Source organism: Ursus arctos, unplaced genomic scaffold (assembly GCF_023065955.2).
Source record: "Ursus arctos isolate Adak ecotype North America unplaced genomic scaffold, UrsArc2.0 scaffold_11, whole genome shotgun sequence".
In the NCBI taxonomy this organism is placed as follows: Eukaryota; Metazoa; Chordata; class Mammalia; order Carnivora; family Ursidae; genus Ursus; species Ursus arctos.
In genome coordinates, this window is record NW_026622775.1 from 1,796,609 (window position 1) to 1,932,977 (window position 136,369).

Here is a 136,369-nt window from a genome sequence, read left to right on the forward strand (position 1 = left end):
CCAGCAAGCTGAAAAAAGATAATATGGTATGAAAATGAGAATAATTATGTACAACAATCTAAGTAACTTACTAAACTTGTAATTTCTGTCTTAACCTATAGAAATAAAAGCTAACAAAACTGATGGGTTCCTTTCAGCCACAGAAATTAGAACTGGTCAAAACTCAATGCTTCTAAATTTCTGCTATGAAATTAAACAAAATCTTTTCATATCAATAAATATCCGAATAATTTAAAAATATCACTCTTTATTTATATATTGTATATCTCAAAAAAGGCTGGGGGGGAAAAAAAGAAGTTTCAACAGGAAGTCAGTAAACTCTCATAGATCGGCCTGTTGCTAGCACTTGGGGGAGAGGGAGTCGCGGGGTCCTTGGAGATTGGAATCTTGATGGCAGAACTTCAAATGTTCGAATCACTTGTCAAGGAAGTGCCACACTTGCTGTGTGTCTGAAATGGGGAAGAGGGTGTCAAGGAAGGGGTCAAGAGTGAGGGAGGGAGAGAGGAGGGAAGACAAATTTAATTTAGAACTTTAGAAGTATTTAGACAGAGAAAAGCAATCATAAGCTCGGTGCAACACATTTCCCCATTTCAAGTTACTCCCCTTTAAACTCTTGTTCTAAGTTCTCTCATTTGGCTCCAGCCTTATATAAAACTGTGCTAAAAATTCCAGAGCCTTCCATTTTATTCCCTACATCTTTCTGGGTCATTTTAGTCTCTACTGAGTAACACAGAAGTTAGTGTCCCCGCTACAGCATGAAAGGTCTAGGAAAACCTTGTACTGTAAAACTTGACTGCCTGTCAAATATCCAAAATGGGATAGTATTGCAAAGAAACAGTCTGTTAGTTTCCCATATAAGGAATATAACTTGCTTTCCCATGAAATGTCTACAGATCTGCTCTTTTCTAAACATCGTAGAACTTGACAGAGTAAATAGTTCTCATTTTTCCTCCAATTTTGCGAGTTGCATGCTCTTCTAATGTTTTATATTAAAACAAAGGGCCAAAAATCTTGCAAAGCTTCAAAGATGAATGCTTTGTGCCTATGCTTATATTCTGAAATTTTTACTACACATTTTACTTGTTTCTCAAAACAGCTTCAAATAATGGTAACAAAATATAGTACTGAATATAGTTTTTTCAATCCTACTATAAATTTTGATTTTAAGATACTTATTTAAAATGAATGATTCATTAAAATGATGAGATAACAAAGAAAATCTCCCAAATTCAGATATCTGGAGTCTCATTAAATTTATCAGAACTACCTGAAACCTCTCAGTACTTCACCAAAAAAAGTCACTAACACAATCAAACTATTTTCTAGCCTGAAAGTAATATATGTACTCCTTCTCATTTTCTGAAATTAGGAAATAATTGATTTCATCTGAACATTTTAATGACTATTTTAAAAAGTATTTTACTTGGTTTATATAACTTTTAAATTGATCTATTGTACTTTTTCTGGTTTCCACCACTATAAACAAATTTATACATCTAGCTCCTCAAGAACCAAAATATACCATACCTTCTTCCTTACTTTCCTTATTCGGTGACGGTGACACCTGAAAGGTAACAACAGAGAAAAGTCCCTGTTATGAATACTTAGATGTGGAAACTACCTCCACAATTTTTTTTTCATGAAACTATAGAACTTTACCTGAATTGGTTCTTTAACCTGAAAAAAGTAAGTACTCCTCTTTGCCTTTAATTATCATTGCTGCTTCTTTTGGATAAACAAACCACAGATTTAGAGTCAAATAAAAAAAGGACGCTTGAAAATATTTTTCTCATTAACCCATGGGAAGTACTGAGAATGCAAAGAGGAGTGAGGGAGAGGTTTTCTTTCAGTTGCTTCTCTGGCTGAGGACTAGAAGACAAAAATCCCACACACACATTCCTAGACACGTCATGCACATGCACGCACACACGCACACACCACACTATATAATTTATTTAGCTGTTCTCTAGAGCATTTATATGAATTTTTCTGTTTATTTCCATGACTAGGCCAAGATTTTTAGAACAAATGCAGTATAGTCTGTGATAGACGAGTCTGAAAGAAAGGCTTTTCTGAGATATCAGACTTTTTTTTTTTTTTTTAAGATTTTATTTATTTATGTGACAGAGAGACAGCCAGCGAGAGAGGGAACACAGCAGGGGGAGTGGGAGAGGAAGAAGCAGGCTCATAGTGGAGGAGCCCGATGTGGGACTCGATCCCAGTACGCCGGGATCACGCCCTGAGCCGAAGGCAGACGCTTTAACGACTGCGCTACCCAGGCGCCCCCAGACTTTTTTTCTTAATTAGGAACAATACATTTTTTAGGTTTTTGTGTTTTGTTTTGTTTTTGAACATTTTATTGAGCGATCCCTCATCCATGGAGAGGAATGCACAAAGCCCAAGAATAAACATCTATGTAATCACCACCCAAGTCGAGAAACAGAATAGGCCAGGCCCTTCCCTAATCATAACTTTTTCTCCCCTCGGGAAAACCACTATCCTGATTTTATGACACATTTGAGATTTCCAATTTAATAATCAACTTTTAATTCTCTGATTTTGCTCATCCTCAACAGGAAAGAGATCTCCTTCTAACATTTGAGGTCTGGGGCAAAGGTACAAAGGCAAGACTGTATACCATAAGTGTGAATACTAAAAAGTTATAAATCAAGCTAACAAAGTGATGGAGTATAAAGTATGCTCCACCCTCCTATCTTGAGAAATATATTTTTGTAATGACTTGGAAGCCCTCTGTTTAGCATTCTAGACACTCCAGAGGCTGCCTGAGTACAGCAGAGTCAGGAAAAGAGGCACACATCCCTCATCCTCCCCCACTTCTCTTCCGTCCACAGGCTCCAGTCTGGATTACGGGCCTCACTTGCACAAGGGCAGAAATCCGAGCCCACACATCTATGTACTCCCCATCTCCGAAAAGCCACCCAATGGCCCCTGCAGAAGTAACAGTGAGCACACTGTTCACAAAGGAATGAGCACGGACTTGGGGAGATGCCCATGAAGACCCTGGATACAGGCTTGCAAGTATCCGGGTAAAGAATTCCAGGATTTTGAGTAGCTAGAGGGTGGTACGGAGTGTGGGTTAGCTCCTGGTGAATGCACAACTTTGGTCCCTTGGTCTTGCCTTGTGGGGAGGGATATAAGTGATGAAGGCCAGAGCAAAGCAGGGCCTTCCTTGCTTAGGTCTAAGGGCAGTACTGAATAAGAACAGGTCAGTAGGAGAAAAACTGAAATTTCAGCAACATTGAAATAGTCCCTGTGATAGTTAATGTGTCAACATGGAGGATGTTTGTAGCTGAGATTAATATTTAAATAGGTAAACTCTCAGTAAAGCAGACTGCCCTCCATAATGTGGGTGGGCCTCAACCAATCAGTTGAAGGTATGACTAGAACAAAAAGACCAACCTCCCCAAGCAAGAGAAAATTTTCCAGCAAACTACCTTTGCACCTCATCTGTCTCCAGCTTGCTGGCCTACTCATCAGATTCCGGACTCATTAAGCCTCCACAATCCCTTTTTACATATATCTACAAATCCTACTGTTTCTTTGGAGCACCCTAACACATTCCTCTGAATCATAAATACTTTATTTATGATTAAACGTTATTTTTCCTTCTACTCTTTAAGAAAAAAGCTAATCAAATATTCTTTATGTTCTGTCATAGAAAAATGATGTAACAATGTAAATAAAGAAAACCTCCGTATAAATTCTATGTAAAACATCCTAGAGATTTCCAAGTACTTCAAAAAAAAAGAAAAAAAAAGAAAACAAGGAAATATTCTGTTCAGCTTCCTAGCACAGAGAAAATGCTTAACGATGGTTAGTCTGGAGGATGATCCAACTTATGTAAACCTGGGTGTGAAAAGTACCACCACAGTATAAAAATTACACTCATTCAGAGCAGGCCTCTGAGATTTGATGGCTGTTTTACTACACAGACAATAAGACGGAGTAACTTGTTTATTCTTTGAAATTGGTATGCTCTTTCAATTGTGCAGGACATCTATTACAAAGTTTGTTGGAAAGTTAGCTGTTCAGATTTCCTGTTTAAAATGAGCAGCTGCTTCTTGCTGGAGCTGCCAAACATTTCAGAGGAAGGAAACGTGTGGAATGTAGGCATACATCAGAGAGACTGCGAGTCGGGTTCTGCCACTGCAATAATGCAAATATTGCAAAAAAGTCAATCAAATGAATTTTTGATCTCCTAGTAAAGGTTATGTATACCCTCTAGTCTATTAAGTGTGCAATAAGCAGCATTATATCTAAAATAACAATGTACATACCTTAACTTAAAAATTATTGCTAAAAAATGCTAACCATCGCCTGAGCTTTCAGTGAGTTATAATCTTTTTGCCGGTGGAGGGTCTTGCCTTGATGTTGATGGCTGCTGACTGATCAGGCTGGTGGTTCCATAGGTTTGGGTGGCTCAGCTGTTTCTTAAAATAAGACAACAATGAAGTCTGCCACATCGACTGACTCCTCCTCTCGTGAGTCATTTCTCTGCAGCATGTGATGCTGTTTGATAGCATTTTACCAACAGTAAAACTTGCTTCAAAACTGGAGTTAATACTCTCAAACCCTGCCGCTACTTTATCAACTGACTTTATGTAATATTTTAAGTCATTTGTTGTCATTTCAACAATCTTTATGGCATCTTCACCAGGAACAAATTTCATCTCAAGAAACCACTTTCTTTGCTCACCCACAATAAGCAACTCCTCATCCATTCAACTTTTACCAAGAGATCGCAGCAATTCAGGCCCATCTTCAAACTCCACGTGTCATTCCAGTTCTCGTGCTGTTCCCACCGCATCTGCAGCCACCTGCCCCACTGAAGTCCTGATCCGCAAGTCGTCCAAGAAGGCTGGAGTCAACTTCTTCCAAACGCCTGTTCACGTGCATATTTTGACCTCTTCCTTTGAATTACAAATGTTCTTAATGGCGTCTAGAATGGTGAATCCTTTCTAGGAGGTTTTCAATTTACTTTGCCCAGATCCATCAGAGGAATCACTTCTCGGTGGCAGCTACAGCTTTATGAAATGTATTTAAGTAGTAAGACTTGAAAGTCCAAATTACTCCTTTGATCCATGGGCTGCAGAATGCATGTGGTGTTAGCAGGCATGGGAACAACACGAATTTCACTGTACATTACCATCAGCTGTCTTGGCTGATCAGATGCATCGTCAAGGAGTAATAATATTGTGAAAGGAATCTTTTTTTCTAAGCAGTAGATCTCAACAGTGGGCTTAAAATATTCAGTAAACCATGTTGTAAACAGATGTGTTGTCATTCAGGCTTTGTTGCTCCATTTACAGAGCACAGAGCAAGTAGAGTTATTAGCATAATCTAAGGGTCTGAGGATTTGGGGATGGCAATGAAGTCACCAGCCGCATTAGCCCCTGACAAGTCGGCCTGTCCTTTGAAGCTCTGGAAGCCAAGCGCTGACTTCTCCTCTCCAGCTATGAAAGTTGTAGATGGTATCGTCTTCCAATATAAGGCTGTTTCATCTACACTGAAGATCCGCTGTTCCGTGTCACCACTCTCGTTAGTTATCTTAGACTTTCTGCTGACTTGCTGTAGCTTCTCCTACATCAGCACTTGCTACTTCACCTTGAACTTCTATGTTATGGAGACGGCTTCTTTCCTAAAACCTCATGAACCAATCTCTACTAGCTTCCAACTTCTCTTCTGCAGCTTCCTCACCTCTCTCAGCCTTCACAGAATTGAGAAAAATTAGGGCCCTCCTCTAGATTAGGCTTTGGCTTAAGGGAATGTCGTAGCTGGTTTGATCTTCTGTCCAGACCGCTCCAACTTTCTCCGCAGCAGCACTAAGGCTGTTTTGCTGTCTTACCACTTGGATGCTCACTGCAGTAGTCAAGAACTTTTCCTTTGCGTTCACTATTTAGCTAATTTTATGAAGCAAGAGGCCTTGCTTTTGGCCTGTCTTGGCTTTCAACATGTGCCTTCTCCATTAAGCGTCATCGTTTTTAGCTTTTGATTTAAAAAGAAAGATGTGGTACTCTTCCCTTCACTTGAACACTCGGAGGCCATTGTAGGGTTATTAATTGGCCTAATTTCAATATTATTGTGTCTCGGGCAACAGGAAAGGCTCTCTTTGGGCCACATGGGAAACTGCCAGAGAGTGGAACAGTCAGAACACACACAACATTTATCCATTATGTTCACTGTCTTTTATGAGTGTGGTCTCTGGTGCCCGAAAACAATTACAATAGTAACATCAAAGCTCCCTCATCACAGATCACCATAACAAATATAATAAAAAAGTCTGAAATATTGTGAGAATTACCAAAACAAATAAAAAAGTCTGAAATACTGTGAGAATTACCAAAACGTGACAGAGACACAAAGCGAGCAAACGCTTTTAGAAAAGTGGCACAGAGCCAACAGACTTGCTTAACCGTTACCACAAACCTCAGTATGTAGACAATGCAGGATCTGTGAAGGACAATAAAGTGAGGTACGCCTGTATAAAAGAGAATAACTGAGCAACTTCTCATGAACCTAAAACGTATTACAGGATAGAAACAGACAAACTACTCTAGCTAAAACATTTATCATTACATTTTATTTTAAAAATAATTGCCAGGGACGCCTGGGTGGCTCAGTTGGTTAAGCATCTGCCTTTGGCTCAGGTCATGACTCCAGGGTCCTGGGATCAAGTCCTGCATCGGGCTCCCTGCTCGGTTGGGGAGCCTGCTTCTCCCTCTCCCTCTGCCTGCCCACAGTTGCCCCCACTCGTGCTCTTTTTCTCTCTCTCTCCCCCTATGCGTTCTCCCTCTCACATAAGTAAAATCTTTAAAAATAAAATGTTCTTAGTTCTTCATTCTTTTTTTAAAGATTATTTTTAAGTAATTGCCACACCCAACGTGGGGCTCAAACTCACAACCCCAAGATCAAGAGTTATGTGCTCTACCAACTGAGCCAGTCAGACACCGCCTTATTTCTTCAATCTTAAAATATATTTCTTGGTTAGTAGAATATATTCAGTATGTACAAAGCCTTATAAAAAAGAAAATAAACATCACCAATAAGTTGAACATGCAGAGATAAGAACTCCTATAGTTTGGGGCTCTTTTTTTTTTTTTTTAAAGATTTTTCCATTTTAACATATGCCAAAAGAGAGATCAACATTTAAATTTGAAAACAAAGGGTTCATGAGACACATCTGCTCTTCAATTCTTCACCTGCAGTCAATGGCTTCCTGATTCTTAAAGTACCAACACACCACACACCTGCTTACAAAAGGTGGAAGAACTCAGAGCAGCACAGAGGAGCACCTAGAAGGGACCCAATCCCAACTCTCACTGTCAGGAGTCACCACCACATTTTCATAGTAAGAAACGAAGAAAGCATTTTCAGTTACTTACTGGGAAAAATGTGTGCACCCTCTAATCATCTAATATAAATTCTCCACAAAACAGTATTATTTATACTCTTATTCTAAAAACGCCATCTTCTTTCCTTTTCCCCACTCCAAAAATACTTCTCATGAATATTCATATCTTTCTTTCAAACTAATCTAGAGTTTGTATTACCAAAGTATTCCTCTTTCTTTTACCCACCAAAGAAAGCTTACTCTAGCTTCTGCCCAATTCATGCTTAACCTGTATTTTAAGTTGCTATGAACCATTAACACAATGCCCTGTACTTAGTGTCTCTCTTTCAAATAACTCCCCCAGGTCCCTACAAGCATCTTCAATTGCAGGTTACGTCTGTTCAACTTAATCAACTAACATGATACATTGGTTGAAACAATATAAAACTGTGCTTTCCTATATAAGAATTGATATTCTTTCACTTTATTATAAGGGTTCAAAATTAATTTAGGACAAAAAGTTCCCAGTTTTTCATTCAGGTATAGCAGGAATGTAGCTGAATTAAATTATCTTGACTATTCTCTTCCTGCATTATATTTCCATAGTTCATAAGGCAGTTGCTGTACGTTAATTTTACTTTTACATTTCTTTTCTGATTTTTGCTTTAGAAACCAAGCAAAATATGACCAATTCTTAGTTATTCATAGACAAAATGTAGAGTACTTTAGGTTATGTAAGTTTAATCTACTTCGCCTTCCTTTCAATAATGTATATAATTGGCTAGAATTGAACACAATGATTGACCTTATTTTCATTTGTTTTGTTCACCTTTGAGTGGTGATGCAGAGTGAGCTTTTAAGAAGCCAAAAGGGAACATCTTTATGGTAATTCACTATTGAAATTTTTAAAAATGTCTCTTTTGGATAAACCAGGATCTGATTCTAGTGTAGTGCTCTTTAACATTCAGCTGAGGAGTCCTGACATCAAACACAAAATCGCCGTCCCAAATTTCACACAACACTACAGATATCACTGCTCCACTAAAGAAAGTAAGTCTACCAAATGTAGCCAGAACATTTTTTAATTAAAGTAGAAATTTCCCCCTTTCTCTTCTCCTTCAATGCACTACTCATGAACCCATGAACCGTCATCATGGCCATCTCTGAGTTTTGTGTGCTCCAGGTTTCCTGAGACTGCTTTTAGGGGAAACCTGGCCCAGTGAAGGCAGAAACAAAGTCACACTACGGCTGCTGAGACTTCTCTGGGCGGTACTCTCTCCTACAGTTCCAGAAGTTTCTAGGGCTTTCTACCACTCCTGTGAGCTAAAGGTTCACAGTATCATGAGAGTGGGCCCTGCAACTGAGCGGGAGTGTGCTTACTTTTTCTCTTTGCCCTGAATCCTAAATTCTAAGAATTTTAATCCCTGTGGCTACCAGGTTGTGTAGGGCCTGAGGCAGGTCTGGGAATTTCTTTAGCAATGAGTCTGGTTCCTTCTAAAGTCCTACATGCACTGAGTTTGTGTGTGCAAACTCACAAAGGTCAATTCTCTTCCCCCCCCCCCCAGTAAAATGACTACAGTCACCAAAAACTAAAAAACCTTACAAATTACCTAATTCAAACTTTCCCCAACTTTGCATGATGCCTAGAGGTTTTCCATTTCCTCAGGAGAATACAAGGAAAGTGCTTAAATAGAAGCATATGGGAAAATTCTGGGGAAAAAATTCCCAGATGGGAAAAGTGGTTAAGTATTAGAGTAAGTTGTTATGTTGTGGAAACTAACTTCTTCTGTTTCCTCTTCCCTTTCTTCCTGTTTAAGCCTCTGAATATAGGACTGATTCTCATTGAATAATTTAAATTAGTCACAAAGACTTTTCCAATATCCAACAATGGGATGGGCTATCTCATGAAGGAGTCACAGCCTCATCACTGGAAGTATTCAAGAAGCTGGAATTGAAGGGATTTTTCTCTCTGAGGTCTAAAAATTTAATTCGACAACATTAATGCCAATAGTGACGTTAAAACCCAACATGTATTGAACACTTTCTAGCTGCTTCACATTTTACCTGGATTATCTCATTCGGTTCTCTGCAAGAACTCTTATAAGGAAGATACTATTTTTAGCTCCATTTTATGAATAAAGAAACCAGGCATAAATAAGTTAAATAATTTGCCTTAAGTTATGAACGAAAGACCTGGTATTTGGACCTAGACAGTCTGACTCTGGAACTTTTTTTCTCCATAAAGAAACTCACTGGACTAACACTGACATAAAATAAATGGTGCACATATCGTTTAGTCAGTTTGGACCTATACACACACTCATGAAGTCATCATCGCAATCAAGATAATAAACATATTCCCCACTACCCCCAACTTCCTCCTGTCCCTATAAAGGAAATTGTGAAATCTTTCCTTCCTGGCTCTCTCCCAAACTCTCCAACCAATGATGTTTTGTGTCACTACACACGAGCATTTGCATTTCTTAAAATTTTATATAAACAGTATGATATAATATGTATGATATGTCTGCCTTTTTTCACTCAATGTATTTTTTTTTAAGTTCAGCCACATTCCAGCATGTACCACATATTCGTTTCTTTTTATTGCTGAGCAGTACTCCTACTGCTGAACATACAGTCTGAATATGCCACAATCTATCCATTCATCTGTCGATGGACACTTGGGTTGTTTTCACTTGCTGTCTATTACAAAGAGAGCTGATATAAACATTTGTGTACAAGTCTTTGTATGGACAGATACTTCCATTTCTCTCGGGTAAATATCTAAAAGTGGAATGGCTAGATCGCATGGTAGGTATATGCTTAACTTCTCACGAAAATGCCAAATTGTTTTTTCCACAGTAGTTCTATCACTTTTCATTCCAACCAGCAGGCTATGGAACGACCAGTTCCTCCACATTCTTGCCAACAATTGGAATGGCCAATCTTTTAAACTGTTAGCTATTCTAAGAAGTGTGCGTAAGCATGTCACTGTGGTTTTTAATTTATATTTCCTTAATGACTAGTCAGGTTGAGCATCATCTCACGTGTTTTCAGTATGTCTTCTTTGGCAAAGCGACCATCCAAATATTTTGCACATTTCTTTTGGGGGTGAGGACATGTTTTATTTTCTTATTAATGAATTGTGAGAGTTCTTTATATATTCTAGTACAAGTCCCTTTATCAGGTATACGATTTTCAAATATTTTCTTACTGTATGTGGCTTTTCATTCTCTTAAGAGTATTTTTTTTTAGAACAGAAATTTTTAACTTTGATGAAATTCAATTTATCATTTTAAAAATTAGGTTATGCTTTTAGTGCCATATCTAAAAAACTGCCTAACTAACCGAAGACCAAAATAGGTTTATAGCTTTACGTTTTAGATTTGGGTCTAGGATACATTTTAGACAATTATCATATATACAGTGCAAGGTATGGATTGAAGTGAGGTTTCTTTGGTACCATATGGAACAGCCAACTGTTCAAGTACTACTCGTTGAAAAGACTGTCATTTTGAAAATCAGTTGTCCACATATATGTAGGTCTATTTCTGGATTTGGTTTCATTGATTTGTCTAGTTTTACACCATTACTTAAGTCTCTGGACTACTATAGTTTTATAAAATGTCCTGAAATAAAGTTACTATTCCAACTTTCTTCTTTATAAAGTTATTTAGTTTATTCTAGGTCTCTGGTACTTATATACATGAGTTTGTTAATTTCTATAGAAAAGTGTATTAGAATTTGATTGACATTGCACTGAATCCATTTTGAGAAGAACATCATAATTTGAGTCTTCCAACCTATAAACATGATATATTTATGTTTACAAATAAATCTATGAATTTAGTTCTCTGATGTCTGTTGGCAATGCTTTATAGCTTATAGGTTCTTCACATATTTTTTTTTCTAGATTTATCCCTAGGTGTTTCATACTTTTGATGCCATTGTAAATATCATATTTATTTTTAGTTTCCAACTGTTTATTGCTAGCCTATAAAAATATACTTGTTTTTTTGTATATCGATCTTGTATCCTGCAACAAACTTGTTAAAATCACTTATTCTGGTAGCCTTCAGGTAGATTTCATTGAATATTCTACACAGACATTCATATCACCTTCCTTCATAAGCTGGATGCCCTTCCCTTCTTTTTACTGCACTGGCTAGAACCTACGATGCTGAATACAAGTAGTGGGAGCCAACTAGGCCAAGCGGTGTGTTTATGTAAAGATTTTAAGTACACATTTAATTTGTTCATGCCTACTTCTTCTTCAGCGAACTTTGGTAATTTACATATCTCAAGGAATCTGTCCATTTCATCCAAGTTGTCAAATTTACTGGTATAAAGTTTTTCACAATATTTTCCTATTGTTCTCCTAATAACTGTAGAATCAGCAGTAAAGTCACTTGTCTCATTCCTGATGCTGAAGATTTGTCTTCTTTCTCTTCTTTCCTGATCATTCTGGCTAAAGATGTAGCAATCTTATTGACCATTTCAAAAGAACTAGCTTTTGGTTTTACTAATTTTCTCTATTATTTTCCTAGGCATTCAAACTTTAAAATTTATGAATACTTCAAACATGCAGAAAATGCAGAGACAATTTTAACACATACTACTCTTAGACTTTTGAAAGAGTTAATGTTATTTCAGAAACTTTACAACTGAAGTCTTTTTTTCTCCCTACTCATCAGAAATTAAAATCATATTTATTTCCCTTCTCAGAAGTAACGTGTAACCACCACGCTAATGCTAGTGTTTACTGTTCTTATTCACGTTTCTAAAATATGAATACCGTATCTGTCTGTACCCATAAAAATATATGGTACTGCTTTGGGTGTTTTGTATACTACGCACTATGTCTTGCTGCAAAAGCTTTTTCTGCCCAGCACTGCACTTCCAGGTTTTATCCATGCAGAGTCACACAGTTCTAATTTCCTTATTTTGCCTGTGGCACAGTATTCCACCATATAAATATACTACGGTTTATTTACCCAGTTCTTATCCACAGACTTTTACTCAGTTTCCAATTTGCCATGTCTGATCACATAAACACACGTATTGGTGTCTCTGTAGAATGTGTACTTAGAAGAGCGATTTCTGAGCAGTGGATTGTAAGTATCTTCAACTTTACTTACAATTACTTAATTGCCTTCAAAGTAGTTGTACCAATTTATACTCCCATCAAACATATCAAAAGTAGGAGAGGTCTCCTTTCCCCACTTGCTTAGAAACACCTGGAAAAATCAGACTTCCACACGTTTGAAAACCTGGTAACTATGAAACTATGTTGTGTCTTAGTTTGATCTCACTGATTATTGGTGAGATACAGCAAATTCTCACATTGACTGGCCGTTTAAGTATCTTCTTTTGTGAACTGTCCATTTGTATTGTTTGCCCATTTTTTTTTCCTACTAGATTTTTTTCTTGTTGATCTGAATAAGTTGTTAAGTCTTCTGTCATTTATATGCAAATATCTTCTCCCAGTCAATGGCTTATGTTTTAACTCCTTTTATGGTACCTTGTAACTGTTCACAGGTTTTTTTCCTTTAAACTTCATTTAAATTTATCAATTCTTTATAAACCTATAAAGGTCCCAGCCCTTTATCACTCCATATAAATTTTAGGATCATCCTGTCAAGTTCAATTAAAAACTCTATTAGGATTCTAATTAAAAATCAATTGACTTCATTAATTAATATGGGAGAAATGGCCTCTTCATGATTATATGTTTTCCATTTTTTAAAAAAATTCTTTAAGCTGTTACTTCTCTATTTGTACTTTTCCATTTATTCCTGATTTAATATTGGTAATTTATATTTTAAACGAAATTGTCACTTCATCTGTGTCTCAAAAGGTATTGCCAAAAGCATCTGAGTATTCCCTTCTGATTATTTAAATATCTCCTATGTCCATAATTATGTCTTTAATTCTTGATATTTTTAATTTGTGCTTTCTCTTTCGTCCTTCCTATAATAGTTTTGTTTATATTATTATTCTTAAAAAAAGAAACCCAGCTTTTGTTTTATTTGATCCTTGCCATTATCTGTTTCCTTTCATTAAACATTTGCTGTAGGGGCGCGTGGGTGGCTCAGTTTGTTAAGCGTCCAACTCTTGATTTTGGCTCAGGCCATGATCTCAGTTGTGAGACTGAACCCTGTGTCAGGCTCCGTGCTGGGCGTGGAGCCCGCTTCAGATCTTCTCCCTCCCACTCCCCTCTATCCCTCCCTCCACTAAAAAAAATAAAATAAATTCCTCTACTCTTTGTAATTTTCTTTCTTAGTTAAAAGATAAGAAAAAGAACAGAGTAATTGTTGAGTTCAGCATTTGGCCTCTCAATTTTCATTTCTGCTATATGATTTTACTGCTCTCAAAAACTGTTTCTGCAGCATTGTGCAAGTTTTGACATATACTGACCAGTTGTCATTCAATTTCAAGTATTTTATGATTCCTTACAATTCATTTTTTTGAGGTATAACTTATTCAGAAGTGTTTTTAGTTTCCAAACATATGGATTTGGGGTTTTTTTCTTTTAATATTTTCATAAATGATTAGTAACTTTATTATACTATAGACAAGAGAATGTTGTCTGCATGACATCAACTCTTTGGCATTTTTTTTTTGCAACTATTTGTGGACTAATACTCAATTTTTGAAAATGTCCACACGTGCTAGAAAAAACTATGCATTCTCTAATTGTATATGTCTATTAGATTAAGCTTGTAAACTTTGTTTCAATTGACTTAACATATTTAAAAAAATATTTACATACAGTAGGATCCTAAAAGTAGCATCTTAAATCCCAGTAGTCAAATAAATTGTCATCAATAGCAACTAATATTAGATCTGGAAGGCAAAATCACATAATGTGTGCACATACATACATGAACACACATTCTCTGTGCCCTATAAATGCTCTGAATCTTGCGCCTGGAAATAAGCTCCAATTTTTAGTCACACCATCCTCAAGAATTGGCAAAGTCCCATATTTTTTGGCTATAAAGCTACATAAAGGTTAAAAAAAAAAAAAAGACACACTATCCCCCCCGAACGTGTAACTGGGTGGTCCTGTGGTGGAACTACTACAGACTGTTCCTGCTGTTGCCAGAGACCCACGCAGTGGCCTGGCCTTCCACGCTCTCCGCCTCTGTGCACCCCAGGCTGTGGAGAGCTCCACACCATGTCTTGCTTTGACACGGCCTTGCCTTTCATGATTGTAAGTAATTCAAACATGTACATGTATCAACAAAATCCCGTAATTCTTTTGATCATTTCAATTCTCCTTATCTTCCTCAGATCCACTAGCCTTCTTAAGACCTGACCTATGCAAGACAAATTACTGCTGTAGCTATTTTGTTTCGTTTCTCAAATGCTTCCAAATACTCCTCATCCGGTTGTTGGCTTTTATTTTTCTTGGTTATAATGACAATACTCTTCCTACTCGACCTGTACATATGATCAGGTAACTACTTAATGATTTTTTTTTTTAAAGATTTTATTTATTTATTAGACAGAGATAGTGACAGCCAGCGAGAGAGGGAACACAAGCAGGGGGAGTGGGAGAGGAAGAAGCAGGCTCCTGGCAGAGGAGCCTGACGTGGGGCTCAATCCCATAACGCCGGGATCACGCCCTGAGCCGAAGGCAGATGCTTAACCGCTGTGCCACCCAGGTGCCCCTACTTAATGATTTTTAAATCTCAATGCTACTTACACTTAATTGTGCTTTGATCAATACATACTCAGGAGTAGATGCTTCCTGTAACAGTTCTATGAATCACTCAAAAGTTTAATCCATGTATTTTCTTTTTGTATTTTAAAAGTACCCATTCAGGGTGCCTGGGTGGCATAGCGGTTAAGCGTCTGCCTTCGGCTCAGGGCGTGGTCCCGGCCTTATGGGATCGAGCCCCACATCAGGCTCCTCCGCTGGGAGCCTGCTTCTTCCTCTCCCACTCCCCCTGCTTGTGTTCCCTCTCTCGCTGGCTGTCTCTATCTCTGTCAAATAAATAAATAAAATCTTAAAAAAATAAATAAATAAATAAAAAATAAAAGTACCCATTCGCCAGAGCAGTTAATTTATCCTAAAATCTCACCTAATCAACTCATCCTGAGTATTCTATCAAAATAGATCTTGTTGATTAAACTTGTTAGAATGCATTCAGTCATTCTAATAAATCCATTAAACTTTGGGGTTATAATTTGATTTCACATAATCCCAGGATGGATGTGGTCAGAATGTGAACAAGTTCGATGGATAACATCAATGTCTTTATTTTGAGCAACCAAAGGACAAACAAAAACTAATAGTAATTTGACATCAATGCAATGCTCAGTATATAGTAGAACACAGAGATCTGGGAATATATACCTGAATAATTTTGATTCAAACATCTGTGTGGTTCTGAAGAGATGAAATGCCAAGTCAAAATACTCTGACTACAAAGAATTTCGTTATTACAAGTTAATAAAATTTTCATAAGAAAGTATTATCTAATCTGGGTTCCTGAGTCACTAGATGTTCCTAATAGAGCAATTCTTCGACTTACACATTTTTAATGGTGAAATCCCATGTACGATATGCTCCATTAGAGGTAGTAAAGATGGACTGATTTCTCTGCATTTGGATTCTCAGTGAAAAGTCAGTTTAGCACTTCCTTCATTATTAGAAAGCACATCAAAGTTACCACACCATGTAATTGAAGGTGGATATTAATGTTTCTGAATTCTAATCTTGTTCCTCAGATCCAACTATCTAAATCACATCCATATCCTCCCAATTATTCTTTTTTCCAGAGGATTATTTTCCTAATAATATGATAGGAAACAAATAAAAAACAAGATGTAAGATAGAAACTTTAATCTTGTAGCTAATTTTAAGACAAGGATCTATTTTATACGTCTTATTTATAAATCCCAAACTGAAGTGGAATAGTTTTCATCTGAGATTAACGAAGAGAGAGACTACCTGGACAAAGATAAAAAGGTTTTTGTTTTCCTTTATTTTTCTTCTTAAAGAAGTAATAATAAATATTGATGAGAACTAAGTTCAGAATATAACCTACATATATACAAAACTGAAAACTTGGGGAAAATAAACTGATATTGTACCCTGTATTCGTAATAATGGCTTCCCAGATCTTCTCTACCTCCCTATAATCCATTTTCACCAATGCAGCCAGAGTGATCTTGTCAACATCTAAGACAATTCAGATTACTCCTCCACTTAAAACTAGCTAGGGGTTTCATATCTCATTCAGAAGAAGAAACAAATGTCTTAAGACAGTCTTTACAGACTATTTCACAGGGTCTTTCAAAATAATTTGTGACCACTTCCAACCCCAGATCCAAACATTTCTGATCTCACCTCCTCCTGTCTCCCCCAGACTCTCTCTACTCCACAAATCACTGCGGTTCCTTGGGTATTTCTTGAACATGTCAGGCATCCTTTCGTCTCATGGCCTTTGGGACTGTGGCCTGGGACGCTTTTCCTTCAGATGGTCACTTGGCTAATACTCTTACCTTCTACAAATCTTGACTCATATCAGTCTTCTTCTAGTTAGGCTGCCCCCGACTCCCTTTTTAGTAACTACAACTCTAATCCCACTCCTGGCACTTCATCCCCTCTGCCCTGCTCACTTTTCATAACAGTATTTATTGCATTCAGACACACTACAGTTGATCCTTGAACAACAGGGGTTTGAACTTTGCGAGACCACTTAAAAGTGGATTTTTTTTCAATAAATACAGTACATATCATAAATGTATTTTCCTTATGATTTTCCCAGTACCATTTTCTTTTCTCTAATTTACTTTATTGTAATAACATAATATATAATTCATATACAAAGCATGTGTTAACTATGTTATCAGTAAGGCTTCTGGTCAATAATAGGCTGCTAGTAGTTAAGTTTTTGGGGAGTCAAAAGTTATACGTGGATTTTCAACTATGCAGGGGGTCAGCACCCCTAACCCCATGCACTGTTCAGGGTCAACTGTATATATTTTCCTTGCGTATTTATTATCCATTTCCCTAACTAGGATGTTAGCTACACAAGGGCAGAGGTTTTTCTTGTCTTAATACTGCATCCCCAGTACCTAGAATCTTACCACACACAGCAGGTACTAATTCAACAGCTGATGAATTAGTGGGGAAAAAAATTCAAAGCAGCCATAGTGAGTAAATATTTTTATTGTTCCTGAAGTAAAGACCTAAATTCACTAGTTTCGATCTCGTAATTAGTTTAAGATTAGAAAAAGCTTAATTTATAAATGGGATTTCTAGCCTACGACCACTCCTGAACACACTTTATATGGCAGTATTACCTGATTATCTGAATGTGAATTTTCTTATTTCGTGCTCTCCACATCAAGCATTAATTTCCTAAAAATTCAGTTGACTCCAGGCAGCCTCATCACTAAGATATGTAAAAATTCAAGGATATCATCTTAGCTAGAAGGAGAGCTTGCAAGACAGCCCAACTAAATGGGAGAAAAGGGAAAAATAGTGTTCTTTCATTTTTCTTGAGTCAAAACGCACATGCACCAGCAGCCAATCACAATTTAGACACAGGATGGTGGGTCACTCATGGAACAGGACAGTACAAGGAGATTAAAGCATATAAACAATAAATTGGTGATATTAAGAAAAGTAGCTTCATATGAAATTAGTTAAGTGGTTAATGTACCTTATTTTTTTAATCTTTTTTGAAAAAGAGAGAGAAAGGGAACATGAGTGGGGAAAGGGGCAGAGGGAGAGAAAGAATCCTCAAGCAGATTCCCTGCTGAGCACAGAGCCATGACCAGGAGATCATGACCTGAGCTGAAAGCAAGAGTCGGACACTTAAACCAACTCACCCACCCAGGTGCCCCAATGTGGTTAATGTACTTTAGAAAACAGAATTTTAAAATTCAACTAAAAGATTTTTAATTCTCCAGATCAAAAAAAAAAAAAAAAAAAAAAGATTATACTGTTATGTTTTAACTGTGCTTCCCAAAAGACTTGATACATTTCATTGCTAGATTTTTCAGAATTTCTGCTAGATTTCCCCATGAAGTTTGTAAGATTAAAGGATGCTTTGAATATTTGCCCCTTACCAGTTCAACTATTGATCTTGCCTCCTCTTGAGTGCAATGGAAAGGGCTGTCACATACCTGCACATTTGTGCTGGAGAGGAAAAGACGAAGTTATTATTAATTGGGATAAAAAAGAAGCAATTACCAAAAAGAAAACCAACTCCAATACTCCACATTGAATGCAGAATTCCAGTAATTTATTTCCAGCCAGTGAAAAAGGACCTGAATGAATATAAACTGAGATATTTATACATTCTTTCAGGCAAAGTTATAAATACAGTGCTCCACAGCACTGCACATTCTAGAGTTGTTTTTAAATTTAAATAATAGTATACAAATTTAAATAATCTCCTGGTATATAAAAGACTGTACACCACACCTACACTTCGCCTTTAGTGAGGAAAAGAAAAACCAAACCTGACCCATGGGATGATGACTATAAGGAAGAATTTTCATCTAAGTGAGGTGATAAACACTGTAGCTGGCCAGTGAAAGACGCTATGGAGTATCTCAGATAGGTATGGAAGGCTAAGATAAGAGGGTGAGAGGAAAGCACATGAATATGAACACTCGGTTTCCTTACGGGGAGGGAAGGTCAAGGAGGTGTTGACAGGAGCCCCTTCCATGGTCAAAGCCTTCCCACACGATGGGGAAGCAGAGGCATCTGCTTCCTGGATGAAAGCAGAGGCGTCATTCCTCCCAAACATATTAAGAATGATTTTTAAAAATTTCATCAAAGAAATCAGATTAAAATGGATACAGAAAGAGGCAGTAGAGGAGTTAAAACCAAAGGAAAAAGTAATTAGCAGATCCCTTGAGAAGAGGAAACACACACACACACCCAAACACGTACTTGCCCTCCAAGTGGGCCTAAGAGATATATATTATCAAATGCATTTTCATAATGGCTTTCGTGAAATATTTTGGGATATATTGATAAAAAGACCTGTCTAGTTATTTATTTATCTTTGTAATTACATCTGTCTGTAATCAGACACTGGGTATACAGCAATTACAGTTAAGCGGCTGTTGTGCTTTCTATCCAGACTCACAATGTGGGATTTATTTTCATTCTTGGCATGGATAAAATTTGATGCAAGTTGGCATGATCTTTAAGACTATTTTGTATTCTCTTCTCTACAGCCCATATTTAAGTAGGCTAAAAACTGAAAAAGGTAAGGCCTTATAAGTCAGATGTTTCCCTGAAGTATGTAAAAACTAAATTTTAAAAGAACAAGGCAAAAAATTAGACACTGCGAGGTCTTAAGTGCTAGTCCTCTGAAGAAAGCATGGTGGATGCTAAATATAATGTTTTTAACATTATAACTAAACCAAAGTAAAACATATCCTGGAAATTCTGGGAAAATGATGGTATAAGAACAGGGCAGTCTTCCTAAATAGGGTTGCCAGATAAAATACAGAATACCCAATTAAATTTGAATTTCAAATAAGATCAAACGATTTTTTAGTATAAGTATGTCTCAAATATTGCATGAGACATTTATGTTAAAAAGATGTATTGCTCTGAAATTTAGATTTAACTGGCTATCCAGTATTTTATGTTAAATCTGATAACCTATTTCTAAAGTAACCCTCTGCTCCTACAACAAAGCAAACCATCAACAGATATGGTAGAGAAGAGTCAATATTAAAGCCAACAATGTAAATTTTTAAACTTCTGAACAACTTTTTAACTATCTCCAGTAAAATATCTTGACAAGTGGTAGAAAAGAGTCAATATTAAAGCCAACAATGTAAATTTTTAAAGTTCTGAACAACTTTTTAACTACCTCCAGTAAAATATCTTGACAAGTAACCAATGGAACTGAGGAGAGCCAAGAGGCTCTGCTGTTTTCACCTTGGACAAATTATTAGTATGGCTGTTTCAAGAATGAAACGGAAGGTATATACAAATACACTTAAGAGATTCTTGCAAGACACACCAATATAAAGATGAGAGATCACAAAGCCTCTTGTTTACTTTTTCTCCAATAGGCTCTTCTACTAGCATTAGCTAAAAACAGTGCCAACTTCCTCAATGACATCCTTTTAGTTAATAAAGTATACAGTCTGGGTTGTAATTTATTTCCCTCAGGATTTAATGTACTTTGAATGTTTGAAGACATGTTATCAGGAAACATTTTTATTTTCTGTAAATCGGCCCTAAAAAGTTAGTACTGATTCATATTTATTGATTCAAAAAATTATTCTTATACTAAATATTAGGGACATGTCTAGATGCTGAGGATACAATATTGAACCATGGAGCCCCTGTGGAGTTTATAATACTTAGGGCTCTTTTTAGTCTTAAACTATGACTACGGTCTGCAAGAGGACAGGCAGTGTAATCATTTAAAGGATGACTAAGGTGAAGGTGTCTATCATAAATGATATTTAAAATAAGGACTAAGGAGAATGTGCTGCTTTCCTTTTTATGATAAGATACCAAATATTTTGTTCTACATTTATAAACATTATATACACAATCTTGCTGACCAAAATAAGCTGACATGACATTAGACAATCAGCAACACTGAAAACGCTGTGGATGACAAACCAACCTCCATTTAAAAATAATAAAAAGGTGCATTAATAGATACATAATAGTGCAAAATAACTGACTAAATAAAAAGACACAGAAATAGAAAATTACCTGCAAATGATAAACAGACACAAGATGAAATTTACAAGGTGAGCAATATGGAACGTTTTAGTAAAGAGAAAAGTATTTTCTTCGAGACAATCTCAAATTAGACAAAGGCTCACACTCATGAGACTCCTCAAAGACAGTGTCCAGGATACAGATTTGCCAAGGCTTTTCATTCTAAAGCAAAGTAGTCAAGAAAAAAGGAGAGAAAAAATGTAAAGAGATAAGAATGACAATGATTTTGGACCACAACCTCCAGAGTTGACAGAAAAAAACTGACATTGAAGTAAATCTATAGAAAGCCAAGAAGTGGAGCTCTCCATACACAGATCAAGTATGCCTTCTTCTAGAAAGGTTAAAAAGAAACAATTTTAAGACCTACACAATTTGGAAGAACATATTTATATATATGTAATATTTATAGTTACTCAGTAAGCATGTGTAAACTACCTACTACGTGTCAAGTCAAGACAATGAGATAGGAGGGGACAGAACATGAGGCTGGAAAAGTAGGTCTGGACATACTGTTCAATATACAGAAGACTTGGGTTATATTCCAAGATCAAAGGGAGCCACAAGAAGTTTTTAAGCAAAAAAATGACATCACATTTTTATCTGTCAAAGATAATTCTGACAGTACTATCTAGAGTAAATTAAACAAGAAAGTGGTTACAATATAAAACAACTTATGAGTATATAAATGACAAGTAACTGAATTAAATAAAGTAAAACTGAATTAAAATTGAATTAAAAATTAAATTAAAAAAACTCAGACGTTCTAGAAGTGCATCTGGGAATCAATCAAAACTTGAAAAATTTGGAAAACAGATGGGTCAGAATAATGTTCAGTGAAATAAAATAACCTGGCAAAATGAACCGTACATTTTGATTTCTTAAAAATAAGGTAGATAAATAAGCCATGGTGGAAGAACGAACAAGAGGAGCTGAACAGTAAAACTCAAATGGCAAAAACTCTATTTCTCTTACAACACAGTGGAAAGTTACTTTAGGGAAGAATAGAAATAATAAAATTCTCTCTGTTAAAAGAATATGTAGCTTTCAGAGTAAACACTAAGCAATGGGAAAAAAAGAATAAAAATAACAACATAAAGAAGAGTACTCAAAGTATCAATTACAGAATTTAATAAATGCAGGGATCCTGGAAGCAGAAGAGTCATACTACGTTTGAAAACCAACAAATATCTGTTGGTTTTAAAATATTAGTCAACAATTTACTTCAACAGGTATTTACTGAGTGGCTACCACATGTCAGGAATAAGGAATATAAAGATGAATAAGGTATCTTTATCTATCTGCTTTTGAGGAACTTAGGTGCCAGAAAAGGAGAAAAATTCACAAACCAAGCAGTTAGTAACTGGTAAATGCAATGACAGAAGTTCACAGGGAGCAAGCAACGCCGTGACCTGGCATGCTGGCTAGCACGAGGCTAGTCTGAGGGAAAGCTTCCTAGAGAAAGTAAAGTAAAAACTAAGTCTCAAAAAGAGGAGCAAGTTAGCTAGTTCAAGAAATGAGAAGACAATCATGGCAAAGGAAATAGCATGCATGGCCTGCAGGTCAATCAGAGCATGGTGTTTGTGGAGTGACAAGTGTACCTAAGTTGTGGGAGCATGAAGTAAGAGGCAAGAAGTGATGGAAAATGAGGCCAGCCAGGGAGCAGGGACCAAATCCTAGAAGGCCTTGTTTGCTCTTCTATGAGAAGTTGGGACTTCATAGTCCTTAAGCAGAGAGGCTTATCAGAAGCACCTACGTAGGAAACTGTAAAACATACAGATGCTTAGACCCTACTCCTCAGAGATCCTAACTCACTAGGTTTAAAGAAGGAGACAACGCACTTGAATTTTCCAGGTTTTCCTAGGTAATTATAACACACTCTACATGACTTGAGAGAAATGCTGTGATAAAAAAAATGTGGACCTAAACTCCACTGAGTAGGGAAAATAGGCTAAATAGGAAGGGGGGAGGTTGCTGATCAGTTACAGTGTATATTTTTAAGGAATTAAGAGAAAGAAGCAATTTATTAAGACTTTAAAGGAAATAAAAACTTTACTACTACGAATATATTTTTACAAATCAAGTAGTGACAAAAATAAGAAAATAATGGACAAAACGAGCTAAAATCTGAAGATCCTGACTTTAAAGTATCCAGATGCATAAAATTTATACCCAGAAATTTATATCCTGAAAAATTTTAAGCTAGTATTTAGTTGTATTTCTTTGAAAAGACAGGTAGAATATAGCTGGTAAGAGAGTAAGTTTGGAATCTGGCTTAAATCCTGGCTCTACCACTGGGTGTGACTTTAGATCACTTAATCTCTAGGTGGTCTCAATTTCCTCAGGTGTAAAATGGAGACAATGATAAGTATCTTACAGCATTCTTGTGAGTATTAATTAGATAACACATATTAAACACTTTGAACCCAAAAGATAGTACAAAGTTCAATAAATGTCAATTCTTACTATTAACATAATCCTTATCATCACCTAGGAGGCTACAAAAATGACTCCAGAGCGTACAAATAAAGTTACCCTCAGAGTAAAGATAATTAGACTCAGCATGGAAGGAATGACATCAAGCTACAGAAAAACTAATCAAAGCAATAGTCTCTAGCTGAGGAACCTGGAAAACATACAAACCCTTCACGGACTGCAAAAGCTTTTCAGAAAGTACCATAAGGAAGGAGGTGAAAGTAAACAGCAAGCAAATACTTGTTTGGACACCAAGCGACCCCTTCTTTTTAGAGGAGCTCACCACATGAATATCTCATTTATAACATCTCAGAATATCATAAAGAATACCTAGGTCTACTAATTACTAGGATAGTCAGGACTTGAAAGCATTCAGTTATGCCCAGGTTTGTTAATAAACTGTACTACTTAAATTAGAAACAATCACCTAAATTTAAGACTATGCTGAAAAAAAGAGTGGTCTGTGTAAGAGGTAAGAAGAAAGGAGAAGATCAATGAACCGACAGTGTCACATGAGCTTACATGAGAACAGAATCTGAAGGTATAATGTCCAAGCAAGCACTTGTGTCGTAGGCAAGATAAGCCTCTCGATGACTGGATAAAATATTTCTTCAGACTAATTATTTACTCCACCTGATTACTCTAACAATTTCGTGTGTGTGTGTGTGTGTGTGTGTGTGTGTGTGTGTATATATATATATATATATATTTTTTTTTTTTTTTTTTTTTAGAGAAAGAGATAGAGCGTGGGAGTGGAAGGTACAGGGAGAGAGAGAATCTCAAGCAGGCTCCATGCTCAGCGCAGAGCCTGACACGGGGCTTGATCTCACAATGCTAAGATCATGACCCGAACTAAAATCAAGAGTTGTATGCGTAACTGACTAAGCTACCCAGGCACCCCTATTCTAATGATTTCTTTAATGTCTCTCTTGACTCCCAGAGTTCATGCTCCAAAAGGCCAGGGACTCTATGTATTATAGTCCCAGCAACAATCCTCATATCAGCACAGTCCCTGGCAGAAGACCCTCAAATCACTATTTGCTGGAGTGAATAGCTTCCCGATTTCTTCTGATTCAGAGAAGGGGACAATGAAGCTGGGTAGTACTCAAACGCTATAGAATGACTATCTGTGTTTGCTTCCTACAGTTAGGCTTATCAAGAGTCCGTTGTTTTTGTTTCTGAACCTGTTGATGTGAGTGGCCCTTGTAACTATTTCATAATTAAAGCCGTAATTATGCTCATCAGAGAAGGGAATGTGGAAAGAGAACAGATGCTATGAACACTACGTAGGCTCTGAAACTACTAAGGCTAAAAAGCCTCAATAAAGGCGACTCACTATAATAACTTGGTCTCAAAGTAGGTGTGGGTAAGAAAACTGTAAAGAAGGTTTAGAAAAAAGAACCTAATAATCTATGAGTTTTTAACTGTAAGGAGTTTAAGGATTAGAGGATCTTATCTTGGTTTTCTATTCTATGTTGGAATATATATAATTTATTTGGAACCTATATAGAAAAGGTCTTAGCCCTATATCCAAAGAAGAGTAAATAAATGTACATTTTAAATGTTTTAAAATAGAATACAGGGGCGCCTGGGTGGCACAGCGGTTAAGCATCTGCCTTTGGCTCAGGGCGTGATCCCGGCATTATGGGACTGAGACCCACATCAGGCTCCTCCGCTATGAGCCTGCTTCTTCCTCTCCCACTCCCCCTGCTTGTGTTCCCTCTCTCGCTGGCTGTCTCTATCTCTGTCAAATAAATAAATAAAATCTTTAAAAAAAAAAAAAAAAGAAATCTCACTGAATAACCAATGTGAGGGTTTAAAAAAATAAATAAATAAAATAGAATACAATGTTTGAGTTATGTATGTTACTATTGTTTGATTCCCTTTCATCAATCAGCTAGTGACCCAGACCATGCTGGATAAAAAGGCTTATTACTATTTCATCAAGAAATGATGTGGTAGTTATACATAAACAAAATAACCATTTGCATATTGAAAAATCCCTAATTTTTTTCTACCCCATTTTGGCACATGTCACACAATGTATTATAATTAAAATTCCTGTTTACTCAACAGTATCCCCCCACTAAACTATAAATCCCTTGGGAAAAGGGACCATGTCATTTCCTAGTTTCACAGTGTCTAGCACTTGGTATTGCTTTCCATAAGCACTTTTTAAATGAAAAAAAATTGCAACTCTTTAAAAAAAACATCAGATCTGACTAGTATGGCTGTTTAGTACCAATAATAATAAAATAACATTACATAGAAAAGACAAATTCTTACCAATTTATAGACCCTCCATCACACTTCTTCATAAGCAATGTTTTCCAACATTCATGAGTAGATCTAATAACTTCAAGAGCAAAAGCCTAATTCCAAACCAAAAACAGACATAAAGATCACATCATTATACTTACATGGAACTATTCTCATGATGACAGCTTATTTTTAAGAATACGAGCTCTGGACTCAGGCAAACCTGAGTATAAATTCTGGCATCCTTATTTATCAGCTGTGTGACTTCTGAGCAAGTGACTTAACCTCACTAAGTCTTAACTGCTTCATCTGTAAGTAGAAGGTAATGGAGATAATGTGATTTGGGGTTGGCAAACTTGGGCCAATAGGCCAAATCGAGCTCACCACCAATTTTTGTAAACAGAGTTTTACTGAACACAGTCATGCCCATTTTTTGTGCACGGCCTATGACTGCTTTAGCACTACAATGGCGGAGGTGAGTAGTTGTGACAGAGACCATATGGCCTACAAAGTCTAAAATATTTGCTATTCGGTACTTTACAGAAAAAGTTGCCAACACCTGATTTAAATTATCCAGCTGTTGAAACGATAAATAAGTTGTACGCAAAGTGCTTCGTCTAGTCCCTTGCCTCTAAGTAAGCGTACACCTATTAATTTCATCATCATCAAAACTGTAGTCTAACTGTATGATCATTTTAGAATATCCACTGTCTAAGTAAACCTCCTAAACATTCTCTAAATTTTTTTTAGTATAAATTCATACTGTGTCCCAAAATGCAAAACCAACAATATATACCTCTTGCTAGATATCTAGCAAGACTATCTAAAGGAACATTTACTTTGTTATTCCAAAGCAGCAAATTCTTTTGATTCCCCCCCCCTCCAAATGTTGCTCATTTTCCTTAAGGAGACTCCTTATATATTAACTAATTCGCACTACCTCCTTTCTCCTTCAATTACAACTAAACACATTATGATACGAAATGAAGAAAATATAGACTCTTGGGAACCAAGATGTAATAATAATGAGAAATTTACTTCTGAAAAACGAAAGTTCTCTCAGCTCTATTGTTGCATGAGATGAAGGAGTATGGCTCAGTGAGGTGATGCTGGGGACTTCCACTTAAGATATGGGACAAAAAGCCAATTTATTGTCCGGATAATATAAGGAAAGATTTTTAACCAAATCATTCAGATAATTATGATTATCTAGAATCACTTTTCCACTTGCTTAAAAGGGGTCGGCAGGAAAAATCTAGATAGCACAGGAGTTATCTTTTCAAACATGGTGAACAGATACGACTTAATTTTCCTGAGTTAGGCACTGTATTTTAACAGAAGTGGTAAAAAGCAATGCATAAGACGATTATGGTCCAAAACTAGGTTGTATAAATGATCTTGTCTTCATTCAGAAAAAAATCAATGTTTATCAAAATCAAGCAAAACAAAGCAAAATAAGACAAAACAAAAAAACCACCCCCCCCAAACCACCTCACTCTATAAATTCATGATTTGGCAATCTTACCCTGAGGCAATAAGGAGCCACAAAAGTTCAAACATAAAATATAAAATTTTTTTTTACAGGAAAAAAGATAAAAAATAATTTACCTTATAAATTTTCAATATTTTTAAGAGTATCTATTTGACAATAATAGTTTTGTATCTACATTTAATAAATCTTGAACAAAGCCCTCAAGATCTTAAGAATTCTTTGTGCCTTTTCAAAAATACTAGGTCAAGTAATAAATTCTCATAAAACAAGATATTTATCATAATTTTTAAGTTTCCATTAACGTGGCTTATTTTACTATAAAACATACCTTACTTATTTGTACCCACTTAAGTGCTGGTGTGTAATGTGTAATTTATATAGTGGTGATAACTTTAAAAAAATATTCCATGACTTAGACTTGATGTCTTTGGCCCATTTTCTCCATTTGTGTCATATTACAGACACTTCATGGTAACTCTGTGGTATTCTAACAGAAAAATCATATGACAGTAAGATAATTCAAGTGATATCTTATTTGTTAAGCAGCTTGAGTCAGTCATGGTAGAATGAACTCTTAAGGAGCCCCTTGGATTCACATTAAGTAAAGTAAGTAACTTTCTCCTCTCCAGAAATGGAAGGTTTTTATTCATACACAATTTGCAGAGTTAGACTAATCATGGAAATCCTTCGTTTTCTGAGATGAGGGAGATGTCTATATATATATATATATATATATATATATATATATATGTGTGTGTGTGTGTGTGTGTGTGTGTGTGTGAACTAATAAAGCTTGATATATATACGTATCAAGATTTATTAGTTCACTTAAATCTCCTGGGGAAAAAATCCTTTTAAATATGTATGATCAAATAATGTCCTTAAATATTAAAGTCAGTATAAAGCACTTTTGTTACCATGTTATACATAAATATTCACATAAGAAACCCCCCAAACTGAAAGAACTATCCTACAAGTATCACAAGGTATGTTTTAAAATAAAGATGACCATCTTCACCTTGTTTCTGAATTCTCCATTAAAAGCAAACTGGTTTTCCTGTTTTCCTTCTGGCACCTTATACAATCTAAACCAATTAAGCGTAGCTTCCAAGTAACCTGGTTTGTATTTCTTAACATCATCAATATCTGCAAGTGAAGAAACAAAATATTTTGTTAAAAACGGAAATTCATTCTTATTAATGGTAGAGCACTGGACTGACGGGAGTCCACCTCTGCAGCCCAATTGCTGCAAAATCACCAACATGCGATGTGGTAAGATTAAGAGAGATATACTTAAGGACTGATGTTGTTCTGTGAGCAATGAAGGGCTTAGAGTAAGGTAAGTTACATCAGGATCTGCGTTTTAGAAATATTAAGCTAAAAGACCACTGAAGATAAAAAGGAGAGCACAGTCCCCAGAAGAGAATATGCTAAAGTCAGACGACAGGGTTTTACACACTTACGCACCCAATACTTAGTAACCTTCTCATTCTGTTAAGACATTGTTCTAAGCAGTGAAGCAGAACAGTAAACAGAAATAAGCCCCTACTCTCATGGTTTATATAGTAGGGGATAGAAAACAAATAGACAAACAAATATACGATGTTAAGTGGTAGAAGTCTGATGAAGAAAAATAAAGCAGAGTATGAAAGAGAATGCAAACACGGCAATTTTAAACAGAGTGATATCTGGATGGCTCAGTGTTTCACTTCGAGTTCTGTAATGAATTCCAGGATTTATTTTTAACTTCTAGTACCATAAAAACAGCTCAACCATCACATTTTGAGGGCATTCATTTAAATATAATTGGAAATATTACTGTGTTAATAACAAACTCTTCCCCAGAAGAGGTCTCCAAAGAATGTATCCTTTCCAATAAATATCAATTCAAAAAAAGTATGAGGAATAACTACATTAAAACTAGAAATCTTTACTTTCCACCAGACTGTGACTTATTCACACACAAAAAACCAACCAACCAAAAAATTCAAAATACACAACTTAAACATTTTAAAAACCTCAACAGCAAATGCCTCAAGCCGAAAATCTTATATCAAAACCAACTGCCAGTTCAATTAATTACTCTTCTGAAAACATGAAAAATTACACCTACAATCTATAAACTGGATTTACGGTTTAAAAAAGACCTCATTTGTTCTTCATAAAACTGAGAACTGAGAAGAAGTACATTCATATTAAACATTAAGAAAATGCAAAAGAATTGCCAAACTTTAGCCAATACATTCATGACATAATTAGTATTATATAAATACAAGTCTTCTAGTTCCACAAATTCTGCTTTTTTCTCTACGCTGTACAGTTACACTGTCACGGGTTTTATGTTAAAAGAATATAAGTGTAGATGTACTTTTTAGTTTTCTTTATTGCGGTAAAACATATACAACATAAAATTTACTGTAAGAGTACAATTTGCTGGCATTAAGTACACCCACAATATTGTAAAACCATCACTTTCATCCACTTCCAGATTTTTTCATTAGATGTATTTTTTTTTACAATATATGTTAAGAAAAGCAGTTCTCTAGGAGTCATTTATTTCCAAACTTGGAGTTAACTTCACATAGAAGTTTCTATTATAACAATTACACAATGTATTTTCAAGATGAACGAACCCAACAATAAAAATCAGAATAATCTAATCAGAATAATCAGAGTTCTATTATATAATCAAGCTAAATTTATTTCAGTTTGTTTTTAGTTACCAATCAAACTCTTTTAACTGAGATCTACTTGATCAACTCCCTGGATGCCTGACCAAGATGTTCCACTTCTGTAAAATATTTTTTTTTTTTTAAAGATTTTATTTATTTATCTGACAGAGATAGAGACAGCCAGCGAGAGAGGGAACACAAGCAGGGGGAGTGGGAGAGGAAGAAGCAGGCTCATAGCAGAAGAGCCTGATGTGGGGCTCGATCCCGTAACGCCGGGACCACGCCCTGAGCCAAAGGCAGACGCTTAACCGCTATGCCACCCAGGCGCCCCCACTTCTGTAAAATATTCTGATGTCCGCAGTGGTATGTACGTTGAGTCTGGCAGACAATCTGGAATCAAGTCCACACGTTGCTTGTACCAGCTAAGTGTTAGCTTTATCACGCATCAGGTGTGTTTATTCCCAAAACATTTATGCCAACTGTATCAGTAGTTATAATCATCAGAATTACTAAAATATTATATAAGGCAATGATTTTACCAGTACAAAAAAGATTGTGTTTCTGCAAAAGTAATTTGAGTATTTTGAAAGAATTCAATAAAACATGTTGCTAAAAATATCTGTTGTCAAATTAGGCCTGAGTAAAAATACAGTTAAAGATGAGAAAAAGACATAAAAATCTACAATTATGTATCTAGCTTTGCAAGCGAGGAAAGAGGATTTTAAATATGAAAGGTCAGGGACAGCCTCTGATAAAATGTATCTGAGCAAATTCTTGGATGAAGTGTAGGAATAACTCATTCAAATATCTAGAAGAGGAGGAGTCCTGAGAGGAGGATAGGAAGTGCCAATATTCTGAAGTAGGAGTGTGCTTAAAATGTTTAAGGAAGACAGTAAGAAAGCCCTGTGTTTAGAGCAGAGTGAAGAAAGAGTATTAGGAGATGAAATGAGAAAAGCAGCCACAGGCCGGTCACCAAGGATTCTGAGGGCCGTCCTTTTACTGTGAGATGCGAAGCCATTAGAGGGTTCTGGGCTGAGGAGTACGGGTTTTAGGAAGACTGCTTTTTTTGCTGTGTAGATAAAAGACTGTGTAGAGGAAGAAGCAGAAGAAGGAAATCAAGCAACAAGCTACAGAGAAAATCCCTACAGATAAAATATGATGAGGGCCTAGATAAATGGTAGTCGCATGCGGTGGTAACAAATGGTCAATTTGGGGTATTTTTAGAAAACAGAACTGAGAGGAATTACCAATGAAAGAAAAAAATTAAAAACAAAACCAGTAAAGATCAGACTTACATAAAATTTACAGTATCAAAGAACTAAAAATAACTGGCAACATTAAGTAACAATTTAAATTATAATACAATTAAAAGCAGTCACCTAAATATTTATCACCCTAGTTTTTTCCTAAAGCTTCATAAAAGGTGTCATCTTTCTACAAGTAGTATACAGCCATTATTTACTTTATAACAAAGCTGTTTCCAAACTTCAAAGCTTAATTAACAAAGATTCTATGGAGTTTCCTTAAGAGAACTTTTATATTAAAACTAAACATACATAATTTATAAATAATCACAGTTCTACGTAAATCCATTGGAATATTTATAATTTTCTTTATTAAATGCTAGCTATAAGGCAAAACAGAAAATGATGATGCACCATAATAATAAATTTTAAAGCTCAATTTGGCTTTTCCAAGTTCAGCCCTCTCCAGTTTAATTTAGTTTTTCTTAACTAATTTTGATTTAGGAATTTATAAGAGCAAAGAAAGTAATCTAAAATATCTTAGTCAAAACCCATCATTCTCTCTCTATAGACATTAGAGGATCATAACACTTCACATTTTTTTAAAAGCAATTTTTGTGACTTATTGTTTTCCTTCATCAGAGACACTGGTATACGTTTCATGTAATTCGGTTTCTTTTCAGTATAGACCAATTCACTTGTTTCTAAAACCTAGAAGAATGTCTCAAATTGTGATCTACTAAGCAAAAAGGAAAAAAAAGTGATTTGTGAATTGAAGTTTCTCCTGTTTTTTTTTTTTTAATTAAAAATACACTCTCACACAAAGGGGAGTTTCTAGTCACACGTCCTTGCCTAGACTTCAATTTTATCCAGATTTCAGAAATAAGATATAAAAGAGGTAAAAAAAACTGAGCTGATAAGCTTCATTTCATAAAGACAGCTCATCAAGAATGAGAAATACCTGAAGTATGAGATCTTTTTAATCTAGAGAAATATTAAAGCAATAATGAACTTTAAAAATGATGATGTATTAAATTATGTATTAAAAACAGAACATAAAGAAATTTGAAGCATTAGAAAATGAGGACTACACACTAAGTAAGCAAATACAATAAATCTAAAGACCAACAATAAAAAATTTTAAATAACTCTCTTGCCTGCCAGAAAAGAACCACATCCAGTCCCCTCAACTTTTTGTATAATTAAAAATTGGATACTGAAAACAAAAAAAGAAAAATATACCCTTTGTTATTTACTTAATGAAAACCTTTTTTGGTCCAAAAGGAAATAAAAACTCTTAAAAATATCCAGAAAATAATGAAAATAAGAAGACTCAAAGTTTATAAGAAGAAATAAGGTAAATTAGGAAAAACATCCCATTTGGAATCAGACGGCACTAAGTTCAAACTCCAGTTCCGGCATTCACAGAGTGCGTCATCTTCAGAAAATACATTAGTTCATGAGTTTCCCCAAACAGAAAATGGAGAAAATCAAGGTTGTTGTGAGGATTAAATAAGATAACATATTAAAAATCATTTAATAAAAAAATAAGGGATAATTCTTAAGAACTATTAATTATCATCCTTCCAATCCCCTAAAGTCTTTTTCACAGAATGTAGACACAGTTAGATTCACAGGCAAACCTAGAGCCTTACATGCTCAAAAATAAATAAATAAATATGAATTAATAACTCAGAAAATTATTGAACATATTTTCATTAATACTGGCAGTTATTTTATGTCTAACATGTATGACTCTGAGAAATCGAAGAAGCTAGGCATTGATATAAACACTGTAAATAAGCACTAAAAATAACATAAAAGGCATCTGAACATACATACACATACACGCAGGCATACTTAATCCTAACATTTTTCTATAAACATACTTCTTATGATAAAGGTGAGGCCTCAAATGAATTTGTAATTAATTTCTTATCACATTTACCTTTATTTCTAGTATTACTGCAGTTTAGTTCCTATAAAGTTTTCTCATTTCTATCATGTTTACGTTAAATCTATACAACCATTTTTTAAAACATCTGGAACAGAGAGGAAATATATAAATAAAATTCCTTTATTTCTAAAGTGAGACTCACTCAGTTCAAGTACATTAACCAAATCATCAATTAAAAACAATGCCCAACTATCTGAAGCATTTCTCATTACAGAAAACACAAACCTCTGACAAAGATGAGGCAGTGAATTCATGTTTCAACAAACTCCCTCAGGTTAACCTACACCAAGACAGAAAACATAAAAATAGAAAACCAAAACAAAAGAAGCACCCTGAAGACTCAATATAAAACAAAAATACCTGTCAGGTAAAAGCAAAATGACCATATGATTTATTGCACATACTAGAATATTTCTGGGACTCCTAATCAAGAGAAAAAACAGCCAACAGAAACCAATCCTGAGATAACCCATGCAAATGAGGATTTTAAAGTACTTATTACAAATATGGTCAAGGACTTTCAAAAAAATATGATTATGAAGCATTGAACATGTGGAAATTTCAGTTAAGGAGGAAAAACTACAAAACTAACAGAAAAAAGAACCAAATGCGGGAGTATATGAAATGAAAAATCAGATGGGTTTAATAGCAAAACTTTGGTGTGGCAAAAAACAAAAACAAAACACAGAAGTAGAAGACAAAAACAACAGAAAGTATCCTGTCTGAAGAACAGTAAGGAATAAAGACTGTAAAGATGTAAAGAGCGCTTTAGTGACCCATGAGACAATAAAAAGTAGTCTGAAATATGCGTTATTAGAAGTCTCAGAATGAAGGTGAGAGAATGGGGTAAAAACATGAACTTGCAGATCTGCAAAGTTCAATATACTCTAAACAGGATAAATAGAAAGGAAAGGACACTTTAGCACACCACAGAAAAACTGCCGAAATCCAAACATAGGAAAAAATCTTTAAAATAGTCTGAGAAAAACATTATATTATATACTGGGTAACAATCCATTAACTGTTGATTTCTCATCAGAAACAGTGGTGACCAAAAGAAAATGGAACATCTTTATAAAAATCCCTTTAACTCAAAATTCTACATCCAGTGAAACTACACTTCCAAAACAAAGGCAAGAAAAGACAATATCAGATCACTGAAATGGAGAGAATGCATCACTGGCAGAACTGCACTACAAAAAAACGCTGAAGTCTTCAAGCTGAAGGTAAATGACACCCAACGGAAACTACAGATCTTCAGCTTCTTTTTATTTTCTGTAACAAAATATATGGGTGTGGACAAGGCAAATATGTGGGTAAATGTAAAAACATACGTGTGTGTGTGTTTCTTCTAGTTTCTTTAAAAGATATTTTATTATCTAAGACAAAGAATGGACAGAGGTTCTGGGAGAAATGACCTCTCATACAACTGCTGGTAGAAGTGCAAAATGATACAGCCACTTGGGTAAACAATTTAACAGTTTCTCACCATGTTAAACATATAATTATCATCTGACCCAGTAACCCTATTCCTAGGTATTTCCCTAAGAGAAGTGAAAACATATGCTCACACGAAGACTTGTATTTAAATGTTCATAGCAACTTTATTCGTATTAGCCCAAAACCGGCACCCAAATTTCCATCAAGGAGATGAATAAACTGTTGTATATCTGTACAATGGAACACTACTCAGCAATCAAACGGAATAAACTGTACTGATATAGACAAAACACGTGAGTCTCCAAAGCAGTAAGCAAAGACTACATATGTACATGTATAGAAATGTACACATGACTTTAAAGAAATAAAACTGTACCTGCTAAAAATGCCAGAAATTTAAGAATAAATATTTTCTCCCTTTAAAATAAGTGAAAATTCACCTATTTTGGAGTTATTTTCAGACTTTGCTCAATACACTCATCTTTTTATTTATAAATAACTACATGCATTCATTCACTTATTCATCAATTTTAAAAAATTATTGAGCACCTATAACATGCCAGGCGCTGTACCAAGCTTTGTAATGGAAATGTTAGTATTAAACACTTAGACTCAAACCTAACATAAAATATAACAAGATCTTCACAGTAATCTACAACTACTTTACTAAAAGAAATATCAGAAAGCCTGAATAAATGGCACAATATAAATATATTCATTGATGCAAACATTTAATATTTTAATGATAGCAGAAATCCTTGACAATTTGATCCCAAAATTTGCACAGAAGAATAAAGTGTAAGAAAAACCAAAACAAACAAGTTTGAAAAAGTAGAACAAAAGGAGAAAGTTTGTCTTATAAATGTTTTATTATGAGGCTACAGTAATTAAAATAATACGGCACTAGCTCAGGAATAGATCACCGACACTAAACAGAATTCAGAAACAGACTCTTTGTATAAATAAGAACACAACACATGATAAAGGAGACATTTCAAAACAATGGGAAGAGAACAGATTTTTCTGTTAAGTGATGATGGGAAAATTGTACATATGGAAAAAATAAGATATATTCCACATACATTAAAGATCCAATTGCAAAAAAATTAAAATACAAAAGAACAAAAAGGAAATAAAAAGAAAAACATCTTTCTGCCTACGGAGTAAGAAATTCTTAAACAAGAATCAAAATGTTAAAGTTATGTATAAAAATGATGGATACAATGGAATACATCAAAACTGAAATATCTAAAGGCAGAGGCCAAAAGGCAACTGTTTCTCTGCAGATGGGAAGGAAATATTTGCAACCTAAATAATAAAGCATTAACTTCCAAAATATCCAAGCAATCTCCGTATATCAAAAGAATATATCAACTCAATAGAAAAATGGTGACCAATGCATAGGCAATTCACAGAAAGGAAGATACAAAAAGCCAATAAATATGAGAAAGACACTATCCCAGCTTTAAGTAGAATAATGCAAAATTAAATCAAGATACCATTTTTCATCTATCAGATTGGCAAAGCAAATTTTTTAAATGCTCGGTAATAATATGTCATTGAAACTTCAAAATTTGTAAATTAGGTATTATTTATTTCCTTCATATAAAGTAGGATATTGGGGTTACAAAATTTGCTCAGGATTTCAAAGGATACAGAGTAACTGCAATATAATAGCTTTAAATATGGGGTGACACCTGTAGGTGAGTGTGTGGTGGGGGAGGGATATCCTCAAATTTGATTAGGTGATTACATCTCCTACTTAAATGTATATCAACCTATTATCAATTATTCTAGATTCAAGATTTGAATATCCAACCAGCAGAGGATAAGCTAATAGAATGATTCTCAACTTGGATAAATCTATCACAATCGCCCACGGAACTTTATCAGACTATACAGATGCACATTTCTTTCTTCCTATCCACATCCCCAAACTGAGAACCACCTGTACTTCCATGAAAAACATCTGGGAAAAAAAATTAAAATGCTGTTTTTATCTGGATTACCTCCACCAAACCATAACATGAAGGGAGAGAAGCACATAATCAGCTGAGGATTTTTTGTTTTTATTTTTAGATAAAAACCAGTAACATAAATGTAATGCCATATCTCTTTGCTTCACATTATTTAAAAGAAAAAACACTAGGAAATGGTCACATGCTTGAAATTTTGTCCAGAGCGGATTTTAAAAAATTTAAAAAAGGAGGGGAAAAACAGTTTCCAATTCTATGGGACTTTACCAAAGGAAATGTTGCAAAGGCACAAAGCTCTCACTCCAATACTAGAGCTAAATATGTGCACAACTGGCCTCTAAACAAAATTTGGGAAGCAAGAACATATGTTTCTAATGATATCTTATAAACATTCACAAGAAACAACGGTTCCGTTCCATAACACGCACTGTATTTTCTGCATCACAAATAGAGGCTCTAACTCAGTGAATTAATAGTTGGAATAGTTTCTGGTTACTCAGATTCCTAGAAGATTTTGCTTCTCACGCTGCTCTACACATCTATGCTTAATAGTACACAGACAGGGGCAGTAACCCTCACTTTGTTGACCTTTCCTTCTCCATTACCCTTTTCTATCAATTCGACTCTTACCAACACCTGTATTAGAATATATATATATATTAATATCATGAAAAACAACAGAAATTAACACACATCAAAATAAGTAATACCAAACAAGGCAATTCTACACAGAGGCCTATTTGCATTGTATCAAAAAAACCTCTTGGAAAAGAACTGGTAGATTTTTTTCCCCGAAAATATATTCATTGCCATTTCACAAGAAACTTTATATGAGCAGTAAAATAAAAACCATCCAGGTGCCTTGTACATAGGAGAAATTAAAATATTTTTCTAATCTAATTTTAATTTGAAGCATATAACAAAGTGGCCAAATACTCAGGCTTTGGGTTGGCAAGACCTCCAATGAAGTTCCAGCTCCATCATCTAAAATCTACTCTCGAGTAAGATGTGCCAGGCACCTGGGTGGCCCAGTGGGTTAAGTGTCTGCCTCTGGCTCAGGTCCTGATCTCAGGGTCCTGGGATTAAAGCTCCCTGCTCAGTGGGGAGTCTGCTTCTCCCTCTCCCTCTGCCCCCCACCCTTGCTTGTGCATGCATGCTCTTTCTCTCAAACGAACAAATAAAATCTTCAAAAAAAAAAAGTGCCAACGTCCCCAAGAAATCTAGCTGTAATCCTTTAATTTAAATGGTTTCCTTCAGCATTATCTTTGAAAATAATTTATTTAGGTGTCTGTACTTTAAAAAGAAGGCTGAAGGGGCGCCTGGGTGGCTCAGTCGGTTAAGCGTCTGCGTTCAGCTCAGGTCATGATCCCAGGGTCCTGGGATCGAGCCCCACATCGGGCTCCCTGCTCAGGAGGGAGTCTGCTTCTCCCTTTGCCTGCTGCGCCCCCATTTGTGTGGTCTCTCTCTGTCAAATAAATAAAATCTTTAAAAAAACAAAACAAAAGAAGGCTGAAAATAATGAACTAAAAATATTTCCTAGAACCAAAATTTAGAGATTGGTGAATGATCCCTAGGGTGTTTCCCATTAGAGGACCAACCCTGCACCTTTAGAGATGAAGAGACTAAAGCTTCCAGAAGTCACATGATGTTTCCAAGGTCAGTAACTCACACGAGAGGATTTTAGAATTTAGGGCTCCCCTATTCTTCACCACATCACAGGAATATGACTGAAACCTAAAAAGCACTGGAAGAGATCAAGGTTTCAAAAAGAAGTAAGAGATTCCTAGTAACTTAATCTATTCTTAATTATAGTACTTTTCACTCAAATCCTCCCTGTTCCTCAAACTGCCTCCTCCCACACCCCATTCTTACACACCCAAGCCTATTAAGGTATACCAATTAATGAAATCAAAGGAATGAAGATCAAAAAAGCCATCTTTTTATTGGGACCACTAATCATAAGTATCCCACTGATGCCGAACTTATTTAAGAGCAACTGGTCAGTACTCCCAGAAAGCAACACTGTCCAAAGGCCACAGATACATTCGACTACCCCAGTACTTTTCAGAGGGGTGGTGGGATGCAGTGAACAGCATGAGCTCTGGAGCCCAACTGGATTCCAGTGGCTCCCTATATGACTTTAGACAAGTTACTAACCAACCCCCCCCATTCCACCGCAGTGACTCAGTTTCTATATCTGAAAAAAAGGGGGGGGGAGGACACTAACACATTTTGCTTGAGCCTGTGTAAACATTAAACAGATATTCCAAAAGAAGCACTCAGCATAGTTACTACACGTGCAGGAATTGTTGCAGAAATATTAGAGCTTTTGGGATGACAGTGGTAACATGCCAGCCCCTTTCTGTGCCAGAGTACATGCACAGAAAAGCAAGCTGAACTCTATTCTATCTGGTTATAAAGGTTAACACAAATATTTTGCTTTAAGATTTCTATGCTATTTTCTATTTTTCCCCCTAAATAACAGTATTAAGTTGTGTTTTAGGAAGTAAGGAAATCAAACACCATGTTAATTTGCTTATTTTTAAAATAATAATTGCAGGGACACTAGATGTTCATTTAGCCAATGAAAATTTGAGCCAAACAGATTTGGTTTTCACATGTTTATTACTCTCTTGAAAGACATAAAGAGAACTATGTTGTTTTATTTGACTTTTAAATTTCTCTAAATTTAAGTTGAAACTCTACGTATATCAAATACATATAAATTATGATAATTCTAAGTACAATGCCAGCCTTTGAAAAATTCCCAACCACCTCATTTTCAATAATCCCTTTTTTACTCATGCAATTTATTCATTCCAGAATGTATCTACATCAATACACTTGTTCTGATTTCAATTTTTGTTTTCCAATTTTTCATTTTATAAAACTGCAATATCACTGCATAAGCAACATTTAAAAAGAGGACAACAGACAATAGTTTTCATTTATTTAACACTCCAAAAGTTGAAGTGGCTTCTAGGCCTAAATTACCTCCTATTATGTTACTTCACCTGACATAAGGTCCTTAGGCATCACTCGCAGGTCTGAAGAGGTTCAAACATCTGTTTGGAGAATATGTAAAGCTCTACATTATAGAAGGTGGTTAATTTAACCAAAGGAGAAATTACACATGTCCTAGCATTTCAATCTTCTTAAAAAGCTCTGAACTTGTTTATTTCATAACCAAGCTCTATTATCCCTAATGGCCAAGGCATTCTCTAATAACAATTTAGGAGCCCTGGGAGTCTTATTAACTCTTTCAGGCAATTAAGAGCATTAAAGCCTGGAACCTAATTAGTGTATTAAATGATCTTAGCACTCTTCAGGTGTTAATGGACCAGCCAAAGTGACTGATTTTTTATCAGGGAGTATAAAGAATTAGTTTTTAAATGTTATTTAGACTATTTTTAGATTTGTAAGTGGCTACTCCAGTTTCAGAAGGCAAAACTTGGAAGATTTAAATAATAAGATTAAACTTACAGAAATACAGCCAGCAACCACAGCTTCTTTCTAACTGACACATGTTCTCTGATGCAATGGCTAGTTTTGGTTAGTCATGTCAGAGTTAAAAACTATAAATATTAAAACAGGATATTACAGTCTACCAAGTCTGTACATATATTCATTTGGATCAAAAAGTTATTTCATAATTAACCCTAAAACGAGCTTGCAGAATCATAATTAAATGAATTAATATAGCAAAAAACAAATTAATTTTAAAAATACATATGAAAATATAGACGGACATATTGTCTATAAATTAAAACAGACTTCTCTGTTTTCAAAAAGAAAAAATAGGTACTGATCATGTCAAAAACAGCTTCTTTTTCTTAAGGTAGTGGAAATTAGCAAGAGGGATTGATTTTTTTAAATGTCTAACAATGAAAATGTGTAAAAGTAATAAAAAATTCTCTATAAATTTCTGTATTACACACGTCCTCAGAAAACTACAGAATTAAAAAAAATTCCAGATAGCTACTCATTCCTACATGATTTTAACCTTTCCTTCTGTTGATCCATCTAATAAAATGCCAAGTGTAGATAACAAATGTTTAAACTGTTATAAAATCACTTACTCCTTGGTGATTAAAAATATCAATTCATACACACTAATTTATATTTCAAGTTACTGCATTATATATCTTAAAGTTATTTAAGGAGAAGGTGACCAAAAAAAAAAAAAAAAAAAAAAAGAAAGAAAGAAAGACATTTCCGACATGTATGGACTCCAACTCATTCTCCCATGCGTTTTCTGTAAAAAATTTTGGGAAACGTATACCAGCCAACAATGAAAATGGAAAACAAAAGAGGACATGAAAGAATCTAAGAAAAAACAGAACTATTAACCCAGGGCAGTGACAAGAAACCCCATAATGATCGCTGTGCAGCAAGCTGTTCTCTTGTGTCCATAACTGGTCTTTCAATAAAAAGTATGATAAAGGAGGAAACTAATATTCACATAAAGACTGTAAATGCTAGTTGTTATTTTTCAATTTTCAGATTCAAGAGATCAAACATAAAAAAGAGTTAAAGAACAGAGTTTAAACATTATAAATTTAGACATACATAGCCAACGTACAGTTCAGAGAAGCTGGTCTGCAAAGCACATAGAAGTAACACAGAAACCTCGATGCCCTAGTTGTATACTGGCAACCACAAGTTACTGTTCCAAACTGATGAAGCAATAAATACAGCTCTAAGGGTAAAACTTAGAGTTACTAAGATAATCGAAGACGAAACACAGTACAAGATTTAAATGTTTAAGCAGTTAAATTCCTTTGGGTTTCAAAGCAGCAACCTGAGTCAAAAGGGGAAAAACATAAATTAAGAAAGCGAGGTGTAAGCACAATGCTTCGAGTAGAGAAGCAACCACTCAGGAGAACTAAAAACACAGGGAAGAAGTGGATGAGAAGTGGAAAGGAGAATTTTACTTTTTATTTCATATACCTTTCTTTTATACTTCTGAGTTTTTATTTTCAAGTATATGATTATTTTTATAATTAAAAATAGCATCCATAATCCTTTTTGTGATTTTAAAAGGGACACATAATAAAATTTTTAAATGTTGCCAAATTTAAGATTAAATATTGTTAATTTTCAAAGATGTACAGTAGAGACAGAACAGCAATAAGTTTTTAATATCTGTTAGCAAATATTCTTAGCTAACATTTATTTAATCATACAAATCCAAATATACATTTTCATCTTACTGTAATAAAATCATAGGTTGTTACAATAGGCATGTCATCTAATCTCAAAATCAAGAAATGATTCCTTTATTTCTAAGGTCCCCTCTCCCCTGCCAAGCTTCTATTTTTAACCTGCAACATCATATAAAATAAGGTACGTGCTTATAATACTTAAGCTCCTACTGAATTATAAGTTAGGTACCTTGAGAAGATAACTAATTATTATAAGAGAAAGCCATTCAATAGTATAATCAAATCATATAAACTGATCTTCTAAAAAATTTCTTCACAAAATCTTTCAACCACTGCGATTCCTGAGCATCTCTCCATTCTCATCCCCTCCAACCTCCCCTGCCTTTAGTAGGTGCTAATGAAAACGCAGACACCACCAGGCTAAGCAGTGAAGAAAAAAGCTAAGATTAAGAATGACTTCTGTCCATTAACATTTGTTTAAGCAACAGGACAACAAAAACTCTGTCTTTTGTCTGAAATCGTTGCGAGAACAGCTGGACTATGCTCGAGACAGTAAACATAAATCAAAACTCGAATTTAAATTAAAAATAAAGGCTCCGATGTAGGGTCATCCGGTATTCCATGATTCATGATTTTAAAAAAAATACTTATTATAATTTTTTCAGCCCTTTACTTTGTACCTACATCCATTTTTTCCTTGGGTCACTGTAAAATAGGAGAAAAGAAAATTCAATAAAGATATGTAGAATATATTACAATAATGTGAAGGTAAAAGGCATGAGAAGTAAGAAAACACTTACAACTCTTAAAAAACTTACTTTACAAAATCTAGATATATGAGAGTTATTACTCCAGGTACTACCCAGAGTGAACAATATACAAATATCCTTAAAGTAAATAATATCCATTTTCCCTCTAAATACCTTACTCATTCAGGAAATAAATACAAAACAAATGTCAGCATACCATTTCAGAGCAAAATATGTCAATAGCACTCATCTAATCTTTTAATTTTAGGTATCCTGAAGAAGCACTGTTGTTATTTTTCATGATAAAGATACACGTTCCTTCTAGTGGAATGGGAAAAAAGTCCCTTTTTTCTTTCAAAACAAGTTCTTGTTGTAATTATTCTAGTCTGATGTCACCTCAACCTAAGTAAGTTTCAGTATTTCCGCGTGTCTTTTTGTACAAGCGTACACCAAAAGAATTTAGAAGATGCCAAAGTGCAAAGTCATCTCCTCAGGATACGAGCAGAATTAAAGTCAAAAGAGAGTTAAAATTTTTCATTCTAACCCTTAGAAGACTAAGAAGGAGTTAAGGTACTTAGCCTTATGTAATGTGGTTTCAATCCTGCTAGTTACAAAAAGCACTATTACTATAATCAGGTATGAATTGCTCAGTACAGTACTCTAGGTGGACAAACGACTTTATGATCAGACAGAAATGAGTTCGAATCATAGTTCTACTATTTAATGGACGTGCAAACTTGCACAAGTTATTTAAATCCTTGCAGCACCTTTCAGATTAAGAAGAATAATATGCACTAGAACAGGTACCAATGCTTCGCATACGGGGAGAGTTTAAAACATTAAATCACATCTCCAACAGGACTGGGCTAAAGAATAGTGTATCCCACCTAAGAAACAGTTTCATCCAGGCTTTCGGCCTTTCCGGTTTAAAGGGGGAATCCCTTAGCAGAGTTCCATGATTTCAGTGTGTCACATCACAAATCAACTAGTTAGCGGATTTGCTTCGGCTGGCTGTTGCACCTTTATATTATCAGTTCTCATCTGAGGAGCAGTTAACACATTAAAAAAATTTTAACTGTGTATTTTACTCTTCTTACATATGTATATATGAGAAATATGATAATAAAGAAACCAAGGGTAAAATAATAAGACAAAAGAAATATATATGGTTATGGACTCAAGTCTCATATTTTAATTGTAGTTTTTAGCTTTAGTTTTGCCCCTGAGGTTACTTGTACTTCACCTTATCAGACCCTTTCTTTTCTCAATTACATGCAAGAATGCCATAAAATCTCTGGCTGTCCCATGTGCAAGAAGAGGTTTTAAATGCACATAAATTAAGAGAGGTTAACACATAAGTGTGAGTCTCAGTCAATTCAGAAATGATATATTTTCCAGATAAGAACTGAGGTCTAGAGGGAACCAGGAACCTGAAAAAGAATGAAACTGAAAGAAAAAAGGTTAAATAGGGGGGAAAATAGTCAAAGAATAATCATAGTGGCCATATGTATGTGACAGATGCTTTAAGTAAATCATCTCTTACTGTCAACAAGCTCACAAGCAGGTGTAACTGTCTCCCTTTACAGGTGACCAAACTGAAACTGAGAAAGGTTAAATGATCTACCCAAAGTCACTCAGGTAGAACTCAAACTGAGGCCTGTCCAATTTCAAAGAAAGTCAACTCTTTATCATACCAAGCTATTTCTGGGACATCAGAATTTTGTCAAAGAGCAGTTATGTTTCCCCCCATTTTTGCAACACAGAACAAAAACTAGGTATAGAAACAGCTATGTCCCTGACAAACATTTCTCCCTTAGTTTTCCTCCTGTTACCCAAATGAACAAAAGAGAGATTTAAGGAAAAAAAAAAAAAAAAAAAAAAAAAAAAAGGAGGGGATAGAGGGAAGGAGAAAGGCAACCCGTAGTATGTACTTTCTTAGTCTGAAGTACCACCTGTCTGCCTATACCTTTTTCTCTCTTTTGTTCTTCCTAGCAATATGACACAACTCAGACACAATCATAATAGACTGCCCTTTATATTCTGTGGCTGGAGAGAGAATAAAAAAATAAAACACATAAATTTAACTCCCAAATACACACATTGTCTTTTAGATGAGCCCTCTTTAAATTCTAAGAATTCTAATGACACACTGATTTTCTTCTATTTCTGGAAAGTTACAGACTTACCATGAAACTTTGAGGCTTCGGGATCATTCACATTGATAGCAATTATTTTCCAATCTGTTTCACCCTGATCAATAAGAGCCAAAATTCCAAGGATCTTCACATGAATAACCTCTCCACAAGAAAGAACCTTTAAAGAGAAGAGAAATTCAGCATTTGCAAGGTTTTGGAGAAATTTACTCATACATCATAAAAACCCATGTGAAAGATTAAAGGCACTATAGACTGAAATCTAATAAAGCTTTAATAATTAAAGATGATGTAAAAACAGTCATAAAGCCTTTTATGATATCCCTTTTAGAATTAAATTTCTTGATCCCTTTTTGGAAACTGAAGTTATTTATAGGTCTTGCAATTTAATGTACTAGGCCTAGAAATTCATACTAAACAGAAAATAAACCCATGTATATCATTACACAGTATAAACCTCACTTTTGCTACTTGAGAATAAAAAAGAAACCTGAGAATCCTTCTAAATTGCTTTTTTGCAAATCACATTTACCAGTTACTAGTGAAAAGTAAATTTTTAACATATTAGAATACAGGCTTAAGAAGATAATGAATGACAGTGAAAGAATTAACATGTTAAAAATACAGATAACACAGGTTTCACAAAATGCTTTAAAAAGATTTTGAAGGAAACCAAGAAATTGCATGATGTGGAGGCAGATGTTCCACGTGTTAAAGTTATTTCAGTGGTTCCCTCAAGCTGCCAATGACAAGTTTATATGCATGCATTCTTTTTTTTTTTTTCAACAATTTTATTTATTTATGTGACAGAGATAGACAGCCAGCGAGAGAGGGAACACAGCAGGGGAGTGGGAGAGGAAGAAGCAGGCTCCCAGCAGAAGAGCCTGATGTGGGGCTCGATCCCATAATGCCGGGATCACGCCCTGAGCCGAAGGCAGACGCTTAAGGACTGCGCTACCCAGGCGCCCGTACATGCATTCTTTCTACATCCTTTTATTTTTAAAGGTTTGGTTTGCTCTACAGAATTTCACTGCAAGCTAAAATTTGAACACATGCTTCAGAACAAATTCCTTCATGCCTCAAAATGCAGCTTTACATTTGGAAAGCAAGGTATGCAAAAGAAAGTCACTTTTGTGTCTTGAAATTTGAGAGGAAAAAAACCGGATCTGAAACCTTAAAGTCAAATAAATCCTTTCAGAACATTTGCAAAATGAATCTAAAATCTTAATATAAGTCTACATGAATTTATAACTAGTTACAACTAATGGCACAAAAGATTAGTGTGACTTTATAAAGTAAACCAAAATCTCACTTTTAGGGAAATATGCACAATTATATTAACCAGACTCACATGTTTAAGCTCTATTAAATACCCATCACTATATTAAACACTATGTGTATAAAAAGAAAGAATCCCTGTTCTCAAAGGTTTCCAGTCTTACTGGGGAAACTTACACCTCATGCCAGGAGATCTTTTATAAAACAAAAATGCTCAAATCTGAAGTTATCACATAATTACCAGTGTAAGGCTGGCCACACTGGTTGACTCAATGATAAACGAGATCAGTGGCTCTCCACCGGAGGCAATTTTGCCCTCTAGAGACTATGTGGCAATGTCTGGAGACATTTCTGATTGTCAAAAATGGGGAGGTAATACTAGCCTCTAGTGGGAAGAGCCCAGGGATATTGAACAGGACAGTCCCCTATAACAGAATTATCCATACAAAATGTCAACAGTTCCAACTGAGGACCCTGCAGAAGACTGGTGGCAGGGGTGTCTTATCAGAATTCTTAGGAATCATGTATAGTTTTAAAAAGCACATTGTAAATTGTTTTATTTTTATTCACAAAAATTAATAATTTACTTTGAAATTTCATACAACGGAATAGCAGATTTGAGATGTTTACGGTTACAAGGGCAACCAGGAAGCATGTCTGGGGATTATCAAGTTTCATCAGAATGATACATGCTCTGTGATCTCACAAGCAACAGAAGGCGATTAGACAAACCACTGTCTTGCTATAATACCTTTAAAGACTGGAAAGGAAACTCTCAGGCAAACCAGAAACTTAGAATAAGATACTGAAGAACAAATGGTAAAATTCCTATGAACTTCTACAATTCAATTTATTCTAAATCACTTCAACAAATGTACGCAGAACACATAGTGTTAGACACCAAGTGAATAATACCTAATCCCTCAAGGAATTTCAACAACCTTAAAGATTTCTATATATGTGGTTCTAACTCTATTATCCAACTTCCAGGACTCTGCTCCCTCCCCTTCGTTCATTTACAACACAGTGCTCAAAGATGCTTTCTACTATTATGTATGCTTTCTACTATTATGTTCCTTACAGGTGACGTAAGGACTCTCCGCACAGCCAGACACAAAGAAAGGAGCGCTACACCAACAACTACCAACCTGTTCTTGAAGGTGATTAACACTCACTTCCTATTACTAATTGTTACCTCAGGTCTCATCAAAGGAATAAACTGCACTGGCTACAAGACGAAACCTATTTTCCCAGTTTCATTATAAAACTATCAATCTACCTTCCAAGGAAATTGTATGTCCAGCAGAGTCTGTCACTGAAAAATGAGTTGGGATTCTGAAACAATGTAGGTGTGCCTCAAAGGTTTTAGGCAGAATCAGACTAGGGTTATTACCAACTCTTCTAGCTGGTATGGAAAGATTTCAAAAGACAGGACTTTTAGTCATAAATATTATGAAGCTGAAATCTTTCTCCACCATTCCTAAAGGTGACATCAGGCAACTTACTTCACACAGTATTTTAGAACTTGGTTTCTCAACAGTGAAATGGAGATTATATCACTTATTCCTTGAAGTAAAGAGCAAAGGCTATGACACATACATGAACTAGAACACAAGAGGTCTTCCATACATACAATATTTTTTTCTCTCTGGGCTCTACATGTGTTTATCAGCTCGTACTTGTCAACTGCTAACTTCTCCGGGGTCTGGTACGAGCAGACTGTAACAGTGGTCCTACAACAAAAGTTCTACATTGATTCTGAATTTTAATGAGGTAAAACTTCGGCGGGATCCAATCAATACAAGAAAACCATGGAACGTAAAACTGCTTAAAGCCTGTTATCCCGTGTTTCTACTGTAGTGTAATGAACTATGACAAACCTAAAGGCTTAAAATAGTGTAAATTTATTATCTCACAGTTTCCATGGGTTAGAAGTCCAAGCACAACATGGCTAGATTCTCTGCTTACTACCTGACAAGGCCAAAATCAAGGTGTTGCACAGGCTGGGATCTGATCTGAAGGGTCTAAAAATAAATCCACTTAAATTCAGTTCCTTGTAGTTGTAGAACTGAGGTCCCCATTAACTTGCTGGATGTCAATTAGGGACTGCGATCCGCAACTAGAAGCCAAATGCGTTCCTTTTCATATGCCCCCTTCTCCATCTTCAAACCAGCAATGGCATATCAGTACTTCTCACACTTGGAACCTCTGAGTTCCTCTTCTGCCAATAGCAAGAGAAAGCTCCTTACTTTTAAGGGCTCATTTAATTACACCAGATCTGCACAGAAAATCCAGGATAATTCTACTTTAAAGTAAGCTAATATACTAAAAAATAATAACCAAGGCAGTGACATATTACCATATTCACAGATTCCAGGGATTAGGGCAGACACCTTCGAGAGGCCGTTCTAGAAACTCTGCCTCCCATATCCAGTTCTCCCAAAAGAAATTAAAAAAGAAAAGCTATATGCAGGAAAACCTTTAACTATATTAACTGTATAACAGAAAATAAACTGGAAAAAATGTCCAACAAAATAAAAATGTTTATATATTTACCCCAAGAAGAAGGAAACATAGAAAGATAAAAACTATACGATTTATTGGGATAGGACAATTGTGAGGGAAGGTTTATGCTTGATTTTATTTCTATAATATAATTACGATTTTCTTGAACAATAAATATTACTGAAAGAAAAAAAAAAGTCCTAAATGTTGAAGGAATTTGGGTCAAAGACAAAAACAAAACTGGGAAAAAATTTTAAAAAACCTGTTCCCAGGGAAGAAAAATCAAGGTAGATCCAATTAGAGAAGAGCTGGACAAAGGTACAAGCCTCAAGCCAAACAATACTGAAGAATTAGAGAGAAGGAGCTTGAAAAGAAACCAAGAAGGCAGCAGAATTAGAGCACAACCAAGACAGTTATGATACAATCAAAGTCAAGTGAAGAGACTGTTCCAACAGTAGAAAATGCCACGGTGAGTTCAAGTTAGACAAAGCCAGGAAACAAGCATGTGAGATCTGGCTAAGAGAAAGTTAGCAGGGACATCTGTGAGAGTAGTTTCACGGAAACACTGGGGGCATGGAAACAATTTTGAAATAGGTTGAAGATTAAGTGGAAAAGTGGGAGATGCAGATGAGTGTTGAAAACTCTTTTTATGAGTCTTCATGTGAAGGGAAAGAAGGCACAGGGGAGGAGGCCAATAAAGAAAGAAGCTGTGAATAGAGAAGAGGGAAGGGATGACACAATACAGTCACTCATGAGGCAGGAAGAGACAGGACCCACAGCACATGTGGAAACCCAGGTCTTACATAAGACAGTTCTCACACTAAGACAAGAAAGGGAAGAAATAACGTTTGCAAACCCAGGTAGTTTGGTAGTCCAAAAAGAAAAGATGAGGCAACTCTTATCTGCGGGTTCCTATGGGTTCTACAAAATTTAAAGACAAAATGTTCTGCTGTTAAGTGAGAACAAAGTGTAAGGAGTTGAATGTCTGCAGGGAACAACAAATATTAGCAATAAATGCAACAGAAAATAGAAAAGTGGATCAAAAACACAAAGAATTCTGTAAGTAGCAGCACCCTATGAAATCACAGGTTTTGTTCTTCCCCAGTAGGTCTTGGCAACCTGGAAGCAGACACAAAGACAAGAGTACAAGTTGGCTTTACTCAGTATTGAATTTCTTGTCTGGATAATGGGCAAGGAAGCTGAAGACAGGACTCAGCAAACTTTTTCTGTAAGAAGTCAGACAGTGGTTACTTTAGACTTTGTGGATGGTACGGTCTCTGCTGCCACTCCTCAACTTCAGCACAAAAGCAGCCACAGACAATACACAAGTGAACAGGCATAACTGTGTTACTGATACAAACGGGTGGTGCACTATATTTCGCTTGCTGTGGGCTGCAGTTTACCAACCCCTAGCATAAGAGAAGGAAAGAGAGATACAAAAAGGCACTCGAATCAGAGGGAGCAATAGGCCAGACTCCGGGGGAGCTGAAGAACTGGAGCCTTTTGAAGAGAACTGGAATTTCATGGCATGAACAGACTTGAACACATATTAGAATGTCTAGAAAACAAACCTTTGAGCCTATTTCACAAACATCAATAGGATCATTATCTCCACAGCAGTCTGTACTCTTATCTTTTCGATGGGGATCTTCCCAAGTCTAAAAAAAAAAAAAAAGGGAGGGGGAGGCAGAAATGTAGGTTAATACCCGCCATAATGTATCTTAATCTTTCCACATGATCATGAAGTTTTATAGATAGTCATAATCCAAAAGGAAAATTCTCAGAAATTATACAGGCTCCACGCCAACATGCCAGTACAACCCTAAACATCATAATAATTGAGACAGATTTATAGTATTTCCTCCCTCTGGTCTCTCATTTTTCTGTATAATCATATCTGAAAGTGGGCAGTATTTCCAAACATACTCTTCTTCCGAGTTGAGTCAGCATGTAAATTCATGCTCTCATTTCAAGCTTTCAGTTCAGAGGTTTCCACTGTCTGCACCTCTTCCAGCCGCTGCCTGAACTGTCCCTTCAGTCATTCGTTGCTTCCTTCGACACGGTAACAGCGTCGGGCCTGGCTCTCTGCATTTGAAAATAAACTTCCTATTCTTTAAATGACTTCTACTAGAAGAAACCTAGTCTTCCCTTCATAAACTAAAGAACAAGACAGAATTGACACCAAATAAAAGAAAAATCTTTTTTTGTCTCATTTCATTCCATTTAAAAAAATCCTCTACTTTGGGGCGCCTGAGTGGCACAGCGGTTAAGCGTCTGCCTTCGGCTCAGGGCGTGATCCCGGCGTTATGGGATCGAGCCCCACATCAGGCTCTTCTGCTATGAGCCTGCTTCTTCCTCTCCCACTCCCCCTGCTTGTGTTCCCTCTCTCACTGGCTGTCTCTCTCTGTCAAATGAATAAATAAAATCTTAAAAAAAAAAAAAATCCTCTACTTTGCCATCAAATCTCAAGACCTTGATAAAAGCATGAAAAGATGTCAACTCTTAAGTTTACTGAAAAGATTATATCCTGCTGGTTACAAATTATACACATGAGCATTTCTATAAATGAAGAGCATAACAGAAATTTGTTATCAAATTTAAATATCCCTTAGGCACCATCCTTCCCAAAAAGCCTCATAATTACCTGATTCTAAATGGAACTGTAAAAGTTCCTTAAAATTATTTTCCTCAGATATACAAGATGCGCAGAGACCGCATCACTTCAAGACAGTTATCTAGAGACAATTTCAGATTATCCAAGCTTGGTTCCTCTAATTTTATATTGACAATTTTAAAACTATACTCTTACTTACAGCTAAACCCTAGATAAACTCCATTATTTTCCTTCTGGTCCAAATTATAATATATTTAGAAATAAACTGAACCTCACCTTGCAAAAAAATCAGCAAATCAACATTTCACTACCTCAAATACTAATATTAATAATAAAATATAATAAGAATAAACGTAATTGTTAACCTTACATACTGATTATAGGGGACACTTTCTAAGCGATACACACATACACACACATACGCATACCCCATGAAGAAGGTACCATTGTTGATCCCATTTTACAGACAAATAAACTGAAGCACACAGAATTTAAATCTGCCCAATGCTCACATTTTCTAAATGGCAGCAATGGAATGAGAACGCAAGGTATTAATCGTTATGCTATGATGCTCAAGGTTTGGTAATGACAGCAACTGAATGGCAATTACTTCCAGATATAACCTTATTCTACTTCATGGTTCTCTTCTTTTAAATACCTTCTTTACTCACAGAATCTCCTAAGTAGGCATCCATTCACACAGCAAATATTTACTGAGTACCTACTCTGGGCTGGAAGTTAGGAACAGAGATGAACAGAACATAGTCAATACCCTGAAGAATGTCAAGTTAATAAACGGTGCAGCATTTGTAACAAATGCTACAAAATTAATCTTGATGTGCTGAAGAAACCAAGATGGGACTGAGAAAGACTGAAATCAGAAAACCTAGAAGCAAACCCAGAAAATATCTGAGAGGTTCTTCCTTCCTGATATGAGAACTTCTTGAACTTCCTGTAACTTTACCCCCACCCTCAGAAGGGGACACATGTGACAAAGTCATTCTGACCTAAAGGAAGATGCCTGGACTCCAGTTCTACTACTGTCACAAACTACCCTGGCCAAAACATCCAGATCTCAGTTTCTTCACCTATTAAAAAAAACGGCCTACATAAGACAATTGCTAGGTATGTCCCAGCCCTGAGTTCTAGGACTGTTGGTCATTCATCATCCCCATGAATAGTACCGTGAATAGGAAGCTTACAAATTCATGAGATAACTTAGTCCATTTTCATCAGCATTAATTTTAAGAAATTCCTTCCTTGAACTGAGACAAAAACAGTCTTCATATAAGCTATACTTCATTTGGTTTTGGTGGGTGTTTCCCATTTATTAATTGGTCTGTATTCCTCTCAGAGCTCCACTTTCAATATTATCTATCCATTTATTCCTCCTGTCAAGGAAGTAAGTACGTAAGTGCAAAATTCTTAAGCTATACAATCTTGATACTTTTAAGGCAAGTTCTTCATAATTTCCCTTCTAGCAAAAACACCAGACTGGTTCTAGTTCCAGTCCTGCCTCTAATACTTTTATGCACAGGCCTCCACTGTGATTACAAAAGAGATTCACACTAAATGACTTCTAACTTAACTTGAAAATATAGTATAATTGTAAGCAAGCACCAGGAGAGGAAATCCGGACAAATTTAAAACTTAGATTACGCCCCCTTGTGGAGCTTTAGCTGTATAGCTAGGCAAAGAAACAACTAAAAAAGCTCAATATCCACAAGAGGAAATTCCGAATCCTAATATTTGCTTCACAAAAGTAAGAAAAAGATTACCATCCAAAATTTAGAAATAACTTCTACAACTAAATAAGAAAAAGGGCAACCCAATACAAAATGGGCCAAAGACAGGAACAGGTAATTCAAAGAGGAAACATGAATAACTTACATGCAAAGATACCTAGTGTGATCAGAAAAATAAAAATTAAAACTATAATGAGACCCTATGTCAAAAACCTAAAAATCTCATAATGTCAAATACAGCTAACCCTTGAACAACTCAGGGGTAAGGGATGCTGAACCCCTGTACAGTTGAAAATCTAAGTATAACTTTTGACTCCCCCAAAAACTTAAGTACTAACAGCCTGCTGTTGACAGGAAGCCTTATCAATTACGTAAACAGCACATATTTTGTACGTTACATGCGTTATATACTGTATTCTTAAAGCCACAGAAAAGAAAATGTTATCAAGAAAATCTTAAGGAAGAGAAAATACATTTACAGTACTGTATCATAAAAATTATATATAAGAAGATTCAAACCCATGCAGTTCAAACTCATGTTCAAGGGTCAACTGTACTGGTAAGGATGTAAGGCACCTGGAACACTATATACTGCTGGTAGGAGTGTATATTGTTACAATTTCTTTTGTAAGCAATTTGGAAATACCTAGCAGAGTAAAAAAAGTGTGTAGCTCACAATTAAGCAATCTGACTCATAGGTATATGCCTACCAGTACATACCTATACATGCTACGTGTATAGAAAAATTTTAGCATGGACCCAAGGAAAAGCATTAAAAAAAAGGGAAATTATCAACAGAAATATAAATAATGTTAATCTCATACAAAGAATAGATAAAGCTATGAAAATAAATAAATCAAAATACACAGATCACTGATCTAGCCTGTAACAAATCTTTCTCATCCTGGGCAGGTGTTTGAGATCATTACCTTATAATCTACAAATATTAATCAATATATTTGTAATCACCATGCTCTGGTCCTTAGGTCAAAAAATCATTGAACTGTACAGAGCTGTACATACAGGTGCTTCTCGAGAACTACCTCCTGATTAATCAGAATTCCTATAACCCAGTCAAAGGAAGTAGGATCCACCTAGCCACTACCTGTACTTTAACAGATTCAATTTGGAGCAAAAGCCACTGCCAGTTGTCTCACTATTAGCAGCTAGTATCAGTGGCAACAGTGTCATCATTGAGAAAATATTACTGAGAACTCACTTCGGGGCTAAACACTTTGCTTTGATTATCTCATTCAATATTGAAAATAACCTTGTGGGTAAGTGGTATGATAATATAGATGTACAAACAGGCCTAGAGAAATTTAGTCACTGGTCCCAGGTTATAAAGCTAATAAGTGGTACTAAATGCTACTTGGGGTCAATGAACCAAATTTATAATGAAGTTCAAAATAAAAATACATCAGTATTACATTAAGACTGAAGAAATCTTGGGGGCGGCAGAGGGTTGGCAAAATGGGTGAAGGGGAGTGGGAAGGACAGGCTTCCAGTTATGCAATGAGTAAGCCACAGGGATAAAAGTACAGCACAGGAAATACAGTCAATGGTACTGTAATAGTGCTGTATGGTGACAGACGGTAGCTACACTTGGGGTGAGTGTAGCATAAACTACAGAGTTGTCCAATCACTATGTCGTACAGCGGCAAGTAATGTAACATTGTGTGTCAATATACTTCAATTAAAAAAAAAATGCTGCACTACTAAAAAAATTGAAGATTACAGAAATCTTAAATTTCGTGATCCTAGTCCTTTAACATTATCCAGTCCATTAACATTAATGGGTCTTCTAAATATTCACTCAGAAGATGTAACACTGAGTAATCTGTTATATATGGAAATACAACTGCAGGAAAGCAAACAAAGAAAAATTTTGCTCAGGCCAAACCCAAATTTTGGGGAAGGTATTACTGCTAGTGAGGGAGAAGTTATTAAGGTTCAACGGTCTAGACAGCTAAAGGTCTGAAATAATGACAGCACACTGACGAATCACGAGCCGAGGAAGAGAGACTGCTACTTAAGCAATACTCTGCTGCTTAATGTTCTTCCAAACACGGCTGACTTGGTAACTGCTCTGAACAAATTTCCTTCTGTTACAGGGAAAATCATAAGAAAACAGCAAAATCTAAACCCACACACACGTATGAAACAAATGTAATACACACAATGCATTCATTATTCATTCCCCAGGCATTTATTAATCACCTATGCCATGCCAGGTACTAAGCTAGGCAGTTAGCTGGAAGATGTCAATGAACAATAAAGACAGAATCCCTGTCCTCCTGGAGTCTGCATTCTACCTGGAAGAAATTAACAATAAACATAATAAATAACTAAATTATAGAACATGTTAGAAGCTGTTCTATAGAAGGTTCTATAGAAAAGGGAAAAAAGTAAAGTAGGGAAGCAGGAGGCAAGGTTAAAATTCAAAAGGATTTTCCGTCAGACATCATGAAAGTGATTTATGACCAAACATTTAAGGAGGTAAGCCATGTGCATTCCTTGCAAAAACTGTCCCAAGCTGGAGGACACGATAAAGATGAAGACCGGTGGCATGAGTGTGCCTGGAGAACAAGAGGAATCGTGAGAAGGCCAGTGCGGGAGTGAGGGAGCAAAACGAGGATGAGAAGCTGAAGATGAAAAAATATATATAAATGGGACCAGGAGCTGGCTATCATCTTAACAGATTCATTCTGTCTTGATACTGACAATGAAGTGAAAAGATATTAGGTACAATTATCCTTTCCCTTAAACAACTGGCCTAACTTCAATTTTTCTTTTTTTTTTTTCTTTTTTTTTAAAGATTTTATTTATTTATTTGACAGGATAGAGACAGCCAGCGAGAGAGGGAACACAAGCAGGGGGAGTGGGAGAGGAAGAAGCAGGCTCATAGCGGAAGAGCCTGACGTGGGGCTCGATCCCATAACACCGGGATCACGCCCTGAGCCGAAGGCAGACGCTTAACCGCTGTGCCACCCAGGCGCCCCCTAACTTCAATTTTTCTTAAACAGTAATCAGTTCACTTATTGTTTGGTAAATAACTTCTATGCAATCTAGTGTATTCTTTTGCTAAAGACTAACACACACACTTCTGGATACAGGTTTAAAAACATGGTAAAGATCTCTGGTTAAAAATGGCAGAGAGACTACGGTCGGTCCATTTTCTCCTCCTCCCGTCCATTCTAGCCACACTAGTCTTCTTTCTGTTACTCAAACGCACTAGGCCTACTTCCACCTCGGGACCTTTACACTTCCCGTTTCTTGCTGGACTCCCCGAGACGTGCATGTTACTTGTCCCCTCACTTCCTGGAGGTCTTCACTCAAATAACCCCTTCTCACGGAGGCCTTCTCCTTATCAAAACTGCAACATTCCCAATATATCCTAGTCCCATTCCCTGCTTTATTGTTCTCCAACACACCACCATTTGACACACTATACATTTTATTACTCTTTTTTTTGTTGGTCACTCTGTCCAGAATAAGAGACCTGGAAGGATTTTTGTCATTCTTATCATGACTTTACCTCCAGTACTTACAACATGGCCTGGCAAACATCAGACACTGATATAGTATGTACCAAAGGAACAGCTCTGTGAAGCCTTGGTATAGAAACAAGGGAAATTAGAAACACTAAAGAAGTCACTGTGGTGGAATGGAAGCGAGGAAAGACAAATGCTGTAAAAGGAGGCTGGAGCAGGAAGCAGAGGCCAGATTAGGCAGGGTTAAGGGGCCATGCTAAGAATATTATATTTTGGGGCACCTGGGTGGCTCAGTCAGTTAAGCATCTGCCTTCAGCTCAGGTCATGATCCCAGGGTCCTGGGATCAAGCTACACATTAGTCTCCCTGCTCAGCAGGAGGCTGTTTCTCCCTCTCCCCAACCCCCCGCTTGTACTCTCTCTCTCAAATAAATAAATAAAAATCTTAAAAAAAAAAAAAGAATATTGTATTTTATCCTTTTGGCAGTAGGAAACCACTAAAAAGGTTCTCATATGAGCAAAACATTAGTAGATTTAAGTTTTTAAAATGCTATTTGGATGCTAGATGGAGTATTAAACTTCGGTAGGCAATAGTTCAGGATGCATTAAGAGACTGCTAGAGTCTACAGTAAAGCTACCGTAGCTAACAGACTACATAAAAGTAGGTCGGGGCATCCTGAAAATTCAAACACACTCAGAGGAGTACAAAAATTTGTCAGGACTTTAGACAGAAAAACTACAAAAGCTCAGAATTAGTAGATGAATTAGTAGCACTTATTATGTTCCAAGGTAACCAGTGGTTTAGTTGTTCATCACCCCCGTAAACTCCTTTACAGGGAAGACCATATAATAGAAGTACCAGTAGCTATAATAATGGGATCACTATCCTCTTGGCACTCTTCTAAGGTCACTGCGCAGCAATTCATTTAACTGCAACATGACCATACGCACTAGGTACTTTATCACCTCTATTTAAAAGATGAAGAAAGTGAGGCACAGAAGGACAAAGTAACTTACCCAAGGTCACATTACTAGTAAGTGCAATCTGCTCCAAAACCCCCATTCTCAGTCACTTACTGTGCTGCCTTGATCTTATGTGTGTATATCATTTTTCTTTGTATACCCAATACCCATACGCTGCCTGGCACAAAAACCTTTAATGAATGTTTCATGAAATAAACAGATATATGAACTTTAGTTTATATCCTGCCTACTCTACTTTATACGTCTCTATTTTTGTCTTTCTCCAATCCAACTGCTTCTTTGGCCTCCCCCTCATCCATACATCCTCTCCAACAAACAGTATCCCCCAAGCTTAAAAAAATTTTTGTTTACCCTTTTACTGCTAGGTCAAACAGAATGTCTAGTTAGGCACCTGGGGAGTCAGAACACCCGCCTTCATTATTTCAACAGACATTCTCATTCTTAGTACATCATTTTAGAAGTGCTTGTTTTAACCAAGAATGTATCTATGTGGGTGGTCTAAACGCATCAAAGGCAGGCTGACCCCTTAGAAAACAGTTTTCTTTCTTCTTTTCCTGTAAATATTTATTCTACATGGGCAGCTGTTTTTTTGAGTGGGATAAAGCCAGACTCCTTTTTCTCAGTTATTTCCCCAAAAGCATTTTGGAATCTCATGCAAAATATTAAAATTAATAAATAAAATAAAATACAGAACTTAAATATCCAGATAGATGATCTAATATAGATGGCTTTTATAATCATAAAGACAGATGCTTCTCTATGTCTCTTAAACCTAGACTTTTGATTCTGCATACTCTGAGTTTTACTCACTAAATAATCTGGAAGGAGATACTATTTCCCAGATACCATGAGGAAATGTCTCATGTGAGAAGAAAACAAAAAGGGATAATATAGGATGCTATCATATATGAATGTATATAAAAGCATAACTTGTCACATTCAAAGAAATGACTGAAGACAAAGCAGGTAAAACATTTTTCACTGACTCTTAACAGCCAAGCCCAGAAAAAGAAATGTGTTCAAATGCCAAATGTAAGGGCTCTATACACCTAACTCCAAGAACATGAGTACAGACATACATATAGTTTGAAAAAAAATTTACTGATACAATAAAACTCCACATTAAAAAATTTTAAATTTACAAATCTCTCAAACTGACATGCCCTCAGAACCAATTTAAATTCAAGTAGTTCACAGGATTTACAAGGCAATTTTTTCAGAAGACAGAGAAGTTTTACCATTATAACAAAAATGTTACCTGTGGGAGGGCACCATAATTCCAGATATAACCCTTGTGAGGAAAGATATTCACCACATAGCGTAGCTTGCCATCCTTTATGTCTTGTTTAATGGGATTCAATGGCTCCTCTGTGGCAATCTAAGTAGATCATGGAAAAAGGGGAGAGGAGGATGAGAAACGATTAATTCTATATTCAAATTGTATATTTTAAATCTGTCTGCTATTATCAGGCTAAATATTTATATTTCAACTTACTGATCAAAGATACTTTAAAATAAATTAAGCTAACTCTTATTTCTACTTTACAGTTTTGTGTAAGAAAAATGTCTGAAAAGGAAACATCGGATTATATATTTAGGCACTCTATTATATATGCACTTGTTTCTAACACAAATAACAGAATGACTGAAATGGCAAAATGATAAGACTAACCTACTTGTTTTCTGATACTCATTTTGGATGTCCTACCATCAGTCTTATGATAATAAGGTTAACTTCAATATTTTCACCAACTAATTTCATTTCAGTTACCTTTCTATCAAATATACTCAAACTGCCTTGCAAAAAAAAAAATCTATAAAGAATAACTGAAGCCATTTTTGAATGAATAAACACTGCTTAAATTAGGTAGAATCTCACAGATTCCTGATTTTATACCTACCTGAGATAGAAAGTAGACAGAATGCTGAAATATTCTGAAGGAAGACCTAAAAAAGAATCTATTTTTTAACTCTTCCCTATTAAAATATTAACCTAAAACAATGCTACTAGGACCTGGTGAAATTACTGGCAATTCTCTAAATATAAATTCTGGAAAACACACATCTACATAACAATCCTTAATTAAAATACTTGAGGGGTGTCTGCGCGGCTCAGTCAGTTAAGTGCCCAACTCTTGATTTCGGCTCAGTATCCTGAGACTAAGCCCCGCACGGAGTCTGCTTGAGATTCTCTCCTCTCTCTCTCTGCCCCTCATTCCGCTTGCGTGTGCTCTCTTGCGCCCATGTACATGTGTGCGCCCACATTCTCCCTCAAATAAATACATAACTGAGATCTTTTTAATAAAATAAAATATTTGAAATAATACTGGCCACCACATCCAAAGCTATAGGACAAGACTTAAGTAACTAAGGAAATTAAGTGCCATAAATTAAATCTTACCTAACTGAAGATGGAACAATAAAATTCTGAAGGGCAAAAGGGAAGTTCTTTTGTCTCAAGGAAAAGATAAAAAAAGGGAAAGAAAAGGTAACCAGGCGAATAGGAAATGCCCTTAAAATAGCACTTATAAATCAAGAGTTGGCCAGGAAAATGCTTTCATTTCTGGTAGAGTAAAATCAAAAGGACAGTTTAGTCCTTAGAAACTAAACTTGCCATCAGTCCCAAATAAATATGTTTCAATTGTATCTATGAACACAATACATCTCAGAATCTGTTTAGATAAACCTTGAAAATGTTTGTTATTTCAAAGACAGAAAAGTCAAAGAAAATTAAATAAATATGTGTATAAAAAACCAGAGAGACAAAAATGGAAAACACACTCTTTAAAGTGTAAATTCAGTTTTGAATAATATTTTGCTATTTGAAAATTAGATTCAAAGTTCACAAAAATGTTTTCAATTGTTTTTATCATAAAGAAGTTTGTCAACCATCCCAAATTCAAACTATTGTCAAACAACTTGAAACAAAGTTTTTACATCATTAATTATAATTTCCACTTGATAGTGAAAGAATATACCCATACCTCCATTTTAGCATTTGTCCACCGAGGTACTTCTACAACCATATGAAACAAATTCTGCAGTTTAAAAAAAAAAAAAAAAAAAAGATAATTTTTAAAATTTTACCTATCTTTTATCACTTATCTCGTGTGCAAGAATGCTATAGTTTCTTTCCCTATAAAAATGTGTGGAGACTACACCATACATCTGCATATGCCTTAAGTTTCTTCTGAAAAATTAGAGAAGTTGTCTAAAACACAGCAGGACTTAAGCCATCACGTCACACGAACACTACTACTACACTACTAACACTACAGTGTTAGAAGTTACTGTATTTCTGGTTGCTGTATTTCACCTTCGCGGTGCAGGGACAGAACTAGAATGGAGTCAGGAAACTTGTTTCAATTTTTTATTTTCCAACTAAAATAGAAGTGAGACACAGGGTCCATCATGTAAGCTAAAGTCTCACTTTTCCATCTATAAAGTGTAATAACCTCTGTCCTACTCACCACACAAGGTTGTGATAAAGATCAATTATATAATTTAAATGAAAATACACAAAAAATTATGAAGTAAAATATTTTGAAAGTCACAAAGCATTATTTGAAGACAAGTTATAACGATCATAATGTAAAATTAAGGCTACTGGCATAGGTTAAGTATCAAGTTTAAAAACAGTTAGACTGATGCCTTTCTACACTTAGCTTGCTTACCTAAGATTTCTGATTCCCTAAAGTTACAAAGGACCACTGCTTCTTTTAATCATTTTTGAACTTTGCAGAGTGTTTAAAGCAAAAGAGACTCTAGGTCAATGGTGAGTAAAAATGAGTGCCTACAGGACTTTGGAACATAAGTCTATAATTTCCTACAGTTTGGGCCTTACAAAGAGAAATCTCAAGGTTAAAGTTGACTTGCATGCCATTTCGGTATCAGTGACTAACAACCTACCATAGGAAAGCAACAGTGCGACACCAAGTGTGGCCAAGAACCAGAGCTAATCTGCAAGCTGATTGTTACTGGTTCACTTACAACATTTATAGCAATTTGATGGAGTCATTTTTAGGTCTGTTGAACTTTAAATTACACTTTCCTAATAATTCATTTTTACTGTATTTTTTTAAAGTAGCAATTCACAACAGAGCAGAAATAAACCAAAAAACTAATCCTTTAGCACAGATCATTTGAGAAAGCAGTGATTAAAAATACTTATTCTCAATTGTGACACGTGTCAAAATCACCAGAAAAGCTTTGATCAATTAAGGAAAAAAAAAGATTTCCTAGAACGCACCTCCCACATATTTGAATTCAATAGTTTCGGTATGGAGCCAGGGCACTGCTTATTTTTAAAAGCTCTGCAAGCAATTTTAATACGCAGCCAGAGTTGCAAACCTGTGGCTTACAGCACTGCTAACCAGTATCTGGGGGCTTAGTGATCCATGTATGCTATTAATTCAAAGAATGCCATTTACACAATTAAATACAAATATAAAGTGAGCCACAAAAGTAATGACGGTTAAGTTTTTCTAGTTAAGACTGACGTTTACCAATGACAGAAATGCGCATCCATGATGAGATAAAGAACAAAGCCAAGCATGAATTCCCAACAACTGCTCCATAGAAGTATGTCTCATACCTATCTTAGCAACCTTATACACAGCCTTGCTGTTATGTTTCATCTTCTATGCTCTTTTATGAGGTACCCCAGCACCTGTTTAAATATGTCTCAAATAGCTGTTAAAAAGAAAAACCTAAGTAAATGGCAGATGTTCACATAATTTATTCATCCCTGAAAGCCTGGCTATAAGAGAACAAATGCATACAGATGAATCCTCAGAGGTGACAGAGAAGACCAAGCTAGTCACAACTGTTTTACACGATGACACCTACCAAAACCACTCACACAGACTTGAAATAGGCCAAAAGAACAAAAGATAAGGTTTGAATTTTAAGCCTGCAAACCATCTCTCCTTCATCACTTGTTCCTGATCTCTGAAGAGCAAATCTCCAGCCTGCTTTTCTTCTCTCCAGCTAAAACGCATATTACCTGTAATTTTTTAAAGCCAATGTTAGTCTGGTTATCCTAAGACTACTGTTAATTATAAACCAGTAATGGTCTGTTGAAATTTACGGGAAAATCAGAAAGATTCGAGGGGACACATTTCAAGTGAGAAAGCCGGATACGAGCAAGAACCATTTACCTCCTCCTTTAGGTGTTCTCTCTCTCTCCATTTTTCCCTTCTATTTTTATTGCAAAAGACAAAAAGAAAAACTCTTAAGATATGAAAAAAGTCAGTAAATTTGATATACTTTGGGAAAACATGGGAGGAAATCAACCTTCTTTCCTCTAACTCTTAAAAGATCAAATAAACTTTGGATTTGATACTATTAGCAAAGGCAACAAAAGCAAAAATAAACAAGTGAGAACATCAGACTAAAATCCTTCTGCACAGCAAAGGAAACAATTAACATAAAAAGGTAACCTATAAATGGGAAAAAATATTTGTAAGTCATATATCTGATAAGGATTAATATCCAAAACACAAAGAACTCATGCAACTCAATAGAAGAAAAAATCTGATTAAGAAATAGGCAGAGGTGGCCCCTGGGTGGCTCAGTCAGTTAAGGGACTGACTTGGTTTCTGCTGAGGTCATGATCTCAGGGTCCTGAGACAGCCCAGTGAGCGGGCTCCACGCTCAGCAGGGAGTCTGCTTGCAACTCTCCCTCTGCCCCTCCCACCACGTGAGCTCATGCATACATGCTCTCTCTCTCAAATAAATAATCTTTAAAAAAAATGGGTAGAAGAATTGGACAGTTTTCCAAGAGACACACAGTCAAAAGATACATGAAAAGGTGCTCAACACCACAAATCAGAGAAATGCAAATCAAAACCACAATGAGATATCACCTCACATCTGCTGGAATAGCTGTCATCATCAAAAGACATGAAATACAAGTGTTGGTGAGAATGTGAAAAAAAGGGAAAAAGGGAATGCTTGTGCATAGTTGGTGGGAATGTAAACTGCTACAGTCACTACAGAAAACAATATGACAGTTTTTCAAAAAAATAAAAACAAAGCTATCATATGATCCAGCAATCCCACTTCTGGATATTTATCCAAAGTAAATGAGGGGCGCCTGGGTGGCTCAGTAGGTTAAGTATCTGCCTTCAGCTCAGGTCATGATCCCAGGGTCCTGGGATTGAGCTCAACATGGGGCTCCCTGCTCAGTGGGGAGTCTGCTTCTCCCTCTCCCTCTGCCTGCTACTCCCCCTGCTTTTGCTCTCTCTCTACTCTCTCTGACAAATAAATAAAATAAAATAAAATAAAATAAAATAAAATAAAATAAAATAAAAAAAACAATGAATATCTGCACTCTCATGCTCATTGCAGCATTATTCGCAATTGCCAAGATACAGAAACAATCTAAACGTCCATCAATGGATGAAAAGATAAAGATACAATGGAATATTATTCAGCCATGAGAAAGGAGGAAACCTGCCATTTGTGACAACATGGGTGGACTGTTAGGGCATTATTCTCATTGAAATAAGCCAAAAAGAGAAAGACAAATACTGCACTGTACCACTTATATCTGGAATTCTAGGAAGGAAGGAAGGAAGGAAGGAAGGAAGGAAGGAAGGGAGAGGGAGGGGCCAAACTCATAGAAACAGAGAGTAGAAAAGTTGTTGCCAAGGGCTTGGGGTTAGAAAAAATGGGAGAGAATTATAAATAAATAAACACACAAACTACAGACTCAATCAGGCAGTCTCTGACATATGAACCATGTTCTAAGAATTAAAATTTTAAGTTGGCTCTATGGACTCAGAATACATTTTTCCCGCTGGGAAAAAAAAAAACCAAAGAACTATTTCCAGGTTAATACACAAAGTCTCCAGGAACCTATAAAGCCTCGAAGCCCTCAGTACCTATTCACCCCCATCGAGGGCAGCGGTTCTCAAACTTCAATGTGTATAGAATGCCCTGAAACACTTGTTAAATATGTGGACTAACCAGTCCCCATCAAGCAGTAAGCCCTGGCATCTGAAATTTTAACAAGTGTTCTACGTTATTCCAACATAGATGGTTTAAAGACTATTTTAACAGACACCGATTTAAGAAAATACAATATGGATGGCAGGCAAAGGTGGCAGGGATTAAACGGTGCTCACAGCTATTTTTGGAGGTAGATTCAAAGGCTGGGGTCATAAGCTTCAGTTGGAGTAGAGAAAAAATGGAAATAAGGTTGAAGGGAAAAGAAGGCTGAGGAAGGTGGCAGGAAAAACTGTCTGGCATCAGCAAGATAAAAAGGCATCAACAGCATGAGATGGGATGACAGGCATCAATCAAATGTTCTGGTCCTAAGTCAAGGACTATTAAAGGTTTGACAGTCACATATTTAAAAGATATATTTAGAACACATTTATTTTAGCGTATAGTTGGTTTAACTTTTTTTTCTCCTCTATCCCCAAAAGACTTGTTTCTGAATTCTAAAACAGCCTCTCAAACCACCTTTTCCCTTAGAATAAAAAAATGATAAACTGACCAATTTTCATAAAGTACCTTTACTTTAGACTATCTACCATGATAAATAACTCACTACTAAAATCTGGGTTCATTTCCTGATTCTCTCTGGTTCTTCACGTATAAAACGAAATGGTAAGGAGGTTCCTAGAATAGTCAGACTCATAAACAGAAAGTAGAATAGTAGTTAGCAGGGGCTGGGCGGAGCAGGGCATGGAGAGTTAGTGTTTACTGGGTGGAGTTTCAGTTTGGGAAGATGAAGAAGTTCTGGCGATGAATGGTGGTGATGGCTGCACATGTGAAAGTACTTAATTACACTGAATTGTACACTTTAAAAATCGCGCAATAAATGGTTAATTTTATGTATATTTTATCACAAGAAAAAAAAGTGAAACAGTAAGATCATCCCTAGCTGCCTAAAACAGATACTAGAAGAAAAAAACCATCAGAACGCACACAAAAATCTTGTAGGGGGGGAAAGCTTTAGAAGCACTTTACAAACACAAACTATCATCAAGGTCTTTAATGGACAACAGAAGTGACTCACAAAAATAAAAACCTTTAGAGATATACCTCATATTCATCATTTCGTGCTCTCTTTGTAGGAATGCCATTTTCCTATAAAAGAAAAGATGGTATTTATAATTGTAATATTTCAGCAAAGAACACAGCTGCATCGCAAAGCAATGAAAGTAAGCCTGCTACGGAAACACCCACTGCGGAGGCTGTCCGGAAACCTGAGGCCACAGAGCACCTACCAAACGCCCGTGCCTTTGCTCTCAGCATTTGCACCCCCAGTGCATGAGCATTAAACTGTTTCATAAAATAAATTATCAGAAAAGCTAAATCTCTTTCAAGTATGTTTTCCTAGTTTTTACAAAATGAACAAAGGCTCTGTTCGGTCTTTAAGGAAAGACTGTCAGTTTCCAGTGATTACACTTAAAACAGTCATTTCATTATTGAAATGAAACTCTCGGGAGCGTGACTAACAAGCCATGAAAGCACTCACTGCACCTCCTGCCTGTACATTCCACCAAGGTGTGATTACTCTGCCTCCATCAAGCACCTTCAAATTCAAACAGAGTATGTGATCGGTCGGGAAGAAAAATTACGCCATTCACAAATGCTCACACTTATATGTAACTTTTACACACCAAAAAAACCACTAATGAAGGAAACAAAACAGAAAAATGATTATTCCAAGTAGGCCTTGAAACATTTTTCTGTTCCTAAAATACCACATCCCAAAGTATAAGGTGCAACCGTTATGGCTGAGGATGGGGGAAACCTATCCACACAACCACTGTGTGTGCCAATCTCCACATGCCCAGAATTCACTGGCTTAGCCTGTTATATTTTGCCTTGCCCCAGTCTCAACTTTGCCTAAGCCCAGTCTCACATTCCCCAAACCACATTCTCCTTAGGCAGAATATCATTCCCACTGGGATGTGTCTAGTCCACTTTGTTCCAGCTCCACCCCTACTTACTCCATGATTCCCCAAAATATTAATATTATTATTTTGCTAAGTAAACAGTTTTGTCATGGTATACTCCCACATGAAGAAGCACCGACCAACCCCTCCTTTCATTACCCTATTTTAAGGTTTATAGCACTTAACATTATTGATTGACTTGTTTTCTGTCTGTCTGTCTCCTCCAGTCGAGCACAAACTAGATCTCGTACCTACCCTGCTCACCACTGCGACCCTAGTGCCTGGAATGCTGTCTAGCTCATAACGCTGCAATGATTGTTTACCGAAAGAAAAAATTAATAAATGAATAAATGAATGCATCCACTTTTGGCCAAAAGCAAGGAGAGGTGTTGGGAGACATGAGATATTTGGGTTGGACGGTTCTTTGGCAAAAACAAAACAAAACAAAACACATGCGTGCGTGGGCACGCGCGCACACACACACAGTAAAAAGGTAGGTCTTTCTGCCCTATCTTTGGCTTTCTTCTGTCTCCAGGTTATATGACCTCCTGTCCTGTAGCTGAATACTACTTAGAAGTAAGAGCTGGAAGGATTACACAACAGCAATTAAGAATGCAACCTCTGGAGTTAGAGCACCTAAATTCATATCCCACCTCCTCCAACAGACAGATTTGTGATCATGGGCGAAGCACTGAACCTCATTAACAAAATAAGGGTAATAACAGTAGCCCTAGCCGTACCCAGATAATGCAAGTCAAGCTCTGAGGACAGTGTCTGGATAAGCGCTATGGGCATTCAATAAACCTTCACTGTTATTCTCCCTGGTGCCATCATATTGACAGTCCAGTCCTCTGAAGGGCTGGGAGGCAGCACAAATCCCACATCAGTGGTCCATAATCTTCGTCCTGGAAGGATCCTACTCTCATACTAATTCTAATTCATGAAGGAGGCTTACAACTCTGTTGTCCTTCTTGACTTCTAACTGCATTCTTTCCTTTCGAGATGCTTCCAAAAAAACATTTTGTTATATTAGAAGTATGTATTTTCACCCCCAAAGCAAGTTAAAACAATACCTCTGTTGAGTCCACCTTCAGAGGAATATCATGAAAGGGGGAAATGTAGTGACCAGCTACATTCTCTGCAAAGGGAAAAAACAAAAACAAAAATAAAAATACAGAATTAAAGCAATTGACTATCCTGTCCTCTTCAGAACAATTATACCCTTATCCACTTTTAAACTTTTTAAAAAAGTGTTTAAAGATTTTTCAAATTAACCTTTTTAACTCCAAATTTAAAGTTTAATTCAACTTTTAAAATTTGCCCCAATATGATGACCAAAGAGGATATATACCAAATAAACTATATTTTGGTTTGCCAAAATAATTTACAGCTGACTCCTGAACAGCATTAAATTTGAACTGCGTGGATCCACTTATAATTTTTTTTAGATACAATGTAGTACAGTAAATGTATTTTCTCTCCCTTATGATTTTCTTAATAACATATCTTTTCTCTAGCTTACTTTACTGTAAGAACACAGTACATGATACATATAACATATAAAAATGTGTGTTAATCGACTGTTTTGCTATTGGTAAGGCTCCTGATCAACATAAGCTATTAGTAGTTAAGGTTTTAAGGAGTCAGTTGTGCACAGATCTTCCACTATATGGTGGGCAGGTGCCCCTAACCCTGTCTTGTTCAAGGGTCAACTGTACTTATCTCTGTAGCTTAAAACATCCAAAGCAGAAAATATCTAAAATTGACTAACATCCAAATATGAAAAATCTCACTTCTGAAAAGAGATTCGTTAATAAGTGACTGGATTAAAACTGATATCAATTTCCCCAGGAGAAACCTCACAACAGAATTCCCAATTTCTGTCTATAATTCACACGAACAAAGATGTAAAGGTCCTACCCAAATAGAAGAAAAGAAACAAATCACTGGTTTCCACTCAGTGATAAGGATGTTTATATTAAAGTAAGCTTAAAATAAAAATGAATTTTGATAACAGAAACTACCTTATCTTCATTGTATACTGAAATGCGTATTTTAAATACTTTTAAAAGCATATATCATTTAAATAAAATACAACAACTTAATATGCACTTTATTGGAACATATCTGTTTCCAAAAGCTGGGCTTAATACAGCCATAAATTTTTTTCAGTTTATAATTTCCTAAGTCAGGGTATGTTTCATTTCTGGCCTGCTACCTCTTTGGCATACTTTTCAAATTTAGACTTTAAAAATATTTTAACAAAATAAAACATGGACTGGCTGACAGCCCAATAGCAATGAGTACACTCAGCACCCAAATGTTGGTTTCCAAGTACCATTCTCCAACAAAAAAGAACTAGGGCTTCTTAAAGAAGGGGCTGATTCTAAGGCTGGGACAAAATATACCAGCTCAACCTGACGGATCCTGTAATACCAACAACCGACCAAGTGCTGAAGGAAACAAAAGGCTGGCGGTACGTGAAAAGGAAATGGAGCCAACCTGTATGAGCTCCCAAAGGCCAAAGCTGGAACAAACTGAGCAACAGATAACAGACTATTTGATTATAAGCCAAGGCATAAAATAAATATACATGAGACCACACTGATACAAATGATTGTATAAATAAATAAATGAGGGAGAAGAGACAAACCTTCCTTACAGAAAAATTCCAAGCAATATTTATAGATATCTCCCCTCCAAGAAGTAAAGCTTCTACCCTCTCCCCGAGTGTAGACTGGACTTAATGCTCACTTCCAAGGAATAGAACATAAAGGGAAAACAATAACATTACAGTAGAGAATCTTGGCAAACAGTACCCTTAGCCAAATGATCAAGGTTAACATCACCAGCGAAGAGTCATGCCGACATCATGTACCCCCTGATATGCTGTGATGAGAAGGGTACTGCAGTTCTGTTGTATTTTTCCCCCAAACCCATAACCCCAGTCTCATCACAAGAAAGACAACCGATACATCCAAACTGAGGGACATTCTACACAATACCTACCCAATACTCTTCAAGAAAAGTCTCAAGCTCATAAAACAAACTAGGAAATACTGAGAAATTGTGGGACTGGAGGAGAGTAAGGAAATATAATGATTAAGTGCAATGTGGTACCTTGAACTGGATCCTAGAACAGAAAAATGACATTAGTGGACAAACTAGTGATCCCCAAATAAAATCTGGAGTTAATAGTAGGTACCAATGTTGGCTTCTTAGTTCTAACAAATGTACATTGGTAATGAGAGATGTTAACATTAGGGGAAGTTTGGTAAGAAAAATATCGGAATTCTGTACTATCTTTGCAACTTCACCAAATCTAAAATTATTTTTGAAAAAAGTTTATTTAAACAAACAAAAACAAGCCATGCTTCAGCCCGCTAAAATTAGAAGCATATAACTTAATAATGGCCCTCACTCCACCAAAATTGTATTTCTTCTTCTCATGCTGTGTAGGTTTTCCTTAGCACCTATTACTGAAGTTCTTGAAGGAAGGAGTTTTTGTTGTTTGCTTGTTTGTTCTGCTATACTCCCCACTGGGTCCCCAGCATCCAGGAAGTCCCTAGCACTCAGTACGCATTCGATAAATATATCTCTAATACTATTTCATTTTTCCCTCCAAACAGTTCACGCAATTTTTCTTTTCCCACTTTAGCCAAGGTAACTCCTAAAGGACCCACTCACAGGGTAGGATAAAGAAGAGAAAGAGCACATAAATGGCAAAGTATATACAATCTTGCTATGATCTACAAAGTTCTTTTTCATTAGTTAAAACAATTCGCCTTAAAAAAATAACCTTTTGCATACTAGATCAAACTTGAAATTCTCTGCCTGAATTTAAAATCATCTAGGAGCAACACAAGAACAAAATTATCAGTTTGTTGCATGATTATTTACTTTTCTATAACTAATACAGATAATTAAGAGGGTAACATTTATTTTCTATTAAGGCAGTGGGAATTGAAAATGATACAGCACTTTGGAAAATAGTTGGGATTTTCTTATAAAGTTAAACATCTGACCCAGGAATCCTATTAAGTATTTGACCAAGAGAAACGAAAACTAATGTTTACAGGAAAATTTCTAAGTGAATGTTGATAGGTGGCTTTATTCAAAATCATCAAAAACTGGAAGCAAACTAAATATACAAACAGTAAATGGATAAATGAATTCTGCTACACCCATATACTGGTATTTTGCTCAATGATATATTAGTACCCAATAAAAAAGAATGAACTATTGATACACACAACAAAATGGATAAATCTAAAATGTATCATGCCAAGTGAAAAAAGCTAGACTCAAACAATTCCATTTGGATGACATCCTGGAAAAGGCAAGACAACAGGCACAAAGAGCAGATCAGTGACTGCCAGGAGTTAAGGACAGAGGGTAAAGGTGACTCAGGACAGACCCCAAGGAAACTGTTCAGGAGCGATGGATTGTTGTCTTGATCGTGATGGTGTTTAAATGAATCTATATTCTATCAAAACTCCCAACTGCTCACAAAAAAAGACTCAATTTTACTGTATATAATTTTAAAAATAAATATGAAGCAAAAATATAGGTTATGAAAAACAGGCATTAAAGTATAAATGTAAGCTCTTGTCCCAATGAACAGTCACAAATCTGTGATTATTTTCTCAGCTTTAAGTCACAAAGATAAGGTAGTTCTGAGAAAAATACAATCCTTTGGAAGATTATGTCAATTATTACATTTGGAACCTATCACCATGATGGGAATTAACAATAATCTCAGCTCTAAGAATTCAGGCAACTGCACAAACCAGGGAACTTCGTTATTAAAATTAAGGAAGTAAGAAAATTTAATAGAATAGTTGGGCTGCCTTTGTAATTAAGAATAAATGATACCTCTAGCACATTGATTTGGTATTAAATTTCTCCAAAGCTCCAACACTTTTGTTAACTGGGGACAAGCCCCAACCAACTTACTAAGATTTAGGATGAAAGCATGTTACTCAAGCCTGAGGAAAAAAATAAGGCCAGCCTAAGCTGTGATTACTAAAACCTAAAGATCTATGAAGTGTGCTGAGGTATCTATCTCTTTAAATCAGGATCTAAACATGATATTCAAAGATTATGGTAATGCCAACATATGGGTTTAAGTTGTTATCTAATTGGCATCTTGGAAAGTAAAAAGGGTATTAGTGAGTGAGTGCTCTGATTCAGATGACCAATACCTACTAGAAGCCATCTGGATCACCAAATAGTATAGATAAAAATGTACTGATGAAAAAAGAATAGAAAGAATTATATCTGCAACAATAAAAATAAAAGATGGCTTTAGATGTCAGATAATGATAATGCTTTGATGGGCAATATACCTAAAACTCATACAGAGGAATGAATACAGAGACCAAGAGCCTGACTTCTAGTTACTGAGCTAGATAAAGTCACTCAATTTCTCTGAAACTTGATTTTCTCAATTTTTTTCCAATTAGCAATATGTAATTTAGTTTGTAAAAGGTAATGTATTAGATGCCAGAATACAAAAGTGCTAAAAAGCGAGCTATGCCCACAGCCAAGACAGGGCAAGTACTACATCCCCCACAGCAGCAGCATCCAGTAAGTGCAAAGACAAAGGAGTCCTCCTGGCAGATCAGAAAGCTCATCCTTGACCTAATGCAGAAAGGGAGGAGGAGAACCCATGAAGCCTTCTAGGGTCAGTGCTATTATCATGCTAGCATGCTCCGTATGAACAGTGTTGAGCCTCTCTACACGTAGAGGTAAAGACAGGTGCTATCTATCGTGATGCTTGTATTTTACAGACGAGCCACGGACAGATGTGGTCCATGCAGCAAGCACTGCAGCCAGCCACGCGTGCCACTGTCAAGATGACAGAACTGAAGCACAGCGGCATACACAGCCCTTTCTCAGAGCCTCAGAATAAACCAGGGACAAATCCTGAGTTAGAACATTAATTGAAGCTGAGACTGGTTGTGTCTTTAGATTTGAAACCAAGTTGTTGCTGCCAATTTGCTTTTTAAAATACCTATTTTGCTGTTTAAACAAAGCAATGTATGTACATGGTTCAAAGTCTCCACCTCTCTGCAATCCAGATCCACTGTCAGAGAAAAATTTTTCACCTTTAACGTACTTGAGGTCTAATGATTATCTACATCTCTCCAAATAATGTATTTGTATGTTTAGTTTTTACCTTATCAATTTTAGAAATTATCTACTGATTCCAATTCTAAGAGATAAGTTTAGTTCATTTGCCCGCCAACCTATTCCTCTTAAATTCTCTACTGACCAATCTTAACACTTTATAGCTTTACTCCTTGTTCCACCAAACACATATAGTATTTGACCATACTAACTGGCTTCTTACTTCAGTCCCCTCATCCTTCTCTCCCCTAATTTTTATCTTCTGCACTTTTATTTTTACATTTCAAGACTGGTAAGTGTTCTATAATCATACTGAATTTTCTATGCTCTATTAGTATATTTCCAAAATTTTTCTAAGGATAGGAAAAACTTGGGAGTGTTTGTTAAAACAGGTCTCTGGACCTCCCATACCTAGGGAATCAGAATCTTAAGAGAAATCTGGATATCTAGATTTTTAGCAAGCACTCACAAACACTTCTTACACTGAAGTAAGTTTGAGAAGCATTGTCTACATACTGATTTTTGGCCAAGTATAATGTTATAATTAAATTCCCTCTCCTGTTCAGCTTCTGTTTTGACTTGTGCTTCTAATTATGTTTCTTCCATTGTCAGTCATAATCATATCTATAAATTATTCAAATGCCTCACAGATTCCACAAAGACTATGGAATTCTCTCTATACACAAACAGCTCCCTTTGGAAATCCCTAACCTCTTGCTGCAATATGGACTGGATGATTTTTTTGGCATCCTAAGACTTTGCTTCTTTGGTCTCCAGCTCAGATCTGTTTTCTGGATCCCATGCATTCATCTTTTTTGGTTTACTTACTTATTTTGCGGGAGCATATCCCTAACTTGTGTTCTGTAAGAAAGGATGCGTATGAGGTAAATCTCCCAAGTCCTTCAAGGTCTGAAACGTCCTTATTTGGTCTTCACCCTACATTGATAGTTGCCTGGGTAAATTCTAGGAGGAAAGTTATTTTTTCTCAGAATTCTAAAGGCTTTACGCATTCATTTGTGCTCAGGAGTCAAATACGAGTTTGATTCTTATTCCTTCTCAGGTGACCTGGTCTCCCTCCCTCCCCTGCCCCATGCTCCAGGACTTTCAGGATCTTCTTTATAAAAGCCTCAGTTTTCTGAGATTTTGCAATATGTCTGAGACTCAGAACACTAGGGTCCTTAAATTCTTAGTTCTCTTCTACTATCTCTTTGATGATTACCTCTCCGTTCTTCCTGGCACTCCTATTAGTCAAATACTGGACTTCCTAGATTAAATCTCCATGTCTCCTCTACCTCATTTTTCTGTCTTTGACATTTTGTTCTACTTTCTGATAGATTTCTTTACCTTATATTCCAACTTCTCCGGTAGATTTCTCTACCTTATAGTCTACCTTATATTCTAACTTTTCTGTATTAGTTTTCCAGGACTGACATAACAAATGATCACAAACTTGGTGGTTTAAAACAAAAGAACACCATTTGTCCACTACACCTTCTACTCAGTTCTTTGTCTTTACAATTACAATATTTTAATATGTCTGTAATTATGTTTTCTTCATTGCCTCCTCTTCCCTTGGATAGAGAGTTTCTAAAATCTCAGAGGACACTCATCGGACTTTTTAAAAGTCAAATTCTCTTCTTTTTTTTGTATTTAATTTATAAGATTTCCTTAAATTCATTCACTCGATATTTATTGAATACCTAAGTCCTGGGTATACAAATTCCCTGTTCTTATGGAATTTATATTCTAGTGGGGGGGCAGGTATAGAAGCAATGAGTATGAAGATGTTCTTACTATACTGGGTACAGTAAGCACCATAAAGGAAAAGAAATGAGAGCAAGAAAGGAATATGAATAAGGGAAAGGATAAAATTTAAATGGAAAGGACAGGGAAGATCTCACTGATGGGTAACACCTTCAGCACAGACCTAAATAAAGTGAGGAAGCAGGTCAAGCAGATATCTAGGGAGGAACACTGCAAGGAGGCCAGGATGGCTGGAACACACTGATCAAAAGGAAGAGTGGCAGGCGACGAATTCACACAGGAAGTCCAGTATTAGTCACACAGGACCTTGTATACTGTGGTGAATATTGGAAATTTATCTTGAGCGAAATGAAAAGCCACTGAGGTTTGGAGCAGAGCCTAGACATGATGACTTACATTTAAAAGGACCAAGGTGGGGCGCCTGGGTGGCTCAGTCATTTTTGGCCCAGGGTGTGATCCCAGGGTCCTGGGATCAAGCACCACACTGGGCTCCCTGCTCTGCTGGGAGCCTGCTTCTTCCTCTCCCACTCCCCCTGCCTGTGTTCCCTCTCTCACTGGCTGTCTCTATCTCTGTCGAATAAATAAATAAAATCTTTTTAAAAAATAAATAAATAAAAGGACCGAGGTGACTTCTGTGTGGAAAGCAGACTACAGGGGGACCAGGGTGGCAGCGGGGGGAAGAATCAGGAAGCTACTACAATTGGTCAGGTGGAAAATAGATCAAGCGGCAAGAGTGGGAGTGGAGGGAAATAACTGTCTTTTGGATACATTTCAAAAACACAGCTGAAGGGAGAAACTACTGAATTAGAAGTGGGGCTAGGAGTAAGAAAGGCACCAAGAACATCTGCTGAGTTATTGGTTACCGACGTGAGGACAGAAAGAAACAACCCAATGGGCAGAGGAATCTGGAGTTCTGTACATGGTAACCTTGAGATGTGTCTGAGATATCTAGGTGGGAAGACAGAATATGTTTATTGGATGTGTCAATCTCGAGTTCAAGAGATTCAGGCTGCTGCAAATGTGGGAGGCACAGATGATTACCTAAAGCTATGGGACTGAAAAAGGTCACTTAGAGCAACAGCTACAGTCAGCAAACTTTGGCCCATGGCCTGTTTTTATTTGTGTAAATAAACTTTTCTTACTGTCTCTGGTTGCTTTCGTGCTACGAAGGTGGAGTTAAGTAGTTGTGCCAGAGACGCTATGGCCTGCAAAGCCTGCTATTTACTCATCGGGGCCCTTTATGGAAAGCATCAGTCAACCCCTGCCCTAGAGAGAGAACAGATAGAGAAGGCTAAGTACTGAGCCCTGGGGCATTTCAAAAGTCCCGCAGAACAGACTGCTGGAGAAGCCATCCAAATAAGAGTGCTGTCCCAGACACAAAAAGAAAATGTTTTGAGAAGACAAAGTGATCGACTGAAAAGCTGTTATTTCACGTGAGACGAGAACTTAAAACTGATCACTGTATTTGTCCCATGCAAGTCGCCTTTCGACAAAAGCAGTCTGGTAGAGGAGTAGCGATGGTAGTAGGAGGGAAAGCCTGACTGAAGGTGATCCTTGACAATTTGGCTGGTACGTAAGGATAAGAGACTACAAAGACTCACGTGTACACGGGAAAGCCTTGTTGAAGGGTCAACTTCCCGTGGAGACACAGGGTAAGAAGTTGGTAGTACACTGGGGGCTTCCTAAGTGAAAATGCAGAGGGCTCTGCTAGGGCACCATCAGGCTGTTCTTTGTCCCTCCACTTTCTTCAATTTCTGTAGATGACACCAGCCCATTCCACAAGCCCCAAGACTCCATGATAAAGATCTGCGTGCTATTCCATAATAAAACTTACATCAACCCCCCAGTGTTAAGCTCCACATCCCGCTCTCACGCTCTCTCCTATCGGACTTCAACACACCCACAACCGCTGTGAGGTTCTGCACAGCAGTCTGGCTTCTTCGTATACCACAGACCCCTCAGCACATATAATACGCTGGGGCATCCTTCACGCTGTTTCATCAATAACCACACCTCTAACTGTGTTTCATGTTCTATAAATATTTTTGAAATCTCCAGCTCTGATGGGTCCTTCTTATTTGTTGTTTTAGGATTATCCTTTTTTATTCACTTAATACCACTGTAATAGGGCATTCACTAGGAGGAAGATCAGACAAAGAACGGTAATCACCCTGCCATCTTGTCTCGGTACTTCACTCTGTCGAAAAAAATAAACTAACGAATTCTTTCAGGCCCATCAATACATACGGACATGACCAAACAGTGTCAAAACCTTCCCTTCAACTAGACTGAAATGAGATTTTTATTCTACTATTTTGTAAAGTACCTATGTTTTTCTCTCATAACAGCAAGTTGTATTAGGACGAAAGTTTAGTAATGGTATTAGCAAGTGAGAAAACCGAATGGAGTAGAAAACTGTATTTGATAACATGTGTATACACCAAATAGCTACATGTATGCCAAGTACCATCACACTACCACATACTATTACCAAAACCATTTATAGAGATTCTTACTGGACACTTCAGCAATGATAAACACCAAATAAATACAAGTAATTTTTTAATATTCACACAATAACCATTATGTCCTATATGTTCTCTATATAATTCAAACTCTATGATATGAGCCAACTTAAAAAAAGGTTACAAGAACTCATATATTTAAGACTCAAACACATATTGTGTGGATTATTCACAGGAAATTTTATTAAGTCCAAATATATGGTATGGTCACTGGCAGATTCCATCACCTACTCCTCAAATGATGTACTTGAAAGAATAAAACCTACAGTAATTTCAACTTAAGCATATGCTATGAATGATAAAACAAATTCATTGTTAAAGAACTGTATGATTCATTCTTATTCTAAATAAAAGCAACCTGAAGTACCTACAGCACAGTGACTCTAACTGAATTAGTCACCCACCCACAGTAACAAAAATGCAAACTATGAAAAGCATAGCTTCTACTCATCTTTCATAAAATGTAAAAAAAACAAAAAAAGTGATTTTGTGTGTGTGTGTGTGAGAGAGAGAGAGAGAGAGTAGGGGAAGGGCAGAGGGACAGAGAGACAATCTTAAGCAGGGCTCCATCTCAAGACCAGGACCTGAGCCAGTATCAATGTTATCAAGAGTCAGAGGCTCAAGGGACTGAGCTACCCAGGTGCCCCATGAATTTTCAAGTTATTAACAAAATAAATGCATGCAGGCTATCAAAGGAATATTGACATGCAGTGCTGTCTTTGGTCCACATAAACAAGTCTAACTTCATTATGATTTCACAATTCAAAGGACTGCAGGGCTGCACAGTGACCCAGTCAGCTGAGCCTCTGACTCTTAATTTGGGCTCAGTCATGACCTCAGGGTTGTAAGACTGAGTCCTGCCTGGGGCTCCACACTCAGCAGGGAATCTGTTTGTCCCCCGTTATTTTCACCCTTCACGGAATATGACAAGAATTTTGGTCTTATATCTTGAAGCAAAAGGAAAAAAGAAATTACATATAACAAATATTTACCATGCACCATGTGTGAGACACTGATAATCTTACACATCTGATCTCATTTAACTGCCACAGCAATTCCATTATATCGTTAGTACTATCCCTATTTTGCAGATGGAGAAATTGAGCTGAGGAATGTCAACTGATGCCCAAGAGTCAAGCGAGGCCTACAATCTAAGTGTTTTGACTACTAGTCTAGAACTGTTTCTTTGACACACTTGCTTTTGGAAGTTTCAGAAATCACCTCACCCAGCGCCTCCCCAACTGAATGCCATGAAAATCTAGAGGCACTAAGATGTGAACAAATGTTCTGAGAAATAAGGGCTCTGAGGATCAGAAGTTTAAGACAAGTTAGTTTATATCAGCACTTCCCAGAACCTGAATATGCACACTGTGACCCCAAGAAGGTGATATAATGGGAGGTGTTCTGCTCATTTATTAAACCATGAGGCGCTTTGTTCAAAGAAAACCTAATAATATACTATGATATGCTTGTGTTCAACTCAGTACAGTTTGGAAAATGACCATCCAGTCCAATCTCCTCTTTCCATGGTTCGATAAACTGAGATACTGGTAAGTTAAATGCTTCAGTCAAGGCCACACAGAAAGTTAATAAAGGGCCAGGGCTGGTACCAAGGGGACCTGATGACTCCTGCCAGGATGCTCCTTCCCCTATATCATTCCATCTCACTTCAGTACTGTTTCTACAAAGTTCAACACTAATTAAAAGGGAAAAAAAGTATTAAACCTATCATTTATTCTGATTCTTCTGAATGGCAGTACAGAGAACCATTTACAGAAACGAAGCTCAAAAATGGTCTACCTCCCAGTGCAGAAGTATTTTAGAGAATTGGGATATATTTGGAAATGTGGGAAATGATTCCACTGTAATAATGCTGAACAACATTTTTCAGCCAAGTAGTGCTACACTCATGTTTTTCTTTGAAGTACAACTACACGCTAGCACTGCATGTAGACACCGCCAACGCTCAAAATATCTAATTTGAGACCATCTTTATAAGAAGCAGTTTGTTCACTGTTTTCCTCTTCCTCCCTTACCCTAAAGGGGCTTCCTTTCATTCTGTCCTACCCTTGCCAGCAAGCAGTCAACAGTCCTGGACCAAGGACGCCACCTGGCGTTTGAGACCAGGAACTGTTTAAACTGACCCCTCAGCATCTTACTACCTGGTCCCTCCCCCAACCACACTCTTCCAATTCTTGCCCATTTACCTCAGGAAAACCTTTTCTTTTCTATCATTTACCCTAACGCAGTGAAAAAAGCCACTTTTGGCATTCTAGTTACAGACAAATCCTGAGTCTGAATACACTTGTAGCTAAAGAAACAAACCACAGTGTAAGGCCAAGATAGCCTTGGAAATGCCCTAACAGAGAATGCTACTCGTGCAGCGCCTTCAAGGAAGGTCAGCACCAAGGAGGACCCTGAAGATCGCTGCTGGGTCAACTGCATTATTTCACAGCCAAAAACACCCTGTAAGAAATGGAGGAATCCCCTGCCCAAGTAACAGAGAGAGCTTACGGCAGACACAGGGTGAAGGCCTAGGAGTCGCCACCTCAAAGCCAATGCTCTGCCAACTACCCCCCACAGCCCAGGCTCCTCCAGACTTTTTTTCTCAGTTAACATTCAAGTAAAATATTTTTCAGTGTTTTTATATTTTCCCTTAATTGCCTATATTGACATTATGACTCTCTTGAGAGCAGGGCCCATAACTAAAATCTCCTCAGTGCCACGTCTAACTGTGTCTAGCACATTTCATAAATATTGATTGACTTCCTTGGTCTATTATTACCGTACTTGTTGCAAATCTAGAATATTTTCACCATGTTATGCATTAAGACAAGCTTGTATCGACTCAAAAACCTAACTGCCACTTCATAACACTCTTTCTATAGAAAACTGTGCCCCAAATCATCCCATCATACATAACCTTTTGGAACACAATCCACTCAGAACTTTGGAACGTCTTCCTCTCCACCCGGTGAGTCTTGACGAAACAAGGATGCATCATAATACAAAAACTATACTAACTCAGTTTTCTCTCCCCTAAAATAGTCTTCGACCCTCAGTCCATGGAAGACACGTGTCAACGTCTCCTACATTCCAGGTATCAGTAACGGGTCTTACTGATAATCACTTATATTGTAGACGCTCTAATCACTCTGTACACACTGCACCCCGAAATGCTTACGGCCCTGTTGAACACGTAAGAAAACCCACGGCGCAGCCGGCTGAGAACTCCCGCGGCTCACGAAGCTCGGAGCCCACAAAAGCCGGACTGGAGCTGAGCGCCGCAAGCCTCCCGGGCTGGCGCTCCTGAGAGACGCGCGGTAGGCCGAGGCCGAAGGTGCTACTCGCCTCCGCAGTCCGTGAGGCACGAGGGCAGCGCAACCAAGCCCCCTGGTCTCACCTCACAGTGAAATACGTGGTGCAAAGAAAAATGAGGCTAAATCACGGGCAGCGGGGTCGTTTCCGACCCAGCCGGGTGCCCAGCAACCCGCTCGCCCGCGGGGGCCTGCTCCACGTGACGAGGGGAGACCGGCGCCTGCAGCCAGCAGGCTCCTGACCGAGCACCGCCTTCAAGGCGCAAACTCGTGAATACAAATTCACGCTTCTGGGAGATCCTCCGCCGGAGGCCCCCAGCCCACCCCCAAAACACCCGCTGGACTGGGCGTCTCCAAACTTCTCCGCCTTTCCAACGGCGGGCGTCCCTCCCTGGGGGGAGCCGGGAGAGCCGGCCGGCTGCGGACTCTGCCCTTCCCGGCACAGCTCCGTCCCGGGAACCCCGGGCCGCCGCAGGGCCTCGCCGAAGGCCGCCGGCGGGGGAGGGCGGTTGGCCGCACCCGGGCCGCCGCCTGCTGCCCGTCCCCCTGCGTCTCTGCGCTCGGCGCGGGGGCGCTCAGTCCGCCGCCCCCTCGCCGGCAGCTCCGGTGGCTCGGCGCGGGCCCCGCGGCTGCTCGGCCACCACCGCAAAGCCGAAGGGCGGAGGCAGGAGGCCGCGCGGACCGCACAGGCCCCACCGCGACCTTCCCCGGTGCGCCGCCCGCCGGGGGCCCCTCGAGCTACTTACTGAAGAAGAGGCGGTAACTGGGGGAGTACGGCTGGCCGCGCTCCTCGGTGCGGTAGAAGGCCATGGCGCGGTGCGGCCCAGGCCCTGCACCCCTTCCCCGGGACAGGAAGGCGGCAGCGGGGGGCGCCGTGCGCCAGCCCCAGCCGGTGCGCAGGAGCGGCAGCAGCGCGCGCATGGCGGCCACGGCTGTCGGGCTCGGCGCGGGGCGGTGCTGGGGACCCTGGCCCAGCCGCGCGCGGGTGCCCCCTGCTGGCCGGAGCCAAGAGTCCCGCCGGGGCTCGGATTCAGATCTCCGGCCGGCCGTCTCTGGCCAGCCCTGGGGACTTGGATCCGCGGAAACAGAGCGCCCAGCAAATCGCCAGGGACGCGCGCGGAGTGGACGCTGTGTCCAAAGCGAGGCAAGGGTTCAAAGATGAACAAGAGAACATCCACCACCCCTGGCTCACGGCCACTTATTAATGCATATATACATTAATTCCTTCACTTATCCAGTCGATATTTACTATCATATTATTTTTATTATAATGATATAAAATTGAGTGTTATTCTGCGCCAGGCACTGCTCTAGATCCTGTCCAAAGTAGAAGACAAGCATTACACACACAGAAACATCATGATAAGGCATGATCAGACGTCCTTGTTAAGATTTGACCTTGACACTGACTTAGAGAACAACAACAACAACAACAAAAATAGGTAACTTCTTCAAATGCCATCTCCTCCGTGAGGCCTTTCCTATTTAACCCAACTAGAGATGATTTACCCTTTCTTTTTCTTAAATTTTCACTTCTACAATGGCACTTGGTACCGTACCTATATGTTTGCGTACCTATCATGTTCTCTATTTCACCCCGACCAACCCACTGGGTTGTTAATGAGCCAAACGCCCAGGAATTATCCTTGCAGTATGTAGCAGCATGCCCAGCATATAATAATGGAGTTTGTTGTGGAGTTAAATTACTCCTGGAAATCCCTTTTACCAGATCTTTCTATTAGCGTATGAAATTCTGGTTATTCACTTTCCGGAAAAACCCGTAGAAACAGTTTTCCATAGGCAGTATCTCCACTTCATATTCTTTCCCCATCTCAATTCAAATGAGTTTCTTCCATCTTCTCGAGATCACCAATCACCTCCAGTCGGTATGAAGTTCAATTCTCACAATAAATCAGATTGAGAGAATGCAGAAAAAAGCAGTAAAAAAAAAAGATTTTTTTCATTAGAACTTAAAACTTTAAAAGAAAATTAAATACCTGTTATTCAGTCTAAAACTGAAAGCAAAAATAGTAACAATTTTACAGAAAGAGGCAAAAAAAGCGCACTATGCCTGCAAAAACTAAGTGAAATCGTTTTAATTAAAAGAGAAGACATTTTAAAAATAATCTCTTAAAGTACTGTAATAAAAATTGGCTTCTAAGTGAAATGTTAATATGCACAATGAATACTTAAATTCATGAAAAATATAATTCTAACTTAAAATCCGGGCTCTTACAACATAAGACAAACATCTTTGCAAAGATTAGTTAATTAATTTATATTAATTAAGTCATGGCTATGGATCTGATTCTAGTCTAAACTAGTTTCTCTCTCTGTTCCATAGCTACAAATTACATCCTCTGATTCTTAATGTTAACAAGATAGACAAGATTTTTAAAAATTGGTTGAAACAAACCTTTACTTACAAAAATCTGCAAGCAGAAATCTCACCAATATGGCTCTATAACCATCATATAACTTTATATAGAGAGAACAGTACTTATATCTAGATGGTGGTCAGGATTTTGATCAACATAAATGTCTGGAGGTAGATGATACAGGGCTCTCACATGTGAGAGAACCAAGTTATTTCTGTCTTGTTGCTCTTATGTGTTTGATTTCCATTGCTAAGGTCACCCTCATAGTTCAAAATGGCTGCTAGAGCTCCAACCACCACATCCTCATTTCACCCAGCAAGAAAGAAAGAAAGAAAGAAAGAAAGAAAGAAAGAAAGAAAGAAAGAAAGAAAGAAAAGGGTGTGCCCCTTCCCTTAAGAACACATCCCAGAAACTGTAACACTACTTCTATTTGCATTGCATTGAGCAGCACTTAGTCTACTGGGCACAACTAACTATAAACTAGCAGCCTGTTTTTCTGGGTCAACAGAGGCCCAGATAGAAACTAGATGCCATACTACTACAGAAGAAGAAGAAATGAATATTCGAGGACAACCAGCAGTCTGCCACAAATGCCATTTTCTTTCCCTATATAGTCGAACTTCCTTGGAAAGGTGTGTGAGTATTCTGCATATTTCTACTCCAACTATGAACTGGGTTCACATTCTTCCCAACTAGGCACCTGGGTTCTTTCAATTTTGCCAATTATTTCATGACAGTTAAAATTAAGAGACTGGTCTACCCAATTTCCAGAAAGGATCTGTAGGAGATATTGTTAGTAACCCCTTAGACTCTACTTAGATTACATATCTTACAACGTTTTTGTTGACAGTGGTGGCTTTGTAATGTGTAAGCTTGATTAGGCTAAACTGTAAGGCAAACTGTCCCATAAAGGTGGTGGTGGGGGGTGTTCTTTCGTGCATGTATCATAGTGGCCATATAATTTTGTTTCCTCATGTAGAAAAAAAAAGTTTAATTGTTCTATTAACCTTTGAAGTTCAGATGTTTCAACAAGATAAACCCTACTGAGACAACATTGTGGGCTAATTTCTAATGATTTATAGATTCTTAGACCAAACCCAGCAGAATATTCTAGAACTTACATGGCTAGAGTCGTCCAGTGTAGAGCCAGAATCACTGGGGCTTTATAACTCCAGTGATTGGATATGGGCTTCCCTAGAAAGGGCATGACATGGACAAAGCAGCAAAGGCCATCCGTGAGAAGGCTGACAACTAAAGCAAAAGCCTTTCATTAAAGGTGGGACAAAACCAGCATCTCCCACAGCTATGAAACTGTGGTAGAGATAGGAGTTGGAGCTAGAGAAAAATTGGATAATTAGTGAATCCCAATTCTGTTTCTGCTTTTTGCATTGGTAAGTGTAACACAAAATCTAACTTAGACAGAGTTGTCATTTTCTCAAATGCTGGATTATCCTGATAGGAAATAAAAGAATTTCAAAATTGTGGAGTAGTCATTTATGTGTGATATTTTGTAAAAGCAGCATATGTCTCTAAAATTAATTGTTATCCTTACCTATAACATGATAAATAAACAAATTTAAAATCTGCTAATTGCCATTGCTCACGCTTGCTAGCCAATGGCTAACTTTAGGGGTTGGGCCATGAAATATAGTAGGATTCAATAAAAGTAAGGAGAATTTTAAAACAATTTTGAACATTTTCTAATTTATCTGTTTAGGGAGACACAGAATATTTCACTGGCCTTTTGAATATTTTATCTAAAAGGCAACATTAAAAATATTTTCATGTTACCAAACATTTAAAACATTTGTCATATTATCAAATGAATGTTACAAAAGTATTTCTAAATGTTACCTTGAGTTCCTGTTCATCCTCTAATTGTGAGCCACATTTCTTCTTTCTAAATGCATGTCAAAGTTCCAGATCATTTCTCACTTAAATATTGACTATTATATCATGACAGTACAACAAAACAATGGGATTTTTGTCTGCTAACTTTAGATCTTGAAATATATTATGTACTATATATACATATTATATTAAATGCTTAAAATATAAATACTTATTTTTGTAAAAGCCATGATACCTCAAGAGAATAAAAGCAGCTGCAGATGGGAGAAAATATTTGCAAAAGATATATCTGATAAAGTACTATTACCAAAATATAAAAAGAGCTCTTAAAAATGAAAGATAAGAAAATAAACAACCTAATTTTAAAAATGGGTAAAAGAAAGAAAGAATAAAGTAGTGAGAAATACTGCAAAGTGATTAAATAAGTTTGTGGGTGACAGAGCCTATTAGTTGTCCCCCAACATCAGTATCCTCCCTTCTTTTACAGCAAGAGAATTTTTGACTTTTCCAAATAAAAACTATACTTTCCAGCTTCCCTTACTATAGGTGTGACCATGTAACTAAAGCCCACCAATGGGACATATAGGAACATTCCTTAGGAAAATCTGTTATATATACAACATAATATTATTCAGTCATGAGAAAGAAGGAAATCCCGCCATCTGTGACAACATGGACGGAACTTGAGTGCATTAGGCTAAGTGAAATCAGTCAGAAAGAGAAAGACAAATACTGCATGATCTCATTTATATGTGGAATATTTAAAAGAAAGAAAAAGAAAGAAAGAAAAGAAAGGAAGAGAGAAAGGAAGAGAGAAAGGCTGAATTCATAGGAACAGAGTAGCACAGTAGTCGCCAGGGACTGAAGGGCGGAAGAAATAGGGAGATGTTGGTCGAAAGGTACACATTTCCAGTCGTAAATTCTAGGGATGTACTGTACAGCATGGTGACTATAGTTATGCTAAGAGAATAGATCTTAAATATTCTCACCACACATACATAGAAAAAAGATAATCATGTCAGGTGATGAAGCTGTTAACTAACATTATTCTGGCAATGATTTTGCAATATTACATGCATCAAGTCATCAGACTATCCACCTTAAACTCATACAACCTTAAATGTCAATTATATCTCCATAAAGCTAGGGTGGGGAGGAGAGGGAGGCAGTTAGCTCATCCTTTACCTCTTCCTCTTCATCATTTCTTACATTCTGTTCCTTAGAACTTGGATACGACCTTGTCCATGAAGATAATGGCCATCCCCTTAATGAAAGGAGCTCTGAGCTGAAAGAAGCTTGCACCCCAGAGGACTTTGTGGAGCACAGCACATACCTTTGAACTTTCACATGAAAGAGAAATAAATATCTATCTTATTTAGCCATCAGTATTCTTTGTTTCTGTTTTCTCTCCCAGCTGAATTTAATTTGAATCTTCGTTTTCTTCTTCTTGCATAGAAAATGTGTTAGGAGAAATTCTCACTAATTGAAAGCCCCCTCTTTGCTACCTATGTAATTTCATTCAAAATGTGAAAATATTACATGAACTGTTACTTAGGAAGTACTTAAGTTACTTATATTAGTAAGAAAAATATGTAATAAGTTCAACTCTAAAAACCAACTGAAATGACATCAAAAGAGAATTCTAGTTGAAATGTTAAGCAGACTGGCAGGAAATTTTTGCAAAACTCATATCTAATAAAGAACTGATATCCAAAATATACCCAAAGAACTCTAAAAACTCAACAACAAGAAAATAAATGACCCAATTAAAAAAAAAATAGGGAAAAGCTCCAAAGAGACACCTGACCATAGAAGAGATACAGATGGGAAATTAGCATACGAAAAGATACTCCACATCATTCGTCACTGGGGGAGATGGAAGTGAAAGCAGCAATGAGATGCCACTGCACTCAGAACGGCTAACATCCCAAACACCGACAACACCGAATGCTTCCAAGATGTGGAGCGACGGAAACTCTCATTAATTGTTATAGGGATGGAAAATGCTACAGCAACTTTGGAAGACCGTTTGGCAGTTTCTTAGAAAATGAAACATAGTCTTACCATACAACCCAGTAGTCATTCTCCTTGGTATTTATCAAAATGAACTGAAAATTCATGTCCACACAAAACCCTGCACATGGGTGTTTATCGCAGCTTTATTCATAGTTGCTCAAACTGGGAAGAAACCAAGATGTCCTTCAAGAGGTGAGTGGGTAAATAAACTGTGGTCTGAAATAATAATAATTAGAAGAAGAAGAAATATAAATAAATAAATAAGGTCCATCCAGACAGTGCTAAACAGGAAATGAGCTATCAAGCCAAGAAAAGACATGCAGAAACTTTAAATGCATGTTACTAAGTGAAAGAAGCCAGTCTGAAAAGTCTACATACTGTATGATTCCAAATGTATAAATTCTGGAAAAGACAAAACTACGGAGACAGTAGAAAGATCAGTGGCTGCCAAGGTTGGGAGTGGGGGGTGAAATGAACAGGTGGAGCACAAAGGATTTTTAGGGCAATGACCTGGTCTATATGATTCCATAAAAATGGATACATGTCGTTATGAGGCCACCTTGGCCCCTCCCACCGACCTAGTGGTCTTCCAGCCTTAGCAAGCAACCTTAACCTGCGTGGCTGATGAACTAACCTTTCTTTGTCCATCTATAGATCACGCATTCTTTCCTAGAAAGAATAGAGCTCCTCCGCACATCACAAAACAGAAACCAGACCCCTGACACAACCTCCAGGCTCTGAGACAGTGTCTGCAGCTGGTACCATTGAGTCTGTACAAATGTTAAGTGCCCTAAACTCCTTTAAAACCCCTGGGCCAGGCAGAACCTTGAGTTGGCCGTTGGACGGAGTCGGCCTTCTCCCCAGGTGGGCAGTCTCTTGATTAAAGCTCATATTTCTTTCTAATCAAAACTCATCTCTTAAGTATTGGCTTTTTGAACGACAGACAGCTAGCTGAACGTGGGTTTTGGTAACAATTATACACTGGTCAAAACGTGTAGAATAACAACATCAAGAGTGAGTACCAGTGTACACTAAGGGATTTAGGTAACAATAATGCACCAACGTAGGTTTGATTGTAACAAATGTACCACTCTGATGAGGGGTGTTGATAGTGGGGGATGCTGTGCATGTGTGTGGGGTAGAGGGTAAAAGGGAAGCCTCTGTCCCTCCCGCTCAGTTTTGTGGCGAATCTAAAACTGCTCTACGAAATAAAATTGACTCCAGGAGACCTAACATCTCAAGCACTTGTGAATATCTAGTATGGTAATTTAAATTAAGAAAACATATGATTTTTTGTTATTAACTGTATTTTTCCTTATCATCTAATAAAATCATGCTTTAACTTCCTAACTAATAATGCCTATAAGAGTGTCATTAGCACCTTTAGTATTTATAATGTTTGCTCTTAACTTGAATTGCTGTTGCTTTAGCGTGGCCATAAAATGGTACATTTGTAGGCTCGTCTGCAGAATCATTAGTCATTTTACGTCAGGTGGAAGTAGGCTCGCCTGTGGGCGTTCCATGGACAATTGTGCTCTTCTGGAGATTCTAGCAGGCCCTTCCTTATTGTTATCGAAAACTTTTGCATAATTTTATTTTTAAGCGTTTATTTTTAAGTGTCCTATCTAATTTTGACCTTAAACAATTTTACCCACCTCTTTCACCACCCCCAACTCCAATATCTTAATACAAAAGCTTAAATGCTCAGAGGCCCTTTACTGAAGACTTACTGAACACCTACTTGGAAATATACAGGTTTTCCCACATATACAGCCATTAAAGAGCAACTAACTACTCTAGCTCCCACTTTGGAGGCTTCTTAATATAGCTAGGACGGGCTTCTGAATGAAGCAATAGTTCACTGGTAATCATTTTCCTCTTCGTATTTCACAAACATCAGATATATCTGCCGGATCCACACCTGTCTGTAATTCAGCAGGATGTTTTTACGAAAATTCTCAAGATTGTTCAACTCAAATATTAGGACATAGCTCTGGTAACTTGAATCAAGAAAGTATACTATGTATTTGGTCCAAGTGAAAAAAAAATTCCCAATGGGTCTGACACCTCTCGTCCCCTGAGAGACAGCAAATGGCAGCTGGGCTCTGTAACCTCAGTCCTGGTGGCTCGGCCTGCGTACATTTTTTTTTTTCTGAAGTGACATTGTTTCAAAGTTCTTTACCTGACTTTCCACTATCGGAAGAACCCTTGAGAACAAATCTGTTTGTTTTATTTATTTTTTTAATAGTAATTTTTTATTATGTTATGTTAGTCACCATACAGTACATCCCTGGCCTTTGATGTAAAGGTCCATGATTCATACTTGCGTATAACACCCAGTGCACCATGCAATACGTGCCCTCCTTAATACCCATCACCAGCCTCTCCCATTCCCCCACCCTCTCCCCTCTGAAGCCCTCAGTTTGTTTCCCAGAGTCCACAGTCTCTCATGGTTCATTCCCCCTTCTGTTTACTCCCTCATTCTTCCCTTTCTTCTCCTACCAATCTTCCTACCTCTTATGTTCCATAAATGAGTGAAACCATATGATAATTGTCTTCCTCTGCTTGACTTACTTTGCTTAGCATTATCTCCTCCAGTCCCGTCCATGTTGCTGCAAACGTTGGGTAATCGTTTCTTCTGATGGCTGAGTAATATTCCATTGTATATATGGACCACATCTTCTTAATCCAGTCATCTGTTAAAGGGCATCTCAGCTCCTTCCACGATTTAGCTATTGTGGACAATGTTGCTATGAACATTGGGGTGCATATGGCCCTTCTCTTCACTACATCTGTATCTTTGGGGTAAATACCCAGTAGTGCAATTGCTGAATCATAGGGTAGCTCAATTTTTAACTTTTTAAGGGACCTCCACACTGTTTTCCAAAGTGGCTGTACCAACTTGCATGCCCACCAAGAATGTAGGAGGGATCCCCTTTCTCCACATCCTCTCCAACAATAGTTGTTTCTTGCCTTGTCTATTTTTGCCATCCTAACTGGTGTAAGGTGGTATCTCAGTGTGGTTTTGATTTGAATTTCCCTGATGGCCAATGATTTTGAACATTTTTTCATGTGTCTGTTAGCCATTTGTATGTCTTCCTTGGAAAAGTGTCTGTTCATATCTTCTGCTCATTTTTTGATTTGGTTATTTGTTTCTTGTGTATTGAGTTTGAGAAGTTCTTTGTAGATCTTGGATACCAGTCTTTTGTCTGTAGTGTCATTTGCAAATATCTTCTCCCATTCCGTGGGCTGCCTCTTAAAGCTGGGGGAATCACGTTGCCAGATTTCAAGCTGTACTACAAAGCTGTGATCACAAAGACAGCATGGTACTAGCACAAAAACAGACACATAGACCAATGGAACAGAATAGAGAACCCAGAAATGGACCCTCGGCTCTTTGGGCAACTAATCTTTGACAAAGCAGGAAAAAACATCCAGTGGAAAAAAGACAGTCTCTTCAATAAATGGTGCTGGGAAAATTGGACAGCTACACGCAAAAGAATGAAACTGGACCACTCTCTCACACCATACACAAAGATAAACTCCAAATGGATGAGAGACCTCGATGTGAAACAGGAATCCATCAAAATCATAGAGGAGAACATAGGCTGTAACCTCTTTGACAATGGCCAAATCTGTTTGTTTTAAAGCAAGTTTTAAGCAGCTACTTGGAGAAAAGCACTGTGGGGTGTCAAGACCACAGCGGCTCGTGTGTCAGAACAAGCCGGGGCCTGGGCTGCAGAGAGCAGATTCCGGGGCCCATGTGTTCCTAAAGTCTGTTCCTAAAGCCCAGAAGCCTCAAAAATGAAATCCCAGGTGCCCAAATGCCCTGTTCTACCAGGAAACAACAAAAGGAAACAAATATCAAGATACCTCCTTGCAGAGTCTGTGCCCTTCTGGAGGGAGGGACCAGGAAACTCCATCTCAGGATTTTACTGTGTAATGTTTGTTCTGTTTGGTGGAGCATGCTAAGTTAGTGCAAGATTCAGGGAGAATTGTGGAAAGATCTGAAGCCAGCCTGCCTGGAAAAGCTGAAGGATAGATATTTGGGTGGGGAAAGAGAGGGGCTCTGTAAAAAGAGCAGAGATTTAAAATGGATTTTAATGAAGTTTTGCCGTAGCTGTAAGCCTTTCCTTAGACTCTTTGAAGCTTACAGGGACATCTATGTTACTCATGAAGGCTCTTGCAGTTAGACTTGTGGTGTAGGAAGATGCAGTGTACGCAGACTGGTCCCCATGCAATTCAGATACCGGAGAGTTACATATACATTCAAGCAGGAACACTCCCACTGTATCAAAGAACACAGATACGCATTTAATTTTAAGGACAAAACATGAGTTTTATTTCTTTCCAGAGAAATGTCAAGATTCAGGGAGTAAACTTCGGGTCACATGTTCTCTGTGGGTCACTACTGCCCCCAAAGAGGCCTTTTTGAAATTACCAGGGTGTTTTCTGATGTCACAGTGATTGAGGAACATTGTTGCCATTTAGTGATACGCTGCATGCTACAACACTTAAGACAGTCCTACACAAGAAAGTGTCCTGTGTTCTTCGTTGCTCTGAAAATCTGTTTTCTAAAAAATTATGTCAGCCTGGGCGCCTGGGTGGCTCAGTTGGTTAAGTGTCTGCCTTCCGCTCAGGTCACCATCCCAGAGTTCTGGGATCAAGTCTCATGTCAGGCTCTCTGCTCAGCGGGGAGACTGCTTCTCTCTCTAAACCTCCCCCACGTCGTGCTTTCTCTCTCTCTCTTTCAAATAAATAAATAAAATCTTTAAAAAAAATTATGTCAGCCTAAAAACTAATGACATTTCATATATAACACAAAGAATTTTTTGCATTATTTTAAGATGTGCACGGTGTTTGAGACTCTGATACTATGTACTGCATTAGTCTGCATCGATAGCTCTTAATTCATGGTGACTCTACATATGGATGCAAGCATACGACTATTTAATATGTCTTTAGTACTAGTGTATGAGCATTTGCATATTGAAATACATATAATTTTATTACAAATTATTTTTTGTGTTTCCTTTCTAAGATAGTTAACCATTACACTGATTTTTTAAATTATGTGTAGTAGGTTTTATTATCTATCAATTTCATTTTAAGAGAGTAAAGACACTGTTACAAGACAGTTCTTATTAAAAGAAAAATTTAGTTTAGCCATTCACGCATAAGAAGAAATGACGTTCTGATACATTCTTGGATGGACATCAAAAACATTAATGCTAAGCGAGAGATGCTAGACACAAAAAGTCACAGGTTGTTTGATTCCTTTTTTATGATATATCCAGGCTAGGCAAATCCATAAAGACAGGGAAAAAATTAGCAGTTGTCAGAAGAATGGGAGGAGGGAGGAATGGGGACCGATTACTTAAAGGATATGAGGTGTTTTTCTGGGGTGATGAAAATGTTTTGAAACTTTAGGGGTGGTAAAAAAAAAAAAACTATAGAGGTGGTGATTGCAACATCATGACTGCACTGGATGCCACTGAATTGTACACCCTAAAATGGTTAATTGCATGTTATATGAATTTTACTTCAATTCTTAAAGAAGGGGAAAGCTAAGTCTAATAACTTTGAAAATAACTGCGTTGGGAGTTCTTGACCATTTCTGTTCTACAGACCCCATTTAGCAGCCTTATGAAGCCTACAAAACGCCTCTCAAAGTAATATTTGAAATACTTAAAATACAGTGTTAAAGAGCAAACCAACTATATTGAAATATATCTACAAAAATACTTTGGGAAAAAACGAGGTGATCTAATAACACATTGGTTCTTCACTGAGGCATTAAGTGACTAGATCCAGCAGCAGATCTAATAACTATCATCATTTTGAAGTAGTGATTGATCTCAGTGACAGAGACACCTGTAACATCAGGAAAATGAAATAACAATTATATATCATTTCTCCCGGAGAAAAAAAGCAAAGATAGTACTCACGCTACTGCAGGGTTTGTTGCCTACATTTATAAATGCTAAATGTTAGTTAGAAGTAAGTGAAAATAAAGATGCAATATATTTTTTTAAATCCAAGTTTACTGACCCCCTAAATTCTCCCTCAGAACCCCTGGTGGTAAACACCTAGTAAAGGGAAGGGGTATATATTCTTTCCCTTTTGTCCTTAGAGGTACTTTGGTGCATGGCTAGGAGCTGAATAGAAGAATAGAGGGCAAAGAAAAATGAATGTTGGTGTTCTGGATTTCTCTTTAAGACTGTCATGATTGGGGATGCCTGGGTGGCTCAGTCGGTTAAGCGGCAGCCTACGGATCAGGTCATGATCCCAGGGTTCAAGCCCCTCGTCAGGCTCCCTGCTCAGTGGGGAGTCTGCTTCTCCATCTTCTCCCTGCTCTCTCTCACTATCTCTGTCTCTCTCTGTCACTCAAAATAAATAAATCTTTAAAAAGAAAACTGTCATGATTAGGACACCTGGGTAGCTCAATTAGTTAAATATCTGCCTTTGGCTCAGGTCCTGATCCCAGGGTTCTGGATGGAGCCCCGCATGGGGCTCTCTGCTCAGCGGGGAGCCTGCTTCTCCCTCTACCTGCCCCCCTGCTTGAGCTCTCTGTCTCTCTCTCTGACAAATATATAAATAAAAAAAATATTTTTTAAAAAAAGACTGTCATGATTGAAGAACAGATAAGAGATCTGTCTGTCCTCTACTTACTTTATAAAATGTTTTTCTTCCCTATTTTAAAAGATATTTTGATCCAAGTTTTGATGAAACAAATGGCCCAGGAAGCATGAGAAACGATTGATTAAAAGATGAGAAATTAGTTTTATTCCCCCTTGTCTGGGGGGGAAAAAGTTGTTAGCATGCAGAAATTATTTTCTGAATGATTATAGGTATTACGTGACAATGAGTCCATGTTCTGAGGCCCATATATCTCTTAAAAGAAGAAAAGAGGACAATCGAGTTGTTTTTAACCAAGTCCCAGTGATATGCAGAATACATTTGGTATTAAGCTTTCAGTCTTTCTGGCTAGTTACTAAATTGGATGTAATAAAATTCATCCATCATACAAGAATCACATGTGATTTAACTACACATTGTTAAATGGCATAAAAAAATAGAAAGTTTTGCTTGATTAAGTATTATTACTGCTTCTAGGCTAAAATAATCATGAGAAATTTCAGCTGCAAATGACACATTATAAATCCCTTGTAATATTATAAATATAGTAATCATGGTAATACTCTAATCCAATTCAAGGGTGAGCTACTAAATTGGTAATAATAGGTCCTGAACAAAATCTAATGAGACAACCCATTTTCTCTGCCCACTTTCTAGATTTTCCCTTTAGGCCTTGAGCAGTGGGAATTAATTTTGTTTTTAAATGGTTTAACCATAGAACTCCTATTTTTTTTCTCATTTATAATATTCTAATTACACAGAATAATGGTTTTAAAATTGGATTCAAAAGAACCCTGGGTTCCAAAGGCAATCCCTTGAAATAAATTTCAAGTAATCCATTGCAAGAAAATATGGACAGGGTTAATTTATAACCAAACCTCAGGCCCACACCACAAAAGAATTTCAGGGCCCCCAAAAAGAATGCAGAATGGTTTCATAATGTCAGTTGGTGATGTTTGTGTTAGAAACTCAGTAACTGAGGAGTTTTCCTTGTTTGGAAGTCATGTTTTTAGAAAGAGGACTCATTCTTGCATTCACCCCCTTATTCATCCCTTTATTCATTGAACTAGTATTTGCTAAAGATGTACTATATGTCAGGAAGGATGATAACTGAATATAGAATGAGGAAAAATTATTTTTAAATATATCTGCCCTCATGGTGTTTAAAGTCGGGCAAAGGATTTGGGCATTCAACAAATAATCACATAAATCTATTGATAAGATTAACAACTAAGATAAGTGCCGTGAAAGAAAATGTAAGAGCCATGACAGAAAATAATAGGATGACTTGATTTAGGTTGAAGATCAGGGGAGGCCTTGGTAAGGATATGACATCTTAGCTGATACCTAAAGAAGTAGGAGAGAGCCATGGGGAAAATGGCATTGGGAAAAGAATGTGCAAAGGTCCTGAGGCGATATTTTGATAAATTTTTCTGACAAAATATTTGCGCAATATAAAATGTATATTTTTCACAGATTGGATTCTCCAGCAAGCAGAATCTGAGACAGAATATTTTTTTAGAAGTACCCCTAGAATCAATCCCTGTGGAAGACAGGGGAAGGACTCAGGATTTGGCTGAGGGAGAAGTCCAGATGCAATGCAGACCCAAACAACAGCTCCAGCGGACCACACAGGGAGTTCTGGAGGTAAAATGGCCTATCAGAATTGTCATCTAATGGGCCAGAATGGCTGGACCTTTATGACCTTTCCTCTATTACATCAGTCATTAATTGTTAGCCATTAGGGTAGAGGGTGTGACCTGGGGGGGGGGGGTGGCTCTGTGGCTGATGGTATTCCTGAAGAGACTAACAGTTGATGGCTTTCTGCTAATGCTGCTCCTAGAAACTGGGGAAACAAGTCCCTCCTTGAAGGGGATCTGACTGGCACCTTCCCGTAAATATCATAATATTCAATTTTATGAAAAGCTTTACAAATCAATAAAAAGAAAAATATCCCAATAAAAAACAGAGTGGAAGACAGAAGTAGGCAATTCAAAGAAAAATCACGTTATCAATAAATACGTAAAAATATTCTCAACCACTGTTAGCAATAAGAAAAATACAAACTAGAATGAGAAGCCTTTAGCTTTTTTGTGCATGGCATTGGCAAAAATCTAATGACTGATAATACTCTCAGTCAATGGAGGTTTTTTTTTTTTTTAAGAATTTATTTATTTATTTGACAGAGAGACAACCAGCGAGAGAGGGAAACACAAGCAGGATGAGTGGGAGACAAAGAGGCAGACTCCCAGCAGAGGAGCCCCATGTGGGACTCGATCCTGCAACGCTGGGATCACGCCCTGAGCCGAAGGCAGACGCTTAACGACTGCACTACCCGGGCGCCCCGGCGCCCCCAATGGAGGTATTCTTAAGCTGCTGCTCACGCTGGGATTCCTGGACAATGGTGCCTCTCAATGTAATCTACTCCCTCAGTGAAGGAGCAGCCCTGTTAGATAGTGTATCAAAGTTTTCAGGAATCAAGGTGAGTTTCCACACTGGCCAGGGGGGAGGGAGATACAATTAAAGTGATTTTTAAATGGACTGATTCATGTGGCTGTCTCCACAGTCCTCAGGAAAAGCAAACAAGTTTCTAAAGGGGTTCATCATAAATACGTCTCAATTTCTAGTTTTCTATTCTCTTTTTTTTCAATGTCAAAGTTTTGTTTTAATAATGCAAGGGGCTTGAGAAAGATGCCAACAATGTATTTCCTTTGAATCAGATTATCCTGGGCAAGTCCACACAGATGAAGTTGCCTTTTAGACACACTTCGCTGATGTTGATAGTCTTTTCCCCTTTTACAGCTTTCAGTTGGCTTCCCTTTGCAATCAGGGCTTCTACATTTTTTTAATTAAGTTACTTCTTTTAATTCCAGAATAGTTTACATGCAGTGTTCTATTAGTTTCAGGTGTACAATATAGTGATCAACACTTCTATACATTACTCAGTGCTCATCGTGACAAGTATCCTCTTTAATCCCCATCACCTATTTCCCCCATCTCCTGACCCACCTCCCCTCTGGTAACCATCAGTTTGTTCTCTATAGTTAAGGGTCTGTTTCTTGCTTTGTCTCTTTTTTTCCTTTGTCCATCTGTTTTGTTTCTTAAATTCTACACATGAATGAGATCATATCGTATTTGTCTTTCTCTGACTGACTTATTTCACTTATCATTATACTCTCTAGCTCCATCCATGTCATTGCAAATGGCAAGATTTCATTCCTTTTATGGCTGAGTAATATTACATTTTATACACACACACACCCCACATCAATGGACACTTGGGCTGCTTCCGTAATTTGTCTACTGTAAATAATGCTGCAATAAACATAGGGGTGCATCTATCCATTCAAATTAGTGCTTTTGCATTCTTTGGGTAAATACGCCATAGTGGAATTACTGGATCATATGGTAGTTATATTTTTAATTTTCTGAGGAACTTCCCTACTGCCCTCCACAGCAGCTGCCCCAGTTTGCATCCCCACCAACGGTGCAAGAGGGTTCCTTTTTCTCCACATTCTCACCAACACCTGTTGTTTCTTGTTCTAGACTTCTAATCTGAGGTTCAGTTATTTCTGGGAGAGGAATTATAATTTTTGTTTGTCCAAAAACAGAACTTACTTCTGTTTCCATATATGCTAATAAATGCAGAGAAACATCTGGAAGGACATCTTTAAAGCTTGTTTCTGAGTGGTTTTTTATCATTGTTACAATCAGCAGGTATTATTTTAGTTTTTTAAAAAGGCTTTAGATGGGGCGCCTGGGTGGCTCAGTCGTTAAGCGTCTGCCTTCGGCTCAGGTCATGATCCCATGTTCTGGGATCGAGCCCCGCATTGGGCTCCCTGCTCCACTGGGAGCCTGCTTCTCCCTCTCCCACTCCCCCTGCCTGTGTTCCCTCTCTCGCTGCCTCCCTCTTTGTCAAATAAATAAATAAAATCTTTAAAAAAAATAAAAAATAAAAAAAATTGAAAGGCTTTAGATGATCTTCCAGCAAAAATGAACTTCTCCCCCTTCTAAATAAATAAATAGGAAAAAAAAAAAGAAAAGAAGAAGGAAGGAAGATAGGACACAAAAACAAAAACAGTCCACACTGGGTGGATCACAGTGAGTAACAAAGAAGAGTAGTAGATGGTCACACAGAGCGTTACGGGACAGTTTAAAGATTTTGGAATGTATCCCATATGCAATGGGACCCCGATAAGAGGTTTTAAGCACAGAGTGCTGTGATTCAATTTCTGTTTTACGGCTACCACCTTAATCGGAATGTGGCCAATTAACTGAAGGGGAGCAAGCTTCTGGGGTCTGATTAGGAAGCTGAAGGGGAGCAAGCTTCTGGGGTCTGATTAGGAAGCTGAAGGGGAGCAAGCTTCTGGGGTCTGATTAGGAAGCCGAAGGGGAGCAAGCTTCTGGGGTCTGATTAGGACGCCATGGAAAGAATCCAAGTGAGACACAGTAGAAGCGTAGGGAGTGGCCACAAAATGATAGAAAACAGACGGCTCTCCTGGGGACTAACAGGAAAAGTAGATGCACCGAGAGAGCAAACCATTTCCAGGGAGGAGGAGAAAGAACAAATCCAGCAGATGGGAAGAGAGAGTCTTAGAGGAAGAAAAAGGACAAGGAAGACTGGGTATAGAGGGGGAAAAGGAATTAAGAAGAACTGTGAAGCTGAGGAAGAATGAACTAAGAGTAAAATGGAAATAGGTTTAGGAAGCTGGGTGGGGCTGTCATTTGGAGGCCATGAAACAGTAGTGATCTATATCTTTAAGCACCAATTAAGGAAAAATTAAAATGTTTGTGTACTTTCAAAACAACTAAGTATTATATCTTTTTAAAATTTTTATTAGGAAAAAATATTAGATATAATTAGAACTAATATCTGCCACCATATTTAAGCATGTTTCGTTTATTTCCCTTTTGTTGAAAAATTTCTTTTATTATAAAATACCAAAATAACATAACTCATGTACTCAGTGGTGCCTGGTGTGATGCAACACGTTTGAACAAACCTTGTAGTTAGGACAACACTTCCGAAGCTAGTTTATTGTTCTTTTTTGACTTACCTTCTAAGTTACTTTGTTCTAAAATATTTTTCCTATAGAGACAATATTATATTCTTTAAGATAAGGGACTTTTCTATTGCACATGAGATAAATAGTAATATCTTTAACAGGAAGAAGTATGCCTTAATTAACATAGTTTGATCTGAAAGACTTTCATGGCAGCAGTCATAATTGGAGATATAAATTTTATGTAATGAATAACTCTCCTCAGACCTGTCTGGCTCTTGAGTTAGAAGTCCCCCAAGGAGGGGTGTCTTAGAGCTTAGGATGTGTACTCTTAAAGGACCTGGAGGAAGGGAGCAGCAATTACATGTCCTATTCATGCTGTGGAAACCAGCTTTGCGTATCAGAGTGATTCACGGGTCCTGTGTTCACCAGCCCTTCTCCTAAAAGACCAGCCAGGGCTCAAAACTGCCTATCAGGTTGCTGCCAGCAAGATCCTTGTCATCTACCGGAGAAGCCAGCCCCTCAGTGAGCAGTGACACGCAGGCTGTCAGCTGTCTGTGGCTGAGTCTTACCCCATCTGAAGAAGGGCAAAGCGGAATGGGCAACAGAAATAAGATGGAAGTCTTGCCCACGGAGCCAAGGAGACCATAAGCCGCCCAAGTATCCCCGGTAGCTATTCACTGCCTTTCGGGTTTGACAAGAGTTGAGTGGGTGTATAATGGTCTTTAGTGATCTTTTTAGGAGACTATGCATTCAGCTAGAATGTTAATCCAGTGCATAATTCTAGTATATATATAATTATAAAAGTTCTGACCTAATACTAGTATGTATACTTCTAAAATGTATGTATCCTATCACATATAGCTTATGCGGAATATCATTTATTATATATAATTTCATTTTTTATCTTATTATTTTACATTTTCTCTCCTTCAAAACACTTTTTTTCCCCCTAAGCTTTACTCCAAATGAAAATAATATCAAAATTACCTAACTAGTCTGCTAAGACTCTTTTTTGCTGGCTTTGATGTCACAGTGCATCCACTTTATCACATGAGGTTTCCCTAGAGAAAAACAACCACTACCATATGCCTTTAAGAAAGAAAATGCTGGTACTGATTAGTTCCATTTGCTGAAATCGCTTTCCTTCTTTTTAATTATTTTTGTTTCAATGACAAAGTCATCATTTATTCTTTGAAAGTAAAAGAAAACTTCAAAGAAAGTAAAAAAATAACTTCCCATTAGCTGTCTCCAAGATTACAAAAAGAAAAAAAAAACATGTGTAAGTAAAAAATAATATCTAGGTAATTGAACCCTAAAAGATAAATATAGAAGAGACGATCGAAAGTGCTTTTCTCATGGCTTTTGGAAATCTACAGCTGGTCCTTAGCTATCAATATAATTATCTCACTTAATCCCTGTTGGCATGTCTTTTAACTGATCACCAGTAAAATTCAAATTTTCCCATCCTAGAAATGAAGCTTGAGTCTTTCCTCAGACCCTGGGCAAGAGAGATGATAAAGCATTTAATCCCACTCTTAAACATTCAAATGAGTATTTATCCTGCATTTGCAGCTGTCATACGGTTATTTCAATTCCCCTGCCTTCTCTCAAAACACTTTCTGTAATCTCTTCTTGGAAATGTCATCCAGACCAGGTTACCAGCCACTTTAAAAATATCAGTCTCATCATATTATAATGATATCTCATTTTAGACCCCAAAATGTTATTACCCAGTGAAATCATATGTCCTTTTCCTGCTCCAAATGACCTTCACATCTTTCCAAAAACCAAATTATTCAGAGGACAAAGATTTGACATTATTGAGAATATTCCAAAAAGAATGCCATAGCCTCTGAAAAAAAGAGATAGTACCCGTAGAAGTTTGCCCTTTCAAATTTTCAAAACATCTTCAAGCCTTTCATCTCATTGATTCTTCATGACTTTCCTTAGGTATTATTAGTCCCAGGGGAAGGAACTGGAGCCTGAAGAAGTCATTCTATGCCATTCATTCATTCATTTGATATTTATGTGATAAATATCAGATCAGATCATGTCTAAAGTTACCTAGCTAGTAAGCGGTAAACCAGAACTAGGACACAGGCCCAATCTTCTGCTCTACCGAACTGCCTGTGGCAGATTATATTTTCTAAACTAAAATCTCCCATTCCATATGCTTTAGAAGTTTGCCATACCTCTATCGAGAAGTGAAGTCTACTACTCCTCCCTTTATCCGGCAGGCTGCGACACCCTTGGAACTAGCAGAATACAGTGGCGGAAGTGACGTTACAGAAATTCCAAGGCTTGCTTCAACTTCATGAGCTAGACTACTTGCTCTTAAATCTTGTTTTAAAAGTTAGCAGTCCATGTGCCCTAAGGTCAGCAGGTCGTGAGGAAGCCCAACTAACCCATGTCAAAAGACCACACGATGAGGCTCTGAGAGTGAGCTACCCGGGCGGCAACCATCTGCTTCGGCGTTCCTTCTATTCCAACCCCAGCCATCATCCGACTGCAGCTGTTTGAGAAACTGCAAGAGCCAGAACCATTGGGATCCGACTGCAGCTGTTTGAGAAACTGCAAGAGCCAGAACCATTGGGTGAGCCGTTTTTGAGCTTCTAATCCGTGGTGATAATTAACCAGAATACCGTCACTAAGAAAAACCATTTGTGGTAACCGTGCGGTAGATGGCATTAATGCTCCGAAGTCTTCATCCCTGCCTGTCTCCGTGCCCTTCCCATGTATCTTTGCAGCTCCTTGAGGCAGAGTATATTTGACCACCTCCTTGACGGTCAGTTCAGCTCTGTGATTTCTTTTGGCCTAAAGGATATTGGTAAATATAACACAAGTAGAGGCATAAAATGAGCTTACATATTTGGGTTTGTTCTCTGTCTCTGCCATCAGCATGAGAAGACTATGCCTTGGTTATGGTCGGTCCACTGGTCCCAGGAGGCCAAACGACATACGATCTAGAGCTACCTCAACGGAGCCCAGCCTAGATCAGCTGGCCCCCAGCCCATCTCCAGATGCATGAAAAATAACAAATTATTATTGTTTCAAGCCATTGAATTTTGGGATAATTTGTTTTGCACATGGTTAACCGATACACTGACCTTTGAAAAATACATAACGTCTTTAGACAAGCAAAAAATAAAAATGCTTATTACTATGCATTAAGTTCTAATTTGTTCTTTGAAGTTATTCTTTGTCTTATAGTCATAATTCACAAATCCTCTGTTTCAGAAGGTGGCTGAGGTTAGCTGGGGTGTGACTCCCGTCTTTGCTATTCCTAAGCTGCCGATCTGGGCAAGACTCGAACCTCCCCAAACTTGGTTTCCTCATCTGTATAAAGGGAATAATAGAACCTACCACAAAAGATTGTTGAGAGAATTGAATGAGATAATCCATGGCGTTAGTTCAATGCTTTTGTTATAAGTGATTAGAATACAACCTAATCTAAGAAAATATGGCAATTAGTTGACAAGATATTGCATATAATTAAAGGAAATATTGAGCAACAGAACCACGAGGACACAGCTGGTCCTTAAAAACAATTGAAACTCAGGTCTTTAAGTAACTCCAGGGCTCTTTTTCTCCTGCTCTCTCCCTCGGTATTTTACCTATTTCTCTTGGCATATAATTATTACTTTTCCTTACCAGCTTCCTCAGTAAAGCAGAACAATGGCTGTTAACTGCTCCCAAGTCTGACGTTCCTACCACCATATTCTTTCTGGTCTTAAATTCAAGATTCTCAGTGATGGGCTCTAATCGGCTGTTCTTTTTTTTTTTTTTAAAGATTTTATTTTATTTATTTGACAGCGAGAGAGACAGCCAGCGAGAGAGGGAACACAAGCAGGGGGAGTGGGAGAGGAAGAAGCAGGCTCCCAGCGGAGCAGGGAGCCTGATGTGGAGCTGGATCCCAGGACCCTAGGATCATGACCTGAGCCGAAGGCAGACGCTTAATGACTGAGCCACCCAGGCGCCCCTAATTGGCTGTTCTTGAGTCAAGTTACCTACCTTGAATCAACTAAACTTGGCCAGGGACATGGTCTGTGAGATGGCAGCTCTTGTATATACTACATGGCAGAGAGAGGAGGATAGTAGATTCCATTAGAAAGGGCATTATACCCAGAACAGGCAGGAGTATGATATAACAATTCCCTAGATGGCCATTATACACATCAATCATTTAGTACAATAACTAGTTTATGGTGAAGGCATAGCATGTATTAGTATCTTTTGACTGACCCAAAAATTGTCAGTAATCATCACTGAGACATTATCTAATATCCATATGCCTAATTTATAACCCATTTTTGCAGAGTAGTCTAATGTAAGCTTCTACTGACATTCACCTTCAGCTTCAAGCACATTAATAGACCTTCCCTGGTAATATATGATTTGACAAGTCAGCGAAACCTTTGGATTTTTCTCCCTTTTTTGAGACATCCTTGATCAAAATCCCCTTTATAGGCCTTGTGATGGTTAATGTCAGCTTGACTGGGCTAATGGATGCCCAGATAGTTGGTAAAACATTATTTTTGGGTGTGTCTGTGAGGGTGTTCCCAAAGAGATCAGCATTTGAATCAGTAGACTGAGTAAAGAAGATGCCCTCACCAATGTGGGTGGGCATCATTCAAACTGCTGAAGGCTTGAGCAGAACCGAAAGCCAGAGGTAGGATGAAATTTGCTCTCTCTGTTTGAGCATCATTTTCTCCTGCCCTGGACATTGGTGCTCCTAGTTCTGAGGTCTTTAGACTCAGACGAAGATTTACACCATTGGGCACCTGCTTCTTCCCTGGATCTCACACCATTGGCTGGAACTACACCACCATCTTTCCTGTGCCCAGCTTGCAGAGAGCACATCAAGGGACTTCTTAGCCTCCGTTATTGTGTGAGCCAATCTGTCATAATAATTCTCTCTCTCTCTACATATATCCTCTTGATTCTGTTTCTCTGGAGAATCCTAATACTGACTTGAAGCTTGTTTTATCACAGAAACAAATGAAATTATCATGTGGTATCTTCTGTCTACTGTACTTAAACCACACTAAGCTGCTTGTGCACACACTTCGGAAGGAAAGTTACACACATTGTAATAAAATGGACTGTGTCCTAGAAGATGGATCTCTCCACATAAACACAGTTTAAAAAATAAAAGAAATAAACTTGCCTTTTCTTTTAAAAAATTGTGAGGAAAGTTCCCAAGTGATAAAGTCCTACATTCCCAAACATGAAAGTAACAAGTAAACAAAAGGCCCTCGAGCTATCAGACTCCACGCCCACCTCACCTTCCCTCTCAGACTGAACAGTCTATTTTCTCAGACAGGAGTGCCTGTGGGAAGAAAATAAATATTTATATTCTCTTTCCAGAGCCCCAAGCCTGTCTGAGGAGCCTGCTGACTCAGTATAAAGGAAATTATTTATCACCAATCCTTGCAACTCGGCTTGCTGGGGTTTTGACTTATTTTATAGTGGGGGGCAAAAGATGAGGGAGGTAGAGATAAGGATAAAATTATATCTGTATCAAATTTAGTTCTCCAAATATGAACTGGTGTCTTCCAACAATCCTGCTATTTGATCTCGTATTCTGGAAGCCACGAATGTTATCTCACTCACTGACTTATAGAATGAAACTTCCTGATTGGGAGAATGCTGGAGGTGGGGAGAGGGAGGGACCAATATTCATAAAAAGTAGGTCTCCTTATTCTGGCTACTCACGGCTAAGTCTCTGTGAGTGATTAATAGTGTTGCTCCAAAGGAGCCTGATTTTTCCAAACTGTGCTCCATAAAACCTTGTCTTGTATTTCACTGTAGGAGTCTCCTTTTGCACATTTGTAGTAATATTTTCTCCTTCCTGTTGACGTGCAATCAGAAACTTATCATGCAACTTTTAGCATCTCCCCATGTAACTGAAAACCACCTCCTTTCACTGCCGTAAGCATACTCGACCTACAGAGGAGGCGTTTAGGTACCAGATCCTTGGTGCTTCAAACAGTGTCTGACACATAGTAAACTCAATAAAAATGTGTCAATGAATGAAATTAATGTTTTGAGACTGTGTATAATTCTTAATTCTAGAAAGAGACCCAAAGGAGAGAAAGCAGGCTGTATACGTTTTGTTTTAGAGTTAGTGGGCTCAGTCTTTTGAGAGTCGCAGACCCATAATTCAGAATTTGATGAAGCTAGAGACCCTTCCTCCCACAAAGTGCACAATACACATAAGAGTAGACTTAAAATTTTAGGAGGTTTGCTGACACAAGTGTCTGTGGTCTTTACGTTGAGAATTTCTCTTAAAGTAGAATATTAAATAATGTAGAAAAATATTCATAATCACTGGGGAATGGCTTTGGAACTAATTTGTGTTCTGACAACCTTATCAGTTTTTCCTAGCCCATTGTCATGATGATGTAACTGAATTAAGCAATCTTTAAACAGTCATTAAAAACACAGAAGAGCTCTATGAATCGGACAGTAGGCAGAAAAGAACACATAGAAAGAATATTGATTCCTCCTCTGCATGGACTCCCACCCTTTGACCCAATTTAGAAGATTCTTATCATATCCATACTGCCAGGCTATGACTGCCAAGATATGTGACGTTATCATACCCACACTGCTGGCTATGACTGCCAAGATATGTGACGTTAATAACCTTCTTATAACAGAATGAACCATCTGAATCTGAACTTTTACATGGACTGTGTCCTGTATTTCTTTTAAGGATAGGATAAGATGGAGGAAACAAAATATTTCATAGGGAAAATCCCCTGATAAATCCGCTGACATGGGCTTTACCCTTCCGCACTTCAATCAAAGTTTAATAACTCTAATCGGTACTTAAAAAACAACAACAAGATTTCTCTAGTAGTATGCTTCAGTATACCTCTGTTCCCTGAGAACCAGAAGGGAAACAAGAAGACATAGAATTATGGCTATATAAGTTTAAAGTTAAAGAGTATAGGGTCATCTAACCTGACGCATTGGTTTCACAAATTAAATACCGAGACACAGAGAGGTTAAAGTAACCTTCCTACGATCTCTGTAACTTTTCCAAGGTTTCCATAACAGAGTCAGTCTCTCCCTGTTAGTAAATTATTCACCCATACACATCACCATGTATAGTTGCAATTTCTCTCGATAGAGTAGGTGGAGGTATATTTTTTCATCTAATTGATGTTGAGCTTGGTCATGTGAATGAAATGCCAATGAAATGTTAGCAGAAACTTTAAGTGTGTTTTTTCTGATTTGGTTTGTCCTCTTGCACTTCTGCCATTACATCATTAGAAGTAGATCGTTCAGGTAGCTTCTGGACCCGGATGATGACATGTGCAGCACACTTGATCCTGACCTGGAGTCTGATGTTTACTCATGCCAAGCCAAAGGCATCACCACGTTCAAGACCAGATGAATAGCAGCCAACATACAGACCCATAAGGAAGAGAAGTCTTTGCTGTTTTAAGCCACTGAGATATTAGGGATTGTCTGTTATGCAATGTTACTACGGTGAAAAAGCTAATAGAGTCTCATAATTAGCAAAGGTAGAATACTCAAACACGTTTTTTAAATGATTCTACTGGTGGCAATTTGAGGTTTGGAGGCAACTAGAGGTTTGTGCCTTTGACGAACTACCCTCCTTCAACTCCTTTTCTCCCTCCATTCCTGCGCCTGACTTCTCGGTCTGACTTATCTCACTTAGCATTGCGTATTTGAAGTCCATTTATGTTGTCACAAATGGCAGGATATCCTCCTTTCTTATGGCTGGATAATATTCCATTGTGTGTATGCACCACATCTTATCTATCCATTCATCCATCGATGGGCATTTAGGCTGTTTCCATATCTTGGGTATTGTGAATAATGCTGGGATAAACATGGGAGTGCACATACCTCATCGAAATCCTGTTTTCATTTCCTTTGGTTACACACCCAGAAGTGGGATTGTATGGTCGATCTATTTTTAATTTTTTGAAGAACCTCCATATCTTTTTCCATAGTGGCTGCACCAATTGACATTCCCACTAACGGTGCATGAGGGTTCTCTTTTCACACATCCTCACCAGCACTTGTTGTCTCTTGTCTTCTTGATGGTTACCATTCTAATGGGTGTGAGGTGACACCTCATCATGGCTTTGATTTGCCTGGTTATTTTCTACAGAAGCCCTCAACAAAGAGTTTTTAGAAAGTTCTATATTCAGAGAAATAATATTTTATTGGATCAGAAGGAATCTAAGTGAAATATTGTTAGATAAAGACGATACCAAGAGGGCCCATTCCACCACAAACATCTAGTCCTCTCCACCTCTCACAATATCCATCACCTATCACTCCTCCCAGCCATTCTCAGGCCCTCATTATCTAGTCTGTTTTTCTGGATTATTTAGCTCATGGTGGCTTATAACTACCTACATAATAACTATTTCCAGTTCTTCATTAATGACAAAACCCCAGATTTATTTGGAGTTGCATGCACCCAGATGAATGAATCATTTCCCAGCTTCCCCCATAGCTAAGCATAGCCATGTGATGAAGTTCTGGCCGATGAGATGGAAACAAAAGTGTTGGAGGAGACTTCCTGAAAGTCATCGTGAAGTTGCTGAGAAGCGAACTGCCTTGGCCCTCTTCCTACAGCCTAGGCAATGAAAGAACTGGTCCGTGTTCCAGTAGCCATCTGGGTAGCCAGCACTGACATGGTGAAGGAGGCACTGTCATATTAGCCCTGCACTGCCAACTTCCCTGACCTCTTTTACTTGAAAGAAAAGTAAACTACTGAATTTTAAATACTATTATCAGGGTTTTTTCTATAGTACACAGTTATGATTTTAGTGGTAAATGGATGGAAGGCTCAAACGGGGCTACTGAGGACAGTTTACTGAAGGATATGGGCAGAATTAAGGCACAATAACATGTTTACCAACTGCAAGGAAACCTGTTTGGCCACTATGCCTAAAGAATCAAGGAGAGAGCCAATACTGGACCCCAGGCTGCTATAGAGTTAGGCCTCCTGATAGGAAAGCTGGTTTTTTTTTTTTTTTTTAAGATTTTATTTATTTATGTGACAGAGATAGAGACAGCCAGCGAGAGAGGGAACACAAGCAGGGCGAGTGGGAGAGGAAGAAGCAGGCTCATAGCGGAGGAGCCTGATGTGGGGCTTGATCCCATAACGCCGGGATCATGCCCTGAGCCGAAGGCAGACGCTTAACTGCTGTGCCACCCAGGTGCCCCAGGAAAGCTGGTTTTTAAGCAGATGTGCAAATCAGGAAATGACTCAGGATAACAAGTCACTCTGTCCTCACTCTCTCCCAGCATTCTTTTCTCCTGCCATGTCTTCTGTTAGCCAAATTCAATAATAAATTAGAGGACAGAGACAGTCTGTTTAAATTGTCCATGAAAGTCAGCCTGCAGGGTCACCAGGCAGAGTGGAGTAGGATGGGCAGTGAATCTGAAGGGGCAAATGGAAAATGTCCAGCACCAATGCCTACTTATTCTCCTGCTTTCAACTCCACTGCCCCCACCAGTCCACCCCACGTTCCACAGCTATCTTCTTAAAGTTGAGACTAATATTATCATTCTCTCCTTTGCTTTAAAATTTTCAGCATACCCTAGTTGCCTAACAAGTCAAGTCTAAACTAACTGAGCATCCAAGGCCATCACCATCTTGCTCCATCCGCTTTTCTAAGCCTATTTCTCTGCAATTTGCTACAGTTTCATATGTTGCAACCAAATTACAACAATCACCATTGCAAACAATAGCCCATGTCATTCCATTTCCTTGGCCTTTGCTCTTTCTGCTTAAAGGGCAGGGCACTCCTTTCTCTCTCATCTGTGAAAACTTCATCCATATATTAAGGCATAGCTTAAAAACATGTACCCTATGGAACCTTCCCTGACATCTTTCAGCAAATAGTCTCTACCTCCTTCTTGTGAATATTAGCACCTGGTGTTTGCCCCTCACATGGACTACCAACTACCAATACCCTCCTCCACCGCTCACAACAATTCTTTCTCAGCAAATGGCCTGCCAGTTGCCCAAGGCAATGCTTAGGAATCTTCTTTGGCTCCTTTTTTATTTCCCATTTCCCATATCCAATCCTCCAGCAAATCCTAGTGCTTGTATCTTCAACATACATCCGTAATTCCAACCCTCCACCTTGTCACTCCCCATTGTTGTCTAGCTGCTATCCAGTTCTTGCTGTGCCACCATAATAGTCTCCTTTTCATCAGTCCTTATCTGTCACCACTCCCTTTTCAAGGAGACAGCAGGAGTCATCCTTTTATTTTTTAAAAAATACTTCATTTATTTGAGGGGGAAGCAGAAGGACAAGCAGACTTCCCACTGAGCAAGGAACCCAACGTGGTGTTTGATTCCAGGACCTTGGGATCATTACCTGAGCCAAAGGCAGATGCTTAACCAACTGAGCCACCCAGGCGCCCCCCCCCCCCCATTAGGAGTCAGTCTTTTAAAATAGAAATGAGATGAGATCACTCTTCTGTTCAACCTTCTCCATTTGTTTTTCATCTCATCTAGAGTAAAAGCCAAAGTCCTTCCAATGCCCTACATGATACAACGCACATAACCTCTCCTTACTTTCTTGGCACTTTCTTTTAACTCCTCCCCTCACTGCCAGCATTCCCTCCTCTTTTTACCACAGCACTATCCATATCTGGCTGATTTTGTATGTACTTGCTAGTTTATGTATTGTTTGTCCCCTGTCACAATAGTGTTAGCTCCATGATGACGAGGACCTCACTCACGGCTACCTCGCCAGTACCAAGATCAATGCCTGATATGCAGCAGCCACAGAGTACATGAAATAAGTAATCACGTAAGTTTCTCTTCCTTTAGTAAAGGTATATAATTCCCATCTCTTTCTAACAGAAGTATGACGTGAGCTACACAAATAATCTAAAATTTTCTAATTGCCACAGTTTAAATGCTAAAAAGAAATAGAATTAATTTTAGTAATATAGTTAATTTAACTTAATATGCCCAAATAATTTTCATTTCAATATGCAATCAACATAAATACGATCAATGATATATTTTAATGCTTTTTTTCACACTAGGTCTTCAAAATTTGGGGTGTTTTTTACACTTATAGTACATCTCAATTTGGATGAGCCAGGTAATAGGTGCTCAATGGCCACATGTGGCAAGTGGCTACTATACTGGACAGTGTAGCAGTATAAATACAATGGTGAAAACTTGCAAGGAGGGAAGAAAAATGCTCAATAATCCAGTGTTTCTGAAGCATGTAGCAAGTAGGAGAATGCAGACCTTTCAACTTGAAAAAAGCCATAAGGAAGAGGGTAGCTGGGGAAAATGGCCAGGATCAGTTAACACAAGCAGGTTGTTTTATAACACATCTTAAGTTGTAGGTGATTGTGGCTAATAGGAGATGGAAGTTCCAGGGATAGAATGGGAAGAGGGGTCGGGAAAGATAGGAAAGGGGACATGAAGGCAGGATGAAGTGCAGAAGGGGAGACCTGCCTTCTGGGGTGTGTGTAAGGTCAGAAAAATGAGAAACCTTGCAGGGCTACCTGGTCAAAGGTTCCCAATGGAATTCTAGTGAGGTGATTTTTTCTTTTCTGGTATCAGTAGAGGTTAATGGATGGCCCAGTGAGCAAATCACAGATCTTCATTCAAATATTACAAGTTAATTTTTGGTCTCCCAAAGCAGGTTCACAGTTTGAGAGACATGTTGCACTAGAAATACAACTCAAAGAGAGAAAGCAGACTGGTCAAATTTATCTCTAATATTAAACTTTTAATATCCTATAGAAAGCTTCTTTACTCATTATTTAACCAAGAAGAGTGTCATGGTCTACAGCCGAAGAAATGCAATTTAGTTTTTTGAGTGATTCTTTCAAAAGCCTTGGCAAAAAAATATATGTATGTTTGCATAATGAAATAATAATCCAATAATAATATTATTTGAAATAATAATCCAAATTTGAGAGGATAAAAAATTTTTTATTACTTTCCTCCTCACCGTGCTGCCCATGGCTTTTCCAGAGATGCTATTGTTGGAGGGAAAAGAAACAAAGGCAGAAACACTGTGATTCAGCTCGTATCATTTTTGCCATTTGGCCTGCCAAAAAGCTAATGTTTTCTCTCACTGGGCGATGTTCTGTGTTCTAAGAGACCTTCAGTTGGGGTCAGCTCACATTCCTAGGAAGTTAACTTGGGAGAGTCCCTTTCAAGATATCCCAAGTGATCCACAATTGGCCCATGTGATTTCCATTCATCCCTGCACTACCAAATTGTCTCCTCCTAGCCCTTCTTTCCTCTACTATTCCAGCTCCCTTCAGCCAATCTCCCCTTTCAACATCTGTTGGAATTGAATAAAGCGTCAGTCACCAGGGCTTTTGACTATAGGTAAGGGCCAAGCAACCCTGTTCTGTCCCCCAGGCAGGGGGAAAGGGAAATGTCATAGCACTCTGGAAATAAATGAAAATCACATAAGAACTGAAGCTGTGTCATGAGAGCCTCTGTTTGAAGGGAGTTAGGACCATCACTTGCATTTGGCAGAGACTCAAAGGCAGTCAGGGGAGTGGAAAATCTTGAGTATTAAGGGTGTGCTCTGGTTGCAGGTGTGGGTGTGGGAAAGTTGGAGGAGAGCTAACTAGAGCAGAGTGTCTTAGACTATGGGTTTGAGAAGCATATTTGGCTTTTTCTGGCTGGTCCTCAGTTGGAAGCTGGGGCGAAAAATAGGGAAGCTGGCAGTCATTGACCAAGTCCTAACTGTTCCATCCGATTGCTACAGAGGATGTGTGTCAGAATTCTTTTGACATACATGGTCTGGTTATTGTCCATTTGTATATTCAATCTGTCACATTTATCCCTCTAAAGAAGTCCTGCTTAGCCGTATCCATTAATTTGCAAGCCTCCCCTTAAAATATCTTCAAGGTAGGCTAAGGCTGAATCACCTGATTAATTTTTAGGCTGCCTCTTTTAAGTCACCCCTTTGTTTGAAGAAAGAGTCTTCTCTTACGTAAAGCCTTTCTTTATATAATTTGTGGATAATAAAACATTTTGTTCTCAAGTTTACATCCTCATCCAAAATCAAGAAAATACTTTAACATCCTGTTACATAGGTCTCAGAATAGAGGACTCATTTGAGAAGTTTGGCAGCAAAAAGAGGAAGAGAAATCTGATAGTGGCTAGAATGAACCATCAGGCAAACAAGAGTCCCTTTTCTTTCTGTTCTCTTCTTTCCCTTCTTTTCTTTTTATCCTTTCCCCCCCCCTCACCCAAAATAAGGGCTCATAATAAGTCCAAGCTCCCTTAGCATGGCTAGATCCTCCAGTCCTCAAGACTTGGTCCAGCCTTGTCCTTCTCACCTCACTTTCTAAGACTCCCAAACTCCATCTTGCATTTCCACTGCTAGCAGGTGCTGTGAACATCAGTATGGTAAAGAAGACAGGAAGAGAGTATGATGTATCTGGATTAGGACAGTGTCTCAAAAATCAAAAATAGAGGGTTTATTAAGAATAAAAACTGGGGGGCACCCAAGTGGGGTGCAGTCAGTTAAGCGGTGGACTCTTGGTTTTGGCTCAGGTCGTGATCTCAGGGTTATGAGATCAAGCCCCACATGGGGCTCTGCACTCAACGTAGAGTCTGCTTGAGTTTCTCTCTTCCTTTCCTGCCCCTCCCCCCATGCTCTCTCTTTCTCTCTCTAAAATGAATAAATAAATCTTTTAAAAACTGTATACATTGGCTTAATCCATTACAGCACAAACTGCTGCAACAAATTCCATTCCTTTTGTTTCTGAATTCAATAAAATAATAAAGTTGGTGACTCCTTGCTCAGTCTAACCTCATACAACAGTGAAATGTGGAAAAAATTACGAACTTCAGTAAATTGTTACAAATACAGAGTGTGAACAGAGTATTTCACTTGGAATTCTGGAGAAGGGTTTCTAGAGTTCTCAGTCTTAGTGTTCTGGGGCTCTGACTTTGAAAGGAAGTGAAAGACTCTGACCTTTCAATTGGTGAATGTTGCTATAAAGTGGTAATTTATTCTCGGCGTTGAGGGATTTTATCACAAGACCTAAGTATTGATATGGTTGTAATCTAAGTAGCAATTTGAGTGATATAGTATTATGTGTTCCCATGTTTGTTTTTACCTAGTTTTGAACAATCACAGGCAAGCTAAGTGGAATACCCATAGATACTAGTCTAACAGAGACTTTCTCACAATTTACCATTATTTAGAAAGGACACATTCTCTCATTTCACAAGTTTGTTCATCACTTCTGAAAGGCTATCATAGGATACAAATAACCCATGAATACAGTCACTCAACAAATATTTATTAAACACCAAGTATGCACAGGCAGTACTCTAGGTAGTGGAATGCTGAAGTATAAAAAACAGAGTCCATGTCTTCGATGAGATTCTAATCTCTTGTAGGAATTTCAACAAGGGCGAAGAGCTAAGAAGATAAAATGTGGAAATGTCATTCAGAGTGAGGGGGTTGCTCTAACTAAGGAGTCACCTCTAAGTAGTTACATTTGAGTTTGGACTTGAATGAGGAGGAGGCGGCAGACATGCTGAGATCTGGGGGAACAGCAATCCACACATAAGGAAAAGCAAACACCAAAGCCCTGAGGTAGAAAGGAGCTGGTGTGTCTAAGAGGCAGAAAGGTCAATGGACCTGGAGAATTCGGAACAAAGAGGAACACAGGGGGCAGGAGAATGAGGACAAATAAATCAGCAATGATCTCACCATGTAGGGGTGGCGGGCAGTAGAAGGAGAGTGGAATTTTTTCCATTTTTGTTTTTTTTTTTAAGGCATTGGATGATTTTAAACTGAAGTGTGGCACGATCTGAATCATACTTGAGAAAGCTCACTTTGGCTTCTGTGTGGAGAATGGACTGTTAAGGAGGTGGGAGTTCTCAGAAGTGCATGATGTCACTATTTGAAAGATACGTTCTGCTAGAAAACCAATTTAGAGGTTATTGCCACGGGCTGGGCAAAACCTGATGGCTGAGGCAATATTACTGGCAGCAGATACTTTGGAGCTAGAGCCTGTAAAACCTACTCATGAACTCAGTGAAGCTGTGTTTAAAGAGAGGAATCAGAATGACTCTTAAGTTTGGAGACTGAGCAACCGGATGGATACGTAGATACCGTAATTAAGGCTGAGAAAACTATGGATAATTGAATTTGGAGAGCAGACAGAGAAATCTAAAGCTCTCTTTTGTCTAGTCCGGTTGAGGATGCCTATTAAATTTCAAAGGAATATATCAAGAAGGCCGTTGGACATACACAGTGAGAAATACCAGTTCAGTCCTATGGCAATTTGGATTCCAATCCCATTCCTGCCACTCAGAAGCTGGGTTTCTTAGGTTGATTTAGTTAACTTTCTGAGTTTCTATCCCCTCATCTTTAAACTGGCATAGTGGTACTGAAGAAAGCATATTTAATCCCAAATCTCCCAACTCTTAGTTCAAAACTCTCCACTCTACTGTTACCCTCTTATTCTCCGGCTGCCCACTTCCGCCATTATTTGAACACTCTTCAATCATGCCACCAGTTTACAAATGTGGTCACATCGTTTTATTTTTCCAAGCAATCCCCAAGTCTCCACATGCCTCTCAGCCTCTGTCACCCCTGCTTGTCCAGGGGCTCCAGAGAGCTGTGTAGCCCACACTCCAAGTCCCTCACGCTGTTTCTTCTTATCAGTTCACGTGGTCCCAGTTGAAGGTTTGTCCAGTCACTTCAGCGTACACCACGACAACAACCTGCTCGGGTCAGTTTGATGGCCAGGCCCCAGGGGGTAAATGCCAGGCACCAAGGTCATCACTTTTAGTTTATATCCAGGCTGAAGTATTTTTCCTCAAAGCTCAACTGCTAGGTCAGAATTGTCAGATCTAGAGAAGTTCGCAATGTCAACTGCGCACTGTACGTGGGCTCCCTGCAGTGCCACCACTCAGGCAGATGCCCCCTGTCACTCCTGTACTCGGTCCTCCTAATGGTCGCATGTGTACAGTATTCTCTTTCTGGGCCCTTCAGAAAAAGTTCCAAACTTCCGTTTCCTTAAGAGCATTCACTCTAACATCTATAAGTAAGGGACAACCACGTTAAGCGTTTTGTCACAGAATAAAAATCTGCCCAAAGGTGACATGTAATCTCCACCCTTAAATACAGGGAGGCCAGCTTTACTGTTAAGCACTCCCAACACACAGAATCTTATTTACACTCTGCATTAACTGACATTAACTGACACCTAATTTCAATGTATTGAAACATATTTCTATTTTCTTTGTGTGTGTGTGTGTTTTAATTCATTTGTTTGTCTTCTCATCTAGAGTTCAAGTTCCCAAGAAGGCATGTTCACAAGTAATTTATCTCTGGATTCTCAGCCCCAGACACGAAATCAAAGACTGATGAAAGAGGAAAAGCGAAGTTGTTTGTTTTTTCCAGGGGGCGGGGGGAGGGGACAGGGAGCGGTACCCAGCTAGTTTTGGTTTTCTGTGATATCTGTCATTAAATAAAACGCTTTTTTCTATTTGATACAAGAAATACGGGTCATTGGTAGTGATCAGAGAGAATCACAGAGGATGATTTGTGCTGAATTTTTAAACATTTTGAGAATCATCGGTAAGCATTATTGCAACCTCAAACCAAAGTGTGGTGTACTGAACACTGACGTTATAAAGAACTGCGTATGTCACATTCTCTAGCCACTACCCTTTCCCAAGTAATCACCATTCTTCAATATTTCATTTTCATTGCTTTACCCCTTCATTTAAAGCTTTCTACTATTCTCCACTAATACCTCGCATATTGTCTACTAATATACCACCTAGCTAATAACTTGAAACGAACTTTTAAACAATTTTGAATTACTCTATTAGGTGTCAGTGAAATGTCAGGTAAATATATTGATAATAGTTATTTAACAGCATTAATATCTGTCTTGAAAAATTATGTAGTACATATTTTTAGACATATAACTTTATATGTAATTTTCTGGTAACGAAAGTGTAATATGCCCACTGTAAAATACCGAAGCAATAAAGAATATACAAAGTTGAAGGTTACTTTTCCATAATTCCACTCCCAAGAGATAATCACAGGTTTTACTTTGATGTACACTCTTTTGGATTTTTAAAAAATATATATTCAAAATTTATATCATGTATTTTACAAAAATGTGATCAGATTATATATATTTTGGCAATTAAAAATCAGTTATCAGTTATCCGTATCTTTGTCAGCATGTACAGCCATAACATATTATTTTAGCGATCGTGTGATATTTAAAAGATGACTGCTATATGGTTTTAAACTAGATTTGAATTGATAGACAATTAGGTGGTTTCCAATTTTTTATATTAAAACAGAGTTGCAATGGATACCTACATACATATATCTTTCTACAATTGTGCAACTATTTCTTCAGGAAAAATTCTTGGTAATAGAATATCTGACTCCAAAATTTATCAATATTTAATTTTGAAAATGACTTGACTTTAGGTATTTCCAACTGTTTCAGTGAAGTGCGTTAACTTACACTACCACCTCCTAAGACGGTCTGTTTCCATCACTGGCATCATCACCCATTTTGATGTTTTCCAAGAAAAATATCTCATTGTTTAAATTTGCATTTCTTTCTTTTGTAGTCAGATGAAACATCTTTTCATATGTTTCCTGTTATTTATACTTTTTTCCTGTAGATTATGTTTTATGACTTTTGCCCTTTCTTATTCCATTTAGTTATTTGATATTGATATGTAGTATTTCTTGTAACTTATGGCAAATAGCCTGTCAATCATCTATATATAGTAAAAATTAATTCCCAGTTTATTGTTTCTGTATCTACCTTATTTATACTTCTTATGTACAGTTGACCTTTGAGCAATATGGGTTTAAACTATGTGAGTCCACTTTTATAGGGATTTTTTTCAATACATACAGTACAGTCCTGTAAATGTATTTTCTCTTTCTTATGACTTTCTTAATAACGTTTTCTTTTCTTTAGCTTACTCTATTGTAAGAACACAGTACTCAATACATATAGCATACAAAATGTGTGTTAATCGACTGTTTACATTATCAGTAAGGGTTCTGATCAATAGCAGGCTCTTAATAGGTAAGTTTTTGGGAAATCAAAAGTTATTTTGATTTTCAACTGGTGAGTGGTCCTAATCCTCATGTTTCTCAAGGGTCAACTGTACAGATATTTTATTTTCTATGTAGTTAAATTTACCTTTCTTACAGTTTCTAATTTTTATGTTAGACCAGGTACCATTTCATACCAAGTTATGAAATGACTTAAGCATATATCCCCCCAGTACTTTATTCTCTCATCTTTCATTTAATTATGATTTCATATTTATGATAAAAATATTCTTGCTTACATATTTAGTTTCTATCAAATAACTAAATTTTCAAGTAATAAAACAATATATAATTTGTGATTATAACTTTCAAAATGAGAAATATTTAAAAAGCTACGTCTAAGAACTCAAGACAATACTTCCAGAAAAAAAAGTGCAAATTTAGAAAACAAGTGAATAAATTAGCATATATTTGCTAATATTTATAAAGAGAAGAGAACCTTGTTCCTTATAAACATGGAGCTTTTTGATATCCTGCTGAATGTTTTGTAAATTAATTATCTGTGGAGATGCAGGTCATTTGAACAAATCTTAATTAAGGGCGTCCACTTTGCCCAGCAGTACAAATGCTCTCAGAAAAAGAGATTTGCTGGAGCCTTCTAAAGGAAGAGATGCTCTCATTTCTTTCAAAAAGGATTCTGTGTCTCCCTGTTCATGAACAAGGGAAACATTAAACTTTGAGTATTTGGTAACCACTCGACACCACAAGGGGGAGCCAACAGTAGAACGAAAATAAGCCGACCCCCAGGGACTGCAGAATTAAGGAAGGAAAAGTTGCCATAGGATGATGGTTTTTAGCTGTTGAATCAAACCTATCCTGATCTCTCTTTAAACTTACCAGTTATTTGAACTAATACATCCCTGCAATTGTTTAAGCAAGTTTCTGTTACTTATACCCAAAGGTGTCCTAACCAACACAGTGGTCCTCTTAAGTACTGAAAAGTACTATGCACTTCTCTATACTGACACTTTTCTTCTGGTGTTGTGATTATCAATTTATACTTGTCTGTATCCTTTTAAAATTTCAAACAGGAATTTTATCTATCTTGTGTACCAGTGCCAGGAAAGTCTAGACATCTCAGATATTTGCTGAATGTGTGAAAAGAAATGATGCTATCAAGAGACCTTACATTATTTGATTTCTTAACTTCTACTTATTATGCAGTTTTCCCCCATTCATTTATTGTTTTTTTATAATAAAAATTCACAAAAGCATTTTGATCTGTGTATATGCCACCTGCAATAAACAAATTATTTATATTGCATATTCCCCATCCCCAATTTCCTCTCTTCTTATTGAGAAACAAATATTATCATTATCTACCAAATAGGCAGGCCACGTTTTTGAAATAGTATTGTTTTGTATGGTTTTAAAAATGAATGCAGAAAGAATTATACTGTATTTCACATTTAGCAACCCATTTTTGACACTCAACATATGTGTTCTTGACGTTTACCAGTATTCATTCATATGGATCTACCTCATTCAACACAACTGCTGTACAGGTTTTCATCATGGGAAGATACCACATCTTACTTATGCAGTCACCTGTTACTGGATATTTGCACTGGTTCCAGTTTTCACTATTAAACAATACTTCAGTAAATACCTGCTGATGTCTCCTGTGAGAGGTCTTCTATGATAATAGGCCTAAACAAGAAATTGATGGTCACGGGGTATGCACACTTTCAAATGGACTGGATATTGCCAACCTTCCTTCTACAAATTTTCAAATTTTTATGTATTATAAAATTGCTTTCCAAAGTAGATGTTCCAATTTATACCTTGTACCAATTTATACTTCCACCAACAATCTAAAAGAGTAATCATTAGTCCATATCACTGCTAACATTTGGAATTATTAGAATGTTTACATTTTTGCTGATCTGATGAATGCAAAATGTTACTTAATTATCATTTCAATATTTTGTGCAGATTACTACTGACATGAGTATTTTTTTATATATTTAATATTATGTTTTCTACTATTTCAGTGACTTAGCTGATCATATCCGTTACCTGTTGTCTACTCTGGTATGGGGGAAGGAGGGTAGATTTTTAAATCATTTTTCTACTTACATGTAATAACTTATTATATATGTTTGATATTAACTCTTCATTTTTTTATGTTGTGAATGTCTTTTCCTTGTCTGACAATTATCTTTTAGATATGTTTATGGTAAATTTTACTATTTAGAAGTTCTTCATTATACAGCACTTTTTTTTTTTGCCTTAGTTTTTTTTCACTTCTACCTCAATGTAATAAATACATCCTCCTTTCTTACAAACTTAATAATTTTAAAGTTTTGTTTTTCACACTTAAATCTTTAATCCACCTGAAATTTATTTTTGCTTAAGGTGTAACTAAAGGACATTAATTTTTTCATATAATCAATCAATCACAACACTCTTCTCCTTGACCTATAATGCGTCCTCTATGATACATCAAATTCCTTATATGCTTCCATCTGTTTCCGGACTCCATATTCTATTCACTAATCTACTTGTTTGTCTCTGAGCCAACGTCACTTTGTCTTATAAGTTTTATGATATCCTCTTGATGTCTGGTAAAACAAGTCCTTAAAATTGTCTTGGATATTCTTTTTTTAAAAAAGATTTTATTTCTTTGTTTGAGAGAGAGAGGGGGAAAGAGAGCATGAATGGGGGGAGGAGGCAGAGGGAGAGGGAGAAGCAGACTCTCTCCTGAGCAGGGAGACCTATGTGGGGCTCGATCCCAGGACCCTGAGATCATGACCTGGGCTGAAGGCAGACAGACGTTTAATTGACTGAGCCACCCAGGCGCCCCTTGGACAATCTTTATGCTTAATTGTCCTATATAAATTTTAAAATCAATTAATTTCCACAAAGAAATATCCTAGGACGATTTTAATGAAATTTAATTTAACTTACAGAATAATTCAGAGAATAAGCACCTTTCTGATATTGAGTATTCCTTCTTATTGGCATCATATATCTTATAATGTAGTTAGGTTTTCTTCATATATTTCAATATTTTGTAATTTTCTCTAAAGAGATCTTACACACCTTCTATTAGGTTTATTCCTAGGTACATTTTTTAATGCCTTTGATTGTTCAAAACTATACTGTTTGGTGCATACAAGTTCATGTAGTATGATCTTGTTGGACTGTTTCTTTTATTTTTATATGGTATTTTTTCCTATTTATGCTTATATAATAAAATGCTATTATGTCTGACATTAATAACACTATACCACTTTTCTTATTCTTTGCATTTGGTTTTCTCCCCCTTATTTTGTGTCTTTAATCAGTTTAAACCTGCTTTTGCAGTCTCTATTAAATTATTCTATAACTTAAAATCCCCAAATATTCTCTAATTTTAGATTATTTATTCCATCAATAATTATGGAGTTCCTATAAGTGCCAGACACTTTGCTTGGTGCTAAGACTATATCAGTGTAGAAAATAGATTAAATTTTCTATTCTCAATGGAGTTTACAATCCACTGGTAGGAGACAATCAACATAATAAATAGGTAAATTTTTATTATATTTTATGATAAGTCATATAAAAAAAAATACAGCAGAGCAAATGGATTCATTAGTTCCACAGTGATGATGGGAGTATTGCAAAATAAGTGAGCTGCCATGTTTGGCTTCATTGAAAAAAATGGAATTTGAGGGACACTTGGTTGGTTCAATCTGTAAAGCAAGAGACTCTTGATCTAGGGGTTGAGAGTTCAAGCCCCACGTTGGGTGTAGAACCTACTAAAAAAAAAAAAAGAAAGGTATTTGAGCAGAGACTTAAAAGAGGTGAGAATGTGAACCACATGGCTCTCCAGAAGAGTTTTGCAAGCCCACATGAGGAAGCATCACTGGCATCTCCAAGGAACAGTAAGGAGGCCAGTGTGACTGTAGAAAAGAGAATTTGGGGGAAGTTGTAGAAGTCAGAGAAAGTAGTGGGTGTAAATGGGTAGGCAGATTGTGTGGGGCTTTGAAAGACATAAAAAGGACATTGACTTTGAATATTATTTGAAAATAGATTAAAGGGGTCAACAGTGGAAGCATGGAGGGCATTTAGGAAATTACTACAGTTATCTAGGTGAAAGATGATGATACCTTTAACCAAAGTGGAAACAGTAGAGATTATAAAAATTGATTAAATAAAAATTATAGGGGACCTGGGTGGCTTAGTCAGTTAAGCATCTGACTTTGGGTCAAGTCATGATCTCAGGGTCCTGGGATCAAGCCCCGAGTTCAGGCTCCCTGCTCAATGAGGAGCCTGCTTGTCCCTTTCCCTATGCCCCTCCCCTCGCTTATGCTCTCTTTCTCTCTCTCAAATAAATAAAAAGAAATTATATTGAAGGTAGAGCCATTAAGTTCCCTAAAGACTGGATGTACAGTATGACAGAAAAGAAGAGTGAATAATGCCTTTGAAAGGGCCTGGCAACTTTACATATGGAATTTCCTTTAGGTAACCACATAGGTTATGCTTTTTTGGTGCAGGATGAGGAGCTCAGTATTGGCCATGTTAAATTTGAGATGTCTGGTAAACATCCAAGTGGAAATTTCAAGCGGATAAATTGATACATAGGTCTGGAATTCACAGGGGAGGCCAAAGCTAGGGATTTAAAATTGGGAGTCACGGCATATGGTGATAGTAAGCCACAGACTGGAGGAGATCTCCATGAGAATGTATACAAATAGAGGAGAGAAGTCCAAAGACAGTCTTGGGGCCCTCCATTGTTGAGTGCTTGGCTGTAAAAGAGGGAGAATTAGCAAGGAAGACAAAGAGAAGAAGCCAGAGAGATAAGAGAGGAATCAAGAGACAGTAGAATCCTGGAGTTCAGTGGATTATGTTTCCAGGAGGTGGGAATGGTCACTTGCATCAAATGCTGTAGTTAGGTAATGTAGGATGTGAATTGAAAATCAACTCTTGGGCTTAGTTTTAGGGAGACCACAAGTAACCACAAGAATAGTTAGAATAGAGAGGATGGAGCAAAAGCCAGATAGTAAGAGGAGAATTGGAGTCAGTGAGTATAGACATTTCTCTAGGAGTCTAACTGCAGAAGTTCAGAAAAATGGGTCAGGATCTGGAGGAGTAAGTAGGATCAAGAGATCTTTCCTTGTGTGTGTGTGTGTGTGTGTGTGTGTGTGTGTGTGTGTGTTCTAAGATGGGAATGACAGCTTCATATTTGCTACTTAAAGTGACCCTGAACAGAGAGATATTGATGTGTAGGAGAGGCAATGGAAGATTACTGAAGTGATGCCTTCAAATAAACAGAAGGAGATGGAGCCTAGTGCACAATTCTAAAGGGTTAGTCTGGGATCAAGGCACGGAACTGTCATCTACATAGAGAAGGAAGGCTGCTCATCTGACAAGTGTGAGTAGGTAGGATGATGGAAGTTTGTGGAAATGTTTCTCTGGCTGCCTCAATTCTTTCAGAGAAGCAGGAAGCAAGGTCATCATCTGAGAGGACGGGAGATAAGGTGCTGAGGGTTTTAGAAGAGAGAAGGTACAGAACACTGTGTAGGAGAGAGGAAGAATGGAAAATGGCTAGGGATGTGTAGCTTGATTCCTTGGGGCCACCTGAGGACCATGAACTTAGAGTGAGACCAGTCAATGTTTCAGTGTTATTCTCAGCCATGTTCAGCGGCAGCATGCAGGTGCAGAGAAGACAAGTGGATTTAATAGGGTCAGTGTTCTGCCCAGCTAATACCATAAAGGCAGCAGGAGGCAATGCAGTCAACAGTATATACCTCATCTTAATGCCTGTCCGTGGGATTCAAGCCAGGTAAGGAGAGGAGTGACTGGAATATCTAGGGGGTAAGGGATCATGAGAAGCTGATAGTATCAATGGATCAGAGATCCCAGGAGGATAGAGCACTGCTGGTTTCTGGGTACTAGAGAGACTTGAACTGGAAAGTAGTGAAAAGACTGACTTCATTTGAAGTAGGGCATCTCTGTGGCAGTCCGGTGTGGAGAGTACCAGCATCATGAACTCCCAGAGAAGTCCTACATAGTCTTACATTTGCTCCTGTTTGGCCATTGGATGATATTGCCACCTGGATATAGTTTATGTTAATTTCTCAGTTTGGCAGTACATTTTAATCCCAATTTTGCTTGAGGGCAAACTGAGATTTCAATTTCTCAAAGGAGACTTTGAAAACTCCAGTTCAGAGTCTAGGCCAACACAGATCAGCTTTTAAGTTTTCTCCCTGTGCTGAGTGTGGCTCTTCTAGTTTCTAGCTTTGTGTAAGAAGGGGAGGTGGAGGAGGGGGTTTCAAATCTGCATGCCAGCTCTCCTTCTTTATTGAATTTAAGCTCTACACCTGACTGAAACTCAAGTTCTTTGGTTATTGGTGAGGGAGATTCGTGACCTGTCCAGGGATAGCCACATATTTTACCACGTATTCCTTTTTATTTCCTATTCCTTGTTTTGTAAGCTCCTGAGTATTTCTATTCTTTCCTTTTAAGCTGAGCTATATATTTAAAATGATGTTTGGGGCACCTGGGTGGCTCAGTTGGTTAAGTGTCCAACTTTTGATTTAGGCTCAGGTCATGTTCTCAGGGTCCTAAGATTGAGCCCTGCATTGGGCTCTGCGGTGGATGTAGAGCCTGCTTGAGATTCTCTTTCTTCCTCTCCCTCTGCCCCTCCCCCTCTAAAAAAATAAATAAAAAATAAAGTAAAATAAAATGATGTTTATAATACTTTATCTAGCATTTTCAGATATTTTGTAGCAGAAAATTTTGCAGATTATCTAAACTGTAAATTGCCAAAACAGAGGTCCATCACCTTTCTTTTGATTAGAATTTGGCTGATGTATATACTTTCCATTCCTCTGTTATCAACCATTCTTCGTTGTTGATTTTTTCCCCGAGTATGCATCCTACAAGGAGCTTGTAGCAATATTTTTTTCCTGGTAGCTAGGAAATAATCTTTAATAAGCAAATTTCCATTTTAATACTTCTGAGTACTGATACAGTTGGAATTTTATCCATTACCTTATTTTATTGTTCTGTTTACTGTATTTATTCTTTGTTTCATTAAAAAAATTTCCTTTGCCTTCTGCTATATTAATAAAGCTTTTAAATATTTAATTTTTCCCTATATTGGTTCCAAATACATATATATATATATATATATATATTCTTAAAGTAATTATGCTTACATTTTTAAAAAGTTTTATTTTAATTCCAGTTAGTTAACATAGTGTTCTATTAATTTCAAGTGTACAATATAGTGATTCAACAGTTCCGTACATCACCTGACACTCATCATGACAAGTACACTCCTTATTCTCTATCACCTATTTCACCCACCTCTCTGGTAACCATCAGTTTGTTCTTTGTAAATAAGAGTCTGTTTCTTGGTTTCTCTCTCTCCTTTTTTCCCTTTGCCAGTTTGTTTCTTAAATTCCACATATGAGTGAAATCATATGGTATTTGTCTTTTCTGACTGACCTATTTCACTTAGTATTATACTCTCTAGCTCCATCCATGTCATTGCAAATGGCAAGATTTTGTTCTTTTTATGGCTAAATAATATTCCATTTTCTTTATCCATTCATTACTTGATGACACTTGGGCTGCTTCCATATCTTGGCTATTGCAAATAATGATGCTACAGACATAGTGTATCCTTTTGAATTAGTGTTTTCATATTCTTTGGATAAATACCCAAAAGCACAATTGTCGGATTGTAGGGTGGTACTATTTTTAACTTTCCGAGTAATATCCATACTGTTTTCCACTGTGGCTGCACCAGTTTGCCTTCCCACCAACAGTGCACTAGGGTTCCTTTTTCTCTACATTCTTGCCAACAACTGTTCTGTCTTGTGTTTTTTATTTTAGCCATTCTGACAGATGTGAGGTGATATGCACTGCAGTTTTCACCTGCATTTTCCTGATGGTAAGTGATGATGAGCATCTTTGTGTGTGTCTGTGGGCCATCTGGCTGTCTTCTTTGGTGAGATGTCTGTTCATGTCTTCTGCCCATTTTTAATTGGATCATTTATCTTGGGGGTGTTGAGTTTTATAAGTGTCTTATATATTTTGGATACTAACCCTTTATCAGATATGTCATTTGCAAATATCTTCTCCCCTTCTATAGGTTGCCTTTTAGTTTTATTGATTGTGGAAGATTTTTATTTTGATATAGTCCCACTAGTTTATTTTTGCTTTTGTTTCCCTTGCCTTGGAGACATATCTAGAAAAAAGTTGCCATGGCCAATGTCCAAGACATTTCTGCCTGTGCTCTTTTCTAGGATTTTTGTGGTTTCAGGTCTCACATTCAGGACTTTAATCCATTTTGAACTTATTCTTGAGTATGGTGTAAGAAAGTGGTCCAGTTTCATTCGTTTGTCACTCTCCGGTTTTCCCAACACCAGTTGTTGAAAAGATTATCCATTTCCTGTTGGATTTTCTTTCCTGCTTTGTCAAATATTAACGACCATATAGTTGTGGGCTCATTTCTGGGATTTCTATTCTGTTCTATTGATCTTTGTGTCTATATTTGTGCCAGGACCATACTGTTTTTGATTACTACAGCTTTGTAATATAACTTGAAGTCTGAAATTATTATGCCTCCAGCTTTGTTTTGTTTTTTCAAGATTGTTTTGGCTATTCAGGGTCTTTTGTGGTTCTATACAATTTTTAGAATTATTTGTTCTACTTCTGTAAAAAATACTGGTGGTATTTTGATAGGGACTGCATTAAAAGTGTAGATTACTTTGGATATTATTGTTAAAATAACAATATTTGTTCTTCCAATCTATTATTATGGAATATCTTTTTATTTCTTTGTGTCATCTTCAATTTCACTCATCAGTGTTGTATAGTGTTCTGAGTACAGGTCTTTCACCTCTTTGGTTAGATTTATTCCCAGGTATCTCATTATTTTTGGTGCAATTGTAAACAGGTTTGTTTTCTTAATTTCTTTTTCTATTCCTTTATTATTGATGTATAGAAATGCAAAAGATTTCTGTACATTGATTTTGTATCCTGCAAATTTACTGAATTTATTTTTCAGTTCTAGCAGTTTCTGGGTGGAGTCCTTCAGGTTTTCTATACATAATATCATGTCATTGGCAAATAGTAAAAGTTTTACTTTTTCCTTGCCAATTTGTATGGCTTTTATTTCTTTTAGTTGTTTGATTGCTGTGGTTAGAACTTCCAGTACTATGTTGACTAGAAGTGGTGATAGTGGACATCCTTGTCTTGTTCCTGACCTTAGGGAAAAAAAGTCTGTTTTTCCCTATTGAAGAGTTTATTATATTGAGGCATGTTCCCTCTAAACCTATTTTGTTGAGGGTTTTTATTATGAATGGATGTTTTATTTTGTCAAATGCTTTTCTGCATCTATTGAAATGATCATATGGTTCTTATCCTCTCTTTTATTATGTGGTGTATCATGTTGATTGATTTGCAAATATTGAACCACCCTTGCAGTCCAGGAATAAATTCCACTTGATTGTGGTGAATGATAATCTTGATGAGTTGTTGAATTCAGTTTGCTAGTATTTTATTGAGGATTTTTGCATCTATATTCATCAGAGATATTGGACTATGGTTCTCTTTTTTAGTGGTGTCTTTATCTGGTTTTGGTATCACGGTAATGTTGGCTTCAGGATGAATTTGTAAGTTTTTCTTCCTTTCCTATTTTTTTTTTTTTTTTTGGAATAGTTTGAGAAGAATAGGTATTAACTCTTCTTTAAATGTTTGGTAAAAGTCATCTGTGAAGCCATCTGGTCCTGGACTTTTGTTTGTTGAGAGTTTTTTGATTACTGATCCAATTTCTTTGCTGGTAATCAGTGTGTTCAAATTTTCTATTTCTTCCTACTTCAGTTTTGGTAGTTTATATGTTTCTAGGAATTTGTCTATTTTTTCTAGTTGTCTGACTAGTTGACATATAGTTTTTCATAATATTCTCTTACAGTCACTTGTATATTTGTGGTATTGTTTGTTATTTCTCCTCTCTCATTTATGATTTTATTTATTTGGGTCCTTTCTCTTTATTTTGTGGTAAGTCTGACTAGAGGTTTATTAATTTTGTTGATCTTCTTAAAGAACCAGTTCTTGGTTTCATTGGATTGTTCTATTGTTTTTTTAGTTTCTATATCATTTATTTCTGCACTAATCTTTACTATTTTCTTCCTTCTGCTGGTTTTAAGTTTTATTTGTTGTTCTTTTTCTAGCTCCTTTAGGTGTAAGATTAGGTTGTTTTTTTGAGATTTTTCTAGTTTCTTGAGGCAGGCTTGTATTGTTAGAAACTTCCCTCTTAGAACTGTTTTTGCTGTGTTGCAAAGATTTTAGACCACTGTGTTTTCATTTTCGTTTGTTTCCGTGTACTTATTTTTTTTTAAAGATTTTTTATTTATTTATTCCACAGAGACAGAGACAGCCAGCAAGAGAGGGAACACAAGCAGGGGGAGTGGGAGAGGAAGAAGCAGGCTCATAGCGGAGGAGCCTGATGTGGGGCTCGATCCCACAACGCTGGGATCATGCCCTGAGCCAAAGGCAGAAGCTCAACCGCTGTGCCACCCAGGTGCCCCGTCTGTGTACTTTTTTTATTCCTTCTTTTATTCCCTGGTTGACCTAGTCATTGTTTGTAACGTGTTACTTAACTTCCATGTATCTGTGGTCCTTCCAGATTTTTTTTCTTGTGATTGACTTCTAGTTTCATAGTGTTGTGGGCAGAAAAGGTACATGGTATGACTTCTATCTTCTTAAATTTGCTGGAGCTTGTTTTGTGGGCTAATATGCACTTTATTCTTGAGAATGTTCCATGTGCACTTGAAAATAATGTGTATTCTGCTCTTTTAGGATGGAATGTTCTGAATATATTTGTTAAATTTATCTGTTCCAGTGTGTCACTCAAAGTCACTGTTTCCTTGTTGATTTTCTGTTTAGATGATCTGTCCATTGATGTAAGTGGGGTGTTGAAGTCCCCCATATTCTTATATTATTATCAATTAGTTCTTTTATGTTTGTTATTACCTGTTTTATATATTTGTGTACTCCTATGTTGGTTGCACAAATATTTATGATTGTTATATTTTCTTGTTGGATTGTCTCCTTTACTATTGTATAGTGTCTTTTTTTTGTCTCTTGTTACTTGTTTTGAAGTCTATTTTGTCCAATGTAAGTATTGCTACTCCGGCTTTCTTTTAACATCCATTTGCATGACAGATGCTTCCCCATCCCTTCACTTTCAATCTGGAGGTATCTTTAGGTCTAAAATGAGTCTCCTGTAGGTAGCATACAGATAGGTCTTGCTTTTTTATCCATTCTGTCACCTGATGTCTTTTGATTGGAGAGGTTAGTCCATTTACATTCAAAGTAATTATTGTTAGATATGTATTTATTTCCATTTTATTACTTGTTTTATAGTTCTTTATGAAGATTTTCTCTGATCCTTTCTTATCTTTCCTTCTTTCATGTTTTGCTGATTTTCTTTAGTGATATATTTATATTTCTTTCTCATTATTTACATATCTATTAGTGGTTTTTGATATATGGTTGCCATTAGGTTTGTATGTAACCTCTTCTGCATATAGCAGTCTATGCTAAGTTGATGGTTGTTTAAGCTTGAACCTATTCTTTTCTGTCCTCCCCATGTTTTAGGTAATGTTATTATACTTTATGTCCTTTTTTTGTTAGTTCCTTGACTGACTTCTTACGAAAATATTCATTTTTACTGCTTTTTTGGTTCCCACCTTTATACTGTCACTTTTGGTCTCTCTTTTCCACTCAGAGTCCCCTTTAATATTTCTTGCAGGGTTGGTTTAGTGGTCATGAACTCCTTTAGTTTTTGTTTGTCTAGGAAACTCTTAATCTCTCCTTCTATTCTGAATGATAGCCTTGCTGGATAGATAAATCTTTGCTGCAGATTTTTCCCATTCAGCACTTTGAATATAGCATGTCATTCCCTTCTGGCTTCCAAAGTTTCTGTTGAAAAATCTCCTGCTAGCCTTATGGGTTTTCTCTTGTAAGTTAATGACTTCTTTTTTCTTACTACTTTTAAATTGTTTTCTTTATCTCTATATTTTGCCAATTTAAATACAATACGTCTTGGTGTGGGTCTGCTTTTTGTTGATTTTGATGGGTGTTCCCTATGCCTCCTGGATCTGGATATTTGTTTCCTTCCCATATTAGGGAAGTTTTCAGGTATTACTCCTTCAAATAAATTTTCTGCCTCCTTTTATCTCTCTTCTTCTTTTGGGACTCCTATAATACGAATGTTCTTATGTTTGATGGAGTCACTGATTTCCCTTAGTCGATTCTCATTTTGCATAATTCTTTTTTCTCTCTTTTGTTCAGCTTGTTGCTTTCCATTGCTCTGTCTTCTAGGTCACTGATTTCTTCCTCTGCTTCTTCCATCCTGCTGGTCATTCCATAAAGTGTGTTTCTCGTTTCATTTATTGAGCCCTTTATCTCTATTTTATTCCTTATATCTGTGTTAAGTGTCTCACTCATGTCTTCCGCTCTTTTCTCAACTCCAGTGAGTATCCTTATGATCACTGTGAGATCTCACAATCCTGAGATCACAACCTGAACAAGAACAGTTAATACAACTTGTATACAATTGGGTATGTCCACCTTATCTCTACTTTCAGTGCTCCAAACACATACATTAAAGGTTTACTGGAGGCAGATGCACATATTCTAGGAGCAAGATTCAGTTTACGTATTATCTGCATAAAACAAGCAGAATACCAGAACCAATGACTGGATGTGATACTATCTATGGGTAAAGCCTCAGGCACCATCACTAAAGATACTAACTACAGGATTTACTAGATTCTTACTTGCTGAAGAGGCTGGACATTTAGTACTACGGAATCTCCCCACCTTCCAAAATTTTTCTCTTTCTGGGTCATTTAGTTTGTGCCTTCACCCCTGTGAAGTCTATAATCTAGAATTCAAATCTAAAGTGTTGGTTAGAAGCTATCATCAGTGATGTGTTTTTCTTTTTGTATTACATCTTATACCAAATTCTATCATACACACACTCACATTTTATTAAACAGCAGGTATTGGTAAGCAGACCAAACAATGACCTAATATTTGGTCATCTACCAATAGTGACACTAAGACTGAATCAAAGTGGTGACAGTGTGACCCTAGAGTAACAGTGGTAAATGAAGCAGAAAAGATCCCTGCTCTCACAGAGCTTACATTCTAGTGGGATAGAGGTATGATATACAAGTAAGGATAAAGGAAATACAATAATTTCAAATAACAATAAAGTTATAAATAAAACAAGGCAATTAGTGAGTGAGATAAAGAGTGTTCAAGGTAGTCCAGGAAAGTCTCTATGAAGAGGGGCATTTGAGCACAGCCTGAAAAATAAGAAGCAGCCAGAAAAGTGAGGGCCTGGGAAATGGGATTTCAGGGAGAGTGGAAATAAACTTCCACTTGTAGCATAAGTGAATTTGGTATGTTTGGGAAAAGAAAGGAGACTTTTGGCTGGAGCATTAGTGATTAGGGGAAATGTAGTTCCTGCTATGTGGTAGGCCAGATATTATAATTCTCTGCCACCAAACACATAGAAATAATAAATATAATATTACATGTTTACTTTTAAATGGATTTCTGCCGGGAGACTAGAAAAATTTCCCCACCAGCAACACAAAGACACTCCACCAAAATCTAACTTACCTGAGAGCGGGGGCTTTGCCTGTTTAATTCGCTGCCAAATTCCTAGTCCTTTTCACAATGCTGGGCATATAGCAGGAACTTACTTAATGTTTATTGAATGAATTAATTAATGTCTTAGCCTGGGCTCTAAGTGAAGAAGTCTCCCTGTGAATGTGTGACCACTGACCTCCTCTCACATGAATTTGAGGACTTGGCGTTGAAATTTGAGACTATATGTGAAGTTTGCTAAGCTCTGAGATGAAAAATTGACAGAAAAAGTGATCCCAAATTATGACACCCCTGGGAAACCTAGATGGAGCAAAAGGACTCACCTTCAACCAAGATTTTCCACAGAACAAAAACACTAAAAATAAGCTTAGAATCTAAAACTACAAAACATTCAAGGAAACAAGCTAAGAGGGTGAGAGTAGATTTAAGAATCTTAAGTAGTAGAAAAAGCTGAAAAGTAGAATAAAAGTAACTAAGCTTAAAATTATTATGACTACAAGGGGTGCCTGGGTGGAGCAGTCCATTAAGCATCTGACTCTTGGTTTCAGCTCAGGCTCAATCTCAGAGTTGTGAGATCAAGCCCTGCATTAGGCTCTGTGCTCTCATAATGCGGAGTCTGCTTGAGATTCTCTCTCCCTCTCCCTCTTCCCCTCCCACTCATGCTCTCTCTACCTCTAAAATAAATAAATTAAACTTTCCCAAAAAAATTATTACAACTATTTTAAAAAAGGATTCACAATGTGAGAAAAGAATAAGACTTTGTTTTATTTTTTAAAACATTTTATTGAGAGAGAGATTGAGTGAGAAAAGAGCATGAGCAGAGGGAGGGGCAGAGGCAGAGGAAGAAGCAGACTCCCCACTGAGCAAGGAGCCCAAAGCAGGGCTCAATCCCAGGACCCCAGGATCATGACCTGAGCCAAAGTCAGATGCTTATTAACCAACTGAGCCACCCAGATGCCTCAAGACTTTATTATAAAAAGAAAGACCAGCAGATTTGAAAAGGGCCAAAATTATATTTTAGAATTAAAGGAATAGTCATTCAAAACTCAGTGGATGAGTTTAGTAGCATATTAGATGTGTGTGAAGGGAGAATTTGTGAATTAGAAGTGAGAGTTAAAGAAATTAGGCATAATGCTGCACAAATAGCAGAAATTAAGAAATAGACATTAAATGCAGCACAAATAGAAGTGTCTTTATTTGGAATGCATCCTACTGGGGTTAGGGAGTGAGAAAATAGAGTGAAGAATCAGCAATATTTGAACAGATAATGTTGGAGTCTTTCCAAAATGATGAAAAGCACTGGATCCTCAAATTCAGAGAGCACAAGTTCTGGACATAATCAATAAGATAAATTTCCACTAAAGTGCATCAGATTGAAAGAAATCTAGAGAAGAGTGGCTTGAGATAAAATGGGAGATATAAGCAGGGGCCAGATCAAATGGGGTTTGGTTTTAAGTGGAGGACTGATAGTATGTCATTTGCATTCTTGACAGATTGTTCCAGCAACTATGTGAAGAACAAATTGCAAGGGCCCAGAGTGGGAGCAAGAATAACAATGTAGGCCAAAGATGATAGTGGGGAAATAAATTTGGTGTGATGTGGTCCAACTTGAGCTATCTCTGGGGGACAAATGAAGGTCATGAAACCCGGAAATAAAGAGAAGTTAATTCTCATGTGGCAAATTTTGACAAAAGGAAAACAGCAGGAAAGAAGAAGCTGGGTAAGTGATTTCTCCTTCCTTTTTCCTTCCCATGGGCTGCTCCAGGCAAGGTTTCTCTGTGCAGCCTGACCACAGCCATTTCTATGCGGAACAGGTACATCTATTCATCCACCTGCTATGAAATCCCAGCTCACTGTGATTAGGAGTGGCTTTTAGAATATTAATCTCAATGCTTAAACTACCCCTTTTATATCTAAGGCCATGGTCAGTATATGGGAGATATACAAAGTCTTTTTAAAACACAGAGATTAGTTATTATCTAAAAATGAAACTGAAAAATCAATAGGTAATAGGTGAGATCAGATAGTTGTATGAGTAAATTCACCCCAAGGAATGCTCAATAAATGTGTGGTTTATTAATTGAGAAACTCCAAAATTCTAATCAAGATATAAAATTTAGCAGAAAACACTAGAATAACGTAAAGAATTATTTTAAAATGACCAGTAGAAAATGTTACAGAGAAAATGAATTTTTAGGAAAACTTCAGATCTATTATAGAGGTAGGCCCATGGGATCTAGAAAGGAACAATTTAACATGAGCATTTGAAATCACCTTAGACTGTAACTGAATCGGTGGGATAGGCCTTAAATAATCTGAGAAAGTCCACTGTCTTCTTCTTTATTAGCATTCAGTTACACTTTTATGGAAATTAGTGCTTATCAGAAGGGGAAACACTGAATCAGTCTGAATCAGTGCTAAAGAAAAGCACTTTGGCAATGAGGTAGGAGACCAGATAAGGCATAATATTAGTAAATTACATGTTTCCAATTCACTCTTTTCAGTAAAATATAGTTTTGGAATCCCCATAGAAGGCTTAATTTATAGATTAATGATTAATGATGAAAAGCAATATCTTGTTATGATCTGGATCCGATTTGTTTTGACAGATAATGTGTGTGTATTTAAAAAAATGGGACTGACACAACCAAGGCCACAACACTCACCATCTGTCACTAAGTCAGCAGAAATGCAGAGTATTTCACTATCTCATTGCTCACTGAGGTAATTTTGGCAGCCCCCAACTAGATCAGAATCCTGAAAAATTATGGTCTGTTCCTTGCCTAGGAGCACTCCTCCTGTGAACAAACAGCAGGCACTAAGCAAGTGTTCATTGACTGGCTTAGTGACTTCACCTTTCATTTGCTTTACCTTTGGAATAAATAATTTAAATGACATAAATAATTTCTTGAAACTGAAATCAACATGAGTCTCAGCTGAAGTGGTAAGATAAAGCACATATATCCATGCTGGTTAATTCACCCAGTTAAAAGCTTACAATTACGTAAGACTTCTTGCGACTTTCTCTAAATCATCACACACATTGCTACACCCATCTTTCTATGTATGGCCTTGAGCATCCCCACTCGCCGCCTCTACCTCCTGACACACATGTAGTCACACATCTTGCATCATTAGATACTAAATGTTTCTTTTACAGTTTTTAAGCGACATCAAGATTCCTTCTGTTTAGATCAAGCTTCTTTCGCTGGTAACAGGTGAAAGAAGCAGGTATCCCATAGTCTGCCCAAGGCTGAATTAAATATCCTGTTGAATAGTCTGCTTATTGAATTTCTATGCACACTTCTCTTTCAAGGTACACGCACTCCCAGATCAGAGTCTCTGAGCTGTTTCTCCTTTCCTGCCTTTTATGGTCTCACTAAATCTCTCTTATTATTGCCTTCTAAAATCTACTTCTATTTTCTCAGCCTACTCATAGTCTAAAAAAAATTTCTTTTTTTTACAATTCTCGATTTCCAGCCTTATAATCCCACTCCAAAACGGTCTGCACATTTTTTAATACGTTGTTTATACTAATATTGGGGCAACATTTAATACATTTAAAATCAAATGCCGTATTTGTCTTTAGTGTGTGCTCTGGGTTGCTCCTAATCCACACCTCCATTGCCATAAGGAAAGGAGGAGGGAAATGTCTGTGCAAAGAAGGCCCACAAAGTGATGGTGCCACAGTGAGTTAGGGGGGAGACTGTGTTTGCAATAACAACATGTTGTATTGAGCAGGGAGAAAGTTTAGGCATCCAGTGGCTCCATTCTAGTTCTGGGTTTGAGACTAACCGACGGAATGAGCTTTCACAGTCACGTAAGCTTTACGAACTGCAAATCCCTAAAATGGGAAATACAGAGGTGAAGGCTGGAAATCTAACTCAACATTCACTGGCTCTGACAATCAGACAGTATTTTCTTTGGGAATCACCCTCTCAGAGACTATAGAGAACGCAGGGACTACTCATTTTTGACAAGAAAGCCCCGGGTTTGAGAGTCTGACACCCGGGCTGCCATCTCTTCTCTGCTCCCCACCAGCTGAGCTAGAGCGAAGCTGTTGTTCCTTCGGTCTCGGTTCTGCATCTGTATAACAATAACGATCATGTTTGCCTCGCAGGAGCGTTCTGAAGACTGTAGGAGCTACAGTTTGCAAATGTCATGTGCATGGCAGATGCCCTATGGATGGCAGCGCATGTATGTATGTAATTATTTATTTATTATTTTAAAGAGAGAGAGAGAACAGGGAGGAGTAACGGGAAAGAGAGAATGTCAAGCAGACTCCCCGCCGAGTGCAGAGCCCAATGCGGAGCTCGATCTCAAAACCCTGAGATTATGACCTGAGCTGAAATCGAAAGTTGGTGGCTCAACTGACTGAGCCACCCAGGGGCCCCAATGGTAGTTATCATTAATGCTGTTGTTCTACTTACTGATTTGAGGAGAAGACAGCATTGCCTGGGTAACTTGAAGTCAAAATTAGTCAACTAATACTATAGACATATTATAGACATACTAATATGTATACTAATATACATAATAACACAATATACATAATAACTTTGTAACTGGTAGATTGTTTAAAAATGTCCAATACAAAAAGCTTAAAGTAAAAAGGGAAAATTCCCCTCTGCGCTCCTCCAGGACCACTGTCTATACATATATCTGTCCACATTTTTTCTAAGTGTGAAATTATATGTACATAAATATAATTGCTCTAATAAAAACCATATCGTGTGACATATGTCACTAAATAAAAATATTTAACTGATGAGTGGGAAGGAACAATGAATATTTCTTGGTTTAATAAGAAAACAGCTGCTTTGGGGGAACATATTAGCTATAACCAAGGGTAGAAAGGAGACATCTCCATGTTACTCTATTTCGTTTTACAAGAATTTTTTGAGCTTATTTTTATTAGGCATTATTCACAATATTTTAAAAGAAATAAGTAAAGCTTCACTACCAAAAATCATTATTTCAATATTCATGTTGTTTGTGTGAAGTAAAATCATATACACATTGTCTAATTTGCATGAAGTTTTCTGAGTGTGGATAACAAATAAATACGAAAATACCTCTTCCAGGTGCTACCACGCACTTTTCCAGCGAAACCACTTACTTTCAGCAGCCTAACAAAGTTTTGCAGGCACAGAAGACGGTTGGAAAAGGATATAGATGCTCTGTGTTATTTGTTACTCTGAGTGCAAACTGACCTAGTTATGGTTGCTATGGATACTATAATTTTGAATTTAATAATATTCTCTGAAGGAGTAGTAATACAGATCTACAAAATGCCGAGCCCAATCTGAATCTCACACTTGAAAGGTGAAAAAATGCATCAGAGAGGCTGAATGCAAAGAGAGAAATCAGAAGATTTTAAGAGAAATCTCAGAATTAACAAGGCTGATGTCTATGATTAGTTGAGTGGCCAATGTGCTTTTCAGAGTCACTCGATCCGTAGAAAATGGTTCCTACTTAACCTGAGTCCTTATGGCGCTCATTAAAGACACACCCTTTCTGCTAGACATCTACAACTAGTGCTTCTACCTCCAGACTAAAAAAGCACAAGCATCTACTTGCAGCCAACATCCTAAGCTCTTAGGAGAAAACGGATTTGGCACAAGAGAAAACAAAGTGAGATGAAAAAAGAATGCCTTGGAGGTAGAAGAACAAAGGATCATTTCTTTTCACCGAGTCTCTAGGATCATTTAGTGGCCTGTATCGGGAGTCTGCAGCATATCGTCTTGCATATAAAATATGGTACAGTGATGTGTGAATTTAAATATTCAACCATAATATTAAGATTTTATTTTCCATAGATGTTTCTGAATTATTCATAAGTACAAGAAATAGGAAGCTGGCTGTTACAAGCGAAGTGAAAAGTATGTAGAGGTCTATCTCCTACTCAGAAGCCAGTTAACTCCAATGAGGTCTAAATTTTGGGAAATAGAGATGGGAGAAACTGAAGAGAGGGGGCAATATAAAAAGTCTTCTGGGTTCTCCCTGGGAAATAAGAATAGTTCATCTCCCGTATCAATTGTTTTGACCCAAGTTGCTGTTCTGCTGGAGTAACTGTTAAATGAATTCTGGAAGATCATGAACTATTAGAAATTGAATCCAGTGCTCTGACTTAGATACTAGCATCATTACATAGACAGTTTCAAAGATTCCACTGGCACCTTTGCTTGCTTATGTAGCTGGTTTTGATCATAGGCAGGCTAGCCCATGCACTGACAAAGATTCCTCCCTCTCCCAGGATAAACCCCCACCCCCAACCCTGACAACCCTGAAAATCTAGCAATGGATGATTCATTACAGCTGAGACAAAGGCCCAAATATGATCATATGTCATTGCTAAAATTACTTCAGTCAAGAGGATAAAAACATTAGAAGGTTTACCTCCTTCCAAACCTCAGCGCCCATCCATTGTTTGCTGACAGGATTATTATGCTGCTGCGTGGTCAGTGCATTAGCAGAAATTGTTGCTTTCAGGAAGCAGAGCAGCGAATATAAAAACACAACTACGAGATAGCAGGGCCACGATGGACAATTTGCAGTTGAATAGGGAGCTCTCAAAGCTGGCTTTATGGTCATTTCACACATGCATGAATGATCTCATCTTTGAGGAAGTAATATTCTCTGATTTTCTCTTTTGTTTCCAGATCTATATCCTCCTTTCCCAGAAAAAGAGATACCAATCAGAGACAGAGGAGAAAGAATACTGCAGGTCGCAGCTCAGCCTCTCCCCATAAATTAGTAGGCTGTGTAAGACCTTAACCTGCTAAGACT

At 37.5% G+C, this 136,369-nt stretch overlaps 1 protein-coding gene across 4 annotated transcripts; it reads right to left on the reverse strand.

Moving 5' to 3' along the window:
* Positions 1 to 230: 230 nt before the first annotated feature.
* Positions 231 to 80,876, reverse strand: PPA2 (inorganic pyrophosphatase 2). Of its 4 annotated transcripts, none has more exons than XM_026499113.4 (12): positions 80,680 to 80,876; positions 67,269 to 67,333; positions 65,336 to 65,380; positions 60,265 to 60,318; positions 58,539 to 58,658; positions 50,017 to 50,103; positions 44,696 to 44,822; positions 28,325 to 28,452; positions 25,842 to 25,927; positions 18,443 to 18,512; positions 1,528 to 1,564; positions 231 to 449 (listed from the first exon to the last, which is right to left on the reverse strand). In XM_026499113.4, exons 1-12 carry the CDS (start codon positions 80,852 to 80,854, stop codon positions 415 to 417), a joined length of 1,029 nt encoding a protein of 342 aa, XP_026354898.2. In that variant the 5' UTR covers positions 80,855 to 80,876; the 3' UTR covers positions 231 to 414. The 4 variants fall into 4 exon arrangements, 3 of the variants coding, with proteins under 3 accessions (XP_026354898.2, XP_026354899.2, XP_044240157.2); XR_006409597.3 differs by lacking the exon at positions 231 to 449 and adding an exon at positions 17,672 to 17,827 and having other exon boundaries at positions 1,533 to 1,564; XM_026499114.4 differs by lacking the exon at positions 65,336 to 65,380.
* Positions 80,877 to 136,369: the final 55,493 nt, after the last annotated feature.

What these genes read in the sequence shown, in the direction of transcription:
- PPA2 (XM_026499113.4), bottom strand. Translation starts at nt 80,854, where the DNA reads ATGCGCGCGCTGCTGCCGCTCCTGCGCACCGGCTGGGGCTGGCGCACG. An exon ending in CAGTTACCGCCTCTTCTTCA is followed by an intron (nt 67,334 to 80,679) that starts GTAAGTAGCTCG and finishes TTCCCTTTGCAG; the next exon opens with AGAATGTAGCTGGTCACTAC. An exon ending in GATGGAGGGTCTATAAATTG is followed by an intron (nt 18,513 to 25,841) that starts GTAAGAATTTGT and finishes TTTCCTCTCCAG; the next exon opens with CACAAATGTGCAGGTATGTG.